Genomic DNA, 144179 nt, shown 5'->3' with positions numbered 1-144179 from the left:
AGTCACAAGACTGAGGTCCCAGTTATGCTGGTATGCCCTGAATATGATATTTGGACATTGGACTATAAACTATTTCTGAAAGAACTCTTTGCAACTACAAAGCTCACCATCTCTGATATGAATCTGAACCTCGATGAATTGAACTCATGTCTGTATGTATATTGATCTTTTTAACCAGATTCTCTCTCTTTTGTTTTTTAATACATTTTAGTTTAGTTAATAAGAATTGGCTGTAGTGTGTATTTGGGTAAGTTCTGAAACATTCATTAACCTGGAAGGTAATGTGTCCAATCCTTTGGTATTGATAGAACCCTTTATTTTATATGATGAAATAAGATTTTCAGAAATCATCATATTTGACTTAGGTACCTCGATGGAGGTGTGAGGATGGATCACTTTAAGGGAACTGTGTTGTTTGGACTTCTGAATAACCGGTAAGGTAACATAGAAGCTGTTTTGGTGAATCTAAGTATTGGAATATCCACCAGCTTTATGGGGTTTGTCTGCCCATTATTTGTAGTTCACCCTAATTGAGTGACCATAGTTGGCCCCCACTAGGACCCCGGTCACATTTATAATGAATTTATCCTATTGTATGGAACTCGACATACAGAAATAATTCACATTCTGCAATGGTCTTCAACAGCACTTTCAACTTCTAAGGAGAACGTGACACACAGGTGCCAACTGGCAAAGAATTTACTGTTCTGTAACAGCAAGTCTTAGCAGGCCTGACAAACTCGCCACACCTAACACACTGCTTTCATCGTATTTATCCATAAAGAATATAATGGAAGGTATAATGGGGTCATCACCTGCCTCTTGCAAGTGCCCCCTTCCCTGGCTGATAGTGCCTGCAATCTTTTGAGTGGGTCTTAAGCAACTCAACACTCTGAGCTGCATTCACTGTCCGCCCCCCCTTCTGGGGTATGCAGTCTTGGGTTCTTTTCCTGGCCCTGGTATGGGGCTGTAGATCTACGGCTTCTTCCTAGAGGCCCTGCCTTCTTCAACAACCTAACCAAGCCCATCTCAGCAGTCCTCCTTGGGGTCAGTCTGAAACCAGACCAGCTGGGCTCACCTCAGTGCCCTTGCCTGGTCAGGCCAGGTTCTGGGCTCATTTCGCCTGCACTGATGTGCCCATGATCCTGCTGCTCATCCATCCAGCTAGGCACCTAGTCCTCTCTCTTCAAGCTCCAGACAGGAACTGAATTCTTTGCTCTGCTGCTTGCCTTTTATATGGCCCTTCTGGCCCTGATTACTTGCTCCAGCAGGCCCTCCAATTGGTTGCTTCTGTGCAGTCATTTTAGGCTGCCTAGAGGACTTCTCTGCTACTCTTTTCTGGGGTGGGGGGTAGGGAGGGATGACACATGGGTGTAAGGCCTTCAGCAGGGGGCCTCTGGACCTTGTCCGCGCCATCACAGAAGGTCTCTAATAAAACCTTGTCATACTGATCCTTATAATCACTGCATGATGTATGTACGGCTGATATTTAAGGAGTTGTGTATATGTAATAAAAGTATGTGTTTAAGTCTGTCACCAACCAAAGAGAAAACAGTTTTCCCTCAAACAGGGGTTAGGAGGTCTATTCACCTGTCTATCTCAGTTCACACATAAATTAAGCATTGTAAACTAATACAACAGGGACTCAATTTACATATGAAGTCAACAGGGGGATGGGAAGACACTGGTGACTAAGTCTCAGGGGTTGTCCTGTTTGTGGGAGGCAAAAAAGAACATGGAAGATTAACAAAATGTCTCCTGGCATTCTATTTATTGTCATTCAGTGAGGAAACTCACTAGTGGGGGAGGGGGGCAGGGAAGAGGGGCTTCATGAAAGTTGGATCCTGGTTTGTCTGAAACTAGCTAGCTCTCTAAAAGTCTGAACCCTTGGCACAAAATCTACTTTATTATATAGGAAAGGTAACCATTGATAGAGTTTCAGAGTAACAGCCGTGTTAGTCTGTATTCGCAAAAAGAAAAGGAGTACTTGTGGCACCTTAGAGACTAACCAATTTATTTGAGCATGAGCTTTCGTGAGCTACAGCTCACTTCATCGGATGCATACTGTGGAAAGTACAGAAGATCTTTTTATACACACAAACCATGAAAAAATGGGTGTTTACCACTACAAAAGGTTTTCTCCCCCCCCACCCCACTCTCCTGCTGGTAATAGCTTATCTAAAGTGATCACTCTCCTTACAATGTGTATGATAATCAAGGTGGGCCATTTCCAGCACAAATCCAGGGTTTAACAAGTACGGCTGGGGGAAGGAACAACAAGGGGAAATAGGTTACCTTGCATAATGACTTAGGCTTGAATAGAGACTGGGAGTGGCTAAGTTAATTGTATCCAATTTGCAAATGAACTCCAGTTCAACAGTCTCTCGCTGGAGTCTGGTTTTGAAGTTTTTCTGTTGTAATATCGCAACTTTCATGTCTGTAATCGCGTGACCAGAGAGATTGAAGTGTTCTCCGACTGCTTTATGAATGTTATAATTCTTGACATCTCATTTGTGTTCATTTATTCTTTTACGTAGAGACTGTCCAGTTTGTCCAATGTACATGGCAGAGGGGCATTGCTGGCACATGATGGCATATATCACATTGGTGGATGTGCAGGTGAACGAGCCTCTGATAGTGTGGCTGATGTGATTAGGCCCTGTGATGGTGTCCCCTGAATAGATATGTGGGCACAGTTGGCAACGGGCTTTGTTGCAAGGATAGGTTCCTGGGTTAGTGGTTCTGTTGTGTGGAATGTGGTTGCTGGTGAGTATTTGCTTCAGGTTGGGGGGCTGTCTGTAGGCAAGGACTGGCCTGTCTCCCAAGATTTGAGAGAGTTTTGGGTCATCCTTCAGAATAGGTTGTAGATCCTTAATAATGCGTTGAAGGGGTTTTAGTTGGGGGCCGAAGGTGACGGCTAGTGGCGTTATGTGATATATGCCATCATGTGCCAGCATTGCCCCTCTGCCATGTACATTGGTCAAACTGGACAGTCTCTACGTAAAAGAATAAATGGACACAAATCAGATGTCAAGAATTATAACATTCATAAAGCAGTCGGAGAACACTTCAATCTCTCTGGTCACGCGATTACAGACATGAAAGTTGCGATATTACAACAAAAAAACTTCAAAACCAGATTCCAGCGAGAGACTGTTGAATTGGAATTCATTTGCAAATTGGATACAATTAACTTAGGCTTGAATAGAGACTGGGAGTGGCTAAGTCATTATGCAAGGTAATCTATTTCCCCTTGTTTTTTCCTCCCCTCCCCCCGACGTTCTTGTTCAACGCTGGATTTGTGCTGGAAACGGCCCACCTTGATTATCACACACATTGTAAGGACAGTGATCACTTTAGATAAGCTATTACCAGCAGGAGAGTGGGGTGGGGGGAAAGAAAACCTTTTGTAGTGGTAAACACCCATTTTTTCATGGTTTGTGTGTATAAAAAGATCTTCTGTACTTTCCACAGTATGCATCCGATGAAGTGAGCTGTAGCTCACGAAAGCTTATGCTCAGATGAATTGGTTAGTCTCTAAGGTGCCATAAGTACTCCTTTTCTCATTGATAGAGTAGATCCCGGTTTGCATTTTATGATTGTTTTATATGTAACCATTTTTGTTTTCATTATCCTTCCCTACTAGCTCTTAAATTTTCAACAGTGAAATTTATTATTGTTTTCATTAAAAACATATCTCTGTGCTGTACTGTTCTATACGAGTTGATCCTCAGTTGAATCAAACGAGCTAGTGTACATGCTGTCCGCTTGGGGATAGTGAACCTGGTAATTTCTGTGAGTGTCCACTGACAGGGGCTGTATACTACAGGAAATGCTTTGGGCTCAGGTGCACCTATTGTTGTCCTGCAAGGCAAAGTAAGGGCTGGCAGAGCCCAGAGGAAATTATTTGGGTAGCTAACAGACTGGTGGGGTCAGGGAACTGGCACCTAGTTAAGCACCCGCCTAGAGGCAGAGGAATGACAAGGTGACTCTCAATCCTGGCCCCCTGAGAAAGTGTCACAGGAAGGACATACACCCAGGGCCATCCCTAGCTATTTTGGTACCCTACGCAGCCCCAGGCCTCCACTGCAGGGAGCGGGGTGGGGGGATGGAGGGGCTGGCCCCAGGCCTCTGCGGGCAGGACTGGCCACTTCCTGCGGTCAGTGGAGTGACCCGGCCCCAGCCTGCTTTGCTCCCCTGGCTCCCAGGCTTGGTGGGAGGGGAGAACCGCCCCACCCCACAGCACTCGCCGGCAGCGCTGCTGGAAGCCAGGGGAGCAGAGCAGGCTGGGGCCAGATCACTCCACTTACCATGCGGTGAGTGCAGGGTTGGGCCTGGCTGCAATCTTCAGGGGAGTGAGAGCAGGGCTGGAGGAGCAGGGGCAGGAGCAGAACGCAGCTGCACAGGGCACCAGGAAATTTGGTGCCCCAAATTTCCTGGTGCCCAGCGCAACTGCATGCTTTGCGTATGGGTAAGGATGGTCCTGCATACTCAGAAACATGTGATGCATAAATCAATAGCATAAATCAATAGGAAAACCAGTGCTGCTCTGCGAGGTGGTTTTATTGAATTAGGTTTGCAGTCAGCATGCTCAACGTCACCAACTTAGTGATTGTCACAGATAGCATTGCCTCATTCCCAGTGCAGTTCAGCTGTGTGCGCACTTTAATTAGCCATTATAATTATTCTTGGGCAACCCAGGCTATGAGCTGAGTAGCAGAAGTGCTATATACCCAGCAGATGACTCAAAGGTTACTGACACAGCCCAGAATGCTAGTTCTGTGCAGAAACTAACATTCCCCAGAGATTCAAACTCCATTCTTTCCAAAGTCATCCAGGATAAGGGCTTCAAGCTGACATTTCCCACTCATTAAAGCTATGTACATTTCTCTTTCAATCACTTCGATATTGCCTATGCTAATATCCTGCCTAAGATGGAGAGTGCCTGCCTCTCCTGGCTTTTTATTCACTAGATTTAGAGCAAGATTTTGACCACATCTACTACGGATTCCTCACTGTTTCTTTCATGTTGAATCCTGATGTAATAACGAATCGATCAGTCCCAAACCTTCTGAGGCAGGGGGAGTTTTCAGAGGAGAATATTCACTATATAAGGATTTTATGGGCTAGCTTACAAATATATGAAGATCAAGGCACCCCAGTGTGTTTGCATCACGAACAGGAAACCCAAATTTACTTAGAATTACAAAGCAAAGGTGTTATATTGTCAGCATTTCCACTGGGGATTGGATGGAGTCTCATTTCTTCACAGCTTTGATGCAGTCTTGCCAGAAAGCATCTTTCTGAGTGCCTTGGAATTGTCTCCTTCTGGTGCTGAAGGCCACCTATTATGATCTGTGAGAAGTGATACCAAAAACAATCCGTTCATTTGCAAAACTAGCCCTCTACTCTTCTATCCTCCCACACCCAGTCACCACCCTTCCCAAGTTTCATCACTGGAAGACACTATCCCATGAACCCATTTTTACCTGGTATTTCCCAAGTGGAGGAATATAAGCTTTGACCAGCATCCACCTTCACAGTTTCCCCAGTTATAAAGGATGCAGCAGGAGAGAGCAGGAAACACACTGTAGGGGAGACCTAACAATGAAGAATTATGCCATTTACTTACTCAAATTTCTGGGGATTTGTGTCTGTTACAAAGTATGTAATGGCTGATTTAGGTGTGAGACATCTACAGAGGCATACTCATTTTGTGCAGATGCCTGAGGGTATGGGTCATCAGCAACTTTAAGCCAAGTTCCCAACAACAGCCATGGCTGCCACTTAAGTAATATAGCTTAATACAACAAGCTTTTAAGTTGAGCAGCAGACCATAACTCTCTACCTTCCATACCAAGGCCAAAAAAAGTTTTAAAGAGGTTTTATTATTTTGTCAAAGAAAAGAGTGTTCTTACTGATCAACCAGTTGACTGGAAGATGGCTTAATCCCTTATGCTTTTACTTTCTGACGTTACCATTCAATACTTTCAGTTCTTTTCTCATTTAGTCAGCTTCCTTTGTAACTAAGTTGAGAACAAAAAGAAAAGGAGTACTTGTGGCACCTTAGAGACTAACCAATTTATTTGAGCATAAGCTTTCGTGAGCTACAGCTTATGCTCAAATAAATTGGTTAGTCTCTAAGGTGCCACAAGTACTCCTTTTCTTTTTGCGAATACAGACTAACACGGCTGTTACTCTGTAAGTTGAGAATTTATTTGACCAGGAACAAGTACTTACAATACATTTTAAATTCTCAGAGTAGGTTTGGATAAATCTCCTAATGGGATGATTCTTTTTAAGTCTTCAAGCAATTCTTTGCACACTACTCTCCCTTTCTCCAAGCTCTCCCTCTTCTAACACCCTCACCACCTCAATATTAACCCTTTATTGTCCTCCATATACTATAATGGTGTCAGGACAGAGGTACAGGTAGAATCAGGAACATGTTCTGAAATGCATTACCTCCTCAGGAATTCCCAGTCTCTTGGCTGGAATCTTTTGGATGTAGTTTTTAAACATCTCTTCACCAAGTTCTTTATAGTTTGCAACAGCGGTTTCTGAAAATATTACTCCCTATATTGAAAACAAAAAGCACAGTGAGATCAAAGTATTGTTGCATAAATTTAATTCTGAAAAGTTTAAAACCCTGACACATTTTTACCATCTAAACAGCACTTGGCTGTGAGTTTTTTAAACTGGGCTTGGTCAGAATAATGAGACACTTTAGTTATAATGCAGGTAGCTATTAGCATCTTCATTATTAAACAGTGTCATTCAAGTCATTGGTTACTGTTATGCTGGTCTTTCCATTCAAAATCCTAGTTTTCCCAAATTTGCAATTAATTCCTCAATCTCAGCTCAACAGCTCCAAACATTGGGTATAAAATCTGAACCCAAAAGATTTTTTTTGGAATTACAAATATTTAAGATTTGCTTTTATTGAAGGAGAGCAAAATAATCCAAATAGGACAGCCAAAGGTTTCTTCTTGTCTTACAGACCCCTACACTGGCTTTACTATGTGCGTTCTGGTACCACCCAGAGTCCCAGCCAGATTCAGGGCCCCATGTTTTAGGATCTGTATTGATGTAGAGAAAGAGACTGTCCCTGCCCTGAAGACTTTCCACTCTAGATTAAGAGGGTTGTAGCAGATAGAAGGGATGGAGGAGGGAAGATGAAAGTAACAGCAATTGGAACACAGGGTTACATGACCAGCTATGTGCATAATCTGCATGTTTCAAGACTGTTGGTTTTTTAAACAGGAGAAATGTTCTGAATTCCAACCAAAATTTTCCATGTCATTAATCCATAGTGTGGCTATTAAGGTGATAGGAATCTTACAGGAATGTGGACCACAGCTTTTTTGGGAATTAGGGGAATAGTGTTTAATGCACAAGCAAGTTATTTCCTTTAGAAACACACTCTGCTTCCCTCGTACATGTTTCCTTGGTGCCCCGCCCAGATCCTGCAGTGAAAAGTTCTTGGGGGTTACCGCAAAAGTGGTGCACCCACACAGGATAGTTGTGCATATCTTTGTGTCTCCTGACTGCAATATGGATTTTCATAATTGACACAGTAATGAAACCATTACAGGCTAGCCAGTAAATAACTGTCCTCTAATGTTAATACATAATTTGATATATCTGACAATTATAGTATTGTGCACTGGGTACATGACGTATTAAAATGCAAGCACTGTGTGAATTAAAAAATATATGTTTACTTATCCGAGATGCTGCTTGGCATATGCAATAATGTATAATTGATATGATTAAATGGATAATTATTAAGTCTTTTTAAAAAGCCAGACACACACATTATGTCTCATTACACACAAGCTATGTTAATTTATTTCCCCAAGATTTAATAAACCTAAAAAACTAGGCAAAAATCTCAATGTTTAACCGTCATTCAGTAGTTCTCATTGCAAATATATGATCAATTAAGTTTCACAGGAGCCGGAATGCAGCCTTTACGCAAATGCAGAAACCTCTGAGGAAGCTTGAGTTTCTCTACCTGAATGGAGCTGCACGGTGTGCATCCAATTAAACAGCCCATCCCAACACCAACAATACTGCTTGTTTCTAGATAGGAAGCTTAACAGGACACACACCATCCCATAAAGGCAGAAGAAGGGTCCCCTTGCTGGCCTGTTTCCCAACTCTGACTTCTGTAAGGGAGAATGCAACATGGATTTTGAATGGGAAAATTCTGCTCCTCCCACATATCTCTCACCAAAAAATAAATCAAATTTGGAGAAACAGACTCTGGTTTAGGATGCAACGTATAACAACTAGAACTGAAACAATATCAACATTCAAAGCTAGGGCTGCCATGTCTCTTATTTCACAGCAGCATGCATTTGGAATAGATAGTTAGTCTTTCCATAACATTATTTAAACCAATTACTCAATACATAATTAATTCCCAGTGATCTGGCAAGCATGTTCTAGCTAGCCTGTACATTGGATTCCTGTCTGTGTTGTGTTTCATTGATATGAATCATGAATAACCACCACCCCCCACTCTTCTATAGTGAATTCTTCTGCACACGCTAAACATCCATTTTTGCCCCCAAATAACCCCATTTTACATATGAGGAAATTATGGCAAAAGAGTTTAAGAACTTGATTGACATCCTAGAGAGAGAGATTCTGTGTCAGAGCTGGGGACAGAAGCCATTTCTCAACTCCCAGTCCCTGCACCATCACCACATAACTGTCCTTTCTACATAGCACACCTCCTGAATCACACACTCGTGTACCCCCCATTGAAATACTGAGTGTTGTATGGTTTCAGAGTAACAGCTGTGTTAGTCTGTATTCGCAAAAAGAAAAGGAGTACTTGTGGCAAAGCCCGTTGCCAATTGTGCCCACATATCTATTCAGGGGACACCATCACAGGGCCTAATCACATCAGCCACACTATCAGAGGCTTGTTCACCTGCACATCCACCAATGTGATATATGCCATCATATGCCAGCAATGCCCCTCTGCCATGTACATTAGTCAAACTGGACAGTCTCTACGTAAAAGAATAAATGGACACAAATCAGATGTCAAGAATTATAACATTCATAAACCAGTCGGAGAACACTTCAATCTCTCTGGTCACGCAATCACAGACATGAAGGTCGCTATCTTAAAACAAAAAAACTTCAAATCCAGACTCCAGCGAGAAACTGCTGAATTGGAATTCATTTGCAAATTGGATACTATTAATTTAGGCTTAAAGAGAGACTGGGAGTGGCTAAGTCATTATGCAAGGTAGCCTATTTCCTCTTGTTTTTTCCTACCCCCCCACCCCCCAGATGTTCTGCTTTAACTTGGATTTAAACTTGGAGAGTGGTCAGTTTGGATGAGCTATTACCAGCAGGAGAGTGAGTTTGTGTGTGTATGGGGGTGGGGGGGGATGTGAGAAAACCTGGATTTGTGCTGGAAATGGCCCACCTTAATTATCATGCACATTGTAGGGAGAATGGTCACTTTGGATGAGCTATTACCAGCAGGATAGTGAGTTTGTGTGTGTGGTTTTTGGGAGGGGGGTGAGAGAACCTGGATTTGTGCAGGAAATGGCCCAACTTGATTATCATGCACATTGTGTAAAGAGTTGTCACTTTGGATGGGCTATCACCAGCAGGAGAGTGAATTTGTGTGGGGGGGTGGAGGGTGAGAAAACCTGGATTTGTGCTGGAAATGGCCCAACCTGATGATCACTTTAGATAAGCTATTACCAGCAGGACAGTGGGGTGGGAGGAGGTATTGTTTCATATTCTCTGTGTATATATAAAGTCTGCTGTAGTTTCCACCGTATGCATCCGATGAAGTGAGCTGTAGCTCACGAAAGCTTATGCTCAAATAAATTGGTTAGTCTCTAAGGTGCCACAAGTACTCCTTTTCTTTATGAGTGTTGTATATGTTTTCAAAATGTGCTTTTGAAAGACATTTCTCCCCCACTCCCAAGTATCTTTCCCCTAAAGAAGAAAAATAGGGGAAGTGCTAATGTAAACACAGAAGTGGAAGTGATTTTACTGACCCCATGTTCCTGACAGACAGACCATCCAGTCAGTGCAAACAGACTCAGAGGGCCTTGAAGATGTTAAGAACACTTTAGAGTGGTGATGCTAAATGAAATTGAGCATTCAAAGCAGACATGGGGATTTAGCCACACAACATCCATAAATTCTGCATTTCTACCCCCCACGCCAGTTGGCTTTGAAAAATCTTAAACCTGGGACTATATCATTGATAAGTCTGATCATATTGTGTGTTGTTACTTACAGGGGCTACAGAGTTGATTCTCACTCCACTATGGGCCCACTCTATGGCTAAACTCTTGGTTAGGTTATCCACTGCAGCTCTTGCTGCTCCAGTATGTCTATCACAGAGAAAGAAAGGAAAGAATCCATTACAACAGATAACACTGTGCTCTCTCTCACCACCCCATTGAAGAATGTAAGAAAAATGTAAGTAACATAAAACAATATCTACAAAGTTTTTGGCTGGGCCAGTCAGACAATTGCATCTTCCAGCTTACTAAGCAAACTCCAACAAGCTTGTTCTCCTAAGGAACAGCAAAGAGTCAAGAGGAAGCTTTGCTGAAAGACTACAGGTCATAAGATGGGTATGTGAGATGATACTACGAGGGAACCCCAGTGAACAAATAATTACACAGCTGGACAGGTAAATCAAGTGCAACTGAAACCCAGAAGTTAATTTGCCAATAGTCATGTGACTATATAGAAGCACAAAACATGATTAACAAGCCAGACACTGCCCCCTTAGAGTGACCTGATGAAACCTCTTTTCATCTTAGTTTTATAGTAAATGAGATGGGGCTCAGGCTCTCCAGCTCTAGGTTTATTTTCCAAATGTGGTATTGGTATATTCTCAGTGAGAGCTCACACATCGGTCAATTCCAGAGCAAACCGAAGTGCCTGCACCACCTTGTGGATCTCTAAATTATCTTTACACTGACTAGAACCAGACAGATTCCAGCTCTTAGATAGTAAGTGAAAAAAATACTAACAAAAGTACAGCAAGTGCGTTATGTTGGTTTGTCTATGACAAGACGCTCTGCTGGAGTTTCAGAGTAACAGCCGTGTTAGTCTGTATTCGCAAAAAGAAAAGGAGGACTTGTGGCACCTTAGAGACTAACCAATTTATTAGAGCATGAGCTTTCGTGAGCTACAGCTCACTTCCTCAGATGCATATCGTGGAAACTGCAGCAGGCTTTATATATACACAAAGAATATGAAACAATACCTATTCCCACCCCACTGTCCTGCTGGTAATAGCTTATCTAAAGTGATTTCCAGCACAAATCCAGGTTTCCTCACCCTCCACCCCCCCACACAAATTCACTCTCCTGCTGGTGATAGCCCATCCAAAGTGACAACTCTTTACACAATGTGCATGACAATCAAGCTGGGCTATTTCCTGCACAAATCCAGGTTCTCACATCCCCCCCACCCCCATACACACACAAACTCACTCTCCTGCTGGTAATAGCTCATCCAAACTGACCACTCTTCAAGTTAAAATCCAAGTTAAACCAGAACATCTGGGGGACCCTGGACCGCCCCCCCCCCCCGATGTTCTGGTTTAACTTGGATTTTAACTTGAAGAGTGGTCAGTTTGGATGAGCTATTACCAGCAGGAGAGTGAGTTTGTGTGTGTATGGGGGTGGGGGGGATGTGAGAACCTGGATTTGTGCAGGAAATAGCCCAGCTTGATTGTCATGCACATTGTGTAAAGAGTTGTCACTTTGGATGGGCTATCACCAGCAGGAGAGTGAATTTGTGTGGGGGGGTGGAGGGTGAGGAAACCTGGATTTGTGCTGGAAATCACTTTAGATAAGCTATTACCAGCAGGACAGTGGGGTGGGAATAGGTATTGTTTCATATTCTCTGTGTATATATAAAGCCTGCTGCAGTTTCCACGATATGCATCTGAGGAAGTGAGCTGTAGCTCACGAAAGCTTATGCTCTAATAAATTGGTTAGTCTCTAAGGTGCCACAAGTACTCCTTTTCTTTCTGCTGGAGTTGCGTTATGGTTGGGAGCTACCTATGAGCTCTGTGTGTGTGACTTCTACCTACTGTTCATACTCCCCTCTGCAGAGCCTTGGCACCTGTTGCTGCCAAAAATGCAACAAGAGAAGGAAAACTGCTGAAAGTAGATACACACGATCTCCTGCTCAAGAGAGAAGGCACAACAGTGAACACACAAAGGAGTCAGCCTGTACCGATCAACCTTACTCCGGTATTCCCACTCAGGATTAGGGGCAGTAAAATTCCTGGTCCTGTCCACTCCACAGCTTTCAGCAAATAAACCCCTGATGCTGTACATGAGAAGGTGACTCCAAAACAGATATCCGCATGGTGGGGGTTGGGGGAGGCTGAGTGAGGCTACCTGCAGGACAAGGTCAGAACATGCTAGGGACACTCTGTGATGGGGTGTACCAACCTTGCACCGGGCCACTGGGACAGGACCAATCACTGTGGGTCCAGGATGCCACGCCCCCTCCCCCCTGCTGCACATACTCCAGGTGGAAGGGACAGATAAAAGGAGGCAGCCCTGCTCTGTCCCGGCTGTCTGAAGAGGAGGAAGGATGTGTGCTGCAAGCCCCTGCAGAGGCACCAGCAAATCCCGAAGCAGTGGGAACCCTGGACCTGGACTACGCTGCGGACGACCAGTCAACCGAAGAGACTGACTGGGAAGCTGAGCTGCTGCCAGCCCAGGAGATTCCTGAGATGAGCCTTGCAGTAGGAAGTGACACAGGGAATGTATTAGAAGCCGATGCTTGAACCTTTAACCAGGAATTTTCCAGCTTCATAGGGCCCTGGTTCCCCTCTTCCTCTCCCCCCACCCCCCGCACTTGCCACTAGGTGTGGCTACCAGGGACTAAAGCCATAGACTAACTGTTTGCTCTGTCTCACCCATAGTATCAGAATCCCATAACTGTTATTGCCTGCCCCAGCCAGGAGGCTTCAGGCCTAGACTATTTGCTTTGCTCTGTCCTGCCCAGGGGTTGCAGACAGATTGTTTGCTCTGCCCTGCCAAGAGGATTAGAGCCCTCCAATTGCTATTGTTTGCCCCAGCCAGGAGGCTTGGGAGGCATAAACTGAGTGTTTGCTGGTCCCTGCATCCCCCCTCATCGAAACTGCCTGATGCAACAGGGAATCCCGATGATTGTGTGACGGGGTGTACCAACCCCACACTGGGCCTATGGCGGTGTCCCTGCTTCACACGCAGGGCCCCCTGTGAGACACTCCTTCCCAACCAACAACCCCCCCCCCCCCCCCAAGACCCAAAATCATGCTACAACTAGAGAACAGATAAACTAGTAAATCCACAGTAGAAGAGGACAGCAACACTCTCTGCAGAATACGACCCGTGCAGAAGTTGCATACACAGAACTCACAGGCAACTTTCACCCACATCACAACTTTAACAGAGGCTTCACTTACAGGCTACGCCTACACTGTGCCGCAGTGCAGACTATGGGGGTGTGAACTGCAGAGTGCCATGCTCTGTGTTGCATGCTAACTGCCCCAGGTGGATGCTGTTGGCGTGAACTAACTGGTACAGCAGCACCCCGTTTATTTGATCTAACTGGGGCTGGGACCAGACCGGATAATCTGGAAAATGGGAACATGTGAACATGTGAGGCTGCAACGCCATCTAGCGGCCATAGGAGAGATGGCCTGCTTCTGGATGTACGGGCTGGTTGTTCGGTTAATGCGGAGAGCTGGATAATGGAGGGTCAGATAAATGAGGTTCTACTGTACCTAGTCCCAGTAACGCAGTCCTCTTTCAAACAACACTACTAATTTGTGCCAGCAGCATCCACGAATAGGGTAGGGTAGGGTAGTTAGCGTGCAACCCTTCCTAGTGTGCTCTGCAATTCACACCTGTGCACAGTGTAGACAAGCCCCTGGTTTTGTATAGTCCAGCTGGTGTGGAACACAGATTCAATCTATTGCTGCAGCTGTCTCTAAACTCATGATAGATCCCTGTACATACAGCAAATACATACAGAAAGACATGTGGAAACAGTGTGTCAAGGCAGAGCAGTAACCGCTCTTCCAAGCCCTGTTGCTGCCTAGTGCATGAATATTTTCTGTAAGAATAGCCCCTGTTCAAAAAGGAGGCCCTGCTGGGGTTGCTCAGCTGAAAGTGATTAATACTGCTAAGTCAAAAAGGATAGGATAGGTAAATAATCTTACGACATGCCAGGAAACCCCTTCCACATGTCAGCTACAATGTTGACAATGGCTCCTCCGTGCTCCCGCATCCAAGCATTGTACACTATATGAGGGGAGGAAAATAACCTACTCAGCATCTGCCTCTTTTCAAATGATTTTTCCTAATGATTAGCACACACAAGTGGGAGTCAAGACTCCTGGGTCTAATCTCAGCTCTGCCACAGACGTTAGGGATGCAAAATCACCTTGCGTCCCTAAACCACAGTCCCCACATCTTGAAAATGGGAACAACATGTATGAGATGTCAAGAGCAATTCATTAGTGTTTGCAAAGAGCTTTGAGAACTGCTGGCGGAAGGATTAGGATCTTGATTCCCACTAAACTACTTTGCATTCATAATTAATAACATGCACTTTTCTATCCAAGGATCACAGTGCGCAAACTTTACATTTAGCCTCCCATCTCTGCTGTGAAAAAAGTATTAATTCTATTTGACAGATAGGGAAATCAGGCATTAAAGAGGTTAAGTGACTTGCCTAAGGCCACGTAAGTCTGTGGCAAAACCAGAAACAGACTTTTTGACTCCCAGGCCTGGCTTTAGCCACAAGACCATCCTTCCACTCTTTTCATAACAAACATAGAAGATATATATTTAGTTTAGGATGAGATTAATGAAACAGGCATCCAATGTGATGCAAATGTGTGCAGAGAGGAGGTGGGGGAAACAACAGGCAGCCTTTTAAAGTTATTTGCCTACTGGTATTTCTTGCCACATCCAGTCCTCACCTGCCTTGCAGCAGTAGAAGGTCCCAGTCAGATTTGTTTCAATGACAGCATTCCAGCCCTTTGAACTGATGGCTTCAGCAGGACTGGGGAACTGGCCCCCTCCATTATTCACCAGGAAATCGATCCTACCATGCAGATCCAGGGTGGATTTCACCAAAGCTTCCACCTAATGAAAGTAATTAAAAAAAAAAATCTATAAGAGGTCAATTGGTTTGTCTGTCTATCCCATTTTAGCAGTGTGTGCTCCCCATCTACAAAAAGAATGCACTTACCAGCCTTCCACAAGTTCAGTGGTTCTCAAACTTTTGCATTGGTGACCCCTTTCACAAAGTAAGCCTCTGAGTGCGACCCCTCTTATAAATTAAAAACACATTTTTATATATTTAACACAATTATAAATGCTGGAGGCAAAGCGGGGTTTGGGGAGGAGGCTGACAGCTCGTGACCCCCCCATGTAATAACCTCGCAACCTCCTGAGCCCCAGTTTGAGAACCCCTGCACGAGTTCTTCTAGGCAACAACCTTGCAACTATACTCAGGCTGTGAGAGCGCAACTTGACAGCTTCAGTTAACAGAGGACTGGGCAGAGTCAGTATTTGGATGGGACAGCTCCCAAAAATAACCCAGGTGCTGGAAGTGTCAGTACTGAAATAAAGGGAAAGCTGTGCAATTGGAGGTTATGTTTTTTTGATAAAATGTAAAAATGAAGCATTCAAATTCAAAGTTACTAAAATTCCTATGGCACTTTTCCTGAGATTGGCTCCTGGCCAAATTCCACATAAGGTAATTACTGATGCCTTCCTGTACTTAAATTCACTGCCGTTTTGAATGGATACAATATTTTTAATTCACTTACTGTTCTAAAAGTGGCCATATTGTGTTGCTGGTTATAATGGCTACTATATCCCATCCTCAGAAAGCTCTGCACTTCAGTAGCTGAGGGAGTAATCTTTACACACACACACACACACACCCCACTTCATTGTCTAAAGGCCCTTATTGCTTGCTAAGGGCAGTAATGCATCAAACAACAACAATCAGCTTTCTCAAGTGAAACAGGAGGCTATATTGACTACATTCACCACAGACAATCTTCCTGTGTCACGCTGCCTGGTTTGGGACACAGCTAAGAATGCCAAAATACAGGGCAAGTACTCCAGACTTGTGGTATATTCCATGAGATTTCACCAAACCAGTAACAAATGTGCACTTCCAAAATACTATACAAGTTAACATGAAGCCACAGACAGTCCCCTTCAGGCATGCTAGCCCCACATGCACCACTCAGACAAACCAGACTTCTGTGATAAATGATTATTAAACCCATAAATCACATATATTAGGTTCTTTCAGCTCCAGAGACCCAGCCACTTACCCCAGGTCAAAATATACTTCAAGATTTCACCCAAAAACCATGCTGGTAACCAATCCTTTACTAAACTAAAACTAAAGGTAAAAGGAAAGGAGTACTTGTGGCACCTTAGAGACTAACCAATTTATTTGAGCATGAGCTTTCGTGAGCTACAGCTCACTAATGAAGTGAGCTGTAGCTCACGAAAGCTCATGCTCAAATAAATTGGTTAGTCTCTAAGGTGCCACAAGTACTCCTTTTCTTTTTGCAAAGACAGACTAACACGGCTGTTACTCTGAAACCTAAAGGTAAAAGAGAGTTGTTAAAAGGTTAAAATGAATCATATCCATTACTGTTGATTTCAGAGTTTGCGTATCAGGATCATAGTAGTGATGTTAAATCTGCTAACTAGCAATTAGTCTCTCTGGTTCACCCAAAAGATTGGGGGGTCCTCAGTCCATTATTCAGAGCACCCCTTTGTTAGAAATCATAGTCCAGAGATGTGGAGCAGGAAAGAGACAAGGAGGTGATGACACAGTTTCCATATATACCCTCAGCCTATGTGCATAGAAAGTTACTGGTTCAAACAGAGTTTTGGATCACAGGTCCTTATATGCCATTGCTGAGTCATAGGGCATCCACTGTCTCTGTGTCTTCTGAACTGTCTTTAGGAGGGGCCCACTAGAAGAGCTGATTCTCGTTAATGGACCAGTCTCGATGTAAATCTGCCTTATGGGTGTTACCCAGGAACACCATGATACACAGATTTCAACAGGATAATAATACTTAGCAGACTATAACTTTTCCATCGATACTTTACAAGGTATGCTTTGTATAAGATTTATGTCAATTGTGCAACAGTGGTGATACATCAGTGGTTGCAACAGTGGTAATCTTTCTTTTCTACAGTGTCATATGATTGACAGTAACAACATCATAGAGGAAGGAGTAGGAAAAGAATCAAAACCATCCTAGTGTTCTCTTTAACAACTGCCAAAGGCATATTTGACTAAACAAATATGTTCCTATCTCCTATATTGGAGGAGTGGGGAAGTAATAAGAATACTCCAACAGTACTTATATTCAAATAAGAGGGTTTTAGAACAGACCATCTATTGCAATTTGCTACCATATTCTGGAGGAAACCCTCACAGTTCCCAGTTGAAAAAGAGGTGACCTAAACATGTCAGAGAGCCAGGAATTCTTGATTTAATCCTACCTGATACTGACCTTCTCAGAGTATTGGGATAATCACTTAACCTTTCTGCCTCAGTTTCCTTATCTGTAAAGTGTAGCTTTTTATACTTAAAACCTTGTTAACACAGGAGAGATAGTTTGCAGTAAGTTGACATCTGTTAGTTAGCGTGTAACGTAATGTAAGACGAATTAATAGCGTGCCCACAGAACGGCTGTGCCCATTCAATTTGCATGTTTTTGTACATGACAGGTGTTTGGTGCATACTAAGCGCATTGCAGCCTGGGAGGGTATTCCATGATCCTTTGCTTCATTGCTGACCCATGTGCATTTTGGGATTTTTCTCACTGTGCATTGTCAGATCATAGCAAACGCCAGGCAGAAGGCAGTGGAATTCTGGGACATGGGTTTAAATTTTAAAAAAAATCCCACAATTCTGCTCTCTCCTTCCCCTGCTTCCTCTGTTTCTGGGCATACTAGTGCCATTTTTGAATTACTGTCGGTAGCACCAACAATGCTCTACGCTATACTGGCAACCTCAAATACACCAAAGCCGGTGACAAATATTTGCGTATTTTTCTATTAAAAAAAGAAGGAATTGGAGACCATTTGAACAGCTGCCCATCAAATTATCCCTTGGATCAATTATTGTGCTCAATTTTTTCCTATAACTCATTTCCCTGTTCTGCATTAGCTGTCATAAAAAGGTTCTGAGCACTGTTTATCCCCAGCCAAGAAGAAGATGCAGAGAGTTAATCTAGCATCTGTGGTCACAGAAAACGGACAAAAGAACGGGTAATGGGAATGTCCTGCTGACCAGGCAGACTCAAGAGCAGTGCAATCCTACAGGGGGAAGAACATCATTCAGCATCCTTCTCATATATTGAGCTGGCAATATACAGAAGCATCAGAAACAAGAGGGCAGCGTGTGACCTATGTCTCACAAATAGAGCCGCTAACTTAGCACCACATCAACTCAGTAACTATGCCATGGGGGCTGGGGAGAACAGGGAAAGTACCTTGAACTTGACAGAGTTCAAACAAATCAATACAAAGTCTAACAGATAAGCTGCTAGTCACTGAATAAAATATTCAGTCTACAGCACATTAAAAAAAGTTAAAACTCTGTAAGTACCAACTTTTAGCTATTACTATGTACTAGGTGGACATTCTGCCCAAAGCAACTCATCTCTTACTGTTCTTCACAGGAATTGTTAGCATATTATTCGTGATTGTTTCAACTGCTGTTCAGTTGACTCCTGGCCTATCAGTGAAGATGAGGTTGGAAAATTGTGAGCAATACAACTGGGTGAGCTTTTTAGTCAACAGAATAAAAACAATGAAGTAACATGACAATGAAAATAAATTTAAGACTAGAGCTTAATGTCCTTACTTAAGTAGGTGCTTTTTTACCTGCCTAAAATTCCCCCTGGAGAGTTTCAATTTGAGATGGGCATCTTCACCTTTTGTCCGGAACTGTGTGTAGTGTTGCCATATTCTGTTCAACAGCAGCTATGTTCCTCTTCAGAAGTAGCTGCATTTCAGTAGCAGGTGAAGTGACTCTTGTACACACTTTGGATGACAGGTATTATATGGCTGAAAATTTATATCCCCAAATAAAGACTTAAGATTGTAAATTAATGGAATATTTACAGCTGCATTATTAGAGTATTAAAAAGGTCAGAGTAAATTTAGTTATGAACTACAACTTACTAAACATCACAGTGAGGGGCACTGCTTAATTCAGATAACTAAACAGCAGCCTTCCCCCATTATTTACCAGAACAGACATAAAGGAATACCAGTGTGACTGATACCAAGTCACACTGCTTTAATAAGGTGGGTGAAACTGTTGTAAAAGCAATGAGAATAAGCTTTGCTGTAGGAAAGGAGATAAACAGAGAAATGACTGAAGTCTGAACTAAATCAAGTTTACTAGTGATTGAAAGCCAACTTGATGTACCCTCTGGGCAGAATGCTGGGACATGGCGGGAGAAGAAGGAAAGTGCCTGCCACATACCTAGTGACTAGAAAAGGAGTACTTGTGGCACCTTAGAGACTAACCAATTTATTTGAGCATAAGCTTTCGTGAGCTACAGCTCACTTCATCGGATGCATACTGTGGAAAGTACAGAAGATCTTTTTATACACACAAACCATGAAAAAATGGGCGTTTACCACTACAAAAGGTTTTCTCTCCCCCCACCCCACTCTCCTGCTGGTAATAACTTATCTAAAGTGATCACTCTCCTTACAATGTGTATGATAATCAAGGTGGGCCATTTCCAGCACAAATCCAGGGTTTAACAAGAACGTGGGGGGGGGGGGGGTAGGAGAAAACAAGGGGAAATAGGTTACCTTGCATAATGACTTAGCCACTCCTAGTCTCTATTGAACCTAAGTTAATTGTATCCAATTTGCAAATGAATTCCAATTCAACAGTTTCTCGCTGGAGTCTGGATTTCCCCTTGTTTTTTCCTACCCCCACCCCCCAGACATTCTTGTTAAACCCTGGGTTTGTGCTGGAAATGGCCCACCTTGATTATCATACACATTGTAAGGAGAGTGGTCACTTTAGATAAGCTATTACCAGCAGGAGAGTGGGGTGGGAGGAGGTATTTTTTCATGCTTTGTGTGTATATAAAAAGATCTTCTACACTTTCCACAGTATGCATCCGAGGAAGTGAGCTGTAGCTCACGAAAGCTTATGCTCAAATAAATTGGTTAGTCTCTAAGGTGCCACAAGTACTCCTTTTCTTTTCGCGAATACAGACTAACACGGCTGTTACTCTGAAACATACCTAGTGACTGACGCCCTGTGTGTTCCACTTTGGTGTGACACACTGGAAATCCTGCAGCAGTTTAGATACATAATTAAAAGCTTCTAAGTAAATACACATGATCAGTCCAGTAGCTCGTTATCTAGATACAAAAGGGATGGGAGCTATGCAAATACCTTACCTAATTTGAGTTTAAGTTCTGTTTCCCAGAGGAGTACAGGAGGCAGATTAGCAGGAGAGACATATATTTTAGATATTTCTGCTAAAGTGGTAGACTGTGAAAGAGTTATTATTTTTGACATTTAAATGGTCATGTTTATGATATCAGAGTAAGCACCCCATTGAGCAAAATGGGGTACTTCAGACCTCTCATGGTTATTGTTTCAGGCTGTCACTCAGGAAGAAAGACAAGGTGGGTGAGGTAATATCTTTTATTGGACCAACTTCTGTTGGTGACAGACAAGCTTTCAAGCTTACACAACACTGCATATTAAGGATGAAAGCATTTGTACTGGTTACACTAAGAGCTTACCAGTTTAACTAATAGTCTAATTTTTTAACTGATACTGTTAAACTGGTGCAAGGGGTGGTTTGAACACTTAGTTGACCTAAGCCTAAAATAGCTTGTAGAGCACAATTCTGCAGCTGTGGAGGGCCCTGCTTACAATCCACCCTGGCAGATTCAAGGAGTGGAAATAACTTATTCTAGACAAAGCCATATCCATCCATAACACAAGGTCTTTTGTGGAGGAAGAAAGTAATAAAAGAGAAAGGCGGCGGGGGGGGGGAGGGGAACGACTGAACATTTTCAGATAAGCTATTTACTCTCCAACACAGACCTTTTGGGGGATTTTAACTAAAAACCAGATCATTCTAGTGTCTACTGCCTCACCATTTTGTCAGCAAAATAAAAAATATAAATAAAATAGTCCTGTTTTCTGTGTGCCAGCCTTTGCTGTCTTTGTCTCCAATCCAGCTCAGCAGCTTCCATACTTTCACACTACAGCTGTCCTCTAAATAATTCACCAAATGAAAGCACATTTTGATATCACTGCAGGGTTTCTTCTGGTTACAGTAACCACAGCCAGTGCAGTGAGAGAGAAAGATTTATCAGCAGAACCAGTTACAGCTCACAAGGGGGAAAATAAGGAAAGAGTTCTGTATCGATCCTGAATTTGAAATTCTCCCTGTATAGATTTTCAGTGTTCAGCTCATGGAAACTTCCTCTCTGGAAGCAAAAGTAGAGATATACATTGGATTATTCAATCACCTAAAGCAGTGGTGCTCAAACTTTTTCAGTTGCACCCCCCTTTACCAGTAATGGAATCTGTCCACAGACACACATCCCTCCAAAGCCAAGCTGGGAGAGAAACTGGGGCTGGGGACAGAGAGGGAATGAGGGAAGAGTTGGGCTGGGAGCAGAGCAGGGAGCTGAGTGGAGCTGCGGCTGCAGTTGGAGAGGGAGTGAAAGCGGAGCTGGGCCTGGAGGAGGAGCTGGTCTGCGGGCAGAGCAGGGCTGGAAGCATAGTGCTCCCTACCCATCCCACATGGGGGCTGGCCCCGGCTCCACCATGCACCCTCCTGAATGTTCCTCCATGCTCCCCTTGTGGGGCATGCCCCACAGTTTGGGGACTACTGACCTAAGGGGTCAATTTTGACAAAGGTCAAAAAGAAGAACTAGAAGACCAGGGTTCCAGTCTGTGCTCTGACACTGAATTGCTTTGTGACCTTGCACTAACCACATCACATTGTGGCACGTAGTTTCATCATCTCTGATATGAGGATAATAAAGTGACCTACTTCAAAAGAGAGAGGCATTGTTAGGATATAGATATTCAGGCCTGTCTGTAAAGGCCTATACTCTAAGAATTTAGGTGTATTCTTATCACTTAGCTAGTTATAGAAGTATAAAAGAAAGAATCAAAATCACTGTCTGCCAGTGTAAGGTCCTTCTCTTACTGTGACAGTCTGAGGCCCTGTGCTTAGGCGAAGATCTTTGGCTAAGCAGCAGAGGCAGCCATAAGCTGGGAAGCGACCGATCACATCCTCACATTCCAAACTAGTCACATTGAAATAAGGTGCTATTGGGCTGTTAGGAATACAGTCCTGTCCTGATAGTGCCTATCGCCTCCAGAGAAAGGGAAGTGCCTAGAAGATGTAAAAGGAAACTTGGTTTGATAGCATCCTGTCTGGCAAGAACTCACTTATCAATAGCTGGGATATGAAATTCTCATTTCTTTGTTGTTCTATCACTGTAGTCCCCACTTCCCTATTGTTTATTTGTCTGTATAATCTCTGTCTGGTTCTGTGATTGTTTCTGTCTGCTGTATAATTAATTTTGCTGGGTGTAAACTAATTAAAGTGGTGGGATATAATTGGTTAAATAATCATGTTACAATATGTTAGGAATGGTTAGTTAAATTTCAGTAAAATGATTGGTTAAGGTATAGCTAAGCAGAACTCAAGTTTTACTATATAGGCTGCAGTCAATCAGGGCGTGTGTGTGTGTGTGTGGGGGGGAATGGGAATCATGTTTTGCTAAAGGGGGAAATGGGAACAGGGACACAGGCTCTGTGGTGTCAGAGCTGGAAAGGGGGACACTAAGGAAGGAAACTGGAATCATGTTTGCTGGAAGTTCACCCCAATAAACATGGAATTGTTTGCACCTTTGGACTTCGGGTATTGTTGCTCTCTGTTCATGCGAGAAGGACCAGGGAAGTAAGTGGGTGAAGGAATAAGCCCCCTACCAGGCATGTGTGGAAATATGAATATTAGTGAACTTAAAACACATTAAGAAACTCAGTGAGTAATTGATAGAATCATAGAAGATATGGGTTGGAAGAGACCTCAGGAGGTCATCTAGTCCAACTCCCTGCTCAAAGCAGGACCAACCCCAACTAAGTCATCCCAGCAAAGGCTTTGTCAAGCCGAATCTTAAAAACCACTCAGGATGGAGATTCCACCACCTCCCTAGGTAACCCATTCCAGTGCTTCGCCACCCTCCTAGTGAAATAGCGTTTCCTAATATCCAACCTAGACCTCCCGCACTGCAACTTGAGACCATTGCTTCCTGTTCTGTCATCTGCCACCACTGAGAACAGCCTAGATCCATCCTCTTTGGAATACCCCTTCAGGTACTTGAAGGCTGCTATCAAATCCCCCCTCAATCTTTTCTTCTGCAGACTAAATAAGCCCAGTTCCCTCAGTCTCTTCTAATAAGTCATGTGTTCCAGCCCCCTAATCATTTTCGTTGCCCTCCGCCGGACTCTCTCCAATTTGTCCACCTCCTTTCTGTAGTGGGGGCCCCAAAACTGGACGCAATACTCCACATATGGCCTCACCAGTGCCAAATACAGCAGAATAATCACTTCCCTTGATCTGCTGGCAACGTTCCTACTAATGCAGCCCAATATGCCGTTAGCCTTCTTGGCAACAAGGGCACACTGTTGACTCATATCCAGCTTCTTGTCCACTGTAATCCCCAGGACTGTTTCTGCAGAACTGCCATTTAGCCAGTTGGTCCCCAGCCTGTAGCATTGCACGGGATTCTTCCGTCCTAAGTGCAGGACTCTGTGATTGTCCTTGTTGAACCTCATCAGATTTCTCTAGGCCTAATCCTCCAATTTGTCTAGGTCACGCTGGACTCTATCCCTACCCTCCACCATATCTACCTCTCCTCCCTAGCTTAGTGTTATCTGCGAACTTGCTGAGGGTGCAATCCATCCCATCATCCAGATCATTAATGAAAATGTTGAACAAAACTGGCCCCAGGACTCACCCTGGGGCACTCCGCTTGATACCGGCTGTCAACTAGACATCGAGCTGTTGATTACTACCCGTTGAGCCTGATGATCTAGCCAGCTTTCTATCCACCTTATAGTCCTTTCATCCAATCTTTTTTAACTTGCTGGCAAGAATACTGTGGGAGACAGTATTCAAAAGCTTTGCTAAAGTCAAGGTATATCATGTCCACCACTTTCCCCATATCCACAGAGCCAGTTATCTCATCATAGAAGGCAATCAGGTTGGTCAGGCATGACTTGCCCTTGGTGAATCCATGTTGACTGTTCCTGATCACCTTCCTCTCCTCCAAGTGCTTTAAAATGGATTCCTTTAGGACATGCTCCATGATTTTTCCAGAGACTGAGGTGAGGCTGACCATTCTGTAGTTTCCCAGATTCTTCCTCTTCCCTTTTTAAAAGATGGGCACTATAGTTGCCTTTTTCCAATCATCCAAAGAGTGCGGAGAATCAAAGGCTAGCAATTGTGGCATTTGTGGATCAAGACAATGGGAGGCCCTTTCACCTGAGATGAGGGAAGTTCACTATGTGTTATCAGCTGCTATTTTAAACACAATGGAAATCCCTTACTCACGATTTGTCAAACCATTCTTCCACTACAGACTCCATGCAGGATAGATATGGAGTATTTTTATACCAATGTAGGCTACATTTAACTGTCAGTGGAGGGAGTTACAGTAAAGCTTGAGAATTTTAGGTCTCTTGGAAAAGAAAGCTATTCATCAATGCTCAGATGAGCTACAGTGGTCAGCATTACTGCAGTGACAGCATACAACTTTTCCTTCCCAAGGGACCTTGTCGGTTAGGTTTAAAACCAGCTGGTTGGATACCTGGGTTTTAGCATCAGCATCTCATTCCCCAGCCTCCTCACCCACGGCAGTTTTTGCAATCCTGAAGTAGGGGACATGGACGCAGTCCAGAGAATGCTAAGAGCACTTGGTTGATCGCAGGCACACCAAGAGTCCCAGCTTAGCTATGCTTGGAAGGAAGAAAGACCTGGTGGCATTGCAGGTACTAGGACCCTCTCCTTCACCCATGTCGAGGCAGTGGAGAAGCAGGAGCTGGGCAGAGAAGGCCATCCTTTTCCCATGAAGGAAGAGGAGAAAGAAGCCACCAAAACTCTCCTGGCACCTGTACCCTGATTGTGCAGATGGCAGAGAAGGAGTCTCAACTCCTCCTGTTTTCCACTGCTACACAGGAGATGTGGGGAGGAGGACTCTTCCTCTAAACATCAGTCAGTCAGGGAAGAGCCTCTTCCCCTCTCAGCAGCCAGGAGGAAGGATTGTGGGGCTCCTCCATCCCTGCAGCCTACAGAGTGGGGTACAAGAGCTAAATAGTGATAGTTTCCTTGGAACTTGGGGGAAAGGGTTTGGCCTGACACAAGGGATACACAGCCACTTAGTTTAGATCTTGGCCAGCAGAAGCCGAATGCACTCTCCCTCCCCCTCGCATCTGTAACAGCAAGCGTGGGATACTGACTAGTATTCAGTCCAAATTACTAAGATCACTACTGCCTCAGGAGCCCATACTGGTCACCACATATGCTCTAGTCCAAAGAGAGTCATCAGAGACCCAAATTTGCTGTTCCAGATGAAACATCCCTTCATGCATGAAAACAAAATAGGGAAACCCGGATGCTCTTTACACAGCCATGTTCCATAATTCCTTTTCCCAACAGCCTTAACAAAACAGGATTTGCTACATTTTACAAAATACTGTCTGTAAAACAACTAGAAACAAGACAATGAGGCAGCAGCATTGTCTTTTTCATTAAAGGAACCTGACAGGTGAGGCACTATTTATGAAAGCCCTTCATTAGCAAGCAGGATTATTTCTTGCATACTTGGTGAAAAGACATTTTAGCTAGAAAGCAAGAAGGCCCCTGAGGATAAAGATTAAAAGAAACATCAAAACTTGCATTCATTAAGTTATTCCCTTGATGTCTAGCATAAATCTCCTCCTGCAGCACTCAATATGGCTTCTTCAGCACTTTGGAGGCTGAAGAGAGCCCTGACAGCCCAAATACAAGCGCTACATGTGGAGAGATGTATCCTCAAAAGCTTTGTGTGATGCAGTTTCAAACTAGGCAGACAAGACAGAACGAACATTATGTCATCTTCAAACCAGATACACTATTAAGAGATTTAGAACAGCAGAATAGGAGATCTTTTGGCAATTCGGAAAGCAGTTTCATCCTCCTTAGAATTCCTCTACTCAAGAATCTCTGCTCCAATTTCTCTGAACTAGAGTTACAACTCAGATAAAATTCTTACTTGTCTTTGGAGCCATGAAGGGGTCCAGGAGAGAAGAGAGGCCTTGTGTGACACTGTATGGAATAGCCTGTTCGATGGCCCATCAAGGGTCATCAACTGTACAATAAACCCATTGAAAAAAACCAGAGACTACCCCGATGAGTCAGCAAGCCATGTAGGGGCATGCCAATGGTCAAAGAACTCTAAGGCTTTTCCATGTGCTGTGAAGCTTGTGTTTGGGATACAGGAATTACAAGCCTCATGGCAAAAGAATACAAAAGGCAGCAACAGCATCTCCATTATGTCTTCATTCCTCTTCTTACCTCTGGAGTAACTTTTCTACAAACTGAAGAAGCTCTGAACAAAGGACTGAATGACCCATCCAAGCTGTGGATGTGTTCCAGAGGGACTTTCAAGCCCGCAAACTCACCAATATTGCTAAGAACCTGATACATGGACTTTGAATCTCTGTATGTATTTGAGTGCTTTATCATTTAACAACTCTCTTCTTGTTCTTTCATTTTTCTTTGTAATAAACCTTTAGATTTAGAGACTAAAGGATTGGCTTGCAGCATGGTTTTTTGGGTAAGATCCAACCCAATATTGACCTGACAATGTGGCCGGCCCTTTGGGGACAGAAAAACATCTTGTTTAGTGAGCAGAATTTTTTAAATAAGTTCTCACTGAACTGGACTATGGGCTGCTCGGGAGCCAGAGAAGTGGAATGCAATAAAGGGGGCTGTGTGATTTCTTTTTTAGCTTCTTGATAACCAGTGTAGGGGACCAGGAGCACAGTTTGTGACTGACTGGCGAGTCCAACTTCAGTGTTATACATCAGTTTTAGGAGAATCTGCTCTCCTTTTTACAGACTGCCCAGACTTTGGCATTTTTAGTAAGGGCTATCCCAGGCACACCAGGTCACACCTTGCTCGTGGACCTGATTTGTCTGGCTTTTTGTTTTGTATTTTTAAATAGGAAGGCTTACTTTTCCAAGTGTTTAATTTGAGATATCACAAAGATGAGATTGCAGCCAAAAAAGACACTAGTCTTGTGTTTTTATAGTGTAATACAAAATGATTCATCACAGCAATTTTAAGTGTCTTTTATCCCAGTCTCAACTAGACTCAGGCCTAGTCCACAGGGCCACAACCTCTTCCCAAGAATCCTCCATATCTGCACTGGATCCCTCCTCTGACAGCGCCACATCTTAGCCATCATCCTTCAATTCAAGGACAGACAGGACTTCTTTTAGAGCTTAGACAGAGAGATTGCCAGTGAGCACCCCAAAAACACTTTCACCGCACTCATTGCAAGGTAGCCAAATGCACTGTAGACAAAATTTACAGCCACTGTTGGCCTGAGGAAGTACCTTGGTAACCTCCACTCACACAAGTATGATTTAAAATTTGAGCAACCTATCGCTCCAGTTATCTGTTTGATCTTAGGAAAGAACTAAATGGTGATAATGTAGTAATCCTTGGAAAGTCCAGAGGTAGAGAATGTTAAACACACACAACTTAAACGGGAACCCACGAATACAACGAATAGCACAGAAGTTAGTTAAGAATTACAGACTGTACCTAAGGAACATAGGATGAAAATTGCATTTTCTTATTCAGGGCTTCTCATGGATATCAACATTTATTTGAAATCAGACTATATATTAGGGAAGGAAGTACATCTAGTTCTGCCGTCCAAAGTTAGAGAGGGTCCAGAGAAGAGCTCATCAAAAAGAAAGTTCACAGTGATTTGATCCCAGTCTGAGAGTATCTATGTGGGGAGGAGATATCTGACAGAGCAGGGATTGGCAACCTTTGGCACATGGCCCGTCAGGGAAATCCGCTGGCAGGCTGGGAGAGTTTGTTTACCTGCACCGTCCGCCGGTTCGGCTGTTGCCACTGGCCACAGTTCGCCGTTCCAGGCCAATGGGGGCTGCAGGAAGCGGCAGCCAGCACATCTCTCGGCCCACACCACTTCCCGCAGCCCCCACTGGCCTGGAACAGCAAACCGCAGCCAGTGGGAGCTGCGATCGGCCAAACTTGCAGACACTGCAGGTAAACGAAGTGTCCCGGCCTGCCAGCAGATTTGTCTGACAGATCGTGTGCCAAAGGTTGCCGATCCCTGTGATAGAGGGTTCTTTAATATGGCTCTTGTTATAATTTTGTATGCTAATATCTGGAAGTTGCAGCTAGACATTCATCCTGGAAATGTAGCACAGATTTTTAACAGTGAGATCAATCAATCATTAGAACTAAGTATTTTGAACAAGACTGATGCCTTTATGAGAGATGTTCTAATTCAACCAGAACTTGATGCAAGAATTTTACCCAGTAATTCCATGGCCCATATTATGCCAGAGGTCAGGCTAGATGACCACAAAAAATAAAAATGAAAACTATCAATATCTAATGGTTACTGCATATGGCTGCAAGTAGGGTCTCTGCCATTCTTCTGAATGAGGGAGGCAACCTAGTGACAGAGGATGTGGAAAAAGCTAATGTACTCAATGCTTTTTTTGCCTCTGTTTTCACTAACAAGGTCAGCTCCCAGACTGCTGCGCTGGGCATCACAAAATGGGGAAGAGATGGCCAGCCCTCTGTGGAGATAGAGGTGGTTAGGGACTATTTAGAAAAGCTGGACGTGCACAAGTCCATGGGGCCGGACGAGTTGCATCCGAGAGTGCTGAAGGAATTGGCGGCTGTGATTGCAGAGCCATTGGCCATTATCTTTGAAAACTCGTGGCGAACCGGGGAAGTCCCGGATGACTGGAAAAAGGCTAATGTAGTGCCAATCTTTAAAAAAAGGGAAGAAGGAGGATCCTGGGAACTACAGGCCAGTCAGCCTCACCTCAGTCCCTGGAAAAATCATGGAGCAGGTCCTCAAAGAATCAATCCTGAAGCACTTGCATGAGAGGAAAGTGATCAGGAACAGCCAGCATGGATTCACCAAGGGAAGGTCATGCCTGACTAATCTAAACACCTTTTATGATTAGATGACCTAATGGTTTTGTTCAATATCTTCATAAATGATCTGGAGGATGGTGTGGATTGCACTCTCAGCAAATTTGCGGATGATTCTAAACTGGGAGGAGTGGTAGATACGCTGGAGGGGAGGGATAGGATACAGAAGGACCTAGACAAACTGGAGGATTCAGAGTAACAGCCGTGTTAGTCTGTATTCGCAAAAAGAAAAGGAGTACTTGTGGCACCTTAGAGACTAACCAATTTATTAGAGCATAAGCTTTCGTGAGCTACTGATGAAGTGAGCTGTAGCTCACGAAAGCTTATGCTCTAATAAATTGGTTAGTCTCTAAGGTGCCACAAGTACTCCTTTTCTTTAAACACAAGAGTAATTCATCTGGATTACCTCCTCTTCTCTGCGGATGTTGCACTGTATGGGGGTCACTTTGACTGGATTTGAGGAAGAGATTTTAGCAGCCAACTCTTTTGCAGCAGCTTGTAATCTGTGAAGTTTACGAGAGGCAATAACTATATTGCAACCTGTCAAAACAAAACCAAAAACTCTTTAGATAGAAGCTGTTCAAATAGGATAGTTGTATTAGACATTTAATAAGGTAGAGATTTCTTGTAAGACTGACAGCTCATTAATAGCTGCCGGCAAGTTAGAGATCAGCAGTCAGTATTACTTTCTGGTCTCTGAGTTCACATCTCTTTCCCTCATCTAAGCTCTGGAAGTAAGAAGGATCTACAATCAAAGCCAGGCTTATCTGCAGCGTCCCAAAGTGCTAGAGGGAAACTGACTGAAAATGTGGCTGCAATGTGGCCCTCGGGCTAAAAAGTTTGCCCACCCCTGTATTATAGGCTAATGAAGGTGAGTATTTTCAGGCAAGGCCTGGAAGGATAAGTGAAGCAGGACAGGTGACTAAGTGCATGGCACTCCCCCTCACCAAGTCAATACTGGCACACTTGCCAGGGCACCTTAGGCAAGTTACTTAGACATGCTGCATGCCTTAGTTTCCCACTCAATCTGTGCAATATAAACCTAAATTACAAGTTGACAAGAGACTGAATTAATGTTTGTAAAGCATCTGTGACAGAAGGTGCCTGGGTGGCTTCCTCCTGCACCCCTCTGGGGATCCCCATTTTCTTCTCCCGTAGGGCCCACCTTGTGCACTGACTCTTTGGAGGGATCCCATACCCCTTCTCCCCCACCTCCTCAGAGGAGTATTCCCCCCCAGCATCAGCTTTCCCACTGCAAGGGCTTCCCCCATTCTTCACCCTCCCTCCGTCTGAGAGGCCCCCTTCTTCGTCCCCCCAGTCCAACGGCTCCCCCCCTCCCCCATTCTTCAACCCCCCCCCGTCCAACGGCTCCCCCGCCCCCACTTCCCCGGTCCTCGAGCTCCCCCCTTCTTCGCCCCCCCCAGTCCAACGGCTCCCCCCGCCCCCACTTCCTCGGTCCTCGAGCTCCCCCCTTCTTCGCCCCCCCAGTCCAACGGCTCCCCCCGCCCCCACTTCCTCGGTCCTCGAGCTCCTCCCTTCTTCGCCCCCCCCAGTCCAACGGCTCCCCCCACCCCCACTTCCCCAGTCCTCGAGCTCCCCCCTTCTTCGCCCCCCCCCAATCCAACGGCTCCCCCCGCCCCCACTTCCTCGGTCCTCGAGCTCCTCCCTTCTTCGCCCCCCCCCAGTCCAACGGCTCCCCCCGCCCCCACTTCCTCGGTCCTCGAGCTCCTCCCTTCTTCGCCCCCCCCAGTCCAACGGCTCCCCCCGCCCCCACTTCCTCGGTCCTCGAGCTCCCCCCTTCTTCGCCCCCCCCAATCCAACGGCTCCCCCCTCCCCCATTCTTCAAACCCCCCCCAGTCCAACGGCTCCCCCGCCCCCACTTCCCCGGTCCTCGAGCTCCTCCCTTCTTCGCCCCCCCCCAGTCCAACGGCTCCCCCGCCCCCACTTCCTCGGTCCTCGAGCTCCTCCCTTCTTCGCCCCCCCCCAGTCCAACGGCTCCCCCCGCCCCCACTTCCTCGGTCCTCGAGCTCCTCCCTTCTTCGCCCCCCCCCAGTCCAACGGCTCCCCCCGCCCCCACTTCCTCGGTCCTCGAGCTCCTCCCTTCTTCGCCCCCCCCCAGTCCAACGGCTCCCCCGCCCCCACTTCCCCGGTCCTCGAGCTCCTCCCTTCTTCGCCCCCCCCCGTCCAACGGCTCCCCCCGCCCCCACTTCCCCGGTCCTCGAGCTCCCCCCGTCCCACGACTCCCCGCTCCGTGCAGGGCCCCCCCGGCCCCACCTAGGCCCAGCAGGTCGGCGCTGATGGCCTTGCCGATGCCAGTGCCGCCGCCGGTCACGATGGCCACCTGGTTGCGGAACAGCCCGGCGGCCAGGACCCCGCAGCACACGCCCCCGCCCGGCGCCGCCATCTTAGCACAGCGCCCCCCACGCCCCCGCCATAGGCTCCCCGCCCTCCCACGTGACCCCGCCGTGGCCCCGCCCCTCCCAGGCACCGCCAGAGGCTGAGGGCGGGAGGCGGCGGCGGCGGCGGCAGAAGCATCGTTCGCCGGTCAGCGGCCCCCCGGGACGGGGACAGCGCCCTCTGCCTGCCGCGGGCAGGAGTGTCCGACCCCGGACCCAGCTGGGGGCAGGAGCATCCACTTCTCCCACCCCCCCTTGCAGACCTCCCCACCCCCATTGCAGAGCAGCTGGGGGCAGGAGCATCCACTTCTCCCACCCCCCCTTGCAGACCCCCCCACCCCCATTGCAGAGCAGCTGGGGGCAGGAGCATCCACTTCTCCCACCCCCCCTTGCAGACCCCCCCACCCCCATTGCAGAGCAGCTGGGGGCAGGAGCATCCACTTCTCCCACCCCCCCTTGCAGACCCCCCCACCCCCATTGCAGAGCAGCTGGGGGCAGGAGCATCCACTTCTCCCACCCCCCATTGCAGACCCCCCCTCACCCCCATTGCAGACCCAGCTGGGGGCAGGAGCATCCACTTCTCCCACCCCCCCCTTGCAGACCCCCCCACCCCCATTGCAGAGCAGCTGGGGGCAGGAGCATCCCCTCTTCCCACCCCCCATTGCAGACCCCCCCTCACCCCCATTGCAGACCCAGCTGGGGGCAGGAGCATCCACTTCTCCCACCCCCCCTTGCAGACCCCCCCACCCCCATTGCAGAGCAGCTGGGGGCAGGAGCATCCCCTCTTCCCACCCCCCATTGCAGACCCCCCTCACCCCCATTGCAGACCCAGCTGGGGGCAGGAGCATCCACTTCTCCCACCCCCCCTTGCAGACCCCCCCCACCCCCATTGCAGAGCAGCTGGGGGCAGGAGCATCCCCTCTTCCCACCCCCCATTGCAGACCCCCCCTCACCCCCATTGCAGAGCAGCTGGGGGCAGGAGCATCCACTCCTCCCCCCACATTGCAGACCCCCCTCACCCCCATTGCAGAGCAGCTGGGGGCAGGAGCATCCACTCCTCCACCCCCCATTGCAGATCCCCCCCACCCCCATTGCAGACCCAGCTGGGGACGGAAGCATCCGACCCCCACGCAGGGGGCCAGCAGGTAAGTCTGATTTCATGTCAGGTGATTTTTGCTATCTTGAAGGTGATTTTCTCTTCTGCATTTGCCTCAGTGTAACTGGCCGGCTGTTTATTCCCCGTCCCCTCCCCCGGTTGCACCTTTGCAATTCCCAGGTAGGGGAGGTGCAGCAGCAGAGTTCTGCCCCGTTGTACGTGGTGCTGCGGTTTTAAATACGTGGTGGGGGGAGAGGCACCACACCTACAAACTCTCCAACAAGCTGCAGTGGGCGATCTTCCCTGCGTAGGAGCAAGGGTGCAGATTCCACCTTGCTCCTAATGCATTGTCTTATCCGGTTGAGTGTACAGATGTGAGGCTTGTTCGTTAAGTCCACGCAGCTGCAGTGTATAGAGCATCCCCAGTCTGGGTGTGAGGGCTCCATGCATGCATTTTGGAGACATGTCACCTTGCCGGCGCGTGTGTGCATATGACTAAGGGTTCCTTCCACGCGTGCACGTTGGAGAAGGGTTCATCCTTGCACGTGCGAATGGCTTATGCATCTTGGAGAGAGGGATTTCACGGCACATGGGCATTTGACGGTACCTTGCTGGCATGCACGTTGGAGAAGAGTCCCCCATTGCATGTGAGAGAATTCCATATATGTATGCAGGTTGGAAAGGGGTTCTCCCTGCAGGCATACTGGCATGTGAGTGAGCAAACTTTAGACAGAAGGGCGTTTTTTAGCCTGTCCCCTAAAATAAAACGATGCTCGCACTTCGAATATAGCAAAACAAATGAAATGGGGCTCAGCAAAGCCTGCCCTATTCTGCTGGGCACCGGGCAGGGCTGTGCAAAGAACTGCAGAAGTCTGTTGCTGCCTCTGAAATAAAGGGGATTTATGGCCCTGCGTTCAGTGACACCTTACAAGAGGAAAGGCGATATTGACTGCAAATGGCATTTGCTCCCTTTTCCAAAATTGTGGTCTTGTCCAGGTCACTCAGACATTGGGCTTTATTGATTGAGCTGGAGATAGTTACTTGCTTTATTGAATGGAATAAAGAGACTTGATCAGATGTGTGTGTGTGTGTATATATATATGTGTGTGTACATATTTTTTTTTTCTCTTTTGTTCTTAGAGGGCAACAAATAGGTCCCACCCAGCAGCTGAGATTGCAGTTCTGGAGATCAGGCACTAGGACAAACCCGCTCAGCCCCCACCCCCTCTTATTCTGCTGTCTGATCTCTTCTTAGCTGCATTTCTCCCCCTTTGAAGCTGGTGGATTCCTGCCCACTTCCCCTTGAAGAGGAAATCGTTTTTTAAAAAAGCAAAAGGGGATTATTTTCACATGCATGTATATTCCCTCTTAAACCAAGGAACGGTTTTTCAGAGGCAGAACCCTGGCAAAACTGTGGGTGTGTGTTTTGTTTTGTTTTTAACCTTATTAACCATAAAATAAAATGCGTTGCTCTGAAGTTGTATTTCTTGGCGCTTTTTCCTTAAATGACCTTGTGCTTTTTAACCATTCTTAAGAATTTTTCAAAGCCTTCATCATAAGATATAAATTGCTCATCAGAAAAAATAGCACTTGCGTTTATGTTAAGTGTGCTTAAAATAATATTTCATCTCAATTTATCTCATAACTCCTTACTTACAGGATCATTCATCCACATCCCAACTGAGTTATGCACCTATCAATCTGTAGCTTTCTCTAAGCAAATAGCAGATCTTTAATGTTGTGTGTTTCTCAAGAGGGAATGATTTTTTAAATTATATTTATCTTTCTATATCTTCTCACTTATTTTGCACAGAGCTAGAGAAAGGCAGCTTGCAGTTTTCTCTTATTTTGAGTTGATTCTCCATTATTCTCAAATAATTCCCCAATTTTGTGTGTTTTAATACACGTCAAGGATGGTATCTAGTAGTTTGTAATACCTGAGCCACATACTCTGAATGGAAAATTCTCTCTTCAGAAACAGCCATTGGTGTGATGAAATCTAACTATTATTGAAAGTGGTATAATCTGATCCTTTTAAAATGTCTTGAACACAGCCCCTTTTGTGCTAAAGAAAAGGCAGAGGTCTGGCATTTTTAAATAGTTCCCACAACAAGCCCAGTATCAGTTATTCAATTGCTGCAGGGAACGTTCAGCATTATTTTGAGTTTTGCCCAACAAAAAATAAACGCTTGGACAGATCTTTCCCAATCCAACATAGATCATTTTCATTTTTAACCAGCATTGGTGTGCCTAGTAGATCCTGTGTGTTGAATAAAGTGCACAGATTGGTTTCTCTGGTGATCCCATCAGATGAGAGCACAAAGATTGAGAACATCATTAACGATTATTTCTGCATATTTTTTCACGGTAAGAGGTTACTTGGTAGAAGAGGTAGTACTAGCTGGTAAGAATAATTCTCAGTCATATGTGCTCATTAAACAAGTGAGTCAGCTAACAGCTCTGTGCCTCAGTTTCCCGCTCTGTAAAATAAAGGATAATGATAAATAAATGAAAATAAAGGATAAAATAAGGATAACTACTATTTTTCTGGTAGGTGTGGTAAAGATTAACCCTTTAACAATAAAAGCACTTACAGTATAGCACCTTTCATCTGAAGATCATAAACTGTAATATGAAGGAGTGTATACATTCACACTTTACATATAGGGAAATAGAGGTACAGTGTTTGCAACTATGCCATTGTCTTTCAGCAAGTCAGAGACAAACAGACTTGGAATAGAACTCCAGACTTCTGATTCCTAGTCTATGCTGTAACCATCAGACCATGCTGCCTTTCAGATTCATTAATGTTTCTATAGCATTTTGAAGTTCTAAAACACTGTATTAAAGAGCTCAATTGAGGCAAAGTATAGACTGCTGTGGATGGCACTCTAAGACATTCTTTAATTATCTTCCACGTTGCCATGATCTTGAGGCCATATAGAGCTCCATTAATTGCCGGTGGCTGCCATACATATCCTAAATAGACTATATCAGACAGATCTTTAATTAATCCCAGAGACAAACACTCATCTATGTTTGCAAACTAGGTCTTCAGCTTCCAAAGCACCTGCTTAACTACCAAGCCACAAGCCATTGAGTAAAATCTACACCACTTACATGTTTTATCAGAGTGAAGAATATCAAATGCCTTCTGTCATAAATATAAAGGGAAAGGTAACCACCTTTCTGTATACAGTGCTATAAAATCCCTCCTGGCCGGAGGCAACATCCTGTTACCTGTAAAGGGTTAAGAAGCTCAGCTAACCTGGCTGGCACCTGACCCAAAGGACCAATAAGGGAACAAGATACTTTCAAATCTTGCTGGGGCAGGGGGAAGGTTTTGTTTGTGCTCTTTATTTACGTGGTTGTTCTCTCTTGGGACTGAGAGAGGTCAGACAGAAATCCATCTTCTCCAGCCCATCCTAATCCAAGTCTCCAATATTGCAACCAGTAGAGGTAAGCCAGGCAAGGCGGATTAGTGTATCTTTTGTTTGATGTGAATTTTCCCTGTGTTAAGAGGGAGGTTTATTCCTGTTTTCTGTAACTTTAAGGTTTTGCCCAGAGGGGGATCCTCTGTGTTTTGAATCTGAATACCCTGTGAAGTATTTTCCATCCTGATTTTACAGAGGTGATTTTTTTACCTTTTCTTTCATTAAAATTCTTCTTTTAAGAACCTGATTGATTTTTCATTGTTCTTAAGATCCAAGGGTTTGGATCTGTGTTCACCTGTACAAATTGGTGAGGATTATTATCAAGCCTTCTCCAGGAAAGGGAGTGTAGGGCTTGGGGGGATATTTTGGGGAAGACGTCTCCAAGTGGTCTCTTTCCCTGTTCTTTGTTTAAAACCCTTGGTGGTGGCAGCATACTGTTCAAGGACAAGGCAAAGTTTGTACCTTGGGGAAGTTTTTAACCTAAGATGGTAAGAATAAGTTTAGGGGGTCTTTCATGCGGGTCCCCACATCTGTACCCTAGAGTTCAGAGTGGGGAAGGAACCCTGACACCTTCACTCTCCCATCAAGAAAAGTTACTTACTTTTTGCTGAGATTTGCAATAGTTCTTAATCTGTTATAAATGCCATAGTTTAAATGTTTACAAAAATTAGATCAATGTTTTGTGAGCATTTGCCTTAACTGTGCCTTGCAGGGACCAGTTCTATGGGGTAGTGGAGAGCTCCACTTCTTTCCCTCCCTTAGGACACTGCCATTTATGAAACCGAAATCTACCCACTAAGACCTGGACCAAACCCACCAATGTCTGTTCATGTTGCCACCACAGGTAATGACTCAGGTTCCTACCAGTCTTCATTGTGTTTGAACCAGTGTATTAAATTATTTCTTCACAGCAGAGTTAACCCAGGCTCTTACCCAGGTGTTGCCTCTCGCCTGACTACCGTCCACACACACAAACCTCTCATCTGGGTTTAGAGGTGCTTTAAACCTAGCTTGCTGGCACAGTTAGGAGATATGGGTTTGAGCCTGGGTTCTGCTTTAACCCAGGCTGGTAACACACCCATTTTGCAGTGTGGACACGGACTAATCAAAATAGGTGCAGATAGTCCTCCAGTGTCTTCCCACAGTTCCTTCTGGGCCATACTTTCTTCCCCGCTACCTACACCTTCCTTCTGTACCAGAAGTCACCTTCTAGTTTATGTACACCAGTTTGGCATTTAAACCCCACATTGTATGCAGCACTTCCACAGTATTTGAACAGTCTTTGGGAAGGAGATAGGGGAATGGACCAGGGAGGATGCAGTGGAGGAACCAGTGTGGTTTCCTTAGCAAGGTACCGTGCTGCCAAGATGCCTTCCACTGTGTCTCATGCCTTGCATCTGCCTCCTGTTGCCAAAATGAAGGTTGCATTAAAGCCAACAGCTGGATCAGATCATCATTCACAGTAAACTCCATGCCTGCTCATGGGTTGCAACAGAGGCAGAGGACAGGAAGTTGTTTACATTAGTGAGCTGGCAGGCTAAGAACACTTCCACACAGGTCTGTCCTTCCTGGGCCAAAGTTCTCTCACAATACACCGTGAAAGAATTCAGAGAACTTAAAGCAGCGCTAAGAGCCAGGGGATAGCCACCCAGAAGTCCTAGCCTAGCTCCTCAGGTGGGCGAGTGCAGCACTAGCGTGGATGCAGTCACACAGGTCTGGGACATTTTAAGCTTTTGCAGTAGGGCCTCTCTATCCAGGCTAATATAACCTGGGTACTCGGACCTGGTAATAGTCTCCCAAGCTGACTCTGCAGTGAAGATGTACCCTTAGAAGTGATATGCTCTGTGTCCTACTGCTGATCCCCTGAGCCATCCAGTTCCTACCTTTAGAGGTTCTCTCTAAATATCCTAGATGATATTTATTGTGTGATGTGTAAGCAGTCCCGGATCACTCCCTGTGGACACTTCCAGTTCTGTCAGGTTACCCCGTGTAGCTGTTAAGTAACTGTGGGCCAAATCATGATGTTCTTACTCAGTTTACACTCAGGCAGAACTCTGAATTGAAGTCAGTGAGCGTATTGGCCTTGTGTAAACATTTTTCAAAAAATTCACCTCTACATTTGGTTTTAGACAGCCGTCTCCAGTGGACCACACAGCAGTGACCTTTAGCTTTATAATTAAAAAAGGAAAGTCGTCTTCCTCCATGTACCTTTCTCCCCACATGGGTTCTCCCACACATTGCCTTGTTAAGAGAAGGACTTGTAAGTCTCCCACCCCTTCATTCCAATAACCACATTCCAGCCCTTCCCCCTTTCCAAAGTTTTCTAAGTGGCTACAAATTGTGACTCATCCTCTGGTTGGGTTAGCAGAAGCCATCATCACAGCCCATGTTGCATTATGGGTCAACGAACCCTGGGTACAACAACTGGCCATCAGCAGGTCTTTCTCGCACATGCACTCCATTTAGAGGTGGTTCAGCCCTAAAGGTGGGATGGCTGGGGAAAAAACAGCTGTTTCCAAACTCTGCTTCCATGTCATCCAGCAAATAGCATTGCCTTTGGGCTGGCAAATGAAATCCTTTCAAATGAGCACTCAGTGTCTGCTGTGTTAAACATGCAGGACTCTGAGCCCACTGGCTGAAGTAGGAAAATGGGGACGTTTTGGGGGTGTAGAGGGATGGGTGGAATTGGGGCGAGGAGAGGAAAAAGTGTCTTCACTTTGTTTCCAGAAGAAATGTAAGCCCAGGTATTAGGTTGAGATTTTCAAAGCAGTCTAGTACATCTTCTATTAAAATTATTTGTATTACCATAGCATCTAGGAGCTCTAGTCGTAGACCAGAACCCTACTATGCTAAACATTGTACTGTGAGATGTGTGTCTAAATCTCTTAGATTGCTTTGAAAATCTCAAACTTTTTCTCCCCCGAGGTTATTCTAATATCAAAATCTCGGGTCTCTTCAAAAGCTCATGTACATGTGTCACTCGTTGAAACTTCTGGCACAAGATAATACATGATAGAAAACCAGTCTCATTCCTGTGGATAAACTTGGAAGCTTTGCATTCTTTGTCTGAAAATGTTTCTTTATCCTCTTCTACCAAATCTGGACAAAACAACCTGGAGGCTGGGGTGGAATACACTCTGGTACATACTATCTTTGTCCTAAATAGGTAGATAAGCGGTGTTCAGGGATTCTCCATAAGGGAAAGTTTTATGCAAGGGAATTTAACAAGGCATTTTGTTTGGCTTTTTTAAAGAACAGCTTTTCTTGTACAGTGTCTGCCAGAGTTCAGTAAGGCTGCTTTGCACGGCAGCGTTATCTCTTGACATTTGGGAAAGTTATGGAATAATGGAGAAAAAAGAACTAATTCATAAAACAGATATTCTGTAAAGCACCCTCAGTGGAACGACTTAAATAAATCCTTTGAAAATGTCATCTAGAAACAACTGAGTGATACTTTGGAAAACTCCTTTTTAAAACGTTTTGGCTGCAATGTATCCTATAGAATGTTACTAGCAAAGAGTCAAGTCTGTCACAAAAAGGAAACGCAAAAGAGGCCCAGTTCAGTGGTCTGAGTATAGGGCTGAGAGCCGGGAAGTCCTGAGCTCTAGTCCTAGCACCGTTACTGATTCACTCTGTGGCCTTGAACAGGTCACCTGAGTGTCGTCACCTGAAAAGTGGGGCTAAGAACAAGTATCTCTCGGTGGTGTTGGGTGTCTCAATTAAAGAATACCTGTAAAGTGTTCTGTGATGGTCAGCTATCTTACTGTGTTTTCCCCTCTGTTCTGTTCCTTGAACTGATATGTTAAACCACTATGCTCTGCTCTTTGAAATTGTGCTACAAGATTGACGTCTCCTGTGATGCTTGCTGGGCATGGCCAGTTGGCGCTGGCCTGACAGAGGGTCAGTGGGATTGCTTATCACTTTGTTTTGAAAAAATGTTTAAGTGATTTGGAACCATCAAGGTATGCACAGAGAGGACGGATGGTCCAGTGGTTAGAATCCTAGCCTGCGACTTCAAAGACTTGTGTTCAATTCCCTGCTCCACTACAGAATTCCCGTGTGACCTTGGGCAAGTCACTTAGGGCTTGTGTAAATGAATGTGTAGCTCACCGCAAGCTTGGATGTAACTCTATGTTGCACTAGTCTGCTGGGCACTAAGCAGGGGTGCTGGAACAATTTTTATAGTGAGGGTGCTGAGAGCCATTGAACTAAACTGTAAACCCTGTATATAATGGAAACTACTTCAAGCCAGGGGGTGCAGCAGCACCCCTATTTAGGGTTGCAGACGTCCGGTTTTCGACCAGAACGCCCAGTCAAAAATGGACCCTGGTGGCTCCAGCCATCAAAAGTCCAGTCGGCGGCACAGTGGGGCTAAGGCAGGCTCCTTGCCTGCCCTGGCTCTGTGCAACTCCCTGGAAGCAGCCGGCAAGTCTGGCTCTTAGGCACAGGGGCGATCAGGGAAGCACCGTGCGCTGCCCCCAGTGCAGGCTCCGCAGCTCCCACTGGCTGGGAACCACGGCCAGAGGGAGCTGCGGGCAGCACACACTGTGCAGAGCCGCCTGGCCTAGGGGCTGGACATGCCGGCCGCTTCCGGGAGCAGCGCGGAGCCAGGCCAGGCAGGGAACCTGCCTTAGCTCCACTGAGCTGCCAACCAGGAGCCGCCTGAGGTAAGTGCCGCCTGGCTGGAGCCCGCACCCCAAACCTCCTGTCCTAGGTTGGAACCCCCTCCTGCACCTCTGCCCCAGGTCAGAACCCCCTCCCGCACCCCAACCCCCTGCCCCGGGTCAGAACCCCTTCCTGCACCCTAACGCCCTCCCAGACTCCACACCGCCTCCTGCACCCTAATCCTCTATTCCAGCCCTGAGCCCGCTCCTGGAGCCCGCACCCTGAACCCCTCATTTCTGGCTCCATCTTGGAGCTGGAGCCCTCACCCCCTCCCAGCCCCCAACCCCCTGTCCCAGCCCAGTGAAAGTGAGTGAGGGTGGGGGAGAGTGAGCAGCGGGGGGAGAGGGGGCTCAGAGACGGGGCAGGGGTAGGGCATCAGGGAAGGAGTGAGGCGGGGGCGGGGCAAGGGTGTTCAGTTTAGTGCAATTAGAAAGTTGGCAACCCTACGGCTAGTTCCAGCACCTGTGGCGCTGTATGTCTGTGTGGACCCTGCTGCTGTGCGCGAAATGTTCCCTACTGCACTTCGATCTAGCCTGCTTTGAAAGGGGAGTAGGTCAAGGCACGCTAGGGGGACTTTTTAACGTGCAGCAGCCAGAGTTGCCATAAGTACTGATAAAAAGGACTTAAGTATAAGTGCCAAGTACACATTGCAGAAGTCCTTATAAGTACAGGTGAGCCATGGAAATCATGCTTATGTATTTATAAGTAAAAGCACGGGTACTGTCAACTCCCGTATTCCTTGCAATTGTCCAGTCTACATATGGACAACTACCTGAATAACGTGAACACACAGTGGAAGAGAGAGAAGAAGAGTAACAAGGTGTTATTCGTATACATGAACAATGGATTAACAATGAGAAAATATCTTATAAATGTAAATACATTCACACACGCATGCCCCCCCCCCCCCGAATGTGGGACAGTTGGGAGGGATGTGATTGTTTGAAAAAGCTCTTGCAGAGGGGGAAAAAGTTGCTTGTATTTTAAATACCTTTTAAAGTGTACTTAAGACAAGTACTAAGTACATAGTGTTTAAAATTCTTAAGTACAAGTATGTAGTGTGCTTCAAAACAGGTAAGTACAAATGTACTTAGGTGCACGGGAACTCTGGCAGCAGCGGGATCCACATAGACACTTAGAGTGTGGCAGGCTAGTGCAAGGTATATTTACACCCCAGCTTGCAGTGAACTAAGCGTTCGTTTAGACAGGCCCTAAATCGCGCTATGCCCCAGTTCCCCATCTGTCAAATGGAGATCCTGGCACTTCCCTACCATGTAGGGATGTTGTGAGGATGAATCCAGTAAAGATTATGAGGTGCTCAGATACTATGGGAAACAGAGGCCAGATAAATACCTTGAATAAATGAGCAGACATAAAGCTGGCACATGTAAATACCAGCTCTTATTATGGTTACCTTCTTCCCTCTTATTATTTTGCATGTTCATTTGTTGCACCATACAGTCTAATTTCAGACAAATTATTCAGGGCAGAGATCTTGTCTTGCTATTTGTTTAGACGGCATCTAGGAAGGCAGGTTCCTGATTTGCTTGGGACCTTGGTGTACTACAAATAAGTAAGAAGGAGTGCTGGAAGCGCTCAACATACTGGATGTATTTATCTGTTTTATTTTCTGTGACTATAAACATAAATAAGTACAAAACTGATGCTAGTTAGTGTCCACTGCTCACACTGTCGTCTCACCTCGGCTCTGTTATGAACAATCCCCAAAAGGCTGTGGCCAGAACAGAACCCTGGTTTTAATGTACCAGGGATCAAAGGATTTTCTTAGCTTTCTGAGAGGCTTTTTCTCGTACTCTGTTTTCGTGAGCAGAATAATATCTTATCTTTTAATGGAAATAGGATCAAGCCTTTCCATTGACTTAAAATAGTGCAGGAGAAAACCTTGAGACCCTTGTGCGACAGAGTCTAATGTTGTCATGACCGCCCTGATCAGCAGAGCTTGCTACTGTGGAGCCTGCCCAGGGTTCTTCCATCTGTGTTCTCACGGAGATTAATAACCAGTTGCTTGGCTAATAAACTGCTGCATGCTCGCTCTGAAGCCCTGGCCATTGTCCTCTTCCTTACCCCCTGTCGTGGATTATTAGATTCGTGCCTGCTCTTGTGCTCTCATGGGGAGTGCAGTCTACTCTGATGATATGCGTATGGAAATTATCATGCTCCACCTACACTTCGAGACTTCTGCGGGGTGGAGTTCTCACTGGGTGATCGACGGAAGTCAGTGCAGAAAATCACCTCTGAAGCAGGATTGCCAAAGCTCGCCAGCGCCAAGTGCCACTTTTGAGGTGTGAGGGCTGCACCCAGTCTGCATAGCTTTTACAAAGAATGAGATGCTCGTTACTGTGCTATCTGCTTGTGTCTGTGTCTTACGGAGCCTTTTTTTGAATGGATAGAAACTGCTCATTGTTCGAGTTCACTAGTGCTGAGTACCAAATCCCGAGGCATTCCAAGAGAGGAGGAGCAGGCTTGGGCTCCAACCTGTTGGATTCACCCGGGCCCATGAACTGCCCCAACATCTCTGAGTTGACAGCTGAACCAGAGGGTGGACTGTACTCTGGGCACCCTATTCCTAAAGTGTTGCTTTTATTGATGTGAGAGAGGGTGCCATTGCTTCCCAGGCAGGCTGAGCATGAGGGCAGGCAAAACACCGGCCAGATGTATGGTGGGGAGACAGCTGATTTGTTTGTGGTGCAGGGTGATCATCGTATTTTTTTTTAAGTTCAGAACAGACACCCGTGATCATCTAGACAGACCTCCTGTATAACACAGGACTTCCTGAACTAATTCCGGTTGGAACTAGAGCAGATCTTTTAGAACAACTCCAATCTTGATTTAAAATTTCCCTGAGATGGAGACTGTAGCACAGCCTTTGGTAAGCTTTTTCCAGTAGTTAATTACCCTCATTTTTAAAAAATTGTACCTTATTTCTAGTTAGAATTTGTCTAGCTCCAACTTCCAACAACTGGATTTTCTTGTAACTTTTGTCTAGTAGATTGCCAAGCTCTCTCTTATCAAATTTCTGTTCCCCATGTAGGGACTTATAGACCACGATTAAATCACCTTTAATCTTCCCTTTGATAGGCTAAATCAACTTCAGGAGCCCAAATTTGTTAGTCTCTAAGGTGCCACAAGTACTCCTTTTCTTTGTGTGAATACAGACTAACTCGGCTGCTACTCTGAAAACTATAATACATGTTTTCCAATCCTTGAATCGTTATTGTGGCTCACCCTCTCCAATATATCGGCATCCTTCTTGAAGTGCAGATGCCAGAACTGGACACAGTATCCCGGCCGCAGTGCCAAATACAGAGGTAGAATAACCTCCCTACTCCACATTCCTCTGTTTATACATTCAAGGACAACATGAGCCCTTTTGGTCACAGCGTCACACTGGGACCTCAGGTTCAGCCGGTTATCCACCATGACCCCACATCTTTTTCATTGTAACAGCTGAGGGCGCTGCATTGGTTTTGCCTTCAATTTTTGTGTGCGTTTAACCTAGGTCACAGCTGAATATACTTAAAAAACAAACCAACCCCTTCCCCCCCCCCCCAACCCGGTCTGTGGTTTTAGGGCTGTTTTTAACTTCTACTGGCAAGTTTTGTGTGGGTTGCTGTTCAAGGGTTAGGAGACTTTCTGTCTACTCTTTTCAACACAGGTTGAGAACCTGGAAGTCCCAGATTCTAATCCCAGCTTAGTTTCTTTCTGTCTGTCCAGTTTTTTAGGGGGTTGCCCATCATTGTGGCATCTGAGTGGCGCCAGGCCACTGTGCTGCAGTTTTCCCCATCCCAGAGGGGCATTAGGGTTAATCAGCTGCTCTGTGTGCAGTGTCTTTCAGGTGCAAAGCATGATGTAAGCTTTAAGTATTAGTACTGGACTTTTCAGGAGAACCTTAGAGGAGTGTATTCATGGGTCCCAGGCAAGTCTCTGAAGAATAGCACCACTTGCATGAATTTACTCCCCAGCCATTTGTCCCCTCAGCGTGCGTTTTTGAAAAACGCCTCTCTCAAAATTTAAACAAGTTCCTGTGGACCTGGACAACTTCCAGAGTTAGTATGTCAAGAGCGGACTCTTTGCGCTCTCTCTGAAATCAGTGGGTGGTTTGAACTGGAGGGCAGGAGTATTTCTCTATTCTTGGATAGTCCATTGTTCTTTTATATTGATTAAGGTATGGAGTGTTAACACCTAGTTAACTAACTTCCCAAGAACACTGCTGCTCTATGTAAATGAGACATTCTACAATGCAGAGAAGCAGCAATGTCCCCAGGAAGGAATCACTCTTTTTTCTCAAAAAAGAAAAGGAGTACTTGTGGCACCTTGTGGCACCTTTTTTCTAGTTGCTTTGTATTTTTAACCTCCTTCTTTCTTTTACGTGACCCCTCCACAGGCTCTTTCACAAGGTGCAGAAGGGGCCAGGAGAATTGCTATATGATTTTTCTTTGCCTCTATTTAGGATTGGATGGTAGTACTATCCCAAACTCTACCTAAAACCAAACTTCACCCACAAAAGACACCATGCTAGATTGGGCTACCACTCAGAAAAGACTCTGCACTTCTTCAAAATATCATCCCTATTCTTTCTTGCCTGCTTTAATAAGGATTGAAATGATTTAAATCAACATTGTTAACTTTACTAAGGTGTAAGAATCAACCCCTCCTTGAGATGGCGTGTCATTTCATCCCCTCTTGGCGCTCCTGTTTCAGGCAATCTGTCAGGAACATTGCACTGGTTTTACTCCGCTGACAATTTGAAGGTTCTGTTTGCAGCTGTAATGGCTGGAGGCTTGTGCCAAGATTTGCAAAAGTCCTAATTATTTTTGGGTGCCTAACGTACGCATCTTTAAGTGTCCTGCTGACCCTATTATTGGAATGCCTCTTTGCACACTTCCTGATGACTAATGAAAATTTATTTTCTATATGTAAAACTTCAGTGATCTTTTGATTTTCAACTTTTCAAGCCACCCAGAGGCAGCTGAACACAGTCTTTCCTCAGGTATTCAAGTAAAACAATTAAAGTTTTACTACAAATCTCTGTGTGTGCATGTGTATAAGAGAGAAGCATAAATAAAACTTTAGATCAACCAAAATAACTCCCACCCCCCCCCACCCGAATCCCCAAAACGTGTGACTTTGTATTTGTGGGAGGGTCATTTTAGACTATATAGCTGAATCTAAAATGTTCAACTTTTTCCCAGCATTTGTTTAAATAAAACAATGTCTCCACATTTAATGGGCTGTAAATTATGATGATGTCTTTAAATTCCTGTTGAAGGACTGCTTCATGCATTAGGCAGGACTTTAATGCTCAGTCATGCAGAGTCTTCTGATCATTTAAATGTTCAACCTAGATCTGCATTGCTGTATTTAGATCTCCACCAAAGTATCTGCCAGTGCTATCTCCCAATCGGTCTCTTCATTTCCTAGATTGAGTCTAGTCTGAGAATTGTATGGATCCTGTGGATGCAGGGATCGTCCACCAGGATGCAGTTTACACTGCTTGCATGCTGAGGGCCTGTTCCTGTGTCCTTTACTCAGGCAAAACTCCCATCAAAGTCAGTGGCATTTTTTAATATTAATAATGGCTTTGCTTGAGTAAAGAATCAGGCCCTGAGTTTTTTATATCGATTGGTAGTAAAAAAATTTCTACACAACCAAAATACTTCATTGTAATTTTTTATTTTTCATGGAGTCGTCTTGATTTTACCCCCCTCAACATAAAACTCACATTTTAAAAAATGCTTATGCTTGTTACTAATAGAAATGCAGATTATTAAATTGCAGGGTTTTTAAAAATCCGGTTGACTTTTCACCGTGTATCACATCATTCAATTACTATTTGCATTAACCTCATCTTGCATAATAAATCTATGGTTTGTCTAGATTAAGGCAATTTGCACCATAGTTTCACTGCTGCAATTGTCCAGTAGGGATCCTAAATTAGTCAGTTTCATGTATGTTGCTTGCCAGTTTCACCTTTTTGTTCTACTGCCAGTGCAGTTTTGCTGGCATTGCAGAGGAATGTTAATATCTCCCAACAAACCGTGCTTATTTAGTCTATTCCTATTAAACACCCACTCCCATCCTGGCGGCTTTTGTTTCCTGTATTTAAATTTGGAACATACATTTAACCCTGGTCCATATTAGAAAATTTGTATTGGTGTAACTAAATCCGATTTTAAAATCAATAAATGTAGATTCACGTAAGTCAATTTAAATTGCGCTTAAACCAATTTTGCTTAACGTGGTAAGTTAGCTGGAAGTGCCTCTTTAAAAATCCGCAGGAACCTGCTCTTCTACATGGAGTTAAATGTGACACTCTATTGATTATTTGTCCTCTCTCATTTTAGGTTGGAAATGGAGGATGTCTGTTGGATGCTGTGACTAGGATGCTTTCGCAAGCCAGAGCATCCCTGCTAATCATTGCCTGATCAATGGCTCAGAAGTGCAGGAGCGGATAGATTTTTAAACACCTCCTCAGAGATGCCTGATGAGACGCTTCAAAACAGCAGCGGGATGGAGGAAGCAGTGCAGAGGGAGAACAAGGCTGGAACACGCAGCCCGCACCGAGGCTCCCTGCGGAGAGCTGTGGCTACGGCAGTGACCTTTGATGGAGAAGCCACTATGGACAGAAGGAAAAAGAAAAAGAAAGAGTCCCGTCCAGAGTCTATTATAGTTTATCGGTCGGAGAATGAAAATAAGGTGGAAGAAGAGCAGGCGGATGAGGAAGGAAGGGAGAGAAGTTCAGAAGAAGGCTCTAAGTTCTTGGGAAATTCCGTGGCAGATGGTACGTATCCCCAGAAGCTGCAGCTGACACCCAGATTCAACTAGCCATTGAGCCACTGAACAGTAAAATACATTGATCCGTGTGTAAATAGGGTCACTAACTCTTGCCTGTCTTTTTTTGTTGTTTGTTTGTTTCAAAGGTATGGGGAAGGATAAAACTTCTGGAAGTCTATCCTCCTCTCTTGCGGCTGAGTGCTCTGAAGCACCATGGGCATCCATGGGACTTGAGGGCACAAGCCCCTTTTCAGATGTAGTGTTTATTAGGGTACATGCTGCAAGTTATTTTTTGAGCTTCTGTATCGTTACTTTTTGGAAAATTGGGCATTTTCAATTTACAAATCGAGGGTCTTTTTTTATGGATTCAGGATGGGTGGGCTGGTCGGGGAGCACAGGAGGAGAATCCAGGGCCGCCTTTCCAGCTCCGCTACTGACTTTTGATGTGACCTTTGGCAAGGCACTTTAACTTCTACTCCTCAGTTTTCCCTGTCGCATAATAGCGGAGAGCAAGTTTGAGAGGCTTCAGACATGAAAGTGCTTTGAAATCCCAGATAAAAGGCACCAGGGGTTATTTTTTGGTCTGTTGTCTTAGCCACTTATTTGTTTGAATATCCTCCCCATTGGTCCCCCTCTTCTTAAATCTTTTTTTTTTTTAATGTAGCTGCTAATTTAGGGCCTGATGCAGTGAGATGTTGAGCACACCCTCCTCCCATTGACTTTGGGATCAGGCCCTCTTCCCTACTTAGAACTGCATGTAAAGCAAATGGATGGGAACTCGGGCTCTAGGTTGATCAATTCTAGAGGCTCTTTCTGGTATAGTGCCATAGGGAGAGGGCATTGGCTGCAGCCTCCTGTTGATACCGTCTCAGCATAGCTTCCTCTTTGGAAAGGGACTCCTTGTCAGGGTCAACGGTGAGCACTTTCAGAGCTGCTTTCACCCAGAAGGGCAGCTGGAGATCTCTGCACGGGGGCGAGTCCCTGCCAGGTCTTCCAGCCCTGTCCATCTATTCGGACTCATAGCTGATAAGGAAGGAGAGTGGTGTTGTGTGTGGGTTTTTTTTTTTTGCGGGGAGGGGGTGCTAATAAATAAGGAAAATTGCAGTGCACGTATATTCCATTCCTTTCCCTGTGCGGAATGCACTGCTGGTATTCACAGTCCAGTTAGATCGCTGCATCTCAAACCTACTGTCCTGCTGTGTTTTCAAGCCTCAAAAGGTTTGCAGACAGTGGACGCTTCAGTTTTAAAGTGTGTGCCATCGTCCCTTCATTGATGTCATAACTGAATTGCTACTTTCCCTAGGGAATATCCATATCCTGTTTTAGGCTTGCAAACTCGTCTATTCTCACCTCTGCCCGTGCCTTCCTCTGACTTGAGCAACCACTCCTCCGCCCAGTGTCCCACTCAGGCAATAAGTCTGCTTGGGCTAGTCAAGCCAGCTAACGATCCCCGTATTCTTCCAGGACTGGGCTGGGGATGGGATTTGTTCTGTCCCTCACTATGGAACTCCATCTCCATGTTGGCTGCCTTTAGATTATGCTGCAGGTCCCAGGGACTTCTGTTGTCTCTTTCTTGCCCGTTTTTGGCCCCTTCCTTTGCTTTTTGTTTCTGTTCTCTTCCTGCCCCTTCCCCTGACTTTCTCCAATGTGACTGGATCCTTTGTGGTGGTGACTAGTTTGCCTGGGTCTGTCTGTGTGCCACATCGTTTGATATTGGGCCCTATTTGGGCTGATTGACTTTCCCTTTAATTCTTTTAAAATGTCTCTCATATGTTTATGGCTCGTGGAGGAAAACGTTTGCAATAGGTGCCTTACAGAGCAATGAAATAAATATCTTTAACCGGGACTGTTGCAACTCCCTTCTCTGTGGCCTCTACAATCCCAGCTCTCCAGCAAGGACAGATTGCTCCCACCTGCCTTTTAATAGGTCCAGAGAATGTAACCACCACCACCTTCATGAGCTACATCGGATTGCCCAGACTTGTTTTGAAAACTCTCTGTGGACTTGCTGCAGCCTAAGTAACAGACCTGGGGCCAAATTCAGAATTGATGTGTAAGGGCGTATAACTGGGACCCCTCTAACCACTGTGTAAGGCAGGGTTGGGCAAACTACAGGATGGATCCGTCCCGTGAGCTGTTTGCGCTCCCACTGGGGAGCGAGATCTGGGGGTTGGCCCACTCCGGCTGGGGCACAGGGTCGGGGACCGTACCACGTGGCTCCCAGAAGCCACGGCATGGCCCTCCTCCGGCTCCTACATGCTCAAATGGCCCCTCCGGCGCTCCAATGGGAACTGCAGGGGCAGTGCCTGCAGATGGGGCAGCGTGCAGAGCTGCCAGACCGCGCCTCCGTGTAGGAGCTGGAGAAGGGACATGCTGCTGCTTCCAGGAGCAACCTGAGGTAAGCGTCGCTCGGAGCCTGCGCCCCTGAGCCTCTCCCCACGCCCCAACCACCTGCCCCAGCCCTGATCCTCCTCTCGCCTTCCAAACCCCTCGATCCCAGCCTGGAGCACCCTCCTGCACCCCAAACCTCTCTTCCCCAGCCCCACCCCAGAACCCACACCCCCAGCTGGAGCCTGCATCCCTTCCTGCACCCCAACCCCCTGCTTCAGCCCGGAGCCCCCTCCCGTACCCTGAACTCCTCATTTCTGGCTCCACCCCAGAGCCCTCACACCCTCCCGCACCCCAACTCCAATTTTGTGAGCATTCATGGCCCGCCATACAATTTCAATTCCCAGCCATGGCCCTAGGGCCAAAATGTTTTCCCACCCCTGGTGTAAGGGGCTCTGAGTTGATGTAACTTAGAAGGCTTAAGAATGGGGGCTATTTTAACTTAGTCTTATACCCTTTAGTTGCTTTTCTTGCTACATCTTATCCCTTGTCATGCAAATTATACCAACTTAGACTTTCCTTCCCCCCACTTCTGAATTTGGCCCACTGAGTATATTGTGGTTGGTGTAACACGCATGTTGAGGGGACCAGAAGAGAAAGTTGCACCATTTTAGAGTCCCCTCTGAATCTGGCCCATTCTCTTTCCTCTACCATCTCCCCTCTCTTCCTATAGCAGCTGCCTCTTGTTTTTCCTTTTACACAGCCTCACCAGTACAGAACCTTCTCCACTCCTGTCCTCTCAACCAGCGTCCATGGATAGCTCCACATTTTCTTCCATTGTCCTGTGTGATCTCCTGCTTGCATCTCTTAGCTTCCCTTGCCCTGCCTTTTTTATATTATTATTATTATGATGATTTGAACGCTAACTGTATTGTCTAATTCCACGCAATGTCTTTGGGGATTTGCATGAAATGTACTTTAAAAAATAGTTCTCTTGAATGTTGATGAAATTTATCTCCATTTCAAGGTGCCTGGAGCATGCCCTTAGACAGCCGATATGTTACTTTAACTGGAACTATCACAAGAGGGAAGAAGAAGGGTCAGATGGTGGACATCCATGTTACGCTAACCGACAAAGAGCTACAGGAGCTGGCTAAGTCAAAGGAGCCTCCAAAAGATGAGACGCCAGAAGGGAAGAAGACTTGCGACATTGGATTGGACAGGGGCCCCCATGTCCTGCTCTGGAGCATCATCTGCCTTCCTGTCATCTTTGTAGTGTCCTTTGTGGTTTCCTTTTACTACGGGACCATCACTTGGTACAACATCTTCTTGGTGTACAACGAAGAGAGGACCTTCTGGCACAAGATCACCTTCTGCCCCTTACTGATTATCTTCTATCCTGTCATAATCATGGTCGTGTCTTTCTTCCTAGGCTTGTATACGGCAGTTACTCAGATTGCGTGGTCCTTCGGTGGCTGGTGGCATGCCGTGAGTGATATGGAGAAGGGATTCTGTGGCTGGTTGTGTAGCAAGCTGGGCCTAGAAGACTGTTCCCCATATAGCATTGTTGAGCTGCTAGATTCTGACAATATCTCAGGTAGTCTGTCTGGCAAAGGCTCTGCACAGGGTGTTGAGACTTCAACAGTTTGAGGCTTTGTGCTGCCTGTCTCTGACTTTCTTGTTCACATGTATTCTGAATGGTGCACCACACAAAGAACTATGCTGCCTTTTTTATGTTGGAGCACACACATAGAGAATGAAAACTTGGGAGTTGGGGGGAAGAGGGGACGTGAAATGTGTACAGAGCACCAAAAAATGCCGGATGAGAGTCTGGCATTTGTTGTCAGGTGAACATGCATGGTTATGTCATAGGGCTGCTTAGCTGATCTCTTTAATATTTGGTTTTAGCAAATCACAACTGTATGTAATTGTGAGAAGATCCAGGTGTGTGGGGTTAAGGTGGGAAGCTGTATAGGTATGTTGGGATGAGTGGCAAAAGCCCCGTACTTCTGCAAAAGGCCGTTCTAGTTTTAGGGTGGAAAGGATGGACCATATAGTGATTATAGACCTAGCTAAAGGAGTCTGTTCTCTGGACAATCCCTGTACCCAACACCTGCTGAAATCAGGAGATCTGTGCTTATGTGGTGCTAGAGGCTAGATTGAAAAGTGCATGGTGTTACTAAAGTTGTCTTAGAAACCAGTTGTGACAGGTTCGGTCACGGAGACCCCCTTGGGACTGTCACCTGATGTGCTGAGACTATCTCTGAGCCATTTTTCTCTACCAACGTGGGATTCCGGAACCCTGCCTTGTTGACACAGACACGCTAGCCTGATGCAAGACAGACCCAGGTCTGGTCCATGCCCCTAAAGCTACAGACTTTAACCAAAAACTGCTCAGCAGGTCACCTATCTCCAGCACCGAGGCACCCAGTTCCCAATGGGATCCAAACCCCAAATAAATCTGTTTTACTCTGTATAAAGCTTATACTGGATAAACTCATAAATTATCCCCCCTCTATAACACTGATAGAGAGATATGCACAGCTGTTTGCTCCCCCAGGTATTAATCACTTACTCTGGGTTTATCAATAAACAAAAGTGATTTTATTAAGTATAAAAAGTAGGATTTAAGTGGTTTTAAGTAATAACAGACAGAACAAAGTAAGTTACCAAGCAAAATAAAACAAAACACGCAAGTCTAAGCCTAATACCTTAAGAAATTGATTACAGGTAAATCTCACCCTCAGAGATGTTCCAGTAAGCTTCTTTCACAGGCTAGATTCCTTCCTAGTCTGGGCCCAGTCCTTTCCCCGGTACAGTCCTTGTTAGTTCCAGCAGGCATTTTCGGTGAAAAGCAGAGGCTTTCTCGTGACTGGGACCCCCCTTTGTTCTGTTCCACCCCCTTTTATATCTTTGGCACAAGGCAGGAATCTTTGGTCTCTCTGGGTTCCCACCCTTCCTTCTAAATAGAAAAGCACCAGGTTTAAGATGGATTCCAGTATCAGATGACATGTTCACATGTCCTGTGAAACCCCTCCATTCTTCCGGGGCTGGCCCGCATTTATACAGGAAGCCTTTCAGGTAAATAAACCATTTACAACCAATTGTCCTAGTCAGTGGGAGCAATCAAGATTCTAAACCACCATTAATGGCCCACACTTTGCATGATTACAATAGGACCTCAGGGTTATACTTCATATTCTTAGTTTCAGATACAAGAATGACACATTCATACAATTAGGATGAGCACACTCAGTAGATTATGAGCTTTGTAATGATACCTTACAAGAGACCTTTTGCATGAAGCATATGCCAATTACAACATATTCACACTTCTAAACATATTTTTGCAAAGCATATGGAGTGCACCGTCACACTGGTATGTTGGGAAAGGTGTTTCACAAGTTCACACCAATGCAACAACCCTTGCAAGTAGTCTGGCTGCTGCAGCAAAGAATGTATAGTGGTTTGAAAGGCAACCTCGATACTGAATATCTGGTTTGGTGTGCAAGCAAAAGCTCAGGTTGTGTCAAAAGGTTCCTCCTTTAGCAGCATAAGAAAGAAGCATCTCCACTGAACAAGAACCAGGAGTTTGTACTTGTGTTTGTGTGGAGCAGTAGCACATGTAGTTAGAGCTGCACAGGTGATATGTGCAGAGGGAAAGTCTTTCTACATAGATATGAGGCAACGGAATGGCCTGTCTTGCTGTCCTGATAGGGCAGTGAATCTGCCCCTTGGGAATGGGAGATCCAGAGCCAGTGTCATTTAGCGCGAATGCAAAATGCATTAATGTCTCTGGCTGGAAATCCCACCCCCATTACTTGACTCCATACAGTTAATTATACTGAGCATTGATGGACTTCAACCTTCATTTTAAGTCTGTCCCCTTCCCGCCGTATTTCATTGTCATGGATGTTTTTCTTCTTTTGGAGACATTCATGGTGTCATCACCTCCTGGCGGAACATTTTTAAGGCATTTAAAGACTGGCACAGAAGCTCCTGTCTGATCCCTATCTTGACTGTAACGTTTCGGACTGGGAAGGTGGGTGGTAATTGAGTTACAGGTGTCCAAAAGGTAGCTGTAGTTTATAAGTACTCTGCACACACATACCTCTACAGCAGTGGTTTTCAACCTTTTTTTCGTTTCCAGACCTCCTAAAATTGCTGAATAGAGGTGCAGACCCCTTTGGAAATCTTAGACATAGTCTGTGGACACCCAGGAGTCCGTGGACCACAGGTTGAAAACCACTGTTCTACAGCAAAGTGGGTGCCAATGAAAGGCCTGGAGCCTGAGCCCTATACTTCCACATCCCCAAGGTACAGACATTAAGGGCAGCAACCAATCAATCTTCCCCTTCACTGCCTCACTCCCAGCCTGGAAGGGCCCACCAGTCACATGCGTGGAGATAGGTGATTCATAGTCCGTGTGCAATCTATTCAAACAATGTGGCCTTCATGGATGTATGCACTTTTCTCCCCTACCAGAGGGCTTATCTGCTTTAGTCTTGGGGTTGCTGAAAGCTTGTTTCTCACACAGTGGGCTTAGCGGGGACACTGACCTTCCCAGCATGGGGACTTGGCTTGTTTAAAACTGTTGTGTGTATGCCTGACCTCTTCCTTCTGCAGCTCACTGCTGGGCATTTGCGACCGGCCGGATAGGATGCAAAGCAGCCTGCTGTAAGTACAGCTGTATTTCCACATCTGTGCTTGCTCCAGCTTCACTGTTCTGAATCTGGTGCCTGGAGAAGTAAACAAATGACAGCACATTGGCAGGCAAAACAGCAAAACCAAATGTGTGCCAAAGAGATAGGGAACAAAATCCCAGGAGCAAAGAGATTAAAGCCAGCCACAAACAGAGCCTCTCGGCTTCCGTGAATAGCATCATATGTTAAAGAGAATCTCCTGGTCTCTTTTCACATCAAACTAATCTCAGTAGAATTTTACTCCTCCCGACACTGATCCCTTTTTCTGGGCATTGATCAAACCTCTGCTTACATCTGTAGTTGTAACAAGGATTAGGATTCCGACTTGCAATTGTGTCTTGTAGGAAAATGAAGAGAATGCCGCTGGCTCCTTGGACTTCCTGTACAAAAATCTAAATTGCTGGGCACACTTTTGTGCCCAACACCTGGGAAGCCCCTAAACATTTGGGAGATTTCTGAATTTGTAGTGCCGGTGTCTTTTAAGGTTTCAGAGTAACAGCCGTGTTAGTCTGTATTCGCAAAAAGAAAAGGAGTACTTGTGGCACCTTAGAGACTAACCAATTTATTTGAGCATAAGCTTTCGTGAGCTACAGCATCCGATGAAGTGAGCTGTAGCTCACGAAAGCTTATGCTCAAATAAATTGGTTAGTCTCTAAGGTGCCACAAGTCCTCCTTTTCTTTTTGGTGTCTTTTAAATCACTGTGCAATGTTCAGCTCCTAAACGAATGCTCCTTAACTTGGAAAGAGTAGGTGTAATTATGGTAGGGGAGACAGAAACTCTGGACCAAAGACATTTGAATCAACTCTGGACTGAAGCACAAATTGTGCCAATCTGTTATTCTTTGGTCTTATCCCCTCAGCCAAGGATCTCAAAGCACTCTGAGAACTTCTGTGAATCCTTGCATTGCCATTGCCAGGTGGGGGTGCTATGCCTATTTTATAGGTAGGGAACTGTGGTATGTGGAAGCTGAGTGACTTGCTAAAGATCACCCAGCACCTCACTGGTCTAGCCATGAATGGAACAAGTGAGTCCTGACTCCTGGTCTCCTCTAATAGATATGGTCTATTTGCAATTGTCCAGTAGCCCAGTCTCACTCCAGTAGCAGCTTCTTAAAGACAGTGGGTCCTCTCTGGTAGGAAACAAACCTTGTGAGACAATAGGAAATACCTTCCTCTCAGAAAATCACAACTCTATTCAGCATTGGGGCCAATTCAAGCAAAGCTGGTGCCTCCCACAAAGCTGGTCTCCTGGAGTCGTTTTCCTAGGGGCCTGACCCGTCGCTTTTTCCTGTCTTCTGACGTCTGTAGTAAGAAATGAAGAGGTAAGTGGCTGAGCCTTGGCAGTCTGTTTCAATTGGCCCAGGGCCACTGATCCATTCTGAAATACCTCACTTGGGAACAGCAGGTGCACAGAAGTCTGGAAGAGCTTAAGTTGTACAAAGCTGGGAGAAGGTTAGTCATGAGAACGCTCCCTTATGAGACACTGCCAGCCTCCTATCCTCCTTACAAGAGCACCAGGTTGATTCAGAAGACTGTTTTGTTTACTTTGGGTCTGCTGCATAGAGTTCACAGTGGGTGCTGGGGCCGGGAAGGCAGCCAGGCAGGCATCACTGCAGGTGGAGAAGGAAGAGAAGAGCAGTTCAGCTACTATTCAAGTCAAACAGTGAATGCTCAGACCTGAGTCAACAGCATAAAGGGCCCTTTAGCTTCCAGAGGGCTTTGATGGCAAATACTAGACACTACAGCTTTGTACAGTGTCTGTTCTCTGCTCTGCTCTTGGATTTATCCAAAAGATGGGAAGCTGCCTGCTGGAGAGGAGCAGCCGAAATCAAATGTGTGCCTCTTACTGCCACGTACACCCAAGGGAGGGTCAGATGAACTGTCCTCCTCATACACACATGCTGAAATTGCCCTATGAAGCCCTTTGAATGGGCTATACCTGGATGATATGTAATCTGTTTTCTACTTGGATATAAATACCAGGTCTGCGCCGACTCCTGTTGTCCTCGGTAGGATGGTCCACCACTGACTTCAGTGGGAACAGGTTTGGACCCTGGGTGACTTCTGGTGCTATTTGTAGTAGCTTTAGGACCTTTCGAAAACCAAAATGCTAGACTGTTTTGTTTTTTTTCCCCCTCCCACCTACTTGCCTAATGCTGCAAAGTATCCGTAAGCTTAAGAACTGGATGTGATTGAAAAAAAGCACAACCGCTTGCTTCATTCCTCCCCTCGCTGTTTAAAAGCTCATGAATATTTTTGCTTGTGTGCCATTGTCAACCTGCAGGGATCCCCAGGAATCAGTCCCAGTGGCTGAATGTGTATCCGGCTGCCCTTGTTTGGATGTTGGTTTTAATGTAAAGGAACAGTCTCTGTTGCTTTTTGACTGTGCTTTCCCCCTCCAATCCTGGCTGCCCTGGTGGAGAGTAAAGATGCATCTGGCTTTGGGATGCATTTTGTCACCTTCTTACTTGACTTTGTATTAAAAAAAAAAAAAGTCACACAATGCTATTGTTTTCTGTGCTGATGAAGGATCATAAATTGTCTCTGTCTAGAGTCTCAAATTAACATTGTGTCTGAAATTATTAACAAGTCTTTGCATTGATCCATTCCTGTATGGCGCCAAGACAGTCTTCGGGCACTGACTTCCACCTAGCTTTTACTTTTTATTACACAAATGATCACTCTTTGGTTTGATTTTCCTTGCCGGTTATCCACTGGGCTCAGAGCCAGCCAGGTGCACATCTCTCCAGTGCTAAGGCTTTCACATTCATGCTGTAGCCTGCAGCTCCTGAGGGCGGTGATGAAAAGCTATTTTGTTTCAATGACTCAAAGATGAATGGCAAAGCACAAAGAAAGTGTGTGCCCTTTACTGCTCCTTTGTGATGTCTAAAGACAGCGTGCAAGGTGTGGGAGTGGGTGATTCCTCCATTTTGGAGATATTCACTCCGGACTTCACCCTCTTTGCTGGAGGCAGTGGCAGGAGCCATCAGGTGAAACTGGAGTGGTTTTACTTGAGGAGAGAGGCAATAAGAAGGCGCCGATCCTGGGCTACATCTAAGCTGCAAGGGCAAAGGTGGCTTTATGCTCCCTTGCCTTGTGTCCAGTTACTGACCAACATTGGAGTAGCCTCAGGGTTGCTCCAACTTACACCCTTCTGTCAGCGGGCAGTCCAGGGAGTATCTGGGCATAGAAATGCCCTAACCATGCCTCCTTTCTTCCCACAGACATGTCCCTAAGCCTGGGCTGGGTATATAGGAGCTGTTATGGAGCCTTACACCCGCTGCAGATTTTCCCACTATGGGAGAGTCCTCCATTGGCCTATAAAACCAGCATTAGCATTGCTTTGTGTGCCAGGATGGTCTTAGCCAGGGAGAGCTGTCACTCAGATTTCAAACCCCCTTTCCCATCTCTCTTCCCAGGGACTCAGAGAATGGCTAGATAATACCACCCTCTGTTTGCTGCGGCCGCGGATTAACTTGTGACCGTGCTGGCAGCCATGCAGTTACTGCGCCGACCCAGGGCAGTTTTATACATTTGCTAGAATTTCATAGACGGGGAAGAAACTCCCTAGAATTTATTAATTGCTGAAATCGTTCAGGGGATCCTTTGAGAGTCCCCTGTTCCTTCCGTGTTAGTGATAGTAGAGGAGAACCCACATCGACCCATAGGACTGAGAGAGAAGACAGAGTTGCATACTGGAACCCACTTACTCTTTGGTTGTGTCTACTCCACACAAAAATACCCTCATGGCAGCAACTGTGAGCCTCAGTCAACTGACTCCGGCTTGCAGGGCTTGTGCTCCGGGGCTAAAAATAGCTGCGTAGACAGTAGGGGTCAGGCTGGAGCGAGGGGGGAAGGTCCCAGAACCTTGGCTCCAGCCTAAGCCCGAACATCTGCTCTCCTGTTTTTAGCCCCTGTGGCGTTAGCCCAAGTTGGTTGTGCTCTGAGACTTCTGCCATGGGCTGGGATTTTTGGGTTTTTTTGCAGACATACCCAAAGACTCCTTGCTGCTGTTTACAGCTGTACAAGGGAGCTTCCGTAGGAATCCAACGTTCTCGACCATTGTGCCTGTCTGTACCATTTGAAAGTGGGGTTGCTGAGTCTGGTTTCCCCTTGCGTCGGCAGAAACATCAAAGGACGTACATACCATGCTGACTTGAACTCAAGAGCAGTCCTGCTCTTCCTGGTAGGGGAGGGCAAACCCTTAATTAGACCTTCTGTGTTATCTTCTCTTGGCCAACAGCGGCTACTCCTTGAAAAAAACTGGCTCATCTTTCCCAGTAAGGGCTTAGTGGGGGACACAGCAGCAGCATAAGACGCACCAGAATGGACACAGAGGAGACCTAGCTTCCTTACAACGAAGTTCAGCCATCCGTAAAAGACTGGTGGTACCTTATTATGTTGTCCTGAAAATGGTAATTGGGTGTTCCTGGTATGACGCATGTTGCCATGAGGGAATTCCCTTGCTGGAGGAGCAGATATGAAATTCCTCCCTCTAGTCCAGTGTGAAGGTTGAGGGGGCTCAGGATCCTGTTGTGATGGGACAGGACCAAGGTGCTGGACCTAGGGAAGAAGGTCGTCAGCCTATTTGACCTATCACCTCCAGAGTTGTTGGGACACCATTTTTCAGGGGAGTATAAGAGATAAGTAAATAGTTTCTAATAGTTGCACTAGCACAGGGGTGGGCAAACATTTGACCCTGCGTAGGCCACTCCTGACTGCACCCTTTCAAGCAACAGGCCCCAGCCCTTCACTTCTCTCCAGGTGAAATCCCTTGATTCACCCCACTGGTAGATCAGGCCTACAGCGTCCCTGTGTAGTAACCATGACTCTTCCTCAGGTCTGGCCATGTTTGGCCACCTAAACAGATTCACTTTTGGGAGCGATGACTATGAGATGATACAGAGACTCAGAATGGCATCTTCAAACCAAAATATTTATTTGTATCAGTAGATGTGACAGGATCCCTGGGGTACGATCTGGGACTGCTGTGCCCCTTTAACTCTCCAGCGTAGACTGGCTCTCATGATGCTTTGCTAGTGACAAGCAGCAAACCCCTCCAGGTGCTGTTATCACTCAGGAGCATACAGAGACATACCCAGCTAAATTGCATGAATGGTCTGTAAGTCACTCATGAACTGTATAGAAAGAGACACCAGCAAATGCCCCCATCCAAGTGTATTAACTGCAGAAAGATAGATTTTAAGTGATTATAAATAAGGCTGTGATGAAGTCACGGATTTCATGACTTCCAAAGATTTCCGTGACTTCAGCCAGCGCTGGCTGGAAGCTGCAGGGTCCTCCCCTGCCTGCGGAGGCAGGGAGCCCCCACAGGTCCCGGCCACCGCCAGTGGCAGGCAGACCCCCTGCAACTCCTGGCCATGCGGGTAGCAGGGGGATTCCCGCAGCTCCCCGCTGGTGGCAGGGGGGATTCCTGGAGCTCCTGGCAGCTACAGGTTGTGGAGGGACCCCTGCTGTTCCCTGCCACCGTAGGCAGCAGGGGGTATTCCCAGAGCTCTCAGCTGCCGCAGACAGCAGGGGGGACTCCCAGAGCTCTCTGTCTCCGTGGGCAGCAGGGGGAACCCGTGGAGTTCTCTGCAGGAGGCAGGGGAGACCCCTGCAGCTCCAAGCTGCCAGCAGAGGGGGACCCTGGAGCTCCCAGCCCTCCCTCAGCTGCCCAGGCTCCCCATTTGGTCATGGATATTTTTAGTAAAAGTCAGGGACAAGTCACTGGCTTCTGTGAATTTTTCATTATTGCCCATGACCTGTCCCTGACTTTTAAGAAAAATATCCGTGACAAAATCTTAGACTTAATTATAAGTGGCTAGAGATGTTTACTTTTTATTTTCTTAGGTCACTATGCATTCTAAATCCTAAATGCATAAGAACGGCCATACTGGGTCAGACCAATGGTCCATCTAGCCTAGTATCCTGCCTTCCTGCAGGGATCAATGCCAGGTGCTCCAGAGGGAATGAACAGAACAGGCCATCATCAAGTGATCCATCCCCGTCACCCATTCCCCCCTTCTGACAAACAGAGGCCAGGGACGTTCAGAGCATGGGGTTGCATCCCAGACCATCTGGGCAGCTAGCCATTGATGGACCTATCTTCCATGAGATCATGGAGGTGATCAGTTAGAAAATACAGCTAAGAGGGGATATAGATTAGAGAGGAGTAAAGGAAATGCAGTTTGTTTTACTCTAGTCGGGCTGTCTCATGCACTTGCAGCTGTGCTCCTAGCAGTTCAAAATATGAAAGGCAAACTGCAGTGTTTCTACCATGCCTGTGCTGGGCATTAATCCAGAGTCTTTGCTTTTGAATCTGAAACAATTCTGGCTGCGATTCAAACAGTACTGCATATAGCTCCGCTCCGTTGCATTGCCTGACTCTCTGACTGTATAAGGCTGCTTCCAGTGCCTGAAATGGAAGCATATTAGGGTTTATATCAATGAAAGGCTATTTATAATAATTAAAGGTTAAGAAAAGGCTGCTCTGGAGGCTGGCCATCATGTCAACCTGCATCACATCCTAAAATATCCTACTTCTGGGGTGCACAAACTAGATAGTTGCTCCGATAAAAAGTGCTTCCCCAACCTTCATCCTTCCAGCATAATTCCAATCAACTTCTAGTAGCTGGAAGTTAAGTGGGACTTCCAGAGTGGGTTCATCCATTCCGCTAGGAAAGAGAGTCACGCACAGCCTTTACAAAGCAGAGGTTGGCTCTCTGCCTGCCTTACAGACAGATGAAGAATCTCTCTCCCCCCCGTCCCTCAGCCGTCTCTCTCTCTGATTTGATGAATGTGGGACAAATTCCTCCTCCATGAGGACTAATCTGTGGCCCTCGTGAGTGTGTGTATGCGTGCAGACACACTGTTGGTGGGGGTGGGGATGGTGGGATTTAGAGGATTTCATTTATTCTGAACCAACTGCAGAAGCTTGATGGCATTAATTATTTTAGCCATGTTGCCCAGAAAACCACACTGCGTGAAAGCATTTCCTAGGAAAGCAGCAGCTGCATCTGGATTGCTAAAGGCAACAAACAAACAATAACCTACTGCATAAACCCAGGAATGCAAGGGAGCTACAAATGACCTGATTGTGAAACTGAGAGCATGTAAAGAATAAGAAGTGTAGGATGGTGCTTCTTCTGAGATAATCTAGTTTTTGGTAACCTATAGCACAATAGCGGCCAGTGCCTCCCTTCTAGGCAGAATGTAGCCCTGCTGAGTTCTACCATGCCTGGTTTTTTTTCCTGCTGTCCAAATTGCAATGTAATTTGGCCCCATATTTATTATCTCTTTCTCACCTATTTACCTTGTCTGTTCTCCTTTATTCCAGATTCACCCAATCTATTTGCTATTCTTTTGGAAGGTTTCCACTCCTCCTACCAACCTGGAGCCATGACCTTTGATAGAAGAACCCTCTTGACCTACTGTTTAAGGACCCAGTCCTGCAACCCTTATATAAGCAACCCCAGTGAAGCCACAGGGGCTACTCATGAATAAATAAAATCAGGCACCAAATTGGAGGTAGCAATATAAATCATGGTAATGCAAACATACGTTGGAGCAGATTTAAACATCTAACCCAGCAAAATCTACTTCAGAATTATTTTAATACCAGGGACAGCTGTCAGGTTGCCAGTAGCTTTACAATGAGTAATATTTTGCCTTTTGCAATACTAGAATTAAAGTGTCTTTCATCGTCTCCTTTAGAAACTTTTTGTTAACCCAAGGATTTAGAACTTAGTCAACAGTACTCGGAGCAGAAACCGGGTGTATCAGGGCTCTGCCGCGGGGGAATCTTTTAACAACAAATGTTTAAGAAGTGGAAATTCAGGGAAGGGCTGTTGGGTTTTTTTGTATTTTTTTAGTCTTGGGTACTTTTCTGCAGTTGTTGAATTCATAAATCCCTTTGCTAAATTTGAGATCCTACTACAAAAAATGTACTGGCTGGTGCATATGTTACTAATCCCCTGCACAGGAGAAAATGTTTGATCTGCTTAAATGTGATCATGTTGCCCTCCACTGGCTAGTCTACAAAGAGGAAAAATAACCTAACATAAGCTACAGTGACATCCAAAAAACTATGTTAAAAGATCTTTAAGGTTGCAAATCAAGAATAAAAAAGATTAGGAAATGCCAGATTTAAGGTTTAAGGTCAGGCTTTCATCATTATAAATTGGGGGTGGGGGGGGGTCAAGATTTTCTCCCACATGGATCATAGTACCCTGGGCCTGTCATTAGCCGCTTGCTTCACTATGTGAAACCTGGGGCAGACTCCCAGGTCATGTCTTGTTTTGCAGGCCCATGTAGTTAAAGCTCTGCCATGTAAGAGGACCCATGCAGGTCTCCTAATGTGATCTGATGTAACTCTTCTGTGAAAGGTTATTTATTTCAATAAAGTTATTGGGCTCTGTTCCCCCAGACTTTAACACTCCCCACTCCATTTCCCACCCCGTGGAATTTTGGCTGCAGGAACCCTTAAGTCAGGATCTACATTATGTTGTATAGCTCCAGCAGGGAGAAAGGCGAAAGAGCTATCGCTCACCTCACCCTGAACCCATTCACGCTTGACAAGGGCTGCCAGGCCCAGCTGGGTCACAGCTGCAGCTGCCTGGATAATGCACTCCTTCTTGTAACAAAACAGGGAGGCTATTTTCCTTGCTCCCTTGGAAAGGGGCTGAATGAAGTCAAGCACTGGGCAGCCTCCTCATAACTACTGCCTCAGGCTGTGTTTGTTCAAGCCAGGCCTTGTTTTCCTGGGGTACCAAGAAAGGACCAAAGGCAGAAAGGAATGAGAGCACCTTCTGTTGAGGAAGGTGACGAGATTAGGATTCCCAGTCCCTTTCTTGCAGGCAGGATTATCTGGATTGCCCTGGCTTCTTCTTCTGTGTAGATTTCACATGTTTATTATTTATAGCTAGAGCCTGGCATTCTATAAAATGAAAATAACCAATTAATCAAGTCTCTTTGGCAGGCATTATAAGCAAAGACATTTCAGTTTCAATCCAGGCCAGAAATGCTCTGGCATCCCCAGATGGAGCCCATTAATCAATCCTGATGACAAGGAGGCTCTGTGTAGACTTGAGAGATGAAATCAAGAACTGAAACTTGATTCAGAAGTGATTAGAGAGGGTTTCTTTCGATGGTGTAAATAGACCCCAGGAGGTGGGGAGTGAGGTTGTTTGGGTTAATTGTCTGTGTATTTCCCTGAGATATTTATAAAATCACATATATTCAAGGATGGACATTAGGAAAAACTTTTTCACTAGGAGGGTGGTGAAGCACTGGAATGCGTTACCTAGGGAGGTGGTGGAATCGTCTTCCTTTGAGGTGTTTAAGGTCAGGCTTGACAAAGCCCTGTCTGGGATGATTTAGTTGGGGATTGGTCCTGCTTTGAGCAGGGGGTTGGACTAGATGATCTTCTGAGGTCCCTTCCAACCCTGATATTCTATGATTCTATGAAGAGACAGTAACAAATGCCTACTGCAGAAGAAAGAGGATTACAAATGGGGGAAAGATTACGTGGTTTCAACTTTTAACATTGAGTCAGTTTCACCAGCCTTTCCGCACATCTGAGCCAGACCTCTGGGCCAATGCCTAGGACCAGGGTTCATTGGGGAATGGACGGAGATGGTTCTGAGCCAACATCCGGAAGAAGGGTTTTGGCACAATGCCTGCAGCTAGGTTTCTAGGTCAACTCTAGGGTTTCAGGGGAACACCTAGGCCATGGTTCAGAAAAAACACCAGGATATTGAGCAAATGCTGGGGGCTGGAATTTCATCCTTTACTCTGGAATGGAGTAACCGAAAATCAGGACCTCATTATCCTCTTTCAGATCCCTCCTTCAAACTCTCCTTTGCTGCGAGGTCTTCAAAAAACTTTACAATGGTTAAGAGGCTGGTGCACTGAGACCCCTGTGGATCACACTGACCAATATTGTCCCATTGTTTCCTTGTATTTCCCCATCCGTCTGTGTGCCTCCATCAGTTGTTTCTTCTCTTACGTTCTCAGGGTGATGAACCTGAGCAGTGAATGAATAAACAAGGCAGTGCCTTGTTTCCCCCCCCACGCAGTTGTTCCCTGGGTTTTCCCTGTACCTGCTTTCCTGTAACATTTTCTCTACGCTGCCTAGCTGCCCTATATTTCTGGACAATGAGAGTGTGCTGGGGTGAGGGAATCCCTTAAGCACCAGCATCCTCAAAGCAGGCTGACACAGGATTGGCGCATTGGTGGGTTTTGGCGGGAACTGTGTTCAGAGATCATTGGACAGTAAGACGAGGATGCCATATATGATAGACATGGAATTGCTATGCACTAATCTATGAATTAGTAACTGTTTTATGAAGACTGTGTATGACCAGGCTAGTGAGGGGAAGTGATTGTATATTGGGTTCCTAGATTTTTTTTTATGACTGTATTGCTTTAATTTATTAGGGGTCTGTGGAGGGAGCAATACAGCAGATCTAGGTAAGGACACCCCAGAACACAACTGAAAGACCACTGGTCAAGCTGTTAGCTTCAAGAATCTTGTCTCCAGTCCCAAGTAAGCTGCAAGTTTTGTTTTGCTGAAGTTAGGCAGCTAGAGATCAAAAGAACATGAAAGAGCTAAAAAGTTTTTCTTGGGGGACAAGAGGGTTACTTGTCAGCAAGTCTAGGGAGACGGGCTGTGACAGAGACTCTGTGGAGGGTGTCTAAGCAGGGGGCCTTCCCAGAGCCAGGGAATCAATGGCTGGAGATGCAGACAGAATGTTTTATCGCTTTTAAGATATGTTTTTTCTGATATGTATTCATTCTAAATCAGTGATACTTTGCTTTAAGGAGGCTGTGTGGTCACTGCTTGCCACTGTCATTGCCCCAGCAGGGACAGAACTGCAGGGTCTGCAATGAAGTCAGATCTGGTGAGGTCAATCAGAGCTGATACACAGAGGACTGCAGCAGAGAATCACCAGACTCCACTCTGAGACTCCCTAGAGCACCCCACAGTGGGTGAGGGGACTGAGGTCATGGAGGCTCAATTTAGGGGTGGGTTCCAGCCCTGGCCCTCCTCCATTTCACGTCTCCCCCTTTCCCTCTACCTTCTCCTGCTCCATCCTCCCGTTCTCCTCTCCTCCTTTCCCTCTACATTTCCCCCCTCCATCCTCCCCTTCTCCTTTCCCCCGCACCTTCCCCCTCCATCCTCCATTCCCCTCCCTTTCCATCTAACTTCCTCCCGTCCATCCTCCATTCCCCCCTCCCTTTCCATCTAATTTCCTCCCGTCCATCCTCCCCTTCTCCTCTCCCCGTTTCCCTTTCCAGCTACCTTCCCCGTCCTTTTTCCCTTCTCTCCCCGTTTCCCTCTACACCTTCCCCCTCCATCCTCCCCTTCTCCTCTCCCCGTTTTCTCCTACACCTCCCCCCTCCGTCCTCCCCTTCTCCTTTCCCCCTACACCCTCCATTCCCCCCCTCTCCCTTTCCATCTTCACTTTTCCCCCTCCATCCTCCCCCTCTCCTCTCCCCGTTTCCCTCTACACCTTCCCCCTCCATCCTCCCCCTCTCCTCTCCTCTCCCCCTTTCCCTCTTCACTTTCTCCCCTCCGTCCTCCCCCGCTCCTCTCCCCCTTTCCCTCTTCATTTTCTCCCCCTGTCCTCCCCCTCTCCACTTTTCCCCCTCCATCCTCCCCTTCTCCTCTCCCCCTTCCCCCCTACACCTTCCCCCTCTATCCTCCCTCCTTTCCCTCTTCACTTTCTTTCCTCCGTCCTCCCCTTCTCCTCTCCCCCTTCCCTCCTACACCTTCCCCCTCCATCCTCCCCCTCTCCTCTTCCCCTTACCCTCTTCACTTTTCCTCCTCCATCCTCCCCTTCTCCTCTCCCCCTTCCCCCCTACACCTTCCCCCTCCATCCTCCCCTTCTCCTCTCCCCCCTACACCTTCCCCCTCCATCCTCCCCTTCTCCTCTCCCCCCTACACCTTCCCCCTCTATCCTCCCCCGCTTTCCCTCTTCACTTTCTCCCCTCCGTCCCCTCCCCCTCTCCCCCTACACCTCCCCCGCTCGCCCCGCCCCGCCCCGCCCGGCTGCAGCGCATGCGCGGGGCGCTCGCTGGGTGGCGCTGTCGGGCCGGAACGCGAGCGCGGCGGGGCCGGTTGCCGGCCGGACGCGGAGAGCGCGGGACCCACCGGCCCGGTTCGGGGCGCGAGATGGCGCGGGGAGGCGGCAAGGTAAGGGCGGGCGCGGGGGGGCTGGGCAGGCTCCTCCGCGGTCCCATAAGGCTTCGGGCCCCTCTCATCCCCGGGGAGCGGTTCCCCCCCCCCGCTCGGGGGGCTCGGGCGCCGGCAGCGCTTCCTTCTCGCTCCAACCGGGGGCGTGAGCTGGGCCCGACTCCCTCTGCTGCCGGGCCAGCGCCCCCGCGGGGGGGTTCCAGCCTCCGCCCGGCCAGCGCCCCCCCCCCCGGGTCCCGGCCTCTGGCTGTTCAGTTCCCCCTCACCCGGGTCCCCATCCCCAGCCTCTGCCCACCAGTGCCCAATCCCCCGCCCCCCCCCCCGGGGTCCCGGCCTCTGGCTGGTCATTTCCCCTCACCCGGGTCCCCATCCCCCCCCCCCCCAGCCTCTGCCCACCAGTGCCCAACCCCCCGCCCCCCCCCCCGGGGTCCCGGCCTCTGGCTGGTCATTTCCCCTCACCCGGGTCCCCATCCCCAGCCTCTGCCCACCAGTGCCCAATCCCCCGCCCCCCCCCCCGGGGTCCCGGCCTCTGGCTGGTCAGTTCCCCTCACCCGGGTCCCCATCCCCAGCCTCTGCCCACCAGTGCCCAATCCCCCGCCCCCCCCCCCGGGGTCCCGGCCTCTGGCTGGTCATTTCCCCCTCACCCGGGTCCCCATCCCCCCCCCCCCCAGCCTCTGCCCACCAGTGCCCAACCCCCCGCCCCCCCCCGGGGTCCCGGCCTCTGGCTGGTCATTTCCCCTCACCCGGGTCCCCATCCCCCCCCCCCCAGCCTCTGCCCACCAGTGCCCAACCCCCCGCCCCCCCCCGGGGTCCCGGCCTCTGGCTGGTCAGTTCCCCCTCACCCGGGTCCCCATCTCCCCCCCCCAGCCTCTGCCCACCAGTGCCCAATCCCCCGCCCCCCCCCCCGGGGTCCTGGCCTCTGGCTGGTCAGTTCCCCCTCACCCGGGTCCCCATCTCCCCCCCCCAGCCTCTGCCCACCAGTGCCCAATCCCCCGCCCAATCCGGCCCCCCCCGCGGGTTTTCAGCATCTTCCCGGGCCGCGACCCCCCCCCCCCCGAGGTGTCAGCTTCTGCCAGGTGGAGATGAGCCTTTACCCCCATTGTACAGCTGGAAATGGGGGCGTGACTGGGCCAGGACACCCCCCCTCCCCCCCCCCCCCCCCCGGGCCAGGCTGGGAGCCAGACCCTGATCTCCCCACTCTTGGCCAAGTGTCTGCATCACCAGGTTGTCCTTCGTTCGTAGAGGGTGCCCGGTGAAGAACCGCTGCTGAGAGTGCCTTGCCCGCTCCGACCATTGGCCTGTTTACCCGGGCATGCTCCCAGGGTGCAGCTGGGTCACTGCCAGGAGTGTGAATGCACCTGGTATTGACATACCCACTCCAGGTAGCTCCCTCAAAATAGAAGCGAAGACATTTCAGTGCCGGCTGCACAGACCTGCTTGCCCCTTCTCTCTTGTGCAACCAACACTGAAGCCAGCATCACGGTGTCTTTACCTTTATTGCTAGTGAGAGTACTAGTAGGTCTACACCAGGGGCAGGCAAACTGTTTGGCCTGAGGCCTACATCGGGTTTCCAAAATTGTACGGAGGGCCAGTTAGGGAGGCTGTGTCTCCTCAAACAGCCAGGTGTAGCCCGGCCCCTGCCTCCTATGCAACACCCCCCACCTTCTTGCCCCCTGATGGCTCCCCCGGGAATCCTGCCCCATCCAACACCCCCTGACCACCCCTAGACCTCCCGCCCCTGACTGCTCCCTGCCGCCCCATCAACCCCCACTTCATTCCTTACCTGCCCCCTGGTACCCCTGCCCCATCCAACCACCCCTTCTCCCTGTCCCCTAACTTCCCCCAGAACCCTTGCCCCTGACTGCCCCCTGCCACCCCATCCAATCTCCCCCTCCTTCCTGACTGCCCCATCCAACCCCCCCGCCCCAACTCTCCTGCCTGCCCCGCCCCCATCCACACCCCCACCCCCAACTCTCCTGCCTGACCCTTACCGAGCTGCCTGGAGCACCAGGTCAGGCCGCAGCTCTGCAACTGCACTGCCCAGCTGCCCAGAGCATTGTGCTGCACTGAGGCTGCGGGGGAGGGGGAAAGCAGGGGCTGGGGGTGAGCCTCCCAGGCCAGGAGCTCAGGGGCTGGGCAGGAGTGTCCCCCAGGTTGGATGTGGCCCCCAGGTCGTAGTTTGCCCACCTCTGGTCTACACACTGACCTTCACATCCACGGCTGCAATGTGGATATACCTGCATCCACTTTGCCTGAATCCAGATCCCTTCCTCGATTAAGCACTGGGAGAGTCATGAAACTAGGCCCCGTGAACTGAGGTTTAGGACTGTAATAGTGCCTTTCTGTAAAATGCCACCTGGTTTCAGCTTAGATATCCAGAAAGCTTTGAACACGGTTTCAGATATTGTTAATCCTGTCTGCATTAGGAAATTTAACTGCTGCCTGAAAGGGGTTCCAGCAATGGATCCTTGAAGCTGATATTGAAAATTAGATGCAGGCTAATCATAGAACTGGAAGGGACCTTGAGAGGTCATCTAGTCCAGTCCCTTGCACTCAAGGCAGGACTAAGTATTATCTAGAGTCTTCTAGACCATCCCTGACAGGTGTTTGTTCAACCTACTCTTAGAGATCCCCAATGATGGAGATTTCACGACCTCCCTAGGCAATTTATTTCAGTGCTTAACCACTCTGACAGAAAGCTTTTCCTAATGTCCATCTAAACCCCCCTTGCTGCAATTTAAGCCTATTGCTTCTTGTCCTATCCTCAGAGGTTAAGAAGAAACAATTTTTCTCCCTCTTCCTTGTAACAACCTTTTATGTACTTGAAAATGTAGACCTGAGAGAGTCATTTTCAGCACTGTTTCAGAGTAACAGCCGTGTTAGTCTGTATTCGCAAAAAGAAAAGGAGTACTTGTGGCACTTTAGAGACTAACCAATTTATTTGAGCATGAGCTTTCGTGAGCTACAGCTCACTTCCAGAAAGAGTGTTTGGCTTGTTGGAGAATGGTGTCTGTCAAGTTCTCTGAAATGGTATTGGAAACAATTTTGTCTGATCTATCATTCAAACCATTTTCAGTATCAGTTTAGGGAAAACCGATGTAAGCACTCTTCCAGTGTGGACCAGGTGAGTGATCCATCCAATATAGTAAGTAGCCTGTCTCTGACAGTAACAGCACTAGATACTGCAGAGGAAGAGTGCACAAAGCTTAGTAATGGACAATAAAAAAAGAGACAAGGTGGGTGAGGTAATATCTTTTTTGGACCAATTTCTGTTGATGAAAGAGAACTATGGGCAAGCTCAAAAGCTTGTCTCTTTCACCAACAGAAGTTGGTTCAATAAAAGATATTACCTCATCCACCTTGTCTCTCTAATATCTTGGGACCAACAAGGTTAGAACAACACTGCAGGTGACACACACAAAAAGAGCATTAAAAGAATTGTCCCTATGCATCTCTGGCAGATTAAATTCCTTAAAGACATGCTATCAGCTTGACTTTTTAAAAATAAATTGTTTGAAAACATAGTTTTCACAGACAGCGCCTTTTAAATAGAATGACCTGAATTTTAAAAAAGTGCCTTTGGACAAGTAATAAAAAGGGGAAGTTTCTTGCTGATACTTAGAGGGGTGTTTGGTGTTGCTCTCAGGTCCACCCAAAAGGTGTTTAACTCTCCCCCCTCCTTCTTCGAGCATGTGCCCCCTTTTCAGTTTTCTTTCTTGTTACTTGTACTGGCAAACACCATGCAAGTGAGGTTCCCCTGCAGAGCACTGCACAAGAATAATCTCATCATGCTGGTGCATGAGGGAGGAAGTGCAGTTGACGATACACAAAGTGCTGTTAAGTGCACAAATAAACTGAACAAAAAGGGTTTTTCTTTAAAGGGTTTTTCACTTTCAGTAAAGTTAAATGCAACTTATTGCAATAGTAGGTTCAAAATGTTCAGATGGAACTGTGGTTTTTCAAGTGTCATTTTATACCTTTTCCATAAAAAAGACAGCAACAGAAAAAGAACATTTCTGCTGTTTCTTTCTGCTCCACTGTCTCAGAAGACCCAAAAAGATGAGGATAAAAACTTATTTTTGGCAAACTTAAAGTGAGACTTTTTCCCAGCGATTTTTGGCAGCGTTAGATTTGTTACAATCTCCTCCCATGGAAAAAGTAGAACTTGCTAGTGACTTAGCTACCAGCGACTGGTGTATAAACCCAGGTACCACTGTCTACCTGGGTATCTTTGTACTCAAGGTGTAATGCAGTTTTATATTAAGTAGACATGACCAAACACAATGCATACATTTCCTCACCCCACCACTTAACAACTGCTGCTACAAACTCCAGAAAGTGAAGTGCTGTGTTGTTCTACAGTCAAGGCTGTCTATAAATTTAATAAATCTCTCTAAATGTATAGCGTTTGATTATTTTCTTCATTCTTATTGGCTATAACATTTCAGTGTTTTACTTAAAATAGTTTTGCAGTATTACCTGGAAATAGAAGCAAAAGATGAGTAATAAAACTTTTCACTTCCAGTAGAGGATCTCGAAGTGCTCTGAAAATGTTAATGAAGTTTTACAGTATCCTTAAGAGAACCAGGAGTTAAAGTTGATGCAAAGGGATTGACTTAGCCAGGTTAACACAGCAGGTCAGGGACTATGACCAATATCTGTTGATTCTCATCCTGTGCTTTAATACCCAGATCCTTCCAATTCTGTTACTTGGCCATTCATTATTATTAATCATGTTTATTACTGTAGTGCCTATGGGTCAACCAAGAATTGCGTCCCATTGTGCTAAGCACTGTAAAAACACATAGTCCCCGTCCTGAAGAGCTTGCTGTTATGGGTTGGGTTAAGGCTTCTTATGGCCAGGCATGCTACTGCCTTATATTTGGAATAAATGTAAAGAAGCCATTGTAATCAGGTGGCTGAAACAACAGCAGTAACACCCCAAAACACAGGCACATGGAAAAGCTGAGTAGAAGCTTAATCTAAGAGGGTTCAAATGCAAGGGCTAGAGCTTTAATTGATGGAACTGTTTTGGTCAGCAAGTGAGTATCTGTTTGAGAGAGACAGCAAAGAGAGAGATACAGAGAGCAGAACAAAAGCCAAGCAGATACAGCCTGGAAGCATGGTGGGTGGCTCTGGGATAAGCCTAGAGAAAAGTTTTGCATCAGAGTGCTGGCGGAAAGAGTTTGATGCTATGAGCAGGGAAGCTGTTTGCTGATTTTTGGTTCCTTCTGTGTTTGGAGAAACAGGACTTAAATTCTTTGTAAATAAACAGGATTGAATCAAAGATATCTGAGTCCATCATTAATTTCTCCCAGGTGGAACAGCATGAAGAGCCCCGAACTTAGACTAGCCACTTGGATCAAAAGGGATAACATTACTGTCTAAATAGAGCAGGTGGACACAGGGTACGGGGAAGTGGTATAACAGGAAAGCAGGGTGAACAATGTGATGGCAGCAAATGTAATGTTAGATGTACACTCAGATGTACATTCTTTTCAGAAAAAAGATGACAGACTCCAAGCTAGAAAAAGCCCTATTTACCAGCAGCCCAGCAAAACCAAACATTTTTGTTCTAGGCTTGTGTAATTTTAATTTGCTGCCCACCAGACAAGTTGTTGATGAGCACTTAAAAATCCTTGGTTCAGCCTGTGGCTGAAAATGAAAACTGGCCTTTTGTCATTTTCTTTGCAAATGCCACTTAAGGGCATAACAAATGGATGATTTGCCCATCTAGCTCCTTTGCTGAATTAATCTTCTGGCTTTGTTCATTCAGATGACACAATTATTTAGCAAAAAGAAAAGGAGGACTTGTGGCATCTTAGAGGCTAACAAATTTATTTGAGCATAAGCTTTCGTGAGCTACAGCTCACTTCATCGGCTGCATTCAGTGGAAAATATAATTACTTAGGTTCATCAAGACAAGTGGAGACTGAGGAACTTCAGAGGGACCTAACAAAGCTGGCTGAATGGGCAACACAATGGTAGATTAAACATTAATAGGTCCAAAGTAATAATGCTTCCAAAACTGACAAACTGTTTGTGTGGACCCTGCTGACACACTGTTAACTGTTAATGAACTTTGATCTAGTCCCATTTCAAAGAGGATAGATCAAAGCGCATTACCCAGGTGTTAATGCATGTCAACAGAGTCAACGCAGAAAGTCGGTGCAGGCTAGATTCAAGCCCCAGCTTGTCGCAAACTAAAGGTTCATGTAGCTAAACCCTGAGACATAATACTGGACTAAATGGACCACTAGTTTGATCCAGTATGGGAAGTCCTATATTCTTATCCTCTGCACAAACGTGTCAAATTAGCAATTAAAATAACAATAGGGATTAGTAATGCAGTAAAGTGAAATGTATGTTTTATGTTGATCAAGGAGTGAATTAGCTCCTTTAAGTGATTTCACTTAAGTGTGCCCCATCATATTCTAATTGAGTTTGGTACTTTCTTCCAGGCAGCCATAGTGCTGTGTATGGATGTAGGCTTTGCAATGAGCAATTCTGCTCCTGGAGAGGAGTCTCCGTTTGAACAAGCCAAGAAGATGATGACGATGTTCGTGCAGCGACAGGTACGTGTGTTTTCCGTTTGAGTATGATACACTTAAAAGGTTAGAAATGAAAGAAGGAAAACGGTGAGGCTTGATAGACTCTTTTCTTCGCTCTTTTTATTTGATTACATTTTGTTTAGCTGGGAAAATAGTTAGAATTATTCTAAATGACTGTTTCATGTGAGAGCAACATTGGCCTTTCTCCCAGCAGATTTTTGTGGATGACAAGTGCACCAAATGTATCCGATGAAGTGAGCTGTAGTTCACGAAAGCTTATGCTCAAATAAATTTGTTGGTCTCTAAGGTGCCACAAGTCCTCCTTTTCTAAGTGCACCTAGCTTGATCACTCCCCTTTTTTAAGCTAGAGGAGACTTTTATGGGGAAAAGTGCTGTCTTCTTATAAAATGTTTCAGCATTGTTAAAATTTAGCATCATGTAGAATTACTCTAGGAACTGAGTGATCTGATTTTACTCATTTCCCCCATATGTTGATCAGTAGTACTCATAGCAGCATGCTAGCTGAATTTAATTCTAAGTTAATGAGCTCTGCATATGCATACATTTTGGAAGGGCTGTATATGCGTCTGCTGTAATTGATACCTAGTTGCAAAATTTGTATAATACGCTTTCTATTTTACATATGTATGTACAACACAGTGTGCATTTTTGGATTTTTTTTTTGTACCTTCTCCATCTCCAGGTGTTTGCTGAGAGCAAAGATGAAGTCTCTGTAGTTTTGTTTGGCACAGATGGTACAGAGAATACCCTTGCCAGTGGTGATCAGTATCAGAACATTACTGTACAGAGACACCTGATGCTACCGGATTTTGATTTGCTGGAGGACATACAAAACGCGATTCAACCAGGCTCTGAGCAAACAGACTGTATCCTCTCTGGCTGTACAAAATCTCTGAACCAGATAAAGTTGCATGGAGGACTGGGAGCTTATGTTGTGAAACTGTACCAGAAGTGTTGTTGAAGTTGTAACTACTATTAAACATATATTATCCTTTTGAATTTAGGAGTTGACAGTTTGCACAAGGGCCAGTTTTCCAGATTAACCAATTTTCAAAGTTCTTTATAAGATGTTAGGGGGAGTCTTGGCCCCAGTGAATTGTTTCTAGTATAAAGTACTGAGTTAATTAAGTTTTGAGCACTTCTTGTATCTTCTCCATGAGACTGAGAGAAAAATATACAGCAAAGAGACAATGTCAGATTAGGGTCCAAAATTTTTTTTTTCAAGGGACTTAAAAAGCCTAATGCAAAATAGGTTTTCATCAAATTAAACCTATGAAAACCTTTTTTAAAAAAATAAACGCTCCCACCAAAAGGGAAGCCCAACACAGTTGCGTGTGCTTAGACATTTCAGATTGATCAGTCCTCATTTCACTGTGAAATGCACCCATTATGAAAAGTCACTTTTGTTAGTAACATAGGTGAGAGTTTTTGAAAGTGTTCCTCTTAACATTTCATTTGAAAGTTTTTCCTATTTCTCCCTGTTCTCCTTCTCCACCCAAAAAATAATTGTTTCAAGCTGTAGTCAGGTTGGTAGAGCAGCATCAGGGGAGCCTGCAGCCAGTCAACTGTATGTTGCACAAACTGAATCATATTCTCGGTTTGATGGGTAAGGAGGTATGTACATGGATGCGCTCTATCAAGGGACTTAGGTGTGTAAATCCTGTTTTTAGGCACCATTGCGATTCACAGAACTCCAATTCAGCTGCCCCCTAACCTGTAGATGCCTAAACTCACTTGGTACCTAATTTTTTTCCTCTGGGTGTGTACACTGCAGCCTCACTCTAGGTGCCCGGTCACCTATCTCCCACCTGAGCATGCACACTACTGCCTTGCAATAGGTCATCTGGACTCCTCTCTCACATGTAAGCCCCAGAGTAATTCACAGACTGGGAAATATAGGCGTCTGGCTGCCTAAGTTGCATGATGGGGTCTGATCCAGTAGGTGGCCTCTGAGTATTGCTGCTGGATCCGGATCCCTCAGGTGAGGTCACACACAAAAGCCGGGGATGGAAGGAGAGGAACTTCGTGTAACCTTTCACCCAGTGGATAGGGTACTCGCCCAGGATGTTAGAGACTCCCGTTTAAGTCCCCTGTCCTCCTGAGAGAGAAAAGGGATTTGAACAAGGATCTGTCCCCTGTCAGGCTAACACTAGGCTATGGAATATTCTGATATGGGTCTCCGTCAGTCTCTCCAGTTGAAGTTGTTCCACTTTTATTAAACAATTGAACACTTAAGTATGAATTGAACCAGTGAAAAAGTTAGTGTAACTATATAGCCTAGTGGTTAGGGCCTTCACCTGAGAGGTAGCTGATCCCTCAGGAGGAGGTGGGACTTGAACTGGGGGTCTCCCACATTCAGAGTGAGTCTCCTATCTATTAGGCTAAAAGTTATAAGGGAGGTCTGCCACCCCAACCCACCAGGCTGTTTTGTTTCAGACCCCCACACAAACTTAGGTGGCCTAATGCCTGCCTTCTTTCAGGTCATGGATTGCTATCAGAGCTAAGCGACTCCTTGCAGCCTGGACTAATGTGCCTATCTCTGAGAGAGGGGTGGGACTTAATACCCCCCGCCCTCTGGTTGGCATCTCTCACTGGCTAGCTCAGGCGGCTCCCTGCTTAGTGTGCTGGCTTTGTTGTTCGGAGTCTAAGGTGCCTGTCTCTTCCCATTTGTTGTATGGGTAGCCTCGGTGCCTAACTCAGTCTGTGTGGTTGGCAGTGTTGTGCCCGTGATTTTCTAGGCACCTAAAAGTTAGGTGCCATGATGCTCAGTATTGCGGTGCCTAAGTCCCTCTGTGGATCTGGGCCACAGATCTCTGAGCACAGAGATAAGAGCACATCTTCAATTAAATTACTTGAGAAAAGAAATGTATCAAGATATCAGAAATAGATGTTTATTATGAAAAGGGGAATTAGCGTGAAAAATTATGTCATATTTTGAAACTACATGTAGTTTTCAGTCATGGATTTCAAATAAAGAGATGATGATAATACAAAAAGTCTAGGTGATAAATGTTTTCATTGGGGTCGATCCTGCTCCTATCATAGCTTTGCTCTTGACTTCAATAGCAGGATTGGTCCCTGGTAACAGTCTTCCCTTTAAAAGTGCAGGGAAAATAGAGGGTTGTAGGAAAGGCAATAGATCGTTTTAATAGGTGCTAGTTTGGTTGTCATACACTAAAATGCTTTAACTGTCTCTGCAACCGCTAAAATAAAGAGAAAAACATGCATGTTTGTGACACAGTCTTGTTCTAAATGTCTTTTGTCTTTAACTCACTTAGTCCTGGATGCACTTGTCGTGTGCATGGACTTGCTTCAAAAGGAAACAATGTAAGTACTGCAGCCTGAGGACTTGCACAAGAATTCTGAAATGGAGTTTTGAGATCTGAGCTGACTCCACTTTAATGCTGCAAGGTTGTGTGACGAGGGAAGAAGCTGCTTTTTAAAAAAATCACCACAATGAAAAGCTATTCCTAAAAAACCCACTAGAGAAACCCAACCTCCCCAAGCAATTTAAGTCACTTGAATAAGAGCTTGCCCACATAGGGAAGTTATACTGGTATAAACTAAGGGCTTGGTTACACTTACATTTTATAGCGCTCTAACTTGCTGGCTCAGGGGTGTGAAAAATCATCCCCTGAGCGCAGCAAGTCAGAGCGCTTTAAAGTGCTAGTGTAAACAGGCTCCAAGCGCTGGGAGCCAGGCTCCAAGCGGTCAGAGCTAATCCCCTCGTGGAGGTGGATTATCAGGAGCGCTGGGAGAGCTCTCCCAGCACTCGTGTGCAACCACACTCGCACTTCAAACTGCTGCTGCTGGAGCGCTCCTGTGACAGCGCTTTGATGTTTCCAGTGCACTAGCTGGAGGGGTATGTCTGCGCATGCTGGGAATTACACCTCCCAGCGGCAGTGTAGACAAATCCTAGAGACCTGCCTAGATAAAGAAAAATGCTTTTTTCGGTTGTGTGAGCTTAATAGGATTGGGGGAAAAAAAAACCCTTAACATCCATGTAGACACAGTTTAACACCTTTATAATCATGGTCTTGCAGCCTTGGAGGAATTAGCCAGCACCTTTAGTAAACACCACGGACCAGATCTTCATTGGTATACACTGGCATAGCTCCATTGACTTCAATGTAGTTAAACTAATTTATGTCAGCTGAGGGCCAGGCTTTCTATTCACTTGGTGGGGAAAACATCAGAAAAAGGACACGGACTTCCCCTGAATAAGAATAAGAAAGAACAAACCATGCTGACTGGATGTATTCTTGTTGTACTTAAGGGCAGCATGTCTTGATGTTTACCGACTTTATTAGAGACACAGTTTTACATTTTTTTAAATAAGTGTTCAGCAATGATGCAAGGATTGTTTTATTTCTACAAATCTTCTGTTTTTATTGTTTAAGAGGAAAGAAATATGAGAAACGACACATTGAGGTGTTTACAGACCTTAGCAGTCCCTTCAGTGAGGATCAGGTGGAAATTATCATCGCTAACTTGAAGAAAACGGGAATCTCACTGCAATTTTTGTAAGTGTGGAAATAGCTCTAAAGCATCTTTACAGCTCTGTGCCATTTTCATTACATAATTACAACCATCTTAAATTGTCTGCTGTTGTGGTAAGATGCTGTGGTTTGGTGTAAAGGTGCCACTCCCTGTAATATTATTATTATTTGAATTACTGTAGTGCGTAGGAATCACAGAACAGGACCTCATGGTGCTAGGAGCTATACAAACTCGGAAATAAAAAGATGGCCCCTTCCCCAAAGAGCTGGCAATCTCAATATAAAACAAGAGACAATAGATACAGACAGACGGATGGATGTGGGGAATACAAGGAAACAATAAGTATTGGTCAGTAGGATAGGCAGTAGACTCAGCACACCAGCAGCCAACTGTTCTCAGGTTTTTTTTGTAGACTTCACAGAAAAGGAGGATAATGAGGTAACTGGATTTTTATGGGGAGCTCCTCCCAACCGTGAGGGGCAGCATGGAAGAAAGCGCAAAGGTGTTTTGAAAATTAAACAAGTAGGAAATTTAACAGTAGAAAATATACAGGTATTGTCAGGGAGATGGAATAGATCACCTCACAGGTCTTTTTCTAGACGGGCTTCTGTTATTCTTAGATAACTTAATGACATTGTTTGGGGTACAGCAAAATATCATTTCATCTAGAGATGCTAGTTAAACTCTAACCCAGATTGTAACCTACAGGAAAGTGTCAATTTTATTCATGAATTCACCAGCTATTACAGGCTATTAAAACCTCCTACAGAATAACAGTTATTACAGGAATGATGAATAGCACAGCTATAATTAAGGGATTGGGAGGGTACTCTTTGCTGGGGCTTAGAACTGACATTTGAAAGGGCATCAGGCTGAAGAAAGAGTCAATCCAAATGCAATTTTTGTGTCTCTTTTTTTTAATCATCCAAAATGAGTTAGTTGTTTTAGTTAAGTAGCAAAATAAATTAACTGTTTTTAATTGTATTCTTAGCTTGCCGTTTCCAGTGGATGATGAAGATGGAAGTGGGGATACAGGCGATGGTCGACATTCTGATATGTGCAGAAACTCTTTTCCAAGGAAGGGCTTAACCGAGCAGCAGAAAGAAGGCATCTGTATGGTGAGAAAATTGATGTTTGCTTTAGAGGAAGAAGGAGGCCTGGATGAAATTTACACTTTCAGGTAAACTTGAATACTCCCCTTTCAGATGCTGGAAGTTTAGTTTCTAATTTCATCCACAAAAAGCTTTAATGACTGAGGTGGCATTTTGTATTTGTGTAACTTATCACAAATTTGGGTGGGTCCTTTAAATCAACTTCAGTGGCTTTGATTCAAAGAACAGATATGAGAATTATACAATGGAAAGTGAATTTTCCTTCATATGGTACTCTCTTTATAGAAAGTATCCCTTATTCCTCCTCTGTCTTGTGTTTCTCAGAATTTTTTAAGGAGGGTGATCCTCTAAATGAGACTTCAAAAACATATTGAATATAAGGTATTTAGCAGATGAATGCTATTTTAAAATGTGTGTGCAGTGCATGTAAAGCATTTGCACATAATGGTAGCCCTGGTTTCCTGGTCTCAGATTGGTTGCAGATCAACTAGTTTATCAAACTCCCCCAGACAGATTGTGACTGATGGTTGCTTCTTGAAGCTCATGGCTTAATAGCAAACTGCTGTGCTATTGTGTCTAACAATGGACTGTTTCAGTAGAATTGCTAATGCGAGGATAGAAAGATGGTTTTACGGTTTGGTGTCTCCACAGTGAAACAATAAAAATGTGTGTGTATCTTAGAAACACTGCAGTTGCTACTATGCCTGAGACTTCTCCCTGTCAGGTTTTAGATTGGTAGCTTCCTCCCCTCATCCTGCCCAACTTATCATTTGGTACCTCTCTTCTTTTGTAGCCATTATATATTTTTCCTCATCTCGGCCTCCATGGCTGGTTAGAGTATGTTATATGAGAAGGGAAATTTAGACCTTTTATTTGTGAGGAAATATAACACCGCTGCTACGTATTTATTTTCTATTTGACTACAAAGCAGCCTGAGATTTTTCAATGGCAATAAGAACAGGCTTTGTTGCTGCACCCCAAAACCAAACCAAACAATATATTTTTGATCATGATTATCCTTTAGGATAATCCACATGCATAAAACTATCAGGTGTTCTAAGTCTCCCCCGCCCCAAAGCCTCCCCCAGCCTCCTTAGTCACTGTGGAAATACCACTATCCTGCCTGCCTGTCACTCAGATCTGTAACCTGGGCATCAGCTTTGACTTGGACCTTTCTCTGTCTGGGTCCTCACCTCAGGCTATATCTAAATCCTGCAGATTCTTTTTGCATAACGCCTCTTAGTATGTAGCCTTTCTTATTCAGTCACAGAGCTAGAACTTGGATGCAGGCTCTCATTGTCCCACTTCTTAATTACTGCAACATCCTTTTTTCTGGCTGTGACAAACGCAGTCTTGCCCCACTCATATGCATTCTGTCTATAGCTATCTGTAGTGCTGCCTCTTGTCTTATACATAGATTATACAGACTCTTCGGGGCAGGGACCATCTTTCTGTTCTGTGTTTGTATAGCACCTAGCCCAGTGGGGTCCTGTTCCTTAACTAGGGCTCCTAGGAGTTACTGTATTACAAATAATAAATGCCTCTTTTATCTTTACCTTTCCTATCCTGGCCTATAAATGCAGTACAGCCCTGCTTACTCCCTGGTTTCAGGGGAGGTCTGAAACCTTTGGATAAATGGGGGTTTGGCTAACCGATTAAAGCTTTAGTGCAGTTTAAGTTGTTTAAGAATATATGAAGCTTTAGATCAGTTTATTCAGCTTTTATAAAGGAACCTTGCAAAACTGTCATGAAAATTTACTAACCCAGACACAATATCTCCTTTCCTCTTTTTACTATGCTGCTGATCAAAAATATTTTTCCCCCTTATAAAAATAAATAATTTATCCAAGCAGATGGGCAAGTAGAATTTTGTAATATGGTTTTAAGGTCTGATATTGGTTTAAACTGGATGGGGGAAGTCAAGAAACACAATGTGGGACCAAGAAAGCTGGCTACAGGGCAAGAGGCATTTATGCTGTCTTTAGGCTTTTTTTAAAATGCAAGTTTATCAAAGTCCACGTGTGTATAGATATGGAGTTGTGTATTATTTAGTGATCAGTTAACTATTGGACTATGCTGTCTGCAAGTCTACAAGGGCAAAATTTGCTTATGGACTTGGTCTTCACTGTCGGGGAGAACTGGGAATCTATTTCTTCTAAAAAACATAGGAAATTAAATCTAAAGAACTTTGTTAATACAGAATTAAGGTAGCACAATTAAGCATTAAAAAATTAAGAAATGTAAAAGTTAAAATTGAGTTTTTTACTTTAACTTGACCCCTTGAGTGCATGAATTATAATAGTTTTAATTACATGGACACAGGTTTTTAAATACACATGTAGCCTAGGTTGTACAAAATGCTATTGAATTATCTTGCATTATTTGATATGACTGTGGCTATGTTTATATTGCCAAAAGGGTGTATTTTTTACAGTGGCATAACTAACATGTGTTAGGTAGTTAAAACTTAATGGAGACAAGATGCAGGTAGTTTTTACTGCATTGCGGCTAGGTGAGGTCAACATTATACTCCCCAGCTGTGGTTGACCTCTCCGAGCTACATAGCTGTAAAAACTACATAGCCTTGTCTGCACTAGGATTTTACAGCAAGATAACTACTATCTAACTGTAAAAGCATGCCTTTGTTGGTCGTGAAGACACATCTTTGTGATCATACAAAGATGTAATGTAATAAATATTCCCTGAGTTAAGACTGTATTTTCAATCTTAATTTTCACATGTTCTGACTTTGAGCTGTGCAACCTTATGCAATGTTGTGTTCTGTAATTTTAATGTACAGTCATTTAAAAAAACCTTTTTTTGCCTTATGAGGTTTTTTATCTGCTGTTTGGCTGAGAGATATTCAAAGTAGCTGATTTTATCCTAACTGAGCTGCGAAAAGAGTGTGTATTCATTAACAACTTATTAAAAATGTGTGGAGTGTTAAATACCAAACAAACAAAATAACGTTAATTGAAACAGGATTCTTTATTTTTTCATCTCCAGCCCAGGAAACGTCTTACCAGTGAGAGGTGTCTTTTGTAATTTGGGCTGTTCAGCTAGCTAAATTACTTAATTGGGTTAATGTTAGCTAACTGCAAAATGCTTCCTAAACAACTGTGTAATCTCTTCTTCCCCATAAGAACTGACATGCTGTCTTTAACCTTAATGTCATAGAGACTTTAGATGGAAAACACCTACTAGGTCACCTTCTCTGCCCCCTTCTTACTATGTTCAGTAACAGGAATGTTCTATGTAGTTTATTTTCTAGTGCTTTGTGCAATCCAAGCCAAGCCAGTTGGGCTTCCACCCTTTCCTGAGGAGATTGCATTTTCTGGATTGTTTTTTTAGCTTATCGAAGAATTCATCTCTCTTTTTTTGATTCTTTAATTTAGAGAGAGCCTGGAGCGTCTTTCAATGTTTAAGAAAATCGAAAGAAGACCTATGGCTTGGCCTTGCCAGCTAACTATAGGTTCTAATCTGTCTATAAGGATTGTGGCATACAAATCAGTAAGTTACTAAAATCACATATTTAAGTATACTTTGGCAGGAGCATAGGTAGCTGCACCTTCATTTTTTCCTTAAAGACAAGAAAATTAAATACCTTAAGCTAGATGAAGGAAAACATTATGGTGAGATTTTACATGCGCAAAAACCAATAAATCTAAAGTTATAGTTCTCACAGCAACCATAACTTTGCCATATTAGACATGCATGTTAAAGCATTAAAGTTAACAATATTCAGAAAGAGAAAGTAATTCCTATCCACAATGTGACATTTAATTGTATAAAATTTACAAACCTGACTTAGGGTGTTGCATTCACATGGAGCATTCCAACTGGCTGTCTCTGAAATGCCCAGAAATGAATGAGGCTTAATATTTTCCTTATTTCTCAGGGGAAATTGTACTTTTTTTTAGAAATAGTAATAAGGATACCCTCAATTTGAAATCACATTTGTGGGCATAAGTGTTTTACTTACTGTTGTTACAAGTCACATGTAAGATTCTAATAACTTTAAAAGATTAGTGAAAATATTTTCTCTCTTTTTTCCGTGTTTGCTTTGTGCAATTTGACAGGACCTTACATATAGTCAATTTCACTGTTCAGTCTGTTTCCCCTATTGTTTGTGTGGGTCTTTCACACAGAATAAGAGGAAAAACATTTTAAAAGTAGGAAAACGTGTAACACCACAGCTGCCTATCATGTAAATAGTAACTAGGCAGCCATGTAGTTCAGTGATACTGAAGTGATTTTGGTGAAATAGAGTTTAACTGGTTCATCACCTGAACCTAAAAATAGGATTCTCTTCAGTATTCTGTTGCTTCAAGGCGAAAGATTCTAATTTAGTAATATGCCTGGTGTCTAGAAGGTGGATTTATTAGGCTTGGGTAAGGTCTAATCACTATAGGCTTCCCTTGCCAGCTTCCTGTTTCTCCTCATTTATAATAATAATTATTATAATTATTTGAGTATGGTGTTGTGCTAGGCACTATACTAAGGCAGAGTAAGAGACAGCCTCTACCCCCAAAGAGTTTACAATTTAAATAGGCAAGACCAGCAAGGGTTGGAGGGAAATGAGAGCCATTTGTTTAATCTGAAATGAGAATTGTCAATATAAGTAGAGCACTAGTGATGGTCACAGCAGAAAATGCTGTTTTCAGCAAATGCTGTTTATTGGTAAAATGACCCAGCACTTGGTCAAGAGAAATGATTCTAGGAATGGATTCTCGTGTTGTGGTAGGGGACCAGCCCCAAATGAGATTTAAATATTCCTTTTCTTTTAATGTTGACACAAAGCTCACAGAAGAGAAGGTGAAAAAGTCCTGGACTCTTGTGGATGCCAAGACCTTAAAAAAAGAAGATGTGCAAAAAGAGACTGTCTACTGCTTGGATGATGACGATGAAACAGAAGTTCAGAAAGATGATCTTGTTCAAGGTATGGGTTATTCTCTCTGTGCCCTCTTAAGACATTTAGGCTTAAATTTTAGGACTTGTTCTCCTAAGTCACTTAAATGTATTTGAAAATCCCACCCTTAGGTGCCTAAAGACGGATTTAGAAGTCTAACTGTGGCCTTACATTGTAAACTCTTGGGTGTAGGGAGCTTGTCATTTTGTAATATCTGTAAAATTCATATTGTTGCCACTGTAGCTAGAGCTGCATGTTTTTTACAAAGACAAAATAATACAAAATAAAACAACAACAAAAATGGTTACAGCAATATAAAACAAAAAACCTCATCCTGCAGTTGTGGCTCCTGGTGCACTAGGTCGCACTGCCACTTCATCATGATCAGCGTATGATGGCTGGCGGGGTTGCTGGGCCAAACCCGAGCAGTACTGTGACCCCGTGCGCCAGGTCCAAATACCCAGAGCAGGAAGCCAGGCCCAGCCCTGCAGGACCAGAGCCACCACTGCAGAGTGAGTGAGGGGTGGGCTCACTCTCCAATCCCCACCTCGCCCCAGAATTCCCAGCACCCTCTCCACTCCCCATCCATCCCCTGTGTGGATAAAATGTATGACACGAAATAACACAAAATAACCTCCCACCCCAAAATTATAAAAAAAATAAAAAGAATTTCACGGGACTCTAATATTGCAATAATAATAATGCCAGGTAGGAACTAGAAGGCAGTGTAGCAGTTCCCAAGCTGTGCTCTGTGGAGCACTTGTGCTCCATGGTGGATGGGCTGGTGGAGGGTGCTGACTTTTTTTGTTTCCAGATGTTAAATTGCATCAAAATATATCTAAAAATATATCAAATAATTTCCTACCGTTATAGCAGTTGCTTGCATGGAAAAGTATGTGCCACAAGGATATTATACAATTGTGAATGGAAGGGGCTGTGGTCTCTGTGATGATGAAAAGAAGGGGGTGTTAAGGGGATAATCTCTCTGTTAGATGTGGTTCTCACCATGAAAAAGTTTGAGAATTAGCTTTACCATTTAGACTAAAAGGAAGTTTGAGGTGCCACAGTGACGGAATGCAGGACAGTCCTCACAGCATGTAAATTTGTGTTTTGCACGGTTTAGTTTCTCTTTGAATGCAAAGAATTCAATTTCTTAGATGAATAAAGGCACATCTTCAACTTGAAATACAGTCCATTTTTAAAAATTTAAGTTAAAAATTGTTTCAAGGGCAATATCTGCTTCTCAGTCTACCCAGCAAAGAAAAACCCGCAGCTGGCCCGGGCTTGTGGGGCTGTTTCATTGCTGTGTAGACTTCTGGGCTTGGGGTGGAGACTGGGCTCTAGGACCCTGTGAGGTGGGAGGATCCCAGAGCTTGGGCTCCAGCCTGAGCCTGGAAGCCTACACAGCAATGAAACAAAGCCACAAGCCCAAGTCGGCTGGCACGGGCCAGCCGTGGGTGTCTAGTTGCTATGTGGACACACCCCTATACATTTTTGAGGGTACAGAGTCACATTTTGCTATTTTAAAAAATGTTTCTTTCTCTTGATGCTATTTAAAAGTCTTACACAAATGGGGGAAATAGAATAATTATACAGGGGAGATAGTGCATGTGACTACAGAAGGTCAAGTGCTCCAAGTAAAATGAAAAAATAGAAATATTTTTTTTCTCAACTCCTTTAATTGTAGTAATCTTAGGTGTTGTTTGTAACAATACACCGGACCCTTGCTAGAACACGCGTCTATATAATGCGAATTCGGATATAACGTGGTCGCGGCCATGGATCCCAAATTTAAGGACAGTAGAGTACAATTTTTTTGAGTATAGACGTGATAAATCGACTGCTGAGCGCTCTCCTGTCAACTCTAATACGCCACCAGAACGAGGAGCACAAGCGCAGTCGACGGGAGAGCGTTAGCTATTCATGTAGCTGAAGTTGCATATCTTAGATCGACCCCCCGCTGTAGTGTAGACAAGCCCTAAGACAATTGCTGTAGGCCTAGAACACCATACAAATGTAATAATAATTTACAGGTACAGTACTGTATTTATCTTTAGAAAGATATCAAAAATGTCGGGCAAAAGGAAGGCTTACTCAGTGCAGGAGAAATTGGATGCTCTCGAACAACTTAGAAATGGCGAAACCCAGGCAAAGATTAACCGCGATATTGGCATTAATGAGTCCACCTTTCGTGGATGGCTAAAGAATGCTGACAAGCTTGGAACTTGCATTCATAACCTGGATGAAAAGCATGGCCTTCAAAGAAAACAAGCCCGTTTAGCAAATGATGCTGATCTTGATTCTGTGGTGTACATGTGGTTTGTGAAAGAACAGCAGAAAGGCATTCTGATCTCTGGTCCGCTTATAGCCATGCAAGCGGAAAAATTCGACTGGGAACTTAATGGCAAATTCAGCAATTTTAAGGTGAGTTCAGGTTGGCTATGGTGATTTCAGAAAAGACACGGAATCTCTCAGATTGCAGTTTCGGGAGAAAAACGCTCTGACGACGACGCGCAATCGTACCCTGCAAAGCTGAGGGAAATTTTACAGGCAGAGGGTTACTCGGTGGAACAGGTTTACAATGCAGATGAAACAGGAATTTATTATAAAATGTTGCCCGATAAAACCCTGGCTATCAGAACAGATGAACGTAAGAAAGAAGGATATAAGCAGGCAAAAGATTGCCTTACTTCATTGTTTTGTGTGAATGCAACAGGCAAGCATAAATTAAAACCATTGTGCATTGGAAAGTCTCTCATGCGTCAGTGCTTTCATCACGTAAATGTGAATTGCGTGCTGTTTTCATACAAGAACTCCAAAAATTCCTGGATGACCAGAGAGATTTTTGAACAATGGTTCTTCACTGAATTTGTCCCTTCTGTGCGAAAGCATTTGCGGGCAAAACGCTTAGACGAAAAGGCCATTCTTTTGCTAGACAACCGTCCAGTGCATCCTCCGGCCAAAAGACTCAGAACCGGTGACGGTAAAAAAGGGTTGAATACTTACCTGAAAACACGACTTCCAAAATCCAGCCGCTTGATCAAGGTGTTATCGCCATTTTTAAGCAGCCCTATCGACAGAACTTGGTACGACAAATGATAGAAAGCAAGTTGTCTGTCACCGATTTTCTGAAGAAGTTGACTATAAAAGAATTCTTTTACATTGGTGGCAATTCCTGGAATTTATTACGGACTGAAACGATAAACCGCTGTTGGATGGTGGGACTGAGAGAGTCGTTTGGCCACCCGCTCCTGGAAGAAAATGAAGAAAGCAGATGACAGTCTGACAAGGAATTCAACTTTGAGGGATTTACAGAGGAGGAAGTTGGAAGAACAGACATGGAGTGGATGCAGGAGCTGTGCCAGCAACTGTCCGGGCTCGGGGTAACTGTTCTGCCACAGAATATCGTGTCCTGGATAAGAGGTGACGATGAAGCAGAAGAATTTTGTCCCGTTGCTGAAAGTCTAACGGATGACCAAATTCTTCAGGCCGTACGACCAAACAACATTCCAGAAGCTGAAGAATTGGCTTTCGTCATGGAAGAAGAAGAGGAAGATGAAGTGGACGTCGTTCCAACATCAACTGCGACCGTAGCTGGCTTAGAGACTGCTTTGAGATGGTTTTAGGCACAAGACGTTGAGCCTATAAAAATCATGCAGCTACGTAGCCTTTTGCAGTTTGCAAAGTGGAAGCAGCACAGCAGCAAGAAGCAAAAGCAACTCACTGACTTTTTAAAGAAAAACTAGACTATTGTAATGTTGACTTTAAATCTCTCATAAAGCAACACTTTTCTCCTCGTTTATTGTTTCCGTCAAGTAGGAGTTTATTTTCTAAGATTTTCTATACTTTATGGATGTGACATTTACTGTGTACAGTAATTTCATTTTAACGCAGTCCCTGCTATAACGCGGTACTTGGCATGGATCCCAAATCCCATGTTCTAGCGAGGGTCCGGTGTGGTAGGTTAAAAATGTTCATACATCTGTGTGATTTTAAGTTGACTGTGTCTCTCTAAGCAGAGATGATGTAGTTAGGAAAAAAGCTAGTAAGTAATGTTACTTTAGTGTTCTGTGCATATTTCCTAATTTCAAACTTAAAAAAAATCCGCTTATAGGGTAGATTTTAGGTAGGGTTCTCTTCGAATTCCACAGCATCTTTTCCTGCTAAATTATTGTCATTACTCCAGTTAATTTGGGGACACTTTCTATTTCGTTCGGTATGCTTAAATGTTTCAGATGAGTTTGTAATTGCCATGTCTTCAGTGAGAGCAGGATTGGGTCTTAAATATGGATCTATCCATGTAGACTTAGTAGAGCGGGGGGTACATTTATTTGCCTGTTAGTAGTAGTTCTCTAAGATGGCACTGTCCTTGGATCTAAACTAACTCACCTCTGGATAGTTTTTATATTTTGGGATTTGATTAATAGACTTTAAGGCCAGAACTGACCATTATGATAATCTAATCTGACCTCCATCATAACAATGGGATTTTAGAGAGTGATTCCTGCACCACACCCACATGTTGTGGTTGAGCTACAGCATATTTTAAAAAAGAGGCTAGAAGTTTAAAATTTTGGTAACAAGGCTACGATATGTTACAATATATTGAAACACTCTTGATCCTTCCTCACACCAAAGCTGCTGCCTGCTTCCTCAAGCAGAGTCAGAACATTCTAGAAATCTTTGAGCATTCCTGACCTTCTGCTGAAGTCCTGATCTGTGAATGCCTGTCAGATACTTTCTTCAGAGAAAAGCAGTAGTAAATAGATACAATTTACTTTTGATTCCAATATCAAAGTAAACTAAAGAGACCAAAGATGTCTTCACCCAATGGCCTGACGTTCAACTGCAGTTAAAGAGCTCCTGATGTTTCATAGATATTGTTGAAGAACATTCTGTTTACAGAGTATTCTGCACATTGAGCATGTTTTTTGAGTTTTGCTTTTTCATTTTCTTTTCAAATTCCTAAGGAAGTGTACATGGAAACAAGTTCTTCATTTTGGGATGTTCATTGCTTCTGGTGTTTATTCCCCACCTGAAGACATCATCCTCAGGCTCTGACAGCATCATCAGCTAAACAGAAGCTAATTGTGGTATTGCAAGCAGAATATTGTAACTTCAGATTGGGGAATAAGCAGCAAGAACCAGGTGATATGCTCCTAGGAAACAAAGATCCTGATTTCATGCAAATATCCCTAGTAATAACAAGCAAAGGAAGCCAAATACAGAAATAAACACTAGATCAACTAGTCTCTTTATAGAAAGGTTTTTGCTTTTCCATGAGGCATCAGTAGTTCTTTAATATCCATTTTAATGGCACTTGGTCTCTGAATTTTTTGTGGATTCCTTTCTTTGAGTCCCCTGCTGATTTGTGTTATGTTTTTGCTATTTTTATTTGCAAGGAGTGCTCATGCTCTTTTCACTGAGTATTGTTTTGTGAGTATAAGGTGTTGGGTAGTGTGATAAGTAAATATTTTTTTCTTTCCTGATATCTGCAAAAGTAGGTACATTATGTAAAATGATGCACAAGAAGTGTAACTGTTTTTTTGTGATTTGCAAATTGTGTCTATGGAGTGTGTGATTATTTTGTTAACAAGAGAAAGTAATTTGATATAAATTACAAAATTAATCATATGGGGTATAGCTGTGGGGCATGCATGCATTGTTAAAATATTCAGAGTGCTAATTTCTGTGTAAGAAATATAGGCCCTTATGCTTAGCAGATGCTCATCTCTTCTTCTCCAGGGTTCTGCTATGGGAGCGATATAGTTCCTTTCTCCAAAGTAGATGAGGAGCAAATGAAATACAAAACCGAAGCAAAGTGTTTTTCTGTACTAGGATTCAGCAGATCATCTCAGGTGCAGTATTGAACTTCTTCCCACTCAATTACTGGATAACTGTTGAATACAGGTCAGAGTTACCAGGGGACAATGATGCTCTATTATGCTCCAGTGAACAGGTGCATGTTGTGTGGGTGGCTGTTATTAGGTGTGCAGGGACAGTTCACATTTGCTGTGTCCAGTGTATCTGGACTCCACATAGGTCACTATAAAGGGGGCATTTGAGCAAGGTTCATCATTGTGGCCTCTGGCTCATAATTAACAGAGCCAGTGGTCACAAATCCTCACGTAGGGGTGGCGGATGTATTGCAATCCCTACTTTAGCTCAGGAGCTGAAGTAGTGGTTGAAGAAGAAGCTTCAGAATTGCCCCACCCTCTGCCAGTGGCAAGGAAGTGGATTCCTCCTTCCCCAGTCCCTGGATAGTTTTCTGCACAAAATCCTCTTGCTTTGTCCAAGTCTGTGTGTTTATTTCACTGTACTACCAATAGAAGCTCACCAATGTTTGAGAACTCTTGGAAGCTAAGTGTCTTAATTCTAACTCTTTTAGGATTAAGTTATGAGCTGTGGTTTTCCTCTTGTTTTCATTAAAGTAACAAAAAATTAAATGTAGTGATTGGTTCACAAAATTAGGGCTCAGAAGCAGTAAGTGTTGGAAGATTATTATATATCTTTTAAAAGTAGATACATACACTATAGAGAGACATTAAAGAGTGTTTGTGGATATATTCTAACTCTTTTTATTGGAAGCATTCATTTGGCCATTCATCACCATGGCATCTGGGAGCCTTACAAGGCTTAAAATGAGACATTCCCTATCTCAGTAAGAAACCAAACACTTTGCCTTCCTGCTATCTACAACTTCGACAATCAGCTAGGAAAGCAGGATTTAATCATTTGGGAAGTCCTGGACAACGAGATATCTTGCCTCATGTTCTAAAAATGGAATATACACATACGCATACACATGAAAGCAGTAAATTTTAAGCTGGCACTACTCTTCCCTTTCCAGGAAATCCCTGATAGTGGTTATGGGCATCTACGCATCCTCCTGGAGTCCCACAGGGCTCAGTCAGGTTGCTTCTTTTATTCACTATCCATGGTGAAGTCATTGGGGGGATCATAAGATACTGAGCCTCAGTGCTAGCAGAATGCTGAATGCTCCCAAATCTACTTCTCTGTCTTGTCAAGTCTCCCAGATGATACAGTGCCTTGACAAAATAGGGACCTGGATGAAAAGCAGAAAGATCATTAGCCATCACCATGAAAAACAGAGGTGATGCTGGTCGGCAGAGGGCAATACATAGAAAGCTGTCAGACGCTGCAACCATCCCTCTATTGTCCACAGGTGCTCAGCCTCAATCTTGCTAGATGTGTCCGTGAACTCTTTTATAACAGCAGTGGCCCAAAACATCTTTGACTAGACAGGAGTTTGTGCCATTTCCTTTCATGTGAGAATCTAGTTACAACAGCCCATCCCTTAATCACCTCCAGACTGGATTATTATAACACGGTCTGATCATGTGGGCACCCAGAAAGTAAAGCTTCTACTTTAGAAAGCTGCCTTTCTACTAAAACAGACCAGTGGGAATACACTGCGCTAGCTCTTCACAGAATTACATTAGTTACTTATCCTGTTCTGAGTCCAGTTCAAGATTCTGAGTAGCTAAAGTCCCTTATTTGTTCTAGAAAGGCCTCATCTACCATCTCCTCCTGATTTGCCCCTTTAGAACCTAGTTTAAAGCCCTCTTTGTTAAGTTGATGAGTTGTTGTGTAAAGATGCTTTTCCTCTTCTTGGTCAGATGGGTCCCATCTCTTCCCAGCAGTCTTCCTTCCCAGAACAGCATGCTATGATCAAGAAAGCCAAAGCCTTCCCGTCAACACTGTTCACGCAGCCATGCATTCATTTCCAGAATACACATATTCCTGCCTGGGCCCTTACCCTCAGCCAGGAGGATGTACAAGAACACAGCCTGCACCCCTGACTCCTTCACCTTCACTCTGAGAGCCCTGTAGTCACTGCTGATCTTCTCATGGTCAGACCTGACAGAATTATTTGGTGCCCACATGAATGAGCAGTGTGGGAGTAGTGGTCAGAGGGATAGCTGAGCCTCAGTAACCTTTCTGTAACGTCTTAGATGTGGGCTCCAGCAGGCAGCACACCTCCTGGGACATCGTGTCACAGTGGCGGATGGGTGCTTCCGCCCTCTCAGAAAGGAGTCCCTGGCTTCCACCACCCTACTCTGCTGCCTACCTGGGTGCAATGGCCATGAACTTCCCTGCCTTGAGACAGGTGGCTCCTCCTCCTCAGCCATTGGATCTGCTCCTCCCCTCCTTTTCCAGTGCAGCATACTGCATGCAGCATATTAACCAGAGAAACTGGAGCAGTTCCAAATACAGGATTAAAGAGGGAATAAACCCACCTTATATCATTTTCTCAATGTACCGAAGCAGCTTTTTCAGTCATTCGCATCCCTCAGGAAAGAAGATCATAAGGCATCTTCTTATTACTGTTTTTTAAACTTTGATTTTTAATTTATAAGCAATACCATGTAAATCAAGAAATCATAGAAGACTTTAAAATACAGAAAGGAGATGTTAGTTGGCAAACCAAAGAAAATGCAGCGACATATATATCTAGGTATATGTGATGCTCGACACCATAGTATTTCAGCTCCTAAAGACAAATAGGAAGGAATAATAGTAGGTACAACAGGTTGACTTCAAGAACTTCAGGAATGGTGCTGATTTCTGAAGGTCAGATCCTCATCTGGCATAAATTGTCATTGACTTAAATGGGGTTACGACAGTTTACAGCTGCTGAACATCTGCCTCCAAATCTACATCCAGGAGCCTTATTATCCACATGTTCAAAGGTTTTTAACATACTGAAGAGAAACAGTACCAAGCATGCTTTAATCTTATCTGTAACTTTCTAAATAGTATTAAATAACATGTAGAACTGTTCACCCCAAGACAAATGTTCCATGAGCCCAGTATTTCATTTCTTTATTGCCCATTCATACCTACCAATGGCTACCACATATCCTGGAATTTGTTAGTTCAAGTCTGATCTCAGACTGAGAATTTTGCCAGGTTGTAAAAGCAAAATGTGGATGCTGAATCGTATCTGTCCCAGTGAAATGTAATTTTCCCTTTGGCAACCACTGCCACTCTCCATACAGACTAATAAGGCTAGTGCAGCACCTTCCAAACATCATTTGATAGAATGGCAGTTCTCTGATGAATACTGCAAAATATGAGTAGTGTTCCACGTTGTGTGGTAAATGGAAACAGAGCAACGTATAAGTTTTATATCTACCGTACATAGTAATTAAATGCTCTGTCCTTACATGTGGGTATTATGTTAGTTTGTTCTAGTGTAGAATTAATTAGTTGGTACAATTAAAAATGACATTTGTTTTAGATCAAAACTAATAATTTTAGAAACTTTAATTTATAGATCCAGAGGCATCACTACATGGGCAACCAGGTTCTGAAGGTCTTTGCAGCAAAAGATGATGAGGTAAGATAAATTAATTTTAAGTTGAGTGGGGGCTCACTGTGAATTAATGGTAATGAGTCTGGCAGTAATGATGGTGTAGGGGTCCTTTGGTGTTACTAAAACAAATACATTCTTCACTATGCAACTTACAAAGGTCCAGATCCAGCTCTCATAGAGGTCAGTGGGAGCTGAATTGAGCCAAAAATGAATATCATGTGTCCAATCAGAAATGAGAAATTTGTAAGTTTCACTGTTGTTTAATTATACCTGGGAAGGTTACAAGTGTTTGTAAATGGTGGCCTGATTTTATGTGGATCATTGTATCTCAGACTGTCTCATGGGGAATGCAAAGTGTGGTTTGTATTTTTTTCAAAGTTTGAAATGTTGCAAGCTGATGTAAAACCTCAGCAGAAAAAAATACAGAGGCAGTCAGCAAGGTTTCTTTCCCTTCAAGGGCTAATGAGTATGAGGAAAAAGGAAAATAAATTACTATAACCAGAAAAGGAGCCAAAACTCTCCAACTTGGGGTTCAAGCAAGCCTTATTACTTCCTAGCAGCCATTTTATAGTCCTCCCTCTGAACATCTGTGCAAGGGGACAGGGAACCTGACTTGAGGTTTAACCTTTTGTTCACTGGTGACTATGTAATGTCCCTGCACTCAGTCTTTCTCACATTTAAAATGAAATCTGGGTCTACTCTCAACATTCAAAAAAATAGAAACTTCAAAAACAAAGCCCTGAAAGTACCATTTCTTCTTTCCTTTCTATCCTGCAGTTTCACTTAGAACCCTTTCCATGTTTGTTTTGAAATGGTGATATGAACAGGATCTAAAGATAGTCCCTACTTTTTAATATATCCACTGTCATGACCAGATTTGAACTGTGCCTATTGCTGTGTCTTTTGGAGGTAAAAAGGTGGTGTTTAAGTCAAGCGGCTGACTAAAAGTGGAGACGTCCTCGCCAGTGCTTTTGGATTCAGTGTGAAAGTTGGTCTGAATAGCTTTTAACGAGGGCTTGTATGAACTTGCAGCTCTTTCTTGACAGGCTGCAGCAGTTGCTCTTTCTGCCCTGATTCATGCTTTGGATGAGTTGGATGTGGTGGCCATAGTGCGTTACGCTTATGACAGAAGATCTAATCCTCAGGTTGGCGTAGCCTTTCCATGTATCAAGGATGCATATGAGGTAACATTTTGACCTTATATAATGCCTTTCTTCAGAGAGTCTCTAAATCCATTGTTTGCAAACATTAATTTATGAAGTTTCACAACACAGCAAATTACATATGAGTTTGCAGTATGATAAGGCAGGAAAAGAGGCCAGCGTAATTTTGGGTTGGACACAGAGACATCAAGACACAGAGCAAGGAGATAATCTCGTTTTACTATAAATCTGTGATGAGACCATATCTGGACTATTGCAGTCATTTCTGGGCATCTAAATACCAAGAAAATACTAAGAAATTGGGAATTCTGAGCAGCTAGTTAAAATCATTTAGATGCTGGAAGAAATAATTGAGACTAGAACCAGTAGAGCTCTGCTAGAAATGTTGTTAACTTTTGCTATATCCCCCCCCGCCCCAGAATCTGTGAAATTTGGGGGGAGATTTGCAGGGTTTGGGATATTCTTTAGAGTGAACTCACTGCAAGTGTACATGGTAGAACAAAACGGTATGTTTAAATGTGTGTCTTTATTGTATAGTTTTAATAATAATGACTTTTATTTTACCCTATTTTATTTTTAAAAATGTCCCCCTCACCTCTCTGACATCTGTCTTCCCCTCAGATCTTTGAATTCCCCCATATCATTGGTTCTCAACCTTTTCCATACCATGAACCTCTTATAACTGAAAAATGTTTCAGGACCTCATTGCCATCCTAGCTATAAAGAAAGGGAGGTGGCCATGAACCTGCTAGAACTTGTTCGCAGCCCCTGGTTGAAAACCCATGCTCTAGATCTCCAGTCAGACATTTGATTTTCTTTTCATAGCAAAGCAATCAAGAAGGGAGGGGACAAGAAAAAAATTCAGTATTTGCAACTTTAAAAGTTGTGGTCAGATTGTTCACTGATTTATACTCCATGTAGCGCTATAGGATGCATGTTAATGCAGAATGTGGATCTAATAGCTGTCAAAAGGGTTTTCAGACATATCTTGCTGCACTGAATAAAGCACATGAGTGGGAAGTTTGTGCTAAAGTAATCAGCAGTGAAATAGTTGACATTTAATGTTGTTGTCATTAAGTTTTTTATTTGACATCCCATTGAATTGAATGGGGGCTGGACTTGAAGACTTGCGTGTCGTAGGTGGTCGATAAATCTGTCCCCACTGTTCCGGTTTTTAGATTCCACTGGAAGCCAGCTTCAGTGTGACTAGTAATGGCAAGATCCTGGTTGTAGCAACTCCATCCTGATCTGAAACCAGCCTGTTCCTTTGGCAGGGTGGCCTCAAAGATGGAGTGAGATGGACCAGTAAGACCCTCTCCATTAACTTGCAAATTGTGGAGAGGCGTGCCTTTGGATGATGGCTGGTGGCATCATTTGTTGGTTTCCCATGTTTGAGGAGGGTAATGACTACAACCTTAAATCAGCTTTTTGGGATCTTTATCTTGAATGTAATGCAGGGACTAGGTCTGTGAACCTTGGTTGTCCGTTTGGTTCCAAATTCTTAAGGAATTTTTGGTAAATATGGGCCTTTCCAGCAGCGTTAGCACTTCTAATGGCCATGAGGGCCTTGTTTATTTCTTCTTTAATATATGGGAATGATAGCGGTAGAGTGGCAGGGCTTTGTGAGACATTTAGAAAGACCTCTTTCTGACCCTTCTGTCTAGTCATCTTCTCAGTTCTGGTCTTCAAGTTATGGAGAAGGTCTGAGACAACGGCACTGGCCATCACTTTTGATTAGTGGTGTTTTACTAGCTCCAAGCTTATGGCGTGCCCAAGCTTTATGACTGGAATGGGTGAACTCAAGACTCCCCACTGTCTAGTTCCGTGGTCGGCAACCTTCGGCACGCCAGCCCGCACTACTTCCTGTAGCTCCCATTGGCTGGGAATGGCGAACCGCGGCCACTGGGAGCTGCAGGCCACTGTGCAAATGTAAACAACCTGTCTCGCGGCCCACCAGTGGATTACCCTGGTAGGCCGCAGGTTGCCCACCACTGGTCTAGATAATACTTAGTCCTGCCATGAGTGCAGGGGACTGGACTAGATGACCTTTTGAGGTCCCTTCCAGTCCTATGATTCTATGACTTCTCAAGGTCCCTCCCAGCCCTACGTTTCTATAATTCTACATTTTCTTTATTTCATGCCTCTCAGAGATATTGTTTGAGTTAGTCTATAGACTCTGGAAGATAGTGCCGGATTGTTTCACATTGCATTTGGGAAGGTTTCCTTTGAAACCAGAAGGGCTAGAAGTGTAGTTTTTAAAAAAAAAAAGAATGCTTTACATTACACACACCCGCACCCACACATTGAAATACAAAAAAATCCCCAGTGAGCCCCTAAAAGCTGTACAGTATTGCAGAATTTCTGCAGCATATGTCTCCAGTGATCTTACTTGTGAGAGACTGTTCAGAGAGCTAAATATGTATAGGTTGGCTAAGCAGTGACTACGGTGGGGGTGGACATAAGTCTTTGTATTTTTAAAGGGTATAAACATCAAGGATGGAAAAGAATTATTTCGGGTGCCATGAGCTGGAGGAGGTATGTGAATAAACAAAATTTAGGCAGGGAAAGTCAAAAACAGCTTTTTCTGATGGTAAGATGGAGTCAGCTACAGAGCAGTCTCTCACGGGCAGTGATGAAAGCTCCATTGCATGGCATATTTAAAGCTGGTCTGGACAGAGTTGTAGGCAACAATCCTAAACTAGCAGGATGATGGACCAGGTGAGCCAATAGGTCTCATAAATGGCTAGAGCATTACTGACCCAATTTTTTTAATCATCCTCATATTGGTGAAAGTAATAATTATGTTAAATATTGTACTTAACATTTGTATTGTACCACAGTTTTTAGTAAATCAGACTATTTCACTTTGTACAGTTTCTAGATTTCTGATTTCCTTATACTTCTGCTGGCCTTACTTCTGGGACTAACTTTGAATTTTCACTTCAAGTTCACTTTCTTCTCTTTTGTTTTTCCCCCCTTAGTGTCTGATATATGTGCAGTTACCCTACATGGAGGACTTACGACAATACATGTTTTCCTCTTTGAAAAACAATAAAAAGTATGCTCCTACAGGTGAGTTAGGTCCTTACTGATTGGCTGCAGTCTAATACCATAACTTTAAGTCACTCTAAAATACATGGAATGTTTGACTTTCCCTTGAAAACATAATCTGGTTTGGAAAAAGTCATTTTGGTCAGCTCATCAGAACTTTGTCTGGTTAGTTGGAGACTGAGTGGCTCTAATGATTGTACACAGCCTTTCAACACTATACTACAGGCTAAAGTCTGGCTCAGGTTAAATGATCACAGGCTGTCATCTGAACCTTTATGATTTTAGGGAGAACTGGTTAATCCTCTATGACCCAGTCAGTCTTTGGCCTCTCTTTTGAGACTGTCAGCAAAGGGTTTCTTTGTGATGGAGTTCACACTGTAGACCTCTGTACTTTAGGAACTGGACTGAGAACCAGCAGCTCCTTCAGATAGGCCGGGGTGGCCAACCTGTGGCTTCGGAGCCGCATGCAGCTCTTCAGAGGTTAATATGCGGCTCCTTGCATAGATACTGACTCCGAGGCTGGAGTTACAGATGCTAACTTTCCAATGTGCTGTGGGGTGCTCACTGCTCAACCCCCTGCTCTGCCCCAGGTCCTGCCACCACTCCACCCCTTCCCCCAAGGCCCCTGCCCTTTCCCCCAAGCCTGCCATGCCCTCATTCCTCCCCTTACCCTACCAGAGCCTCCTGCACACTGTAAAACAGCTGATTGTGGCAGGTGGGAGGCATGGGGAGGTAGGGGGAGGCGCTGATTGGCAGGGCTGCCAGTGGGCGGGAGGCGCTGGGGGCTGAAGGGGGTAGCGGTTGGGAGGCTGCTGGCATATTAATGTGGCTCTTCGGCAATGTTCATTGGTAAATTCTGGCTCCTTCTCAGGCTCAGGTTGGCCACCCCTGAGATAGGCTATCTAACAGCCACCTTCATATGCATCCTATGATGTAATCTACAAGTGCAAAGCCGGTGTTTAAATTTGTGTGCAGGCATTAGTGCTGAAGAAGCAGGCACACACAGGTGCTGGAATTCAGACAGGAGGCCAAGGTGAAACCCCACAGTGTTTGCTTCACTGTCCCAAGAGTCTGGAGTAGGATGGATTACTGGGGTAATGTGTAATCCAGACTGTGCTCTGGATGTTCTAATTTGTTGTAAGGCCCACTCTGAAAAGGAACAAGAATCTGACAGTCAGGACATGAAGGATACTATGCGATTCCTGATTCGCTTTCCATTTTCTGCCTGTAACAGGCAGTTTGAAAGCAGAAATTCAACAACCCATCTTACCAAGGCAATAATTGACTATTGTGAACTGAGTTAATTTACATTCGTAACTTTTAAAAGTTGCATTACTCTATTTAGTTCTCCAAACCAACTGTTCTCTTCATTTTTCAAGTGGCCTATAAACCTTCTGTTGCAAATAAAAACATCTCGGAAAAGAAGAAAAATGGAAGCAGAAAGGCAGCAGTAACCTGAGATCTTCACAAAACTGAAAGGCTCTATAACTTCATATTGTAGTCCTTAAACAATGCAGGGTTTTCATTATTGTGTTGATTATGCGTGTTCATTATCAGCCTGTCTGTATCCCCAGGGAATATAAAGCATAGTGAATTCTTGGGCATTTGATGCCTTTGTTAAAATCTCATATTCTGAAGTGAATCTTTGTGGGTGAATTATTACAAGCAGATCCTTCTGCAAGTGTATTTAATCTTTTTTGTGCATATTTATATTTGTTGGTTTAGAGGATCAGTTATCTGCAGTTGATTCTCTGATTGATTCTATGAGTTTGGCTTATGAAGATGATGATGGGGAGACAACCGAAGACATATTTAAACCCAGCAAAATCCCAAACCCTCAGTTTCAGAGGTTGTATCAGGTGAGATGATAAACCTGCAGGTTAAAACTTTTCCTGTTTCTACACACCCCTCCTTCTCTTTCTCAGAGTTGTATGAAAAGACTTGGATTGTGACAGGTGTAATTTAAATTAATTAATCCCTAGATCCTGAGTGGCTACTAGCTTGTGCCTTGCCACTGGCATCAATTTCAGACTGAATATTTCTAGCTCCCTGCATCATAAGGGTTTGAACAGGCAGTCTAAACAAAGCCTTATCTAAGGAAACCGAGGCCAGTCAGGATATGTTGGGCCGTTTACAAGTAAGGTATGTGCTTGAGAAACAGCTATATCTTCTTTCTAGGGATAGAACCCATGTTCTGTTTGCCACTGTAGACCAATTTATGCAGAATTGCCCACACAAACGCTGTCCTTCACTGCCCTTCTACTTGCCTGGTCCAGTGCAACATAATCAGTGCAGTATCCCTTGTTATTTATTTATTTTACTTGGCAACAAACTGAAAGTGTATGGCCAACATAAAATTTGTTTAGTATCAGATTTTTATACTGACAATGCATAACTGCATGATAGAAATTATTGCTGGGAAACTGGAAGTTCTAACAAACTGGGTAATAGTTGGGGCCTTTGTCCCTCAGGAAGGCAAGTTTGTTTTGTGTTTTGGCAAGGAGGAGGCAGTTAAAGAGGGGATGCCCCACTCCCCCTTCTTTTAGGCAGGGGCAGAGATTGACTTTAAATCTTGGGAGGGCCTTAATTCTTCATTGTCTACCCCAGCAAACTTTTAAAACATCCACCTGCACCATTTGCTGCTGCATCCAGCAGTTATAGATGAGTGTGTTAGCTTGATGTTTCTGCTAAAATGATCAGCTGTGAAACAGTTAAGTGTTGACACTTAAAGTATCCTCATTGGGCTTCAGAGTTAACACATTTTAGAGATAAATGGAGCAGTTCACACTTGATTCAGAGCTATTGTTTCAAACTGTCTGCGTTTTGATTTACATTTGTTTCACATCTGAAGGTTTTCTTTGCAACCATGAAGGCAAGAGACTTAATTATGCCCCAGAATGTAAGGGTTCATTTTAAAAAAAGATGTGACAAATTCAAAAAGATGGGCAATTATGATACAATTTATGCAGCTGCATAATCATGGTATACACAGGGCCATGGATAGAATCTTGTTGAATGTGGGTTTCTGCTCTGAAAAGTGACTAAAATGGCATTGTGGGGTCCATCGTTACTGTGTCTCAATGATTCCAGATGAAATTTGCGCATTTTACAAGTTAAAAAATGTTTTTCCTACGTGTCTGCAAATTCAGCCTGGGTTCTGCGAGTCATCCTGCGTTTGTTCTTTTTACTGCATTGTCACCAGAAATAGAAGGTTCTGTGGGCCAAATTTTGTCTTCAGTGACACAAGTGTAACTTGACTGTCTTGAAATCCTACCCTCAATGACCCATGCAGAACCCAGCATTCTATTCAAGTTCTGCCTACAGATTGATTGTACAGAATGCAACCGATTGCAAGATTTGGCTAGCAGAAGCTTTGATACTTCGTGATGATATTTGAGATGGAAAGACCCCAGCATGAGGCAAGCCCCAGTGGGAGTTTGCAGAGTTGAGAGGTAGAAAAAAAACAACCATGGTTTTATTAATAAATGGAACAATGTTTTGATGGAATTTTCTCTGCTTTTTACAGATAACATTTTAAACTCTTGCTTCAGTGGACAGTCATGTTTTGGAGATATCTTTGCTTTGTGTGTCATTGACTTCCAGAATATAGAATCATAGAATATTAGGGTTGGATGAGACCTCAGGAGATCATCTAGTCCAATCCCCTGCTCAAAGCAGGACCAGCACCAACTAAATCAGAATAATGGCATTATCCCAATGACTGATTTGAGAGTGCTGCTGGAGGGTCACTGTGTAACTGTAAACATTTTGGTTTTAGAGGAAGATAGAGGGAAAATAGGACTCCCTAGGAGAGGCTGCTATTGGTGGGGCATTCATTTTATTATTTACGCTAGTGGCCAGAGGTCCCAGTCAGGATTGGGACCTCATTGGGTACGTCTACACAGAAAAGAAAAACCCAGGGTTAGCCAATGCCAGCTGACTCAGGCTCGCAGGGCTCAGGCTTTGGGGCTGTTTCATTGCTGTGTAGACTTCTGGGCTCAGGCTGGAGCCTGGGCTCTGGGACCCTCCCATCCCACAGAGTCCTAGAGCCTGGATTCCAGCCCGAGCCCGGAAGTCTACATATCAATGAAACAGCCCTGCAGCCCCAAGCCCGTGAACTGAGTCATCTAGCACAGACCAGCTGCGGGTGTCTTGTTGCTGTGTAAACATACCCAGAGTGCTAGGTGATGTACTAACAAAATAAAATACAGTACCTGCCTCAGAAAGCTTACAGTCTAAATAGTAAGCCATAATCTACTAGTTCCTTTCTACTTATCTCCTAGTTCCTGCCATTTCGTTAGTATAGGTCTATTTTAGCACAGTTTCTAGGTAGAATCCTGAGTGTCATCTGACTATGCAGCCATGTAAAGTGCAGCAAAATTGCTCTTATTTTTGAATTTGCTGCCTAGCTGCACTCCAAAAACTAAACTTATATTTTTTTTTAAAAAAAGAGTTGTACCTATTGCTCGTATGGGTTGCCAAGAAAACCTTTACAATATGCTGTGAATATAACCAGTACAGTGATGTCTACATGAATCCACACACAGCCTGAGAAAATGCCTCTGAGAGAAGCAGGAACTGCCCCATTCATCTCACTGAGGTGTTACCTCATGAGGGTACTTAAAATGAGTAGCGGTGAATGTTGATGTTGAAGCAGAAGCATTTAGATAAATTACCTTTTCATCTCTGGAAGCAGTGGCTGATATTGGTGTTGGTCCTGCTTTGAGCAGGGGGTTGGACTAGATGACCTCCTGAGGTCCCTTCCAACCCTGATATTCTATGATTCTATGATATGAGAGGGTGCAAAGGGATGGTAAATGGCTGTCAGAGTTTGCTGGAGTGGAGGATGAGGAATTCAATCCTCCCTCCCCAATACAAAAGCTTCAACTGCCTCCTTGATGCCAAAAAAACAAAACCAACTCCTGTATCTTCCTGGGTGGGAAATTGACTCTCCTATCTAGCTATCAAAGCCTCTAGCTTCCTTCAACATCTTCTGTGATGCAGTTATTTCTTTTCAGTACAGAAATCAGCAGCACATTGTAAATTTGGGGGCAGCGTACATAAGATACATTTAATATCAAAATAAAGAAGTAATAAGTTACACCGGGCAGATTGTGCTGTACTGGGACTGGGTGAGCAGGAAATTAATGAGGGGAAGAGCTTGGATGAGAAGGTGCTGCATAATTTAAGGGTTTCTGCTGTACAATCCAGGCCTAATATCCCACATAGGACATTGCCCCTGTTTATATGTTACATTTAATTCACCCCGATGTAAGCACTGAGCCTGTAGGTGCTCCTGCACTGAGGTTTTTAGGCTGTGCAGCCATGGTGGGAGATTTCTCCAAAAAGGTCCATGTGGACATGGCTTTTGACTTGATGCAGAGGACAGGTGGCAGAAGGTAGCCAAGAGAGGTTGAAACAGCGAATGTGGGGAACTCTCATTGGAAATGAGACTGGAATAGATCTTTCAAAAGGTTGTATTAAACCAGTTTCAAAAACAGATCTCACTTGAACTTCTAGACACCTGGAGGTTAGCCAGTGTCCTAACACTTTGAGGACCAACTGGTTCAGAAGCGTTTTGTTGAGGCTGTCTGCCTGCTGGTAGGGAAAGCAAGTCAGGACTCTTCCCTGCAGTCAGTCCAAACTGGCCCTGTCCATTTTATCTATCTAGGAGACCTTCATTCTGTATGCATCACTATGGAATCTGAGTTCCCTAGGGAGCCCTTTCACTGTGAATTGCCTCCTTCTGCTACCAAATCCTGATCCTTCCTTCAGGCTAGGAATGCAAGGCACATCTGGGGTTTAAACAGAGCAGACAGTACAATGCTGACAGCTTACACAAATGGGAGAGTGAGCCTGGAAGCAGGGTAGCAGCATGAAGCTGCCTGGTTGCCAAGGGAAGTGGAAGAGGAATGTTAGGCTCAAAGGAAAGGGGAAGCAGAGTGGGAGGGACAGACTGAGATAGAAACTTCAGGATAAATACAGAGAGAGTTCTAACTATTTAGCTTAGGTGTTTCCAAGGTGTCTATCACCTCGCTGACCTGCTCCCTCACATGGCAGCCAGAAGCCCTCTTCCTTGTGGAACAGTCTCTTATCCTCTTATTCTAAGGGTTAAAATAACATCAAAAGCCTTCGCAAAAAGAAAAAGGGTACTTGTGGCACCTTAGAGACTAACCAGTTTATTTGAGCATAAGCTTTCGTGAGCTACAGCTCACTTCATCGGATGCATGCATAAAGTGGCTGCTACTCTGAAACCTATCAAAAGCCTTGTCACACCCACAAAAGCAGCTGGGTGTAAATAAATGTAGGCAGCTCTTGCTTCTCAGTCCACCCTGTTACTGCAGCTAACTCACAGAGGACCTTAGGATACAGTAGCCTACAATACATATTCAAATCAGATTCACAGTGTCTTGCTTTTGTGAGTTTAATTCAGTCCCCTAACGCTGTTTTAATATAGTTTTTGTATTAAACGAGCCATGGCTACAGCTTCTAGCAACATCTTTATTCTTTTCCAAAATAATTATGCCTTAAATCATTACAAGTGTTTTTCAATCTGTTGTTTTGTGCGACTGTCTCCTTTTGAAAGTGTATGCTAATGCGGATTGGACTCTGAATGGCAGCATGAAAGAGCATCAGTATTGATGTGTAACATATGATAGGGATTGGTGTTATTGGCACCTCTTCAGCATGAATGTGAAGGGTTTTTTTTTTTGTTTTTCTTTCTTAAATTGGGGTCATGCCTGACAGCTAACAAGGGAGCATAACTCTGTTTGCTTGGCATTTTGAATACTTACCCACACATTTACACCTAATATATAGTGTACAGTGCATTTCAGTAGCAAATGTTCCTCAGATATACAAACATACATCTGCACTGGCTTCCCACTCATTTCATATCAATTCAAAAGTGCCTGCTTTGTTTTTAAAACTCTCCATGGAAATTCTTCAGCCCACCTCATTGACCTGGTCTCTCTCTGTCCTCCAGTTTATCTAGCACTGGCCTCCTCTTTGTCTACTGTCTTGACACTGTTGTGAAAGAACCTTCTCTTCCATAGCTCCTGCCATCTGTTTGAGCCTTCATGTGCCTCTGTCAGCCTCGTCCGTTCTCTCGCTCTTTTCAAATCTAATCTGAAAAAGTATCTATTCTCTTTTCCCCATGCTTTTAAATTTCTCTCTCTCTCCATTTGCATAGATACATAATGACTTCTGTTGTGAATATCCAGATATGATTGACCCAAGAGGAAATGTTTTCTTTGAGGGACAATAAAGCTTGATGTTTACTGAAGCAGGAAGTCAATGTATATATATATATATATTGTTACCTGTATTCAGAATGTCTCCATCAGAAATATCTGAAAATCTCTCTCACATGACCATGAATTTAAACAGTCATTTCCTTTGAAACTAACATTTTAAAGGTAAATTGAAGTTAGGCAGCTGGAAGGAGAAAGCAACTGTTTAGTTCCTGGGAGTTAAGTAATAATTTTCACAGAATTTATTGCAGCCTTTGAGGATGCACTCCTTTGCTTGTCTGAGCTGTTTGGTTTATATTGTTATTGACCTGAGATCCTCGGGAAGTTTGTCTCATCATATGACTGTTTTCAGCCAATCTTGAGCCAGGATATTTCTCACCTATGTAGTAATATTTATTGTATAAAATTAAAAGATGTTTTGCCAATGTGGATGAATTGTAAAATACAACCTGAGAACCCTTCTCCTCACCAGCCCATTCATTATCCTGACAGTGCCTGCAGCATAAAGCTTTTCATCCTGACAAGCCGCTGCCACCCATTGAACAGCACCTTTTGGAAATGTTGGAGGTACCTCAAGAGGTGAGAGAAAAGTGCCAGGCTCCTCTTGAAAAAATAAAGGCACTTTTCCCCCTGAAAGATGCCGGCAAGAAGAAAGAACAGAAGACTGCTCAAGATGTCTTCAAAGACAAGTAAGTTGAAGGGGTTTTTATGGATTTTTTAAACTAAATTGTTCTTGAAGCATTTCAGATTGTTTTTGTTGAATATAGCAGGCTTGAAATACTTTGTACATGAGACCAATCACTTGTGGGTAGAATATCTTGTGATGCCAAACTGTCTGTAGATAGAGCACACTACCACCAGGTACTCTGTCTGTGTAGGATATTTGTTTTTGTTTTTTTGGTCCCAGTATCTAGTTCCCAGGGTGCAAGGGATTGTGAACCCTGTGGTCTGTGGAGACAACACATACAGTTTCATGGAAACGTGTGAGAAATGGGAAGGAGTCTAAAAAAATCTGGAGAACGTGTACAATGTACATTGTTAATGTATGTATGTGTTTCGTTGTCGATTGAGTAGTAATAAAATGCTTTGAATAAGGACAACAGAAGGTCTCTTTCAGTTTAAGATCATATGCATTATAAATATTTCAGAAATATTTCATATTTAAACTAGTTTTCCATCTTGGTATGCTGTTTACTTTGTTCAATAGCTTCTATTAGAATGCCAAGTCAAAGGAAAAGCAGCTTGATTTTCATAATATAGTCTGCTATGTAATATGTAGTAATTTCTTGAAAGGCCAAGTCATTGTAGGCTTCTCCAAAGACTTATTCTGATCAACAGTTTTTAGAATAGAAATTGTTGCTGCTATTATTAACTATGATGTGTTTGCCTCACTTGTATTTGTACAGTTAATGTAGTTAGTCCTTTCTCTCACCCCTGGGGGCAAGGTCTCACAGCCCCCTCTGGACTTTGCTGTCTGTCAACTCTCTGGTTAGCTCAGATAGTCTTTCATCCCGTGGTGAAGGGTTCTCTGCAGCCATTTCCCTATATTGTGCAGTAGAGCTCCTTCTGCCTGGCTGTTATGGGAAGATCACACTAAGACTTCTCCTGTCCCTGGTATCTAACCCAGGTTCTTCTTTGACCCTGGTCCTCTGCTTTTTCCTGCCTCTGTCTATGGGATTCTTTTGTCTAGATGCCTTTAGATCACATGCTTGTTCCTAGTCATATGAGTTACAACTACGACTCCCAATTTCCAATGGCCAGAGTCTGTAACAGATGAACAGATCACCCAAGGATCAGTGCTCTGTTACAGATATGTTTACCTTTAAACTACAGTATACAGAGGTGGCATTAAATTTTGGGGTTCCCAGTGAGGCTGATCTTATGATGTGTGTGAGTCTCCAGCTTCTTTCATATATATCCTGCTCTCCTTGTCCCTAGTTCATGGTCTTTAAAGTGTAAACTTTCTGGGACAATGCCAATAGTTGGAACAACCTCTTTCCTTTCCAGTTGCAATAGGAGGATCTACCTTCTGCCTATCACCACTGCCCTGGGAGAGCTGCTTCTGGTGTTGGAAGCCTTAAGAGCTGGTTCCCACAGCTGACCTATTTTCTCCCCTCAAGGAGATTTGATGGGCAGGTGCCGATTATTGTAAAGCACTGTGAAGTTTCTGTCAAAGTGCTAAGTATTATTATTATTCTACCACCGGTATTGGAACCAAATAACTTTATTGACATAATTTAAGGTTCTGACCTATATCATCTGAAAAGAGGAGATTTGGTCTGAAATCAACAAGATGAAATTCAATAAAGACAAGTGCAGAGTACTTCAGTTAGGAAGGAAAAATCAAATGCACATTTGCAATGAATGCTTAGGTCGTAGTACTGCTGAAAAGGGTCTGGGGATAATAGTAGATAGCCCATTGAATATGAGTCAGCATATTCAGAGTTGTGAGAGAGGCTGATATTTTGGGGTATATTAACAGGAGTGCCATATGTAAGACACAGGAGGTAATTGGCCTGTTCTGCTCCAGCTGAGGCCTCACTAAGGCCAAGTACTGTGCAGTTCTGGGCACCACATTTTAGAAAAGATGTGGATAAACTGGAGAGAGTCCACAGGAGAGCAACAAAGATTATAAAAGCATTAGAAAATCTGACCTATGAGGAAAGATTAAAAAAGTGGGTGTATTTAGTCTTGAGAGAGGAAGACCGAGTAGTGACCTGATAATAGTCTTCAAAGATGTTCAGAGCTGTTAGAAAGAGGACGATGATCAATTGTTCTCCATGTCCCCTGAAGGAAGGACAAAAGGTTATGGGCTTAATCTGAAGCAAGGAAGATTTAGGTTAGATATTAGGAAAAACTTTCTATTATAAGAGTAGTTAAGTTTTGGAATGGGCTTCCAGGGTAGGTTGTGGAATCCCGTCATTGGACGTTTTTAAGAACAGGTTGGACAGACACCTGTCAGGCATGGTCTGGGTTTACTTGGTCCTGACTCAGTGAAGGGGGCTAGATTTGATGACCTCTCGAGGTCCCTTCCCACCTTACATTTCTGTGATTTGTAATTTGAGCTATCACTGTGTTCCTAATCTCTTAGTGTGGACTCTTAGGAGGTCTACACTGAATCTGTCCTGTTTTGTACCATTGTTTGTATTTCAATGTCTAGGCATAGAATCATAGAATATTAGGGTTGGAAGAGACCTCAGGAGATCATCTAGTCCAATCCCCTGCTCAAAGCAGGAACAACACAAACTAAATCATCCCAGTCAGGGCTTTGCCTTAAAAACCTCTAAGGATGGCGATTCCACCACCTCCCTCGGTAACCCATTCCAGGGCTTCATCAATGGGATGAATTACACAGTGTGATGACCTTAGTTCAGGGGTGAGCAAACTACAGCACGGGGGCCACATCCGGCCCTCCAGATGTTTTAATCCGGCCCTCAAGCTCCTTCTGGGGAGCAGGGTCCAGGGCTTGCCTTGCTCCATGCGGCTCCCGGAAGCAGTGGCATGTCCCTCCTCCAGCTCCTACGTGTAGGGGCAGCCAAGAGGCTCTGTTTACTGCCCCTGCCCCAAGCACCACCCCCACAGCTCCCATTGCCCGGGAACTGCAGCCAATGGGAGCTGCAGGAGCGGTGCCTGCGGACAGGGCAGCGTGCAGAGCCACCTGGCCGCACCACCATGTAGGAGCTGGAGGAGGGACATGCCACTGCTTCTGGGAGCTGCTTGAGGTAAGCGCTGCCCAGAGCTTGCACCCCTCCCCCCTCCAAACCCCTCAGTCCTAGCCCAAAGCACCCTCCTTCACCCCCAACCCCTCATCCCCAGCCCTACCCCAGAGCCTGCACCCCAAGATGGAGCCCTCACCCCCCCTGCACCCCAACCTCTGCCTCACCCCACAGCCCCCTCCCACACCCTGAACTCCTCATTTCTGGCCCCACCAAGAGCCCGCACCCCCAGCCGGAGCCCTCACCTCCCGTACCCCAACCCCCAATTTTGTGAGCATTCGTGACCCGCCATACAATTTCCATACCCAGATGTGGCCCTCAGGCCAAAAAGTTTGCCCACCCCTTGCTTAGTTCTAAATATCCTTCCTTTTGTCACTTTGAGTTAGTATCTGTAACATTTTTGTTTAGTAATAAATATTGAGAAGTAATTTTAAACAATTCTCATTTAGTACTTTGTGCCCTTTATTTTATTTACTCCTATTGAATATTCAGTTCCACTGTCGGTAATGCTCACCACTTCTTGTCCAAACCCAGATTGTTAAATACCTTGCTTTCTATTTCATTCACTGCTTTGTTTGTTGCCTGCTTACCTTTGTGTTAGCAGTATGGCAAGGTTTATTAATTCAGGATTAGAATTCTGGTTCTTCCTTTCTGTGTTCCAACCAGTAATATAAATACTTGGTACTTTTAACAGGTCAGTTTCACAAAGCTGAAAATTTTATGAGCCAGATCAACTGGGAGAACAAATTTAAATGGAAAAATGTGAACAATAATTGGAAACTGTTTAAGAACATTTTACTAGATGCCCAAAAAGCCATAATCCCACAGGTGAAAAAACTGGCCTCGTGTAGAGGGGAAGTAAAAGCAGCCAAGAAAAAAATCAGTGAATAACAAATAGAAAAAAGGGAATGTTGGTAGCAAAGAAAAATCTATGACCAGCAGATTTAAGGACAAAAATAAAGTTTTAAAAATATATCAAAAACAAAAGACATTCTGCTACTGGTCTATTGCTAGATGTGTCCAGTTCCTCTCTAGAGCTGAGCCATCAGTGGTGGATCCCCTGCTCATTAATTAATCGTTGGTACAACACATCAAGAGTTGTGGTGGATTCCCCATCACTGGAAATATTTAAATCAGGTTGGATATTTTTCTAAAAAATATATTAGAGTTGAAGCAGGAATTAATTTAGGGAAGATTGTGTTACACAGGAGGTCAGACTAAATGATCACCATTGACCCTTTTAGCCTTTAATTAATTAATGAAACTGTGAGAGAGATTTCTATTTCAAACTCACTAAAATTCAGTAACCTAAACTGGTATTAAGGAGAAGATGCACAGTGCTATTAAACATTTGGTTTTGATTTGAAAGAAACAGTACTTTTTTCTTTGATCTAAATGTAAGTGGTGTTTGTACAGTTCTTTGCGTGTTGATTTGAGATATGTTATTGTTTATCACGGTCTTTTAAAATAAGGCATTATGTGTCATGTGAATGTCATCAGTACAGTTAGGACATTCCTTGGAGGGAAAAGTCCCAATATTGGCAGCATAGTCCAGTGGACTGGATACTGGACTTGCAGTCAGGAGACAGGGCTCTGTTCCTGTTTGTACCACTGACTCTCTGTGATCTCGGCCGAGTCATTTCACCTCTTTGCTTTTTAGTGTCTCCACCTGTAAAATAGGGATAATGACACTTGTGCAACTTTGTATGACTCTTTGACATCTTCAGATGTGAAATGTTGTTGTTGTTCTTAATCACCAATACTATTCATGGCAAAGAGTCCTCCAATACGTCTGTTAGTCTATAAGGTGCCACAGGACTCTTTGCCGCTTTTGCAGATCCAGACTAACCCGGCAGCTTCTAGGTTTTTTATTTGATGTCTCCCATCCAAGTGTTCACCTGGTTCACCTCTGCTTAGTTTTTGAGATCAGATGGGATCACAGTATAAGGTGCTACGGACTAGAGGGAAGCTATGTTGATGTAGATTTTAATATTCAGTATTCATTAAGCAGTTTCACTTTTGTTGAGCCCTAAAAGGTAAGAAGTTCAGTAAAACAGAAATTTTCCTTTTTCTTCCATGGGGTTGCAGTGAAGAGGTAGGAGTCACCCCTAACCTCACAGTTTGGGAAAAGCTGTTATATAAACTTAGTAGTCAAGTATCAGAGGGGTAGCCGTGTTAGTCTGTATCCACAAAAAAAACGAGGAGTCCGGTGGCACCTTAAAGACTAACAGATTTATTTGGGCATAAGCTTTTGTGGGTAAAAAACCCACTTCTACAGATGTAACTTAGAAGTGGGTATAATAATCCAGCCTTTAAATTAATTTTAAATGGGCACTTCATTAATTTTTCTTAAATACTTTTTACATTTCTAAAATGCAGCTAGCTAATCAATATATTACGAGTAACAGATAAACTTTAAGAGCCACATCTTCAGCTAATGTAAACTGGTATGTGTCCATTGGCTTCAGTGGAACTACCCTGATTTACACTAGCTGAGGATCTGGCCCTAAGTTTAAGTACAACTTTATTTTTTTCATAGCACTTATCATACCTGTAATATCACAAAACACTTAACAGCATTCAAAATAGTGGCAGAGGGACAAATAAAAAACTAAGCACTCACAAGGGTGGAAGCATGTTTTCAGAGGAGATTTTAAGTGAAACATTGCACTGCTATAGTGCCTTTCATTCAAGGATCCCAATACTCTTTAATACATTAATTAATTTACCAGTCCATAACCTATGCCGTGTTAGGTGAGTATTACTTTCTCCATTTTACAGATGAGTATATGGAGGCATAGCGTGATTAAGCAATTTTCCCCAGTGTTGCTTGATATAATATGCCAAACTTTTACAGTGAGTGAGAAGCAAGGCTATGTCAGATGACAGGAGTTGCAAAGGAGGAGGATTTCATCCCAACAGTGACAAAATTAAGCGAAGGGACAGAGAAGACCAGTGATAAAATTGAGGGAGAAAAGTAGAGATAGGTGTGGTCTATAATGTAGGTAGGAGCTCACTATGGAGGGTGGTAAACAGGAGGGTTGGAAAATTTCTTTATAAAATTAGAGCATTACCTTTCATATTCATGGGATTTTTAAAGCCAGTTTCCAGTTACTAGGAATGCAAAACATTGCCTGGCCTAGTGTCTTTTTCTCGTCCTTACCTTTTCTAGCTTCTGATTTTCTTTGCTGTAGTTTCAGGTCTTTTCAGAATAACACTTTTATTTGGTTCTATTTTGGGTTTCTTTGAACAACTGTTAACAGTAATGGATGTCTAATTCGCAATATTTGTAATTATTCAGTAGCTCTCAGTCATTCTTACCTCAGATTGATTGTCCTGTTTCAATAGCCTCTACATTTATACTGAAGAGCAAAGAACAGAATTATACACATCTTTGATATTTCCCATTATTATTAACTTGATTTTCTTCTCCCATCACTAAGATGTGCTGTTAAAGTTTGCCATATTATATTAGGTGACAGAATTCATTCTTCTGTTTGAGTCTTCACCGTGGAGTATGTTATCTGTGAGGACAAAGTTCGAAGATGGCCTAAAACCATTATTAATTTAAAAAAATTAAAACTTGTCTTTTGAAAGTATTTTCAGATATAGTTTAAGGCCGTTCTGAGAGAGCTCACTCCCATACCTAATTGGGGTTTGTCTAGTAAGTTTTGACAGCTGTAAGTGGAAGTTGATAAAGCTCTGGAGTACACTGATGCAGAAGATGGGTTATTAGACTCTCAGCTCTCTGTGTACACAGATATCTAATAGCTATCAATTCCATGACAGGAACTGGCAAATAATATTTGAAGGGTAAATGGATTTCTTACTTAAATGTTAAGTTTCCATTACTTGCTCTGGCAATTTCATCTTTAAAAGGAATATGATGTGAATGCTAATGATCATGAATATGCTATAAAACTAAGCTGGGCTGCCTTAGGATGTGGACTTCCCCATAATGGGTCTGGCAGTATCCCACATTCCTGGTGGTGGGAAAAAGTCTTTTGTCCAAATTCAACCCTAGGATAGGTGGGCACGTAATCCAATGACTTCCGTGATGGTTGTTCTTGCTTACACAAAGGTTGAATTTGATTAATTGTTTCTGCTGGCGGGTGCCCTCTCCTCCTGTCTGGGCTGTAGGAAGAATAAGGTATGGAGATTTAGGTTAGATATTAGGAAAATCTTTCTAACTATAAGGGTAGTTAAGTTCTGGAATAGGCTTCCAAGGGAGGTTGTGGGATCTCCATGATTGGAGGTTTTTAAGAATAGGTTGGATAAACTCCTGCCAGAGATGGTCTAGGTTTACTTTGTCGTGCCTCAGTGCAGGGGGCTGGACTTGATGACTTCTCAGTGTCCTTTCCTACATTTCTGTCATTATATGGTTTGTCCATAGCATGGAGACAATCATACAACAAAAGTGTCACCCTGGTCTTCTCTTTTCATCATATATTGCACAAATACACTGACTTGTTGCTCAGGTGGGAGGTTGATTTGTTTTGATTTGCTGCATTTACTTTTTTGTCATCTTCACTTCCAGCAATGAAGATGGACCCAGTGCTAAGAGGGCAAAAGCTGAAAATGAAGAAGGCAGCTTTAGCATCGCAAACCTTGCTGAAGGCAGTGTCACCACTGTAAGCACATCTTTACAAATCCTCTCTTTCATAGGAAAGACTAGTTCTAGAGCCTCCCTTGGGGACTCTTTCTATATCTTAACTGAAATATATTAATGGAGGGGCATCTCTCATCTGAAATACATTTGATTGAGAATTTTGAGATTACTTTCTGCTGGATGTAAAATGAACTGACTAGCCCTGAATGTAGTAGCCAGCTAGTTCTGATTGCTTTTAAGGCAAAATTCTTCCTTCCCGACATGCATGGAACTCCCAAGAGCTATTCCATAGGTGTAAGGGAAATAGAATTCAGAACTGAGATTCACTGTTAGATACAAGAGCAGAATTTGTGCTCTTTGTTTTCTCTTGTATCTTCTTTAAAAAACAGAATAAAATCCTTCATATTCCATTTTTCCAAATGTTGCTATGATTTCAGAACCTATTGTTTGTATTGCTTGGGGATACAAATCACAAAATTGGTTAATTCTGCCACCAAAGTTAAACAGGTAAATTAGCTTCCTATCTGTTAGGCTTCATTGGCATGCAAGTATGTGTTGGAGCTATGCATCTTCCTTTGCTTGCTTGATTTTGGTGTCAGAGAAAAATAGTTATTTTATATAAATTAAGATAAAAGGATATCTCAGTTCTTTTCAACACTTGAAATGTATGACATGATTCAAAAAGAAAGAGGGCTGTGCTCATTTCACACCGAACATAAAAATCAGATCTTCTAATAGCATAGCATGGTATACTTTTGGAAAAAAAAAAAAAAACAAACCCCAACCCACTAACAGATGGGCTTTCAAAGAAGCAATTTATTAGAAGATCTGTGTAAGAAATGTTTGCTTGTAAAGCATTAAAATATAAAATAAACTTAGAAGAATTTTGACTTACTGTTTAGGGAGCAGAATTTAAGTATACCTTTTCCCTGAAGCCAAAAGGGGGCCCCTCAGAGGCAAAGTATTACAGGATGCAAACTGCAAATGGATTGGCTACATAGCCTTTTTCCATTCCCAGACCTTTACTGTGAAAGTTACTTGCAACCTAAAAAATTATATACCTTTTCCTTGCATTCTTTTCAGTTTGCTGTTAGAATACTAGGGGCCAGGTACTTCCCTCAGATCCACAAGCCAGTACTTAACAGAAGGCAAAATTTGGCCTTAAAGAAGAATATAACGTTGTGGGTTAGATTTATCAAGTAGGGAACAAAGCCAAGAGCATTTCTCCTCTACCTTTGGAACAGTGGAACCTTTCGAAGAGAAGACGACTGACCTCATATTTTATTCTGACTCAGAGTTAATGTGGTACTCTGGAAAAAGGATGCTAAGCAGTGTAGATGTGTATTTCTGTAGCTCTTCTGCCCATTTGTGCAGTGAATCTTTCTTTATGCCTGACGTGCTTTTAGTTCCCTTAGATTTTGTGAGGTCTCTGCACTTGCATGCTTTCTCAAAGCGTCAGTTCTGAAATGTCAGACTGGACCAGAAAGGGCAGCAGTTAGCTGAATTGAGTATTAGCTTTTCATTTCCAGTGTCTTATTGGAGGGCCAAACCAACTACTCTGTACCGACATTGCTAAGAACTCTCACTCCTAATTAAGCATGTGTTAGGACAGTGGTTCTCAAGCTAGGGCCGCTACTTGTTCAGGGGAAGCCCCTGGCGGGCCGGGCTGGTTTGTTTACCTGCCGCGTTCGCAGGTTCTGCCGATGGCAGCTCCCACTGGCCGCGGTTCGCTGCTCCAGGCCAGTGGAGGCTGTGGGAAGCAGCGCAGGCTGAGGGATGTGCTGGCCACCCTTTCTGCAGCCCCCATTGGCCTGGAGCGGCAAACCGCGACCAGTAGGAGCCGCGATCAGCCAAATCTGCGGATGCGGCAGGTAAACAAACCAGCCCACCCCGCCAGGGGCTTTCCCTGAACAAGCTGCAGCCCTAGTTTGAGAACCACTGTGTTAGGATGAATAAGCAGTCTTTGCTACAAAAAGTCTGAAAGCTGAACTAGCCAGCAGCCTGAATTACTGTACTTCTGACCTCCAGTGCCTAGAGAATGTGATCAGTTCATAGGAGGGAAGTACAGGAAGTGTAAGTTCATCTTGTATAGCTGGTCATATCAAACCTAGCCTTTGATCAGGGTTAACATTGCATCCTAAGAATTGTCTTTTATTTGACCCCATACTACCAAAAAATGTAGCTTCTCCATCCATATTAAAATAAATTGAATTGTAAATATTTCTGTTGATATACAGGAGGAAAGGGGAGCTGTGCATTCATGTAGTATAATCATTCCTCAATCTTTTGTAGGTTGGAAGTATTAACCCTGCAGAAAACTTCTGTTTTCTAGTGAGGCAGAAGAATGCAAACTTCAAGGAAGGTAAGTTGCTTTTATCGGTCTTAACTCTATTTAACAGCATCTTCAGTGTTCAAATATCCATAACAGAAAAATCATCACCACAGTTGGCACTAATTGGCTCTCTTGTTGACAGCCTCAGCTGAGGGCAGGGATTGCGTGAACTGTATAAACTGAACATTCTGCTCACTTATGGAGAAGTGGTTTTTCTGCATCAGGATTGAGGCATGTTGGGAGGGCCACATGTGAGAAGTCTGTCCTGCTACTGCTGATTTATCCTGTTCTGTGAAGAAATAAGAATTTAGTTTCTAATAATCTGCATAAATAAATAGGTATCCCCTGTTACTCTCGTGAGTGAATGAGGATAGGTGAAATTAGGGGAGAAGTGAAAGTGAGAGTATATGAATGATGGGAGATAGGTTCTCAAGCACTTGTATGTATTAAATGTGCACTCAATCAGCCTATTATTCAGCACTCAGAAAAGAAAAGAAAAGAAAAGAAGGGGGACATTGATGTAGAGGCGAGAGAAAGTGCAGACTGCAGTGACCAGTCCATTAACTGTGCTATTTGCATGTCCTGATCTTGAAAATCCAAGTACAATTTCCTCTGTGTTTACACCATTTCCCTCCCCTCACCCTTCTGGGGTTGGCCATCAGTTTAGCATAATCTCTAGGAATCCTGAAAATATTCATGGAGCACAGTTACAGTGGATTGAGTAAAAGACTTAGAGCTGCAAACGAGATCCAACCTGGAATACAAAGAGAAGAGTGATCCTGTACCAAGGCGCAGACAGGTGCAGCGGTTTCAGGTGGTGCCTCCCAGAAAATGTTAAAGGGACCCTCTGTCTCTGAAAACCTTGGCTTTCAGGTATGGGCAGAATGTGTTCAGAAATAGTCTTCAGTTGTTTGAGAACCTGCTCTTTTGCATTAAAGCCCCCTTTTGGTGACTGATAGTGATTGCATGTTAGGAACAAAAGCACAAGAACAAATCCGCACAGACACACCCCTAGAATCCCCACCAGGGGTATTCTATCTGCTACCCAAGAGCCATAAACCTGGAAATCCTGGACGCCCCATCATCTCAGGCATTGGCACCCTGACAGCAGGATTGTCTGGCTATGTAAACTCCCCCTCAGGCCCTGTGCCACCAGCACTCCCAGCTATCTTCGAGACACCACTGACTTCCTGAGGAAACTACAATCCATTGGTGATCTTCCTGAAAACACCGTCCTGGCCACTATGGATGTAGAAGCCCTCTACACCAAGATTCCACACAAAGATGGACTACAAGCAGTCAGGAACAGTATCCCCGATAATATCACGACAAACCTGGTGGCTGAGCTTTGTGACTTTGTCCTCACCCATAACTATTTCACATTTGGGGACAATGTATACTTTCAAATCTGCGGCACTGCTATGGGTACGCGCATGGCCTCACAGTATGCCAACATTTTTATGGCTGATTTAGAACAACGCTTCCTCAGCTCTCGTCCCCTAATGCCCCTACTCTACTTGCGCTACATTGTTGACATCATCATCTGGACCCATGGAAAAGAAGCCCTTGAGGAATTCCACCATGATTTCAACAATTTCCATCCCACCATCAACCTCAGCCTGGACCAGTCCACACAAGAGATCCACTTCCTGGACACTACGGTGCTAATAAGCAGTGGTCACATAAACACCACCCTATACCAGAAACCTACTGACCGCTATTCCTACCTACTTGCCTCCAGCTTTCATCCAGACCACACCACACGATCCATTTTCTACATCCAAGCTCTACGATACAACCGCATTTGCTCCAACCCCTCAGACAAACACCTACAAGATCTCTATCAAGCATTCTTACAACTACAATACCCACTGCTGAAGTGAAGAAACAGATTGACAGGGCCAGAAGAGTACCCAGAAGCCACCTACTACAGGACAGGCCTAACAAAGAAAATAACAGAACGCCGCTAGCCATCACATTCAGCCCCCAACTAAAACCTCTCCAGCGCATCATCAAGGATCTACAACCTATCCTGAAGGACGACCCATCGCTTTCACAGATCTTGGGAGACAGGCCAGTCCTTCCTTACAGACAGCCCCCCAACCTGAAGCAAATACTCACCAGCAACCACACAACAAAAACACTAACCCAGGAACCTATCCTTGCAACAAAGCCTGTTGCCAACTGTGTCCACTTATCTATTCAGGGGACACCATCATAGGGCCTAATCACATCAGTCACACTATCAGAGGCTCATTCACCTGCACATCTACCAGTGTAATATATGCCATCATGTGCCAGCAATGCATGTACGTTGGCCAAACTGGACAGTCTCTACATAAAAGAATAAGTGGACACAATTCAGACGTCAGGAAATATAACATTCAAAAACCAGTTGGAGAACACTTCAATCTCTTTGGTCACTCGATTACAAACGATTAAAAGTGGCAATTCTTCAACAAAAAAACTTCAAACACAGACTCCAATGAGAGATTGCTGAATTGGAATTAATTTGCAAACTGGATACAATTAACTTAGACTTTGAATAAAGACTGGGAGTGGATGGGTCATTACACAAAATAAAACTATTTCCCCACGTTTATTTCCCCCCCTACTGTTCCTCATACGTTCTTGTCAACTGCTGGAAATGACCCACCTTGATTATCACTACTAAAGGCCCCCCCTCTACCCTCCCCACCCACTCTCCTGCTGGTAATAGCTCACCTTACCTGATCACTCTTGTTACAGTCTGTATGGTAACACCCATTGTTTCATGTTCTCTGTGTATATAAATCTCCCCACTGTATTTTCCATTGCATGCATCCGATGAAGTGAGCTGTAGCTCACGAAAGCTTATGCTCAGATAAATTTGTTAGTCTCTAAGGTGCCACAAGTACTCCTTTTCTTTTTATGTTAGGAACAGTGTAAGTGAGAAAGAAACTGCTTTGAAATGCTGGTAAAAGAGAGAATCTACTATTTTTAGGGGGAGGGGATTGGGAAAAGATTTTCACTTATTTTGGATCATGAATTCTTTCTATGACACTTTGCTTTCCCTTTCCCCCCATGATCCATTTGTTGGTTTTGGCTGTGCTTTTCTCCTGCCCAGGGAAAGACAGGGCTCCTACCTTGGTTGCTCCCCCAGTAGGAGGTACTTTATTGGATTTGCAGGTGGCCTCTAGACTGGCGGTGGTCAAAGTGCAGCCCATAGAGTTCTACAAGGAGGCTCATGGTTGACAGCTTTTTTATGGATGTTTGGCTGCTGGAAGCTACATTGTTGGGATGCATTCGTTGTTCCATCTTGATCCAAGCAGCCAGGTCTCTTTTCTGAATGGGCAGTCTCCGACGGCCACACCTCCATATTAATTTCAAGCTACTCTGTTTTTTGTGAAATAAATGCAGCAGTCAAGATTAGCAGCGGTAAAGCAGAATACCTACCAAGATCCACAGAATGTCATAGTTTGATGTGCTGATATAAAAGCATAAGAGGTCACTGTTAAGATTTTGCATTGAAGTGTAAGTTGGATGAAGTTGGGTATGCATTGTTGTCTGTAGGAGATAGAAGTGAAAGCCTTACGGAGGGTGTTAACAATAGTGTTTTAGGCAAAATGAAGATGGAAAGGGCTGCACAAGACTTTCTGCTTAGTATTTTCATTCTTTTAAGGTTTTGAGTAGATGAAGTATGACCTCCCACAACCGACTGCCACTAACTGTCGTGTTTGTTTGCTAATCAAAACAAAAGGTAGCAGCAGCATGTAGTTCATGGGTATTTCACTCAGTTCTTTGCACCTTTGAAACACAGATTGATGTGTATGCTAAGATGTATATTAATTTATGAATACCATCTGTTAAAGCTTAAATCACAGTTTATTGCTCAGAAGTTTGATAGTCAAAACTCACTTAAATTATAAAAAAATGGCCTGTTTTTTTAAATGGTTTTTAATTAAAGCAAACAGCAGAAATCCCCTCATTCAGAAATTGTATTTGACATTGTACTTCCAAATCTCAGATTCATCAAGATGCAGTGGACTATACTGTAGGCTAAAGTGGAATCCAAATAAAAACCATAAATAAAATACTCTGTTGCAGCAATTAATTAAATCATGCAGGAAAGCGATTTAAGCCACAAATACTAAAATTTGCATAATGGACATACTGAAAACTATTTATATTTAAGGTTATATTTAAACTTGTCCGTTATTCAGTAGCTGTCCCTGAAATGGTTGCCATCTGTGTCTGGATGGCTTTTGTTGCTTCCAGCAATCTGCCTTCATTTTGTGTATGATATGGGCTATAATTACAGGATATGGTTGTAAGGAATGTAGTTCAGATACCCATTAAGGAAGAGAGATGGGAAACACTGTGTAAATAAAAACATTTTCAGCACATTCATTTTTCTTCTTTAAAGAATCATAGAATCATAGAATATCAGGGTTGGAAGGGACCCCAGAAGGTCATCTAGTCCAACCCCCTGCTCAAAGCAGGACCAATTCCCAGTTAAATCATCCCAGCCAGGGCTTTGTCAAGCCTGACCTTAAAAACCTCTAAGGAAGGAGATTCTACCACCTCCCTAGCTATCAAATCCCCCCTCATTCTTCTCTTCTGCAGGCTAAACAATCCCAGCTCCCTCAGCCTCTCCTCATAACTCATGTGTTCCAGTCCCCTAATCATTTTTGTTGCCCTTCGCTGGACTCTCTCCAATTTATCCACATCCTTCTTGAAGTGTGGGGCCCAAAACTGGACACAGTACTCCAGATGAGGTCTCACCAATGTCGAATAGAGGGGAACGATCACGTCCCTCGATCTGCTCGCTATGCCCCTACTTATACATCCCAAAATGCCATTGGCCTTCTTGGCAACAAGGGCACACTGCTGACTCATATCCAGCTTCTCTTCCACTGTCACCCCTAGGTCCTTTTCCGCAGAACTGCTGCCTAGCCATTCGGTCCCTAGTCTGTAGCTGTGCATTGGGTTCTTCCGTCCTAAGTGCAGGATCCTGCACTTATCCTTATTGAACCTCATCAGATTGTGAAAAGCCTTAATAGTAGCTTGATATATAAAAAAATTACAGACATACTTTTTAATGGCTTGATATATTGCTTTCTTGTGGTGTATAATAGTGGACCCTGCCTTCAACTTACTGAATGGTTTTGGATTTTTATTCTTTTGATAAAAGAACAGGAGGACTTGTGGCACCTTAGAGACCAACAAATTTATTTGAGCATAAGCTTTCATGAGCTACAGCTCCATTATTCTTTTGATATCATATTTAAGGAGGGAAATATTTTTTTCTTGCAGGAAATGTGAAATGTAAATCCCCTATGCAGAGAAAGATATATTATGTGACATTCAAATAGTTTATTGAAAAAAGTAGCCAGATACCAACCTCCATTTCATTATTTTAAAATCTGACATACAAATGAGAGAAAAAAGAGATTGTGTTCGATTTTGCTTCTTTATGAGGTAGAAGAAATGCCTGAGAATCTTCCATGCCAGGCAGAATCTCAATTTCTAATGAAAAAAAAAAAAAAAAACATGGAATAAAAAAACCCCCCCTGTGCTGACTGAAGACCTAGTCAAATGACTGTGCAAGAGCTAAGAGAATAAAAATTGAGCTAATAAGAGGAGAAAGGATTTTTAATCTGACTGTTTTAATATTTTGGAGAAAAGAAGGTATTTTTTAGACATTTAAAGTTATATAGGTGTTAAAAAAGTAGTATTTTAAAGATCAACCACGCCACCACCTCCTGTCTCCATTATTAAGGTGAGGACACTAATGATACACATCTTACACCATCCCCAGCAAGTTCTCCAGCAAAACCATTGAAGCCTGGACCTGATGTTTCTGGTATTTCCCAGGTTAAAACAACAACAACAAAAACCCAAGCATGAAAAAACCCTTCAGAAAGGCTTGACAGAATATTTTTTGTTTTAAAGACACGAAGAAGGATACAAGCTGGTCCTGTGCAGTGACTATGGTAGCACTTTACAAGAGTGGGCTCTAGCTTTATGGCATTCATGGAAGAAAGCAGTGTGCGTGCTAAGTAAACAGAGGGCCATGTGCTGAGTTTCACAGTATACACAATGTGTAACCCTTTTAGTTAGCAGAAGCCAGCTCATTGAAAGTATATTGTATCTATTGGGGTTGATTAGAGAATGTCCTGATTTCAGACAGGCACAAGCGTTGTCCCAATTTCAAACAGGCAGGGGCAGAAGCACTCTCTGAGACTGGCACTCCAATTTGTTGTCAAACCATAATCATCTTCACTTTGTAACTGGAGCGTTTGTAGTTTGTCGCTGTACAGTACCACTTGTGGCTGACATGGTCTGCTGTATTTGAGGAGGCCAACTTACTGGTGTGATAATTATTGCGGATGAAACAGGCATTTTTCATAGCCTGTGTTTTTTTTCAAATAGCTTCACTCTGTTGTTTACTGTTCATGGCCACAAATATGTCATAATATGCAGTCTTGCTGAGAGTAGGTTACAAGTGCTCAGTCATCCACAAAGAGCAGTTCCTCTAATATGGGCTTCTGACAACTTTGTCAGTGCATGCAAATAAAATAGATTAGTTTCTCTGAGTGAAATCTAGTCTTTACTCCCGGGATAGATCACGAGTTGCTTCACCTACCGTTGCTGCAAAGAAAAGTCTGAAACACAGGAGGGACATTATGCACCCTGCCATCATTATAGTGCCAAAAGGGTTGACCATCATTTTACCTGGATAGACTTTTACAAGCATGCTGTCTATTCTCCAATTGTTGGATAATAGTGGACATCTTATCCTGACAGCCATATTTTCTTATAAGTCCCCAGAGACTAGGGTTGCTGACAGACTTGAGTTGGATTGATAAAAGAATGTGCAAAGATCTTTGTTTTATTCTGTGAATTTTCCTTGCAGTTGGTTAGCAGCAAAAATCTTATCTGACAGCCTCCATTGTGGCCAAAACACATGCTGGTTCTGGCAATGTGGTGTCTGATGTCCAGCAATCAGTTCAGATTAGAAGAACTTTCAGTGTTCTCCGAGTAAAGAGGCACTGCTGCAATTACAGCTGTGGAATTTATGGTGAAGAGCACTGTAGAAATGCCTAGAAAGAATTAGTAATACCACTGTCACTCTTTGAGTCTTTCTGCTTGTTGCAATGTTGTCAATTTTTCTTACTCCCAGACATTGCAGAGAAATGACATTAGAGAGTCAGTCAGTGCATCACATCCCCATGTATAGATCCCAGCAAGTATCCTGCTAGGCCTAGGAGACTCATAGTGTTTCCATAGCTTTGCAAATCTTCTCATAAGTAGAAATTATATCCAGGTGGTTTTACATCAGATTGTTTCATGTTAGTAAGTGAATTGCTGTGATGATAGATTTGATTTGGAAATTTAGCAAATGTTCAAACTGGGGTGGTACTTTCTTGATAAGCATCTCTGTATAAAGAAGTGCAACAAAGATTTTTAAGGTTTATTACAAGACACTAGTATTCCTTTTTGGTATGTATTTGATTTTAGTTCACCTGTTTGCTTACCACCCCGGGTATCTTTCATATATCAGAGATAGTTTGTACTTTGCTGCCAGATATACCAAAATCCATGACTGATTTGATGAAAATACTTAAGCCATTAGAAGATTTATGTATTAAATTGCTTGGAAGTTCTCTGTAAATCTGCCTCTTATCTGCAGATTAACGGTCACCCAATGCAGTCGCTTAGCTGCTACCAGTTATACCTGTCATTGTATGTAGTCTATTTCTCCTCAATATCTAATCAAGCATTGTATGTTGTATTGTGTTTTGGCCCAAACACAATACAAGATTATATATCCGTGTTTATTTACTACTGCGTCTTTAAAGCAATGCAGTTCTTACTTCTTAACTACTTGGCTTGAGGACTTTAGAAGTTGAACTTGTATGTATGTTTATTGTCTTGGAACAAAGTAGCTACTGCTTGATTGATTTTACCTGCTAAGGTGACACTTTACTGAGGTATGGTAGTTGCATTGTGCAAGAAACTACTTGGAGAGCCTTGTGGGCTTGGCTACACTTGCAAGTTAGAGCGCATTAAAGCAGCCCTGGGCACCCTAACTCACGACCTGTCCACTCTTTCTTAGAGCGCCTGGACTCTGCAGCTCCTGTTAATCCACCTCCACGAGCAGCATAAAGCTTGCTGCGCCTTGGCTGAAACGCCCCGGCATCAGTGTGAACAAGGTGTTGCATTACTGCACTCTGATCGGCCTCCGGAAACGTCCCATAATCTCCTTAAGTCAAGTGAAAAGAAAAGGAGTACTTGTGGCACCTTAGAGACTAACCAATTTATTTGAGCATAAGCTTTTGTGAGCTACAGCTCGCTTCATCGGATGCAAGTCAAGTGGCCACTCTTGTCATTGTTTTGGAATCGCTGCAGGAATGCGGATATCCCCTTTCAAAGCTCCGTTTCTGACAACCGGCATGCTTATCTGCTGTGGGATAAAGCAAACCATTACTGTGGAATGCCGTGTTTGAGACAGAGAGGCGGGCGAGAGGGGGGTCTGCTGCTGTCTGAACTTACAAGACAGCATGCTGACATGCTCTCAGCCCCCCAAAACACACTGTCTCTTCCCCCACATACACACAACACACTCCCTGTCACACTCCCCACCCACCCCCCATTTGAAAAGCACGTTGCAGCCACTTGCATGCTGGGATAGCTACCACAATGCACTGCTCTCTGTGGCTGTTGTAAGAGCTGCTAATGTGGCCACACCAGTGCGCTTGAATCTGACAGTGTGGACACACTACCTCGCTTTCCCTACTGCGCTCTCTGAGGGCTGGTTTAACTCACAGCACTCTATATCTGCAAGTGTAGCCATGCCCACAAACAGGAATTGAGAATTCCTTGAAAGTCAAGTTCGTGGAACCATTCCTAAATTAAATGCCACCTCTTACACCTGATGATGGAAGTCTCTGAAAAGCAGAACAGTTTTCCAGTTAGAATCTAATTCTTCACGTGCTTGAGTTACAAATTGATGATCGTCATGGTGTAACAGTTCAATATTTGTTCGTAGTTCCTGTAACTGATGAGCTCTTACTCTGAGCACTGTCATTTCTTACAAATCATTATGATTGGAGACTGGATGATTCAGGAGATTGGTTATGGGGAAGGGAGCCTTTCATTTGTGGATCAGCTAGCTCTAGTTGATAGTGCCTGATAAGTTTTATCATCTGATGGTGAGTATTTTGATATGGAATCTTATTTACTAAGAACTGTATTAGGATCACAAAACAACCATCTCAGGTGATGCCAGTCAGTACCCTTGTTGGCAAGGAGGACAAGGGCTGAACTGAATAGATATATAGAAATTGACCTGCACTTTCAGCAGTGGGGTAACCCCTCCATGTCAGGGCAGCGTGAGCAAGCTTGGGCTGCTATGCAGTGGATAAAAAGAGGACAGCAGTCTCCAGTGGAGTCGATCTAGCGTATTTCACTAAAGGTTAAAAGAACAGGAGTACTTGTGGCACCTTAGAGACTAACAAATTTATTTGAGCATAAGCTTTCGTGAGCTACAGCTCACTTCATCGGATGCATTTTTTTTTCCCCCACTGAATGCATCTGATGAAGTGAGCTGTAGCTCACGAAAGCTTATGCTCAAATAAATTTGTTAGTCTCTAAGGTGCCCCAAGTCCTCCTTTTTGCGGATACAGACTAACACGGCTGCTACTCTGAAACCTTCACTAAAGGTAGAAGCACTAGTAAATGTATCTTGTAACAGAGAATGTCTCCTCCATTGACAGAGAGATGGACTGGATGAATTAGTTGCTCTTCTCCTTCTCTAATATCTGATTCTGTAGTTTGCCTGTCATATAATCATGCAATTCCTTATATAACCCAATCAGCTGTACCATGGGAAAGAAGTAGGGAAGACCAAAACTTTCTGGCGGTGAGAGGGAAAATGCTGACAACTGGGACTGCAGGTCAGGGTAACACAGGAATTCCAGTTCCTGCAAAATGTAGTAGTCCTTCTCTCTAGATAGAAAAATTACAAAAGAATGTATCACACCAATGTTCTGAACTGGATAAAGGCTCTCAGTTCAGATCAGGTAAGGTGTCCATTCTTAAAGGCCCTCAGTGTTTGGGGCCCATATATGGTACATCAGAGACCAACTCTCCGATCAAAAGACACCAAGACAGCTGTGCTTCTCTGGGACAGTTCAGCTAATTGTGTCCAGGATGAAGCTTGAGAGGCCAGAGATAAGGTATTCTTAGCCAAGAGCCCCCATCTGTGGAATGACCTACAGCAGGAGATAAGACTGAAGGGACACCTGAGTCTTATCAGAGCATGTTGCAAAACTCATCTTTTGCCAAAAGCACAAAAGCTTTCCCATGACAACCAAAACCAAGAAATCACAAGCGGGGGCTGGTGGGAAGGAGAAGGAAAGGAAAGAAATAACAAGCGGAACTGTCAAACCTATCAGAGGCAAAGAGCAGAATCCACTATGAACGACTTTGTGCAATCCTTAGTTACTGTATTCTGCTCTCTCTATCTAATGGCAGCCTAAAATCAATCGCTAGGTAGACTAGCCGGAGCAGGGACTGTGGGACGCTTGTGTCCTTGCATGTAACGTTCATTAATCGTTGCTCTTCTATCTGAGGACAGACTTGTTTTTGACCAGGCTCTCCCATCATATTAAAAGACTCTCACTTAAAATTATGGTACGGCCCCTTCCTCAGATTATAAAGTTGCATCATGACACAATTTGGGTTTTTTTTAAGTCCCCTAGGACAAATCTCACAAAGTAGCAGTCCAAGATTTCTAACATATAAAATTCCATGTTCTGATGCCTAACAATGCTACAGAAATTAAAAAAAAAAAAAAGAAAAAAAAAAGAAAGAAATAAATGTAAAAGAATAAACGAAGTGTCTGATAATTCCTAGCAGTGTGCAGGAATCATTCTGACAATAAAGACTCGTATTATACTCTCTTAGTGCCTGGGGTTTTAATTTAACACATCAATGAAAAGGCAGCATTTAAAAGGAAAGAGGGAAAAAAAACAGCAGGACTTGCTTTTATTAGTGCAATTTGTAAGAAATTAGAACATTTAATGAGAAAATCGTTAAGCATGAAAAAATGGACTGACTTAACTTGTGGAGTTCAATTTAGTTTGTTAGTTACTGGTAAAGTAAATAAATAAATAAGTGTTGTGACCATCCTGTGTGGAGGAGGGGTGAGCCTTTTGTGTATTTGAATTCAATTTTTTTGTGCCATCAGCCAGGCATTGTACAGAACCATCGTACATTTCCTCCTCTATGGATATCATAGATTCAACAGATAATGGGGAGAGTGTGGGGTGCCTCTTGTTTTTCAACCTTTGTCAGAATAGCTATTGTCCTTTAAACTAAGTTCAGGTGAGTGTTTTGCAGAACATGAAACCGGTGGCTAGTTGCATATGTGGTTTAGAGTCTGGAGAAGAGTGAAAGAGGAGTAGAATACAGATTCAACAGTTCTGGAATCTTCTGTATTTCTCTGACCCCAAACTTAAACCATTGTGTCTACCAGTGCTATCCTTCTTGGCTTTTCCCAGTGCTCTAGCTCAGTGGTTGTCAACCATGCTATTGCCCTGCTTGCTGCCCCCTAGTGCTGGCCCTGGCTTTTAATCTACTGGCTGGGCAGAAAAACAGTTGTGGCACAGGTGGGCTGTGGCATTTTTATAGCATGTTGGAGGGGACTCCGAAAAAAAGGGTTGAGAACCCCTGCTCTAGCTTGCCTCAGCACACCTCGGGGTTGGTGTCCACTGCTTTGATGAGATAATCCAATGGAAAATCAGTACCATGTGTTGTCATATAACAAGCTTATGTCTACTGCATGTAAGAGAGTTAGGGAAAAATCCTGTCTTCCCATCAGAGGGACTGGGGTATGCATCATAAGTAACAAGAGAGAATAATGTATTGGTTATTGTATGTGTCCAGTAGTTCCCATGGTGTGCCGAGTGCTGTCCAAATAAAGAAGGCATGATGCCTGCCTTGAAAAGCTGACAGCCTAAGATAGACAGATAATCAGAATGAAGGGGGAGGAGAAGAGGGAAGCAACTAATATATGATTATTCTAGCAAATATATATAGAAATAAGACATGTTAGTTACACTTACTTCTTAAATTCTTTTTTAGCCTGATGGTATGCTTGGACTGTGGTTTCCTGAAAGCACCTGTTAAAATACCCTATATGATCTCAGTTCTAGCAGACCTTTTGAGTAACTGGTTATGGAGTTTGTATGTTATAATGACTACTCTAGTGATGATGGTCTTTATTAGCTATTAACGGAAATTATAAAAGCATTATCATTTGCTTTAGTTATTATCCTGAGTTGCAATGGATTGGGACTTGCAAGTATGTACATATAATGTATGCTTCAGCAGACTGAACAGCACTTATGATAAACAAGCCTTAAAATACAACATTGCTGAGTAAGTAAGTCTAAGTAGAATGTTTTTTGGGACTTGTTATATATTGTACTTGCGTTTTAGTTTTATTGGTGTTGTAGATGAAATATGAAATGCTTCAGAATTTGAAAACTAAATAACTTCTCCTCATCCATCTCTGCTATTTTGTACTTCACAGCATCATTTATCACTGGGAATCTTATGTATTTAACAGTATTACAGTAAAATGCAGAAGTTCGCCAAATGAGTATAACATATGGAGAAGAACTAGAAAAGCAAAACTGTAACTTAATCTGAGCCTTTTCTAAACTTACGCAAAGGGAAATCCTTCATCTGATTACTAGAGTTGCTGCTTAGCTGTCAGAGTTATCCTGGGTATGTCCCATTGCCCATGTCTGTACATAATGAATAGGCATTCTCACCATGACCTTTTTGGGGTGTATGTACACAGCAGATGAAGTTGGGCAAATATTTTGCACTAACCATTAAGCAAGTAAAAGAACAAAATGTGGGAGAATACTCAGGACTTCCACTGTCTTTATTTTTTGCATTTTACTTTTCACATTTTCCAATATGTTTTACAACTGTCTGCCTTCTGAGTCACTCAGCAGTGAAGATTCAGTTGGTATTCCAGTTCTTACCATTACATGTCTGTCTGTCTCTTTCTCTCTCACACAATTTATGTAAATGTAGATATATAGACACATCTTCCCTGGTATTGTTTACACTATGTTCCACTTTGAAGAATGATTAAGATGACTGTACTGAGGGCTAAAATGTATTCAGAAGGCCCTGATAATAAGATATCTCTAGTAACATCCACAAGTGAGAGTCTAGCAACCAGAGATTATTCTGTTGCTGCAGCTATGACATTATACCACTTATGGAAAACCTAACATGTTCATTGAAATGTGTGTCTTTCATAGGTGGTTTAGGCATTATACTTAGTGAAGTAAAACAGCCTCTCTCCACTTTCTGATAGTAGGTGCTCCAGTTCTACTGTCCACCAAGCAAGCAGGGTCTGTGCTAGTTTTCTTGATCTCAAGTTGTAAATTCTCCTGCCTCAGCCACATTGGGATTTGTTAGAAATTTTATATATTAAATTAAGATTATTTTCTGTATCTGAGAGTAGGGACTCCATTATTGGGTGAGATGAGCAGCTTGATGCAACATTGATATGATTGACTTTTTTTACCAATAGATGTGCTGTAGTTACAGAAGAACAGACTTCGGGAGAAACAGGCAAAGTACAGTCAGCTAAACAGAAGGATTTGCTTCCTTCTGAAAGCATGCATTCCCTCTTTTTGTCTTCCAGTGAGCCAGCAGCTGGTAAACCGCATTGAACAGTTTTTGGAAACTAAAGGTTTACAGTACTACATGAAGAGCATCAACTGTATTAGAGTTTTCAGAGAGGAGGCCATTAAGGTAATGATAATATGCGAAAACTCTACTCTGTGTCAGATGTCAGGGCATAATGTGCAGACCTACTATGTTGCTTCAGCGATTATGACAAACTAGCAACAGGACAAGATCAACAGACCTAAGTCAATTATACCACATTGGAAATTTAAAAGAGATTTTAATGTTGTTTTGGTCCTTTGGCCTCAGCAGAATAAGGACCAGATAGTGTTGTGGCTTCTTAATATGAAAAGACAATACCTGAGACCTAGTGGTTGCAAAGGAGAAATGTGCCATTCTCCAAATATCTTCTTAGACAAAACTAGTCACAAAAGGGTGTGTGCAGCTTTGTGAAATGCAATTTCTTTTGTAAAAAGAAAAGGAGGACTTGTGGCACCTTAGAGACTAACCAATTTATTTGAGCATAAGCTTTCGTGAGCTACAGCATCTGATGAAGTGAGCTGTAGCTCACGAAAGAAAGCTTATGCTCAAATAAATTGGTTAGTCTCTAAGGTGCCACAAGTCCTCCTTTTCTTTTTGCGGATACAGACTAATGCGGCTGCTCCTCTGAAACCAGTTTCTTTTGTGACGCCCTGCACATTAGAAGCTCTGGTTCTAGTGGAGCTAGATGAATGTGCAATGGCTTGGAATGTCTTTTTTCCTGTTCCCCATGTTAGGTGTCTTTATGATCCATTAAGATTACAGCTCTTTGGTATTAAGCTAACTTTATTTTTCTGTGTTATCTTTGTTGTTGTTTTTCCAGCTGGCAGAGGTGCAGTGCTTTAATGATTTCCTCCAGGCCCTGAAAGAAAAGGTGGAAGACAAAACCTTAGCTGATTTCTGGGAGATTCTGATACAAGGTATGATGACAATTGACTCTCCCTCTGCATCTCCCACACAGTTTTTCTTCAAATGGTAAATTGTGTGAGGGGAATCTACATGTTAGCAGTTGGACGCTGAAAATGAACACAGACCAGCATTTCTAGTGTAGAGAGTTGGTGCATACCATGTAAAACTTGTCTTTCGTTACTATATCGCTTTGTTTTGCACTGATTTCATATAAACAGTATTTCAGAATGCTATACCAAGTTAAATTCAGTTACAATGGTAAATTGATAGCACAGTGAGAGAAAAATTAAATGGTGTAGGGCAAGGAAGAGACAATATTTCAGATACATTTTAAAATAAACGAAGAGCTGATGCACTGGAGAGAGAGAGAGGAAGGCTCTCCCAGATGGCAGAAGCTGCAAAGAAGACTCATACACAAAGTGATCAGTGACTTATTTCAGTGATGTAAGAGTGACCTGCAGGAAGGAATATGTAGTAACACGATGCACTGATGATTAAACTGAGGAGGAAGGCAGCATACTTCTAAAAGACTTGGATGGACTAGGAGCACTAGGCAAATAAGTGAGGATTTTTATGAGCATGAAAAACCTGATGCTCTAAAAATTCTTCCCTTTACTTGGCATGAGTGCTTATGAAAATATACTCTAAATGCGCAGTTGCCTCTTTTCATTTTACGTATGGTAATATATAATTTGCTTTTGCATAGCACTTTTCATACAGAAGGACTCCCAACTACATATAGAGGCAACTTGCACCCATTGCTGAAATCCAGCCGTTGCTGGGATAGAGCATAGCAGTTGTTCAGCAGTGCACAGTAACAGCTTAGGACATCACACAAAGAATATCATATCCAGTTGAAACTGGGGAGGGAGAAAACAGGCTTGAGGAAGTTTAATTAGACACATAATAAACCTTTGAAAATATTGGGTTCATAATGGAAATTTGGACCAACCAAAGTCATGCTGGTATGTTCTGTTGTAATAATTTACAGATAGTACAAACCAGAATTTCCAGCAAGATGAACAATTTCGGGAGGAAGAAGAATTTACAAATACAAGCTGCACTATCTGAGATTTGCATATTGGGAAGATAAAGTGTTTTCTGCATAATCTGTCTTGTAAACATTGGTTTGTGTGGCAGAAGTGAACTTCTCTTGGATGATTAGAAGTTGGAGGGTCTACTGTATGTTTGAAGTATGTTGTTTGAAGTATAATTTTTCCCTAGATTTCATATTTGATCTATGATTTCAGTGTCCCAATAATTTGTCATAATATATCCAGTTACTTAAATGGATGCCTCCAGTAAAGTATAAATATGCATTAATTGTACTTGTATGTCACCATAGTTGACTCACTTGTGAAAACTACTGTGTCCTTTTAATTTGAGATTTTTTTAATTTTATTTTTGTCAGTGATGACACATTTAGAAGTTTGAATTCGAAACACTTTCTATTTGTAACATTGAGTGGTTTTCAGGTAAAGCTTTATAATGATATTTTGATATGATTTGATTTTCCTCAGATGGAATTTCTTTGATCTCCAAAGATGAAGCAGAAGGTAGTTCAGTGACTCATGAGGAAGCCAAAAAGGTATTGCTTTTAAACTTTTACTTATCTGTATAAAGCCTTTGCTATTCCAGAGAAGCCATTTTCTTATCTGGACGAACCTTTAAGTGAACGAAATAGGGCCTGGATGAATGGAGAATGGAGTTCTTGAACAACAAAAGTTAAGGGGCCTCAACTTGGGGAAATTTCTCCCTTAATGCGTACCGTATTATATTGTTTCAAACTGCCTGCAGACAGGGCGTGTTATTGTCTAGACATATTTTCCAGATGAAACATTTCAGGAACTCAGTTTAGTGGAGCGGCAACAGGCTGTCAGTATGCACAGGACCATTGCTGGCTTCTGGCACTCTGAAACCTGTTAGAATGATGTCCTCCTTGATCTGGGAGAAGTGTAATCTAGTTATTAGAGCATGCGTGTGGAAATCAGGAACTTCTGAGGTCTAATCCCAGCTCTGGCACTGACTTCTGTGGCCTTGACCAACTGACACCTTTGTGTGTCAGTTTCCCCTTTTGTAAATGTTGCACAACAGAGCACTGGAAGCAAAAGGTGTTAAATGTTTGAAGGTATTCCTTATGCATAACAATATTGGCAGCAATAAAGGTGCAAAGCACTGCAGTTAGCATAAGGGACAGAATGGGGCATGCAGGGCAGCCTGTTCCAGTGAAGGCAGAAAGGCAGATTGAAGGGAAAGTAGATACAGTGGTGGCTGAATCAAGACTGTTTTTGTATTTATCTTCAAGAAGATGAACGACAAATCCTTATACCCAGCTATGGTTTAAACATAGCTTCAGAGGGAGAGGGCTTCTGAGTATAGATTCTGCTATTGAAACCCCTAAACATTTCAGCTGGAAAGCAACTTTCCAGCTGAAAAAAACTGCTTGGAACTGCTCAAGCCTCATACTATTAAGCAGCAGGGTTTGGTGTAGATGCTTCATGTCTAGTGAATAGATGTGAGGCTGTACTCTGGAGACCGTTGTCCCTTTTCACCTGAAGCAGCTGCAGAGACATATGTGCACCTTAAGATGACCTTGGCATGTTCACATCTCACTTAACATGAGGAAAAACACAGAAAAGTTGATAGAAAGGGGGTCAATGAAATGCTATGGTACTATAACGAAATAGGAAAATCCAACATACTGAAGCTAATACATATACAGATTAGAGTTGTCAAAGCTGTCAAGAAATTGGTTCAGCCAGGAAGGGTCTATGGCCTTTTTCTGGTCATACATAACTATGCAAACTATATTTCTCTTCCCAGCCCCATGTACCAAGAGAGGTGGCATTTAGTTATTAGTTTTATTAGTTACTTAAACATTTCACTCCGAAGGAACTTCATTGTCTAGAACAAAACCAATCCAAGTGTCCATAATATACACTACATGAAGTTACCTTTCAGTTCTTAAAGCCCTCTCTATGCTAACAAAGAAAGCACAACAAACCAACCATTGGCTGAAACACTGAGCTTGCCGTGGCTGTACAATACCATGCATCCATTCACACACAACACAGAAGCAAAGCCTGGTAATAGGTCTTTGCTTTTGGCTTCCCATCTAAACTAGGGAGAAACCTGTGTAGACTAAACTCAGATCTGGCTGACGTGGTACATTGCAATTAACCATTATCCTACAGCCAGAGCTCACAGATACATTTTGTAGTACATTCTGCCTTGCAAACAATTTGGGCTCCTTGTCTCACTGCACCACTGAGTGAAACAATATTCTGGAGGAGCAAGAAACAGGGCTTCCCCATCAAAGTAATCTATTGGACAACGGCTAGTAGACGGTGAGTTCAGGTCTCACCTCTCCTATTCCTTGGTGCATTTCAACCTTTCTAACCATGGCCTCATGTCCTTACCATAGAAAGCAGGCAACTATCATTAATTTCCCCTAATTTTTTAAGATAAGTTAACTGAGATGTTGCACAGTTCTAACATAGCTAGCAATAGAACAAAGATCAGAGTTTTACAGCATGGCAGACCCAGGTCTCAGCCACGCTATATTTCAGAACGAATGTGCCAAATCTATTTCCTTGGCTATTTTGTCTGTAACCACTACTGACCCTAGACGACACCCCCTTCCCAAACCCAGGAGGAGAATCCTGATTCCCAGCATTTTATTGTTCTCCAGATTCCAAGCATCCTGTGCAAGGCCCTTTTCCTTAAATCCCCACCTGTAACAAATTGCAAAAACAGTTCATTTGATTCACACACTGAGAAAATATACTTTGAAATAGATTTTATAGTTAAAATCCACTAATGTCAGTTATGTCACAACATGCAACAAAGCACAGGTTTCAGTAATTTGTCACACATTTTGATTGCTTGTGTCTTGCACTGGTAATTTTGAAGGTTGAGAGGTGTGCTACCAAGGCAGTGCCTTGTTTTAGGCGAGAACACAAAAACCTCTGCTCAGGAGTACTCAGTACTATGCGAGTAGCTTCAGAAGGCCCAGAATACATTAGTACAGCATGAGATGTAAGGCACATGCTGTATATGAATGCTGCATGAGGGAGAAAATTAGAGCAGAAGGCTATTCAATACAGTGGCAGCGCCTTTGGGGTTCTTTTTCTTTTAGATAAACTCTATTGCTCTAGTGTATTTCCTTACTTTCCTTCATTGAGAAAAATGGTCTCATTGTCTAGTCTTTTCTGTAATGATGCAGATGGGAAGTTACTCTTTAGAGCATAGAGATGATAGGTTAATAGATCAGACTTGCCAAGTGCTTTTTCTGGTTACTTTGGGAAAGATAATGGATTTCAGCACAACTATTATATGTAATTTGCTTCAGCATAAATGCAAAACAGATCTTGTCAGAAAAAATCAATTGCAGATGTTTAGTACTTGATGGAAACTTAAAGCTTCAGTTTATTGCTAAGCAAATTTTCATCTCAGATTTCCTTAGATTGTAAAGTGTTATTTACACCTAGTTTAGAGTAAAATGTTAATTCTGAGAACTCTGAACAAATGTGCAACTCTCACAGATCCTATCTGATGTCAATTAACTATGTAAAATGGGATTTGCTCTGGTGAAAAAACCCTTTCAAAGCTGACAGTAGCATTAACTTTAGTTTGATTATATGTGTTCTATACTACCAGACTCAAACCAGTAGGAAAAGGTGCATGAATGCATAGTGTATTGGCACTGGGTAGTCCTTCCAGCTCTGTAACCTTTTCCTATTTGTGTTGCCTCAGTTACAAAGGCAATAAGATAAGTTGAGCAGTGTATGTTAAATGATTATGATGTTATGTTATGATGTAGAATAAAGTTTCTATACAGTTCTCGGCATCTGCTATTCAAATATAAAAAGGATCTAACCTTTGGATAGTGAGACAAGTAAGGTGGATATTGTATACAAAAATGATTAAAAAGTGACGTCACATTTCTTTCTTATTCTGGTAGATGTGATACAGGGTCCTTTCCCTCTAAATTAACTTTCTGTATACACTGAAGCTGGGAGAGTGGGTCAGAGGAAGAGACCTAAAAAAAATTGGGACCAGTAGATATGCTTCTGGTGTGTGGGTTTTTCCACTCTCCTTGGGGATTTAGGATTAGGGGGTTCAGAGAATGAGGGACTAGATTACTGCCTGGGATGGTGGTAGAGTTCAGCAGATATTAGAAGGCCAGGGTAACTGCTGAAATCCTTTTTTCCTCCCCTTTCCAGAGCTGTGATTTATGTTGTTCCTGGAACATTTTTTAAAAACACATTTTTGCTTCTTCTGAGGGTATGGCTACGCTGCAGAGAGTTTATCAGCATAGCTGCATTGCCATAGTTATGCCAGCAGAACCCTGTAGCGTTGACCCAGCAGGGAAGGGGTTTACCTGTTGGTGTAGAAACACCACCTCCCTGTGCAAAGGTAGCTAAGTTGATGGAAGCATTCTTCCACAACACTGCTGTGTCTGCTCTGGGGGGTTAGGTCAACGTAGTTGTTGGTCAGGAATGTGGTTTTTTCACATCCCTGATTGATGTAGGTATGTAGACGTAGCTTTTAAGTGTAGGCCAGGCCTAAGTGTGAAGTGCTGTCTTAACAGTGATGGATAATGCTCAGATCATATAAAAAAGGGGCATTCTACCACCTCCGCCTACTTTAATTCTGATTTGTATCTATTTATTAAAAAGAAAAGGAGTACTAGTGGCACCTTAGAGACTAACCAATTTATTTGAGCATAAGCTTTCGTGAGCTTCATGCATCCGATGAAGTGAGCTGTCGCTCACGAAAGCTTATGCTCAAATAAATTGGTTAGTCTCTAAGGTGCCACAAATCCTCCTTTTCTTTTTGCGAATATAGACTAACACGGCGGCTACTCTGAAACCTGTCTATTTGTTGTTACCCTTATTTACACATCTGACACTTCAGATGAAGGGAGAATGGAGATATTTAGCACCATTAATCCCCCACTGTATCTATCTCACCTACCTACTTACATGATCCCCCTTATTGTAGTGAGCTGGTACGACATCGTGCATCAACTGTGGGAAAGGGACTGAGAGACTTTTTCCATTGGACCATATGAACTGGAACCATAAACTCACTGAACATTAAATCCCACCAAATGAGGGTAGATCCATCCTCATCATCGTATCCACTCATTATACTCCACACCTGAACATAGCCATTATATGGACAACATACCCCCACAGCTCAATGTCTGTACTTTGACCTGTTAAACTTTTACCTCCGATCGGGGAGATTGCAGATTATGTATTCCTTACGCCACCGCTCCTAAACCGAATTTCGCACCCCTTGATAATCTGTATCTTATTCCCTGATAACCAGAAACTTCTATGCCTAAACTCTGTACCGTTTTCTTTTTACTTCAACATTAACTTAATAAAATTATTAAATCTGAAGTCCTCAGATAATCAGAGATCTGCTTCAGAAGCCAGCTGTGTTAGTGTAATGAAAACCAGCTAAAAATTCAAACAGGTATTTACAACCCTTCTGTTTTAAGTTTAATTCTTCTCAGACAAAAATTTTCCTTTTGCTTCTTACCTAGAGCCACTGCTGCAGTACCCTTAAATTACAGAAGACAATGCTGGAAAAATTCCTGTAATATTAGATGCTTTAGTCCATCTCCACTGCCACTTTCTCATCTAGGGCAGGGTTGTTCCCAGATACATATTCTCAAGTGTTATGTACAATCTTCTTTTAAGTGGCCCAGCTGTGGAGAAGGAGGGGATTTCCACTTTTTCCATTAGGATAATTGCTAAAATAATATTAACTAATACTAAGATCTTCAGACTGTGGAACACAATTCACTTAAGTCATGTTCTGTTTTTGTGTTTTCTTTGCTATTATTGCTGATAACTTCTTGCCCTTATAAAGTAATGGAACAAATAGTAAGAGAGAGAAATAACTTAGAGATAGTTACACTTTAGGAGCTATGTATATATGGACCTCATTATCATAGCATCTGAGCTAGTTATCTTTACCCTTTTTTTATGATATGATACGCTAAGTGGAGGGCATCTAGTGAGTTGCACTGGCTTAATGAGATAGAATGTTTGGGCAGGTTTCAGAGTAGCAGCCGTGTTAGTCTGTATTCGCAAAAAGAAAAGGAGTACTTGTGGCACCTTAGAGACTAACCAATTTATTTGAGCATAAGCTTTCGTGAGCTAGTGAGCTGTAGCTCACGAAAGCTTATGCTCAAATAAATTGGTTAGTCTCTAAGGTGCCACAAGTACTCCTTTTCTTTTTAATGTTTGGGCACGTTCATTATGTAAAGATCTATTTGATAAAGAAAATCATTCTAACCACCTACACGTTTGAGGTTTTGTTTAGATCCAGGTAATTAATTGAGTTTAGTGGAACCAGGATTTGGTCCTTGGATTTTATTTAGCAAAAATTTCTAGTCTGTAGACTTGCATATGTTTAAATTATTATGAAGGGGAAAAGTAACTTTTTTGTTGTTCGTCTGTATGTTTGTTGTTGCTGTTTTTAAGCATTCATAGCTGCAAACATTCTTGGTCATAAAATTATCTTAACTCCCTGTATATATGCACCCCTCATCCTTAGTCCTGAGGAAATTTTCTGAGATTTGACTTTAAAGTGCTACAGGTTGGTGATGAGGATGAAAACTTGAACTAAACTTCAGCGGTAATTATTGGAGTCTTTCTAGATGGAATTCTCAGCTCACGTGGGGTTTTGTTTTGTTTTGTTTACACTGTCAAAATACTTTCCATTCATTTAATGCTAAGTGGCTGACTTTTGTCTCCATAACTCAAACAAATTTTTTTTTCCAGTTCTTGGCCCCCAAAGAAAAACCAGCTGAAGCTCCGTCAATGGCTGGTGAAGGTGGTGATGTGGATGATTTAGTAAGTATCACAAAGACATGATATGGCTTTATGATTAAAGTAGTTGGATTGTTTCAGTGAGAGGGATAAGATTTTAAAAGCAACAGGGGTGAGGACTTGCCATGGACTTGTGTCCTAGAAAACACATAAAGAGTTAAGGCACAAAGGAACCCCTATGAAATACTTAGTTGCTATTGTAAATGTAACCAGATAGTAGTGTCATAATGGCAGGCACTGGGCTGTGTTGTTACACTTGTGCTGTTTACATAGATTAATCCTCTCCTTCCCAGTGTTTTAAAAAAAAAAAAAAAGCCAATCAGGCTACTCTTTTGATAGCAAATTGTTATAATTTAATGTAACAACACTTTGGAAAGCCTGAGCTGTAGAGCAGCTATTTGTGTGGGTTGAAAAATAAAAACCATTAAGAAAAACATATTTTAATCTGCTCAATTAACCTAGTACAGACAGGCTTGCGGAAATTCAAGCATTTAATGGGTTTATTATGTATAAACAATTTAGCCTCTTTTTTTTCCCCTTTTTCATGCGGAGTCATTACAAATGAAACATATCTGCAAGGCTTCAGCCAATAGTCCATCCAGTCTTAGAACTTTCATGGCTGGAAGCTTTCTTCATTTGCGCTGTGCTGAGTAGCTTAAAAAAAAAATCTTTACATTGCATTTATGACTTTATGGTAATACAGTTTTGGCTGATTCTCTGCTCATTCATGAAGACATATAGAGTACGAGTATTCCACAGGCCTTTCATATTTTATCATAAAGTGTGTATCCAAGTTCGTTAGGCTGTACATACTTTGTTTTCTGATTGCCATCCCTACCTAACCTGTGAGAGCAATAACTTGAAGCCAGTGCCTCTTATTCCAAATTTATCATTTTCTTTTGCAGCTGGACATGATGTAAGTGGCTGGATAATATATGGGGACCTCTGAAGAACTCTGTGGCAGGGGGCATAAAATAGCCATTGAAGAGAAGATGGATCATCCATTCTTCTGTTGGTAGAGGTTTCTTGAGAGAGAACAGCAGTTTCAAAGGCACTTCTGTTTGGTATAAACCTCAGAGCTGAATCAACTGCAGTTAGTACAAGACGTAATGTCGATTATTTCAATCTTCTGTACATTTTCTGTAGTAAATCTTTTTTCTAAAAAGAAGTTGTTTCACTCTCAATATTGTAATGTTACTATGGTATTTCAGATTCCAGCTAACCACCACTAAATTTTAGTGAGGGCCAGTGTTGATGTCTTACATCATTGGTGTATTGTTTGGAGAGAATGAAGTATGAAGGTCGGAGTGAGATCACAAGATAATATAGAGGAAGTTTTAGTAAGAGTAAATCAGTAGCTTCCTAATTATAAAGGAAGAAAGACATCACTTTTCATGGTCTCTGTCAAATCAGGAAAGGGAATACAAGTAGGTATTTTGGGTTAAAAAGAGTAACTTAAAATATTTCCAGTCCACAGATTCATAATATATTCGCTCAAAATTATAAAACTGAGTCTACAGTACACAGCAAAATATTTCCATCATGTTAATTTGTCACAGTATATCCCAATCAGTGATTATTCTTTTGTTTTTCTTGTTTGGATCCTCTTTCCCAGCATGAGACAGTAACAGTGTTGTTTAGAAGTTATCTTTCATTTTACTCTTCAGTCTCTGCCTATTTCAGTGAGGACCATCACCATCCATTTGTTATGTTCTCCTAATGTACTTGAAGGCCTCATTCTCTGCTTGATGCACCTTCAGGTCCTCCACAGACTTTAACTGGTGCATTTATCTTAGCTATCTCAGTGCTAACACAATGAATGAGTCACTTGTTCCCCTCTTGTGCATTGCAGCTAATTGCTAACAAGCTTCAGAGGAATCTTTTAGAGTTAAAAAATTGAAAGTACTCAGCACAGATGATTATGGTATTCCAAAAGATATATTGCTACACACAGTGCTTGCCACAAGCAACCAGAGTGAAGTAAGTGGTTCAGTTAGGATTGAGAAGACACCTGAATTCTGCTTGGAACCAGTTACTTGGTCATGATATCCTATGATAGACTTATACTGCAAACACTTTTTCTGGGATTAGTTTAACGCCTTATTCATTGTTAAAAATGTGTCGTCTTGTTATTGTTAACATAAGCATACTATATGGAAGGAGGCTGAGACAACGGTAATCTGTAAGACTTGGGCTATGCTTAAAATGAGCTTTGGTTTGGAATGTCTGCACTTCTTATAGAGTGATTCCAGGTTCAGGTAACACAGTGTCTCCTCTCCCTTCCTGGCCACACAGGAACACTCTCTCTACCCTACTCTCTCATTGCCCCACGTTTGGGTCACATGTGGATGATGGCCACCCACACTGAGTTCAGAATGAATTTCATAGATTCATAGATATTAAGGTCAGAAGGGACCATTATGATCATCTCTTCTGACCTCCTGCACAATGCAGGCCACAGAATCTCACCCACCCACTCCTGTGATAAACCTCTCATCTATGTCTGAGCTATTGAAGTCCTCAAATCATTGTTTAAAGACTTCAAGGAGCAGAGAATCCTCCAGTAAGTGACCCGTGCCCCATGCTACAGAGGAAGGCGAAAAACCTCCAGGGCCTCTTCCAATCTGCCCTGGAGAAAAATTCCTTCCCAACCCCAAATATGGCGATCAGCTGAACCCTGAGCATATGGGCAAGATTCAGCAGCCAGATACCCAGGAAAGAATTCTCTGTAGTAACTCAGATCCCACCCCATCTAACATCCCATCACAGGCCATTGGGCCTATTTACCATGAATATTTAAAGATCAATTAATTGCCAAAATCTGAGAGCATCCTTTGCAGTTGGCTTCCCCTGGGGCTGATTGGCAGCAAATAGACTGTTGGCCGAATCACCAGAGCCATAGTGTCCCCCAGAATATTTTGTTATAATTTTAAATAAATATAACTGGCTACAAATCCATTCTTTTGAGTGTTTTTTATATCAAATATCCATGTTGTCCACTGGCTGGTTTTTAGTTTTCTTATTAAAAAAATTGGTTAATACAATATTTCAAGGGCTTTTTTTTCAACCCATTTTGGCATTCTTTAGAACCATATCGGCTAAAATCAGTTCATGATAGACTATTTCCTACCTTTTTGGAAGAGATATATTATGACTGTTGGGGTGGCCTCTTAAGACTGGAGGTTGCCTAATGAAGGTGGTCTCTTACACAGTTTTCATTTTAAGTAAAGCTAGCTCTGAACGTGAAAAGCCCTGTATAAATGTCAAGTGTGATTCTGTTGTCTGTGTTTTACAAACATTAATCCCCACAACACCCCCATGAGGTAGGTATCCCCATTTTACAGAGATATTTAATGGTCTTGGCCAGGCCCACAGGGGGATTTAGAAGTCCTTCTGTGAGCCAGGATTAAAAACAAACAGTGAACATACATAAGTCAATATGGTGGTATCCCACGGGATAGCCTGCTGCTTGCACAGTACATTTATACTCAGAGTTGCTAGATCTGAAGAAGGTGAACAAGGATTTAAGGAAGGTATTAAATGAAACAAAATGGACGTACCTGAGACTCTTTCATTCATTTTAACTCTCCCATCATTACGATTGTAATAGTTCAAGATGTAAAAGACTTGCTGCATCACTGAGTCCATTACCTTGCAAGGACATGGGGCCAAGGACAGGGTAGGCCCGTTACTCCATGGGCCAGGGGAGAAACAATAACAGAAAATGTGGGAATGGCAGAAGTGCTAAATAATTTTTTTGTTTTGGTTTTCACCAAAAAGTTTAGTAGTGATTGGATATCTAACGTAGTGAATGACAGTGAAAATGAGGTAGGATTAGAGGCTAAAATAGGGAAAGAACAAGTTAAAAATTATTTAGAGAAGTTAGATGTCTTCAAGTCACCAGGCCCTGATGAAATACATCCTAGGTACAAGGAGCTGACAAAAGAAATATCTGAGCCATTAGTGATTATCTTCTAAAAGTTATGGAAGACGGGAGAGATTCTAGAGGACTGGAAAAGGGCAAATATAGTGCCCATCTATAAAAAGGTGAATAGGGACAACCCGGGGAATTACAGACCAGTCAGCTTAACTTCAGCACCTGGAAAGATAATGGAGCAAATAAGCAATCAGTTTGCAAACACCTAGAAGATAAGGGACGGTGAGCATGGATTTGGCAAGAAAAAATTGTGTAAAACCAACCTAATAGTTTTCTTTGACAGGGTAACAGGCTTTGTGGTTAGGGGGGGAAGCGGTCGATGTGGTATATCTTGATATCAGTAAGATTTTTAATACTGTCTCGCATGACCTTCTCATAAACAAACTAGGGAAATACAACCTAGATGGAGCTACTATAAGGTGGGTGCATAACTGGTTGGAAAACCATTCCCAGGGGTAGTTATCAGTGGTTTGCAGTCAAGCAGAAGGGCATATCAAGTGGTGTCCTGCAGGGATCAGTTCTGGGTCCGGTTCTGTTCAATATTTTCGTCAGTGATTTTGATAATGGCATAGAGAGAACAAAGTTTATGGATGATACCAAGCTGCGAGGAGTTGCAAATGCTTTGGAGGATAGGACTGAAATTTAAAATGATCTGGAGAAATGGTTTGAAATAAATAGGATGAAATTCAATAAGGACAAATGCAAAGTACTCCTCTTGGAAGGAATGATCAGTTGCACACGTAAAAAATGGGTAAATGACTGCCTAGGAAGGAGTACTGCAGAAAGGGATCTGGAGTCATAGTGGATCACAAGCTAAATATGGTAACACCCATTGTTTCATGTTCTCTGTGTATATAAAATCTCCCCACTGTATTTTCCACTGCATGCATCCGATTGAAGTGAGCTGTAGCTCACGAAAGCTTATGCTCTAATAAATTTATTAGAATTTATTTAGAATTTATTTTCTACCCACTATAAGGTGGGTAGAAAGCTGGCTAGATTGTCGGCTCAACGGGTAGTGATCAATGGCTCCATGTCTAGTTGGCAGCCGGTATCAAGTGGAGTGCCCCAAGGGTCGGTCCTGGGGCCGGTTTTGTTCAATATCTTCATAAATGATCTGGAGGATGGTGTGGATTGCACTCTCAGCAAATTTGCGGATGATACTAAACTGGGAGGAGTGGTAGATATGCTGGAGGGGAGGGATAGGATACAGAAGGACCTAGACAAATTGGAGGATTGGGCCAAAAGAAATCTGATGAGGTTCAATAAGGATAAGTGCAGGGTCCTGCACTTAGGATGGAAGAACCCAATGCACCGCTACAGACTAGGGACCGAATGGCTAGGCAGCAGTTCTGCGGAAAAGGACCTAGGGGTGACAGTGGACGAGAAGCTGGATATGAGTCAGCAGTGTGCCCTTGTTGCCAAGAAGGCCAATGGCATTTTGGGATGTATAAGTAGGGGCATAGCGAGCAGATCGAGGGACGTGATCGTTCCCCTCTATTCGACATTGGTGAGGCCTCATCTGGAGTACTGTGTCCAGTTTTGGGCCCCACACTTCAAGAAGGATGTGGATAAATTGGAGAGAGTCCAGCGAAGGGCAACAAAAATGATTAGGGGTCTAGAACACATGACTTATGAGGAGAGGCTGAGGGAGCTGGGATTGTTTAGCCTGCAGAAGAGAAGAATGAGGGGGGATTTGATAGCTGCTTTCAACTACCTGAAAGGGGGTTCCAAAGAGGATGGCTCTAGACTGTTCTCAATGGTAGCAGATGACAGAACGAGGAGTAATGGTCTCAAGTTGCAGTGGGGGAGGTTTAGATTGGATATTAGGAAAAACTTTTTCACTAAGAGGGTGGTGAAACACTGGAATGCGTTACCTAGGGAGGTGGTAGAATCTCCTTCCTTAGAGGTTTTTAAGGTCAGGCTTGACAAAGCCCTGGCTGGGATGATTTAACTGGGAATTGGTCCTGCTTCGAGCAGGGGGTTGGACTAGATGACCTTCAGGGGTCCCTTCCAACCCTGATATTCTATGATTCTATGATTTGTTAGTCTCTAAGGTGCCACAAGTCCTCCTGTTCTTTTTATGGATACAGACTAACACGGCTGCTACTCTGAAAGCTAAATATGAGTCAACAGTGTAACACGTAAAAAAAAAAGGTAACATCATTCTGGGATGTATTAACAGGAGTGTTGTAAGCAAGATACGAGAAGTAATTCTTCCGCTTTGCTCCG

General features: G+C 43.6%; 3 protein-coding genes across 6 annotated transcripts; 2 read left to right on the top strand and 1 right to left on the bottom strand.

Annotated features, from left to right (window-relative positions):
* Positions 1 to 4545: 4545 nt before the first annotated feature.
* PECR (peroxisomal trans-2-enoyl-CoA reductase) lies at positions 4546 to 31756 on the bottom strand. Of its 2 annotated transcripts, none has more exons than XM_073305010.2 (8): positions 31607 to 31756; positions 29739 to 29872; positions 14996 to 15161; positions 14231 to 14312; positions 10283 to 10379; positions 6466 to 6576; positions 5490 to 5601; positions 4546 to 5355 (listed from the first exon to the last, which is right to left on the bottom strand). In XM_073305010.2, the coding sequence occupies exons 1-8, from the start codon at positions 31734 to 31736 to the stop codon at positions 5267 to 5269; spliced, it is 921 nt and encodes a 306-aa protein (XP_073161111.2). In that variant the 5' UTR covers positions 31737 to 31756; the 3' UTR covers positions 4546 to 5266. The 2 variants fall into 2 exon arrangements, 1 of the variants encoding a protein (XP_073161111.2); XR_012154182.2 differs by having other exon boundaries at positions 5268 to 5355; positions 5490 to 5588.
* Positions 31757 to 32800: 1044 nt separating this feature from the next.
* Positions 32801 to 55278, top strand: TMEM169 (transmembrane protein 169). Its single transcript, XM_073304686.2, has 3 exons — positions 32801 to 32873; positions 47289 to 47725; positions 51074 to 55278. Exons 2-3 carry the CDS (start codon positions 47422 to 47424, stop codon positions 51694 to 51696), a joined length of 927 nt encoding a protein of 308 aa, XP_073160787.2. The 5' UTR covers positions 32801 to 32873; positions 47289 to 47421; the 3' UTR covers positions 51697 to 55278.
* Positions 55279 to 66813: 11535 nt separating this feature from the next.
* Positions 66814 to 140964, top strand: XRCC5 (X-ray repair cross complementing 5). 3 transcript variants are annotated; one of them, XM_073305006.2, is made up of 22 exons: positions 66891 to 66948; positions 68191 to 68330; positions 73410 to 73523; positions 74203 to 74386; positions 76799 to 76847; positions 77921 to 78043; positions 79012 to 79200; positions 82528 to 82642; positions 83933 to 84071; positions 89787 to 89899; positions 93343 to 93405; positions 94428 to 94565; positions 97526 to 97616; positions 99321 to 99454; positions 105341 to 105537; positions 113102 to 113195; positions 115466 to 115535; positions 129226 to 129335; positions 130072 to 130168; positions 131678 to 131745; positions 137963 to 138034; positions 138916 to 140964. In XM_073305006.2, the coding sequence occupies exons 2-22, from the start codon at positions 68301 to 68303 to the stop codon at positions 138928 to 138930; spliced, it is 2205 nt and encodes a 734-aa protein (XP_073161107.1). In that variant the 5' UTR covers positions 66891 to 66948; positions 68191 to 68300; the 3' UTR covers positions 138931 to 140964. The 3 variants fall into 3 exon arrangements, with proteins under 3 accessions (XP_073161106.1, XP_073161107.1, XP_073161109.1); XM_073305005.1 differs by lacking the exon at positions 68191 to 68330 and having other exon boundaries at positions 66814 to 66948; XM_073305008.2 differs by lacking the exons at positions 66891 to 66948; positions 68191 to 68330 and adding an exon at positions 70911 to 71155.
* The last annotated feature ends 3215 nt before the right edge of the window (positions 140965 to 144179 follow it).

This window comes from Lepidochelys kempii, chromosome 11 (assembly GCF_965140285.1).
Source record: "Lepidochelys kempii isolate rLepKem1 chromosome 11, rLepKem1.hap1, whole genome shotgun sequence".
NCBI classification, from domain to species: domain Eukaryota; kingdom Metazoa; phylum Chordata; order Testudines; family Cheloniidae; genus Lepidochelys; species Lepidochelys kempii.
Note: the sequence above shows the minus strand (reverse complement) of the source record. Positions and strands in the feature narration are given on the sequence as shown.

Excerpts from the sequence above, each read along its gene's own strand:
- PECR (XM_073305010.2), bottom strand. The coding sequence starts at position 31,736 with ATGGCGGCGCCGGGCGGGGGCGTGTGCTGCGGGGTCCTGGCCGCCGGG. Across the intron at positions 14,313-14,995 it reads CTTCTACTGCTGCAAGGCAG|TGTACAATGCTTGGATGCGG; the intron begins GTGAGGACTGGA and ends CCCCTCATATAG. Across the intron at positions 6,577-10,282 it reads GAATCAACTCTGTAGCCCCT|GGAGTAATATTTTCAGAAAC; the intron begins GTAAGTAACAAC and ends TTTTCAATATAG.
- TMEM169 (XM_073304686.2), top strand. The coding sequence starts at position 47,422 with ATGCCTGATGAGACGCTTCAAAACAGCAGCGGGATGGAGGAAGCAGTG. Across the intron at positions 47,726-51,073 it reads GGGAAATTCCGTGGCAGATG|GTGCCTGGAGCATGCCCTTA; the intron begins GTACGTATCCCC and ends CTCCATTTCAAG.
- XRCC5 (XM_073305005.1), top strand. The coding sequence starts at position 66,814 with ATGCGCGGGGCGCTCGCTGGGTGGCGCTGTCGGGCCGGAACGCGAGCG. Across the intron at positions 73,524-74,202 it reads CGATGTTCGTGCAGCGACAG|GTGTTTGCTGAGAGCAAAGA; the intron begins GTACGTGTGTTT and ends CTCCATCTCCAG. Across the intron at positions 105,538-113,101 it reads CAAGATGTCTTCAAAGACAA|CAATGAAGATGGACCCAGTG; the intron begins GTAAGTTGAAGG and ends CTTCACTTCCAG.